Source organism: Nycticebus coucang, chromosome 10 (assembly GCF_027406575.1).
Source record: "Nycticebus coucang isolate mNycCou1 chromosome 10, mNycCou1.pri, whole genome shotgun sequence".
In the NCBI taxonomy this organism is placed as follows: domain Eukaryota; kingdom Metazoa; phylum Chordata; class Mammalia; order Primates; family Lorisidae; genus Nycticebus; species Nycticebus coucang.
In genome coordinates this window covers 107,003,382-107,119,871 of record NC_069789.1, presented here as the reverse complement: position 1 = coordinate 107,119,871, position 116,490 = coordinate 107,003,382, and the positions used below count along the sequence as shown (strand labels likewise).

The window sequence follows — 116,490 nt, the reverse complement described above, 5'->3', positions numbered from 1 at the left end:
CCCAGGGCTCCCAGGTCACCTCTATTTCTTTCATTATAACCTGTATATGGCTTAGTTCATTGCCCTTATTGCCTTTTTCGATCCCTGTTTTTCCCTCCTCCCTATCTCTGGAACTTGCTGGGCTTGCTCTATCTGATGGCCAAATGAGAGAGCAAGCCCAGCAGAAGTCCTTCACTCTATTGCTGTGGTTCTCCCTTATGCACATCATCTCCTTTCCAAGGCTGACTGCTTTCTCTCCCTCTCTTAGGCTCTGCTTTCAGACTGTTCCCTGTCCATTCTCTTTAAAACTCCATTGCAATGCTTGGGTCACTAGGTAGTCACCACTGTTTCTGCTTATCTGCATATCTCAAAAGATGTCAGTTCCTGTCTGACTGCATCTAAGACCATCCCCTTCATAATTGTAGATAATTTTCCAGTGTCCCAACCTCACTGTTCTTTGACCTCTTTGCTGATAGTTTTGCTCACTACCTTCTCATAGCCAGTCACTCCCATTGTGGTCCTGAGCCCCTACACCAGTCCATTTCAAGCATCCTTTCCTGAGCTAGTTGACTAATGTGTAGATTCTAACAATCCTGACTGAACCTTCTCTCATACCAAGTTCCAGCAGATGATTTTGTTTCCAATTTCTGTGAGAAAATAGAAGCAGTCAGCAAAGGCCTCCCATAACCTCACTCTCCCTCCTCTATCAGGACCTTTAGGTGAGCTGGCTGGGCCCCTGCGCCTGAGCCCTTACCCTCTACAACTCCAGGACATCACTCCGGTGAGAGTCCCCTCTCTCTTTTATCCTTAGTTTTTCTCTGTGAGACGATTTCCATCAACATGCAAACTTGGTTCTGAGACAAAAGTAATTTGTGTGGCTCGGTGCCCATAGCACAGAAGTTATGGCACCAGCCACATTCATTGAAGGTGGCGGGTTTGAACCCGGCCCAGGCCAGCTAACCAACAATGACAACTGCAACAAAAAATAGTCAGGTGTTGTGGTGGGCACCTGTAGTCCCAGCTACTTAGGAGGCTGAGGCAAGAGAATCACTTGAGCCCAGGAGTTTGAGGTTGCTGGGAGCACTCTATGGAGGGCAACATAGACTCTGTCTCAAAAAAAAATTAATTTATAACACTACATTCCCTTCTAGCTTGTGCATCACTTCTCTTTTTCACTTTAGCAAAACTTCTCAAGAATTGTCAGTTCTTATCTTTTTTCCCCATTCTTTCTTGAGTCCACTTCATACCCATATCTGCCATGTGACCACAATGCTAACTCCAATGTTCAATTCTTAGTTTTTTCCTTGATATAAGTAGCAGCCTGTTAGCCAGTGGGTGGGTCACTTATTCCTTGAAACATACTCTTCACTTGGCTTTCAGAGGACCTCTCAGTTTTCCCTCTGCACTTCTGGTTGTCACTTAGGCTCCCTTTGCTGTTTCTTCCTCACCTCTTTTCTTTTTCTTTCTTTCTTTTTTTTTTTTTGACACAGAGTCTCACTTTGTTTTTTGTCACCCTCAGTAGAGTGCTCTGGCATCATAGCTCACAGCAACCTCAAACTCTTGGCTTAAGCCAGTCTCTTGCCTCAGCCTCCCAAGTAACTGGGACTACAGGCACCCGCCACTATGCCTGACTATTTTTGGAGATGGGGGTCTCACTCTGGCTCAGGTTGGTCTCAAACTGGTAAGCTCAGGCAATCCACCACCTCAGCCTCCCAGAGTGCTAGGATTATTGGAGTGACCTACCATGCCCAGCCTGACAATCCTCTCCTTGAGAAGCAAGATTTCTGTTCCTTCCTCTCCAATGTGAGCAAACTTAAGAAAGCTTTACCTGGGCGGCGCCTGTGGCTCAATTAATAGGGTGCTGGCCCCATATACCGAGGGTGGCGGGTTTGAATCTGGCCCCTGCCAAAAAAACTGCAACAAAAAAAAATTAGCCAGGCATCGTGGCGGGTGCCTGTATTCCCACTTACTTGGGAGGCTGAGGCAAGAGAATCATCTAAGCCCAGGAGTTGGAGGTTGCTGTGAACTGTGACAGCATAGCACTCTACCGAGGGCAATAAAGTAACACTCTGTCTCAAAAAAAGAAAAGAAAAGAAAAAGAAAGCTTCACCTGACAGGGGCAGAAGTGAAGAAAGCTACGTGACTTCTGAGGCCTTGTCCAAAAGGGCAGGCAGATTCTGATTCTCTGTAGATGTGCAGAGTGAAGCCAGTTGCCATGTAAAATCCTAACTTCTCTTAGACCCTCACGTTACAGGGGCCAGCCCATCCCTGCCAGGTGTAACATACAGGAGGAAAGCACCCCTGGTTACCCAGGAGAGCTGAATCTGACATCTTGACCCCTAGGTTCTTTGAATATTATAAAAAAAGTTTTTATGTCGGTAAGTTTGAGGTGGTTTGTAAAACAGCTGTAATAACAAGAATACTATTTCAATATAAAGAAGTAGAGACATTTTAAAAGTTAAAACATGTACACAGCTATGATTTAATAAAAAAATAAATAAAAGTTAAAACGTATCATAGGTTCATATTGATGCTTCCAATTGAATTTGGCATTAAAGATTTTTTTCTACTTAATTTCTTTTTTGTGTTTTTTGTTGTTGTTTGTTTTTGTTTTTATTTTTGGAGACAAAGTGTTGTGCCCAAGAATTCCACAAAGACCACACTGCCAAACAATATAAATTTAAAGAGGAGTCCTTTTATTGAAGAGCTGGCCCTAGCAGCACCTGTGGCTCAGTGAGTATAGGGCAGCAGCCCCATATACCTAGGGTGGAGGGTTTGAAACCAGTCCCGGCCAAACTGTAATGAAAAAATAGTCGGGCATTGTGGCAGGCGCCCCTGGTCCCGGTCCCAGCTACTCAGGAGGCTGAGGCAAGAGAATCACCTAAGCCCAGGAGTTGAAGGTTGTTGTGAGCTGTGATACCACAGCACTCTATAGAGGGCAATAAAGTGAGACTCTGTCTCTTAAAAAAAAAAGCTAAAGTTGAAGAGCTGGCCAGTGACTGCCTCAATGTCCTAACATGGGTTTCTGAGAGCAGCCCCAAGTGCTTAAGGTGTCGGGTTTTTAAGGCTTGGTCTGCATCCTGGTTGACACACAGACTGTCCAGATGGATCTGTGTAGGTAGCAAGCAAGCATTATACAGAAGCAGAATTTTGCAGTTAGTTAGCCACACATCATACATCTTTGTGTTTTAATATTTTCCCTCTATACATCTTAGTTTCAATACTTTCCTCCATACATCTTAGTCTCAGTATTTTCTCCACCTGATATTATTTAAAGGTCATTCCGGGGATAGTTGGTGCCTCCCAGTTTGTTTCCCTGGGAGTTAGCCAGGCAAGAAACTGGGAGTGAACTAGAAGCAAGAAATCAATTAGTACTTTCTCATTTATCTTGGGGGTGAACTAGACTTATTTCATTTCTTTTTCTGAAAGCTTGAAGTCTGGAAATTTGCCAGGAGTTAGCTGGTATTTCCATTATAGCCTAGGCCTGACACTTTTTTGCTTTAGCCTAAGCCTACTAGACCTAGCAAGAGTCTTACTTTGTCACCCTTGGTAATGTGCCATGGTGTCACAGCTCACAGCAACCTCGAACTCTTGGGCTTAAATGATTCTCTTGCTTCCCAAGTAGCTGGGACTACAGGCGCCCACCACAACACCTATTTTTAGAGACAGGGTCTTGCTCTGACTCAGGCTTGTCTCAAATCTGTGAGCTCAGGCAATCCACCTGCCTCAGCCTCCCAGAGTGCTAGGATTGCAGGCATGAGCCACTGCACCAGGCCGTTGTTGTTTGTTTTTTGAGACAGAGTCTCACTCCATGCCCTGGGTAAAGTGCTGAGGCATCATTGTAGCTCACAGCAAACTCAAACTCTTGGACTCAAGTGATCCTCTTGCCTCAGCCTCCCAAGTAGCTGGGACTACAGGCACCCACCACAATGCCCAGGTAGTTTTTCTATTTTTTTTTTTTTGTAGAGACAGTCTCACTTTATGGCCCTCGGTAGAGTGCCGTGGCTTCACACAGCTCACAGCAACCTCCAACTCCTGGGCTTAAGCGATTCTCTTGCCTCAGCCTCCCGAGCAGCTAGGACTACAGGCGCCCGCCACAACGCCCGGCTATTTTTTGGTTGCAGTTTGGCCAGGGCCGGGTTCGAACCCGCCACCCTCGGTATATGGGGCCGGCGCCCTACCGACTGAGCCACAGGCGCCGCCCTAGTATTTCTATTTTTAGGAGAGACAGGGTCTCCCTTTTACTCAGTCTGGTCTCAAATTCCTGAGCTCAGGCAGTCCACCCACCTCAGCCTTTCATAATGCTGGGATTGCAGGCATGAGCCACTGCCACCCAGCCCAGCTAAACAACAGTCTCCTGAGCTCTACAGAGAGTCAACTACTGACTTCATAATTTGTTAGTACGTAGGTGACTACTTAGTCTACAAGGAATTTTAATCCTGTGTGGATAAGAACCATGATATCTCTGCCATCTCCAAACTTGGAGTGCAAAAGAAAATACATAATTCTACAAATAATTATTTATTGTGCTCTGCTTTTAAATGTAGATGTCAGGAATATTTTGGTGGAAAAATGAGTGGAAATTGCTAAATGTGTGGATTAAAGAGAAGAATCACACACACAAAAAAGAAGAATCACTAGTATCAAGTTCTTGTGTAGATTAGTGATGCATTTTTATTTGTATTTGAAGAACAGCCATCTAAAGCTCCATCAGGTGGAATGATCATATGTTGTGAAGACATGTGCAGCTGTCAGGGAATGGCATAAACACTTGGTTTTTAGCTCCAGGAAATTCATGAGGTGAGGGGACAAGAAGTGAGCTGGGGCTCGGCGCCCGTAGCTCTGTGGCTAGGGCAAGGCCACATACACCAGGGATGGCAGGTTAGAAACTGGCCCAGGCCTGCTAAACAATGACAACTACAATGAAAAAATAGCCAGGCGTTGTGGTGGGCGCCTGTAATCCCAGCCACTTGAGAGGCTGCGGCAAGAGAATCACTTAAGCCCAAGAGTTTGGGGTTGCTGTGAGCTATGACATCACAGCGCTCTACTGAGGGCAACAGCTTGAGACTCTGTCAAAAAAAAAAAAAGTGAGTTGGTAGGGATGCTGGCTTGCTCTACACTCTGAATTTTATCCTCATAATCACTGGTTGGGGTAGGGGGTTATTAAGGTGGGTCAAATCACTGGCTTTGCTGATGATAACTACTCAGCAAATATTAAATTTACAAATATATATATTTACTTAACTCAGTTAAATTTGCATTTTACCACCATCTGATTGTAAATACTTTAGTATTAATAATCTTCAAAGAGGATTTCTTTCCCAGTTTTAAATCCATATTTTTCAAATGCACTTAAAAACATGATAAAAAGTCCTATTTTACTTCGGTATTGTCACCTAGAAGAATTTTGAAGGAGCTTCATTTCCATTTGTCTTTTTCATCCCACTCTTTACATGCAGAGTAAGAGCTATTTCTTCCCTGTTATCTCACAGTTTCCTCTAGTCAGAGCTCATTGTGATCTCAGAGGATTTAATTTAACATGTCAATTTTTCTTAAAGACTCAGGGAGTTTACGTAAACACTTATAGTTTATACAGATAAAGCCTGTGACAGAATTGCACTTTTAAGAATGCACCAGCCTGTGTTTAACTATACACCATCATTGTGAGGTGTAAAAGGCTATGAGAATCCACAGCCCTCACTTTTTTGTTTTATCTGCCACACTTTCTATATCAACTCACACGTCCTATAAACATTCCTGCACTTCTCTTTCTCCAAAACACTTGAGGGGAACTTGTGTTTCTCATTACCTCAATTTGTAGTTTTTTTTGAGACAGAGTCTCAACCTGTACCCTGGGTAGAGTGCCGTGGTGTCATAGCTCACAACAACCTCCCAACTTGGGCTCAAGAGAGCCTCTTCCCTCAGTTTTTCTATTTTTAGTAGAGACTGGGTCTCACTTTTGCTGAGGCTGGTCTCAAACTCTTGAGCTCAAGCAATCCACCCGCCTCAGACTCCCAGAGGGCTAGGATTACAGGCGTGAGCCTCCACCCCAGCCTCAATTTACAGTTTTTATAACAGGAAGAGGGATTGCATTGATGTAGGACAAGGCAGCACCACAACCTGCTACCTTAGCCCTGGAGGTGTTGACAGCTCCTGCAGATGGAGGAATCAGCTTGCTGGAAGGCCGGGCACCTGCAAGAGAGATGCTGGCTCTTTGCTGTCTCCTCCACCTGGACTTCTGATGGATGGCGCCTTGCTGTCTCCTCCATGTGGACTTCTGACTGGTAAGTTTCAGGGATGGCGCCTTGCTGTCTCTTCCACGTGCACTTCTGACTGGTAGATTTCCTGTCAGTTTCCAAGGCATGAGAGTTCATTACACAGCTGGCTGTAACTGACAAGACTCACACCCTAACAGAACACCACCCCCACCCCCACCCACCCCCACCCACCCGCCACTATATGAACCCCCCAGCCGAGAGCCCAAGGTCAGACCTTGAAGAGGGAGCAGGAGAGCTTGTTCCCCTCCTGGGTTCTCTCTGCCAGCAGGTTTGGTTTTTGTAGTTGTTGTAATTTTTGTAAATAAATCCTGACTTAACCACTGATCCTGTGGTTCCTGGATTTATTCTTCAAATCCCCAAGACCAGGAACCTGAAATTCTGGTATCAGCATTATCACCCCATGTGGTTTCAAAAGAATCCCAATTAGGCTGGGCACGGTGGCTCATGCCTGTAATCCTAGCACTCTGGGAGGCCAAGGTGGGTGGATTGCCTGAGGTCAGGAGTTAGAGACCACCCTGAGCAATAGCAAGACCCTGTCTTTAAAAAAAAATAGCCAGGCCTTGTGGCTACTTGGGAGGCTGAGGCAACAGGATTGTTTGAGCCCAAGAGTTTGAGGTTGCTGTGAGCTATGACAACATAGCACTCTACCAAGGGCAACAAAGTAAGACTGTGTCTCAAGGGCGGTGCCTGTGGCTCAGTTGGTAAGGCGCTGGCCCCATATACCGAGGGTGGCGGTTTCAAACCTGGCCCCAGCTGAACTGCAACCAAAAAATAGCTGGGCGTTGTGGCGGGCGCCTGTAGTCCCAGCTACTCAGGAGGCTGAGGCAAGAGAATCGCTTAAGCCCAGGAGTTGGAGGTTGCTGTGAGCTGTGTGATGCCATGGCACTCTACCCAGGGCCATAAAGTGAGACTCTTGTCTCTACAAAAAAAAAAAAAAGATTGTGTCTCAAAAAAAAAGGAATCTCAATTAGCACACTGAAGTTCCTCACCTTTTTTTTTTTTGCGTTTTTTTGGCCGGGGCCGGGATTGAACCCACCACCTCCGGTATATGGGCCCAACACCCTACTCCTTTAGCCACAGGCACCATCCCCTCACCTTAGCTTACAGTAATTCTATATGATTTTATGTCACCATGTATGCCTGATTAATTATAAAACAGGACATTCTGTAAATAGGGATACCTTGGCCTGAATGGGCACATTTTACCTGGTTCATCTGTAGCAGACCGAGTTTTTGTATCAGCTCATCTGGCCACCTCACAAGCCATCTGACCTAGTCTGATAGTGCTAAGCTCTCCACGACTCCGCACTATCTCGTACTTAAGGAATACACTGTGCTGCAAATGTGTATTTCTCTCATGTATCCTCGCTTATCTCTTCAACTATTTCTTGAACCCCCTTGGACCAAGCAGTAGCAAAAACAAGAAAAAAACAGAGACTTAAAAATTCTATTTTTGAGAAAGGACACAACTAGAATAAAATTACGTCATAAAAAAAAAAATTCTGTTTTCTGGGTGGCTTCTGTGGTTTGGCACCCATCTACCGAGAGTGGCGGGTTCAAACCCAGCCCCGGCCAAATTGCAACAAAAAAATAGCCAGGTATTGTGGTGAGCGCCTATAGTCCCACCTACTCACCTGCTTGGGAGGCTGAGGCAAGAGAATCACCTAAGCCCAGGAGTTGGAGATTGCTGTGAGCTGTGATGCTACAGCACTCTACCGAGGGCGACAAGGTGAGACTCTGTCTCTAAAAAAAAAAAAAAAAAATTCTATTTTCTGAAATAAGTTGCCTAATATCTAAAAAATTCTATATTAATCTCATTATATCAAAAGTAACTGTTTACTAAGCCTCCTTCCAGTTTGAGATTACAAAATGAGAGAACAGAGTTAAATGATACTCTTTTTTTTTTTGTAGAGACAGAGTCTTACTTTACTGCCCTCGGTAGAGTGCTGTGGCATCACACGGCTCACAGCAACCTCTTAACTCCTGGGCTTACACGATTCTCTTGCCTCAGCCTCCCGAGCAGCTGCGACTACAGGCGTGTGCCACAACACCCGGCTATTTTTTTTCTGTTGCAGTTTGGCCGGGGCTGGGTCCGAACCCGCCACCTTCGGCATATGGGGCCAGCGCCCTACTCACTGAGCCACAGGCGCCGCAAATGATACTCTTTATACATCTATTAGCTTCATTGACCCAGAGTGGTATTTTGGTTTTGTAGGGGTGCAAATAAGACTTTAAGGGACATGAACCCATCCAGCATAAACAACCAGAACCTTCAGTGCTTGGGGCTCAAGATCTTACTTTTACATTTCACCGTGCTTTAATTATTCCCAATGATTTAATGTTCTTGTGTGTATCTGGTGCTTTGTTATAAGAAATGCTCCATATCCCTGGCAATCTTTCCTTCCATACAGTTCTGGAGGGAGATCACATGGCATGGCTGGGCTGGGCATGTGGGATGTAAGAACCAAGGCAAGAGCCAAGTCCAGGACACACCAGGTGTACATAGACCTGTGAGGAATGGCTAGGCAGGGCCGATCTGAAACCAGTCCCAAAGATAGCAGTTCCTATAGAAAACAGTTTAACTGTTCTGGGTGGGCTTAACAGAGGCAATTTTGAGACTGTAAGCTGATAGGGCATGGGGAAGACAGAGAGAATGAACCACATGGGTGTATCCACAGAGGTCCACTGCACAGGAATATCTGGAGGCTCCCGGACTTGCCACTCAGCAAACATTCAGAAAGAACAGTTGCTGTTTGGGGTATGGTTTGGATGGAAAAAACTGTAACTCCAGGGGCTCTATATTATAATTGGTGAAAGTGGATGGAAGCTGCTGTGTATTATGTGAGAACTGCTAAACGGAGCTAAATGGACAAGTACAAGGGCTCCCACGGCCTTCTGTGCTGTCTCTTCCTCAATCCCATCTCCACATTTTGAGGATGATTCCATTAGTCTACTTCAAAGAACCTTTTGGAAGCAACAACTTGGGCCTTTGTTTCTTAAATCCCTAGTCGATGAAGGGAGACTGAGTTGCTATACTGCAAGTATTGACACTGATATTATAACATGTTCAGGGCCTATTCTGGTTGTTTGACTCTCCCATGATTGCAATTATTTAACTGTCACGACCACCCTGAGGTAGGTGTCAATTCTTTTTCTCATTTTACAGATGAAGAAACTGAAGCTCAGTGGGGTCGAGTCACTTGATGAGGCTCAAACATCTAGAAAGCCAGAAAATGAGGATTAGAATCCAGGCATTTTTACTATGAGCCCCTTACCCCGGACAACCCTGCCACCTTCTCTGTCAGGTTTTTATGATGTCTCAGCTAAATGCAGTTATCCCTCTGCATCATTTGGAGTTGTGGTTCCAGGACCTCCTGCAGACACCAAAATCTGCAGATGCTCAAGTCCCTGATATAAAATAGCCTTGTATTTTGTATAATTTATGCATACCTTCCTATATACTTTAAATCATCACTAGATTACTTATGATGCATAATGCAATGTAAATGCTACATAAATAGCTGTTACACTATATTATTTAGGGAATCATGACAAGAAAAAAAGTCTGTACATGTTTAGTACAGACAAAATTTTTTTTAAATATTTCCCAATCCACGGATGGGAAGCTGTTGGAAACAGAGGGCCCATTGTAACCAATTTCTTTTTGCCTCTTCACTAATCTGTACCCTCCCGGAAGGTAGTGAGTGACCTGGTCTCACCCTATCTGTACCTGCACAGCACACCTCACTCCAGGACATGAGCACCCCTATCAGTTGACATGGTCCCATGGAGTGACTCCATTGTGTCAACAGGGCTGACCTCACACTGGGGGCTCCAACTCAGAACCCCAACATTCCAAGAGAGCAGAGTGTCCTAGTTCCTCAGATAACATCCAGGGCAGATGCTGGGTGACAGCTAAATGTTCCCTTTCATCCATGTGATAAAAGACTGACACTTTGAGAGTGATGGACAAAGTTCAAGGTTCTATCACCTTTTTATTTTTGTTGTTAATGAAATACCCACTTTGTTTATGTGTGCCTTACGCAGATCGGTTTCATCCAGTTGGGAGAATAACAGTCTCACCAGGTAGCTTCAACTACTGGTTTTACTTATGTCAGGAAAATTAAAAAGCTGTTTCAGGGAAAATAAACAGAAGGTAATTGCATTTTAAACTCCTACAAGTTTTCTTTTCAAGGCAATAAACAGCCACGAATACTCAGAAAAGACATCAACCATCTCTTTAGTGAAACTCAATTATTTGAAGGTCCCTCAAGACTTGCAGGTAAGTCACTGAACTACTCAGTGAAATGAGAATTATAGACTAGAGAATTATAGTCCTTTCTGCTATGTGAATGTGCCTAGTATATTTGTCAGTAGAAAGGTCCATAAAACGTAGTATGATTAGCTGAACATTTGCTCCTAAATTAACACTTACACTCTTCACTCTGTAAGCTGTGTTCTCTCTTTAGGAATTGTACTTTCTTCTCTTTCCTTTCACTTTCCCTAGCACGCATAGATACCTTGATCCCTGCAGGGTTTGAGGATTCTGCATGCCTCAGAACTATAATGTCTCAGGAAGGTGATTATGGGAGGGGGACAATATTAGTGATTAGTGATGACAGTGATTATGAAAGTGAGAGTGAAAACCCCAAACTGGACAAGCCATGGACTTCTTCTTTCCCCCATGCTGGCCAGGGAGCAGCAAATGAGCCAAGTCAAATCTGCTTCAAGGCCCAGAAAGCTGCACAGGATGAAAATATCACCTGTGAAATTTCGCATCACAACACAGATTTGGGATCACCTCCCAAAAGGCAGAAAAGCGGCTCTCGGCTTGGCACCCATAGCACAGTGGTTACTGCTCCAGCCACATACACTGAGTCTGGTGGGTTTGAACCTGGCCCGGGCCAGCTAGACACCAATGATAGCTGCAACAGAAAATAGCCAGGTGTTGTGGCAGGCGCCTAGAGTCCCAGCTCCTTGGGAGGCTGAGGCAAGAGAATTGCTTGAAAGCAAGAGTTGGAGGTTGCTGTGAGCTGTGACACCACGGCACTCTACCGAGGGCAACATAGTAAGACTCTGTCTAAAAAATAAAAAAGAAAAGAAAAGCGGCTCCCAAGAGTAGCTGGGTTGGGTATCTCCAACAATGACGATGAGCCACAACCAGAGACACTGCAGAAGGCAGCTGAGAAAGTGGTGGTCAAAGATCAGAGAGAAATCTCTGCTCCCGAAGACTGTACCACCCAGATAACTGGAAACTGGGGCCTTTATTCCTGCCTGCTGCAGGCACAGAGAAGGGGAAGAGGAATATAAAATGTCAGGGACGGCCAGGGTACTTGGGACATGTTGGATAAAGGGAACCCTTCCAGGTTTGCCTCATTAGAGTCTCAGGAAAGCCAGAGCACAACTCCAGAGCCCTCCACATCAAGGATATTTTGTGTACTGTATTTGGGACACTTGTTTCTTCAGCTCAGCTTGCTTCTTTGATATGGACTGGCTCACAAAGCAATGTCCAGAGAGTACAGAAAGAAACCCAGCCGTGCTTGTGCATGACACCAAACAAGAAGCTGAGGCTCATGTGCATGCCCAGGCAGAGCTTCATGAAAACATTTCCCTCTGCAAGGCAAGGTTTCATATTGTATTTGGAACATGCCCCATGAAAATGATGCAACACACACTGGGTGCATTGGCTCACACCTGTAATCCCAAAGCACTGTAGTGGGTAGATTGCTTGAGCTCAGGAGTTCAAGACCACCCTGAACAAGAGTGAGATCCCCATTTCTACTGAAGATAGAAAAACCATCCAGGTGTTGTGGTGGGTGCCTGTAGTCCCAGGTACTCAGGAGGCTGAGGCAAGATGATCACTTGAGTCCAAGAGTTTGAGGTTGCTGGTGAGCTATGAGGCTACAGCATAGGAGGGCAATAGAGACTCTGACTAGGAAAAGAAAAAGGAAAGGGTCTGTGAAATCCTGTAGTTCTGTAGTGGCTGGAATAGCATCTCCCACTACCTGTGGGGTGGAACTTTTTGACTATCAATAAAAAGAGAAAGGGGCGGCACCTGTGGCTCAGTGAGCAGGGCGCCAGCCCCATATACCGAGGGTGGCAGGTTCAAACCCAGCCCCGGCCAAACTGCAATAAAAAAAAAAAAAAAATAGCCGGGCGTTGTGGCGGGCGCCTGTAGTCCCAGCTACTCGGGAGGCTGAGGCAGGAGAATCGCCTAAGCCCAGGAGTTGGAGGTTGCTGTGAGCTGTGTGACGCCATGGCACTCTACCGAGGGCCATAAAGTGAAACTCTGTCTCTACAAAAATAAATAAATAAATAAAATAAAATAAAATAAAATAAAATAAAAAGGGAAAGACTAAGCCAGTTGGGGATAGCGGCCATTTGGAATTATTCTATGCTGTAAGCTCCCAGCTGGTGAATAAAGCCTTTCCTGTTATAAAGAAAAGAAAGAAAAAGGAAAGGGAAAAGGGAAAATAAGATAAAGGAAAGGGAAGGGGAGGGAAGGGAAGGGCAGGGAAAGGAAGGAAAAGGAAAGGAAAGGAAAAAGTAAATGGCTCTACTACTCTACTAGGAAGGCCTCCAGGCTATCATACACACCACCAAACTTATCCATGCCAACTGGCACCAGAAAACTTAAGGAACATGTTGAGCCCCTTATATAACCGCAAATCATCCATGGGCCCTGCAAATCTGAAAATCAGCAACACATTTTACATTTACATTTTTTGCCAGTTACTTGATGACTTATAATGCTCCTCATCTCCAAAGTGGATAGATGACATCCACAAGCATGATCTCTCTGAAAGAAATGTTTACATTATTGGTTCAACGCTAGGAGGCTTTTGAGGAAGTCAAAAAGATAACTGGACACATTTTAGACTCAGGAAGCCTCTGGAAGGACATGCTCCCTCCATGCCTGCCATAGAGTCCTAGCCTTTTGTAGGTTAATTTTCAAGCATTGACTCCCTGGAGACTGATAAGTCAAAATGGTTAAGTTCTGAGTTTAAAGAGAGATTTCTTGACACTAGGGGAGGAAAGCATGACTTTTGGACTCTGGAGAAAAGCGCCATTCTGCTCTACCCTTCTGTGGAAATGTAGACCAGCTCAGAAGGCTGCCCAGCGCGGCTTCTCTCACCTGTAGCATGGAGATAGGAATTGTCGGCATTCCTATTTCAGAAATGGTTGGCTGAGATTTCTAGCCACAGCCAGGCCAGGCCACAGCTAAGCCAAGCCACATATTAAGACATACATATTCAGATTGTGTATAGAACCAATGCATGGTGCCCCATGATTGCATTAATGTACACAGCTATATTTTAATTAAAAAAAAATACATGTCAGTCACTATAAAAGGTTTTTTTTTTTTTTTTGAGACAGAGTCTCATTATCTCACCCTCGGCAGAGTGCCATGCCATCATAGCTCACAGCAACCTCCAACTCTTGGGGTTAATGATTCTCTTGCCTTAGCCTCCTAAGTAGCTGGGACTACAGGCTTCCACCACAACACCCAGCTATTTTTTGTTGCAGTTGTCATTGTTGTTTTTAGCTGGCCTGGGCCGGGTTCAAACTCGCCAGCCTCGGTGTATGTGGCTGGTGCCGTAACCACTGTGCTATGGGCGCCAAGCCCACTACGAAAGTTTTGAGACAGACTGTGCTATGGTCCATTATTTCACTTCTAGGAAACACTGTTGACAGCATCCTTTCTTATTCAACTTGCTCAGATTTTCAGGGTTGCTGGGAGGGCTTCATTTGCTTCCATTCACATGGATTTAATGCTTCTTAATTTTTGTGTATTTCAAAACTTTCGTAATGACCCATGTATGACATCTTCTCCAGACTTCAGTAAAATTGCATGGTTCCTTATACATCTGATCAAGGCTGCCTGGGGGTGCTTTAGAGAAGAATGGGGTCAGCTAATGCTCCGCTCTGATGAGATTGGAATCCTTTTCCTCCCTTCAGCGTTTGGCCTAAACAGTTTCAGAGTGAAACAGAAATTCTTTGGCAACCAGGAGCCTATGGCCACATTTGCTCCAGAATGGTATGGAAGTGAAAATCACCATGACTATGGAACAGTCTTTATATCAAAGCACTAGATACATACAAGAACATTAAAGCACTGGGAATCTTTTACAGTGAAATGTAAAAGAAAGACCCTGAGCCTCAAGCACTAAAGGTTCTGGTTGTTTGTGCTGGATATTCACATCCCTTAAAGTCTTATTTGAATCCCTACAGAACTCTTTGCAAAGATTGCTCTTATGAACATGTTTCGATTACACTTTTAATGGTCATTATTAACATTCTCACTAAAAAAAAAGAAAGAAGGCTCAGCGCCTATAGCACGGTGGTTACACCGCCAGCCATATACACCCAGACTGATGGATTTAAACCCAGCCAGGGCCAGCTAAACAACAATGACAACTGCAACAGAAAATTGCTGGGCATTGTGGCAGGCGCCTGTAGTTCCAGCTACTGGAAAGTTGAGCAAGAGAATCGCTTAAATCCAAGAGTTGGAGGTTGCTGTGAACTATGACTTCATAGCACTCTACTGAGGGTGACATAGTGAGATTCTGTCAGAAAGAAAAAGAAAGAAAGGAAGGAAGGAGAGGGAGGGAGGGAAGAAAAAAATAAAGAAAGGAGAGAAGGAAGGAAGGGAGGGAGGGAGGGAGGGAAACCTTGATCTCATCCCATCCAGATTACGTGAAGGAAGGAAACCTCGATCTCATCCCATCCAGATTACATGAATGTGTGTGCATGGATGTTTTGCCAGTGTGGAGCATTCTTTGTAACCATTTGTCTTCTAGGCTTTGATCTTTGAGTACTAGAAGAAATTTGTTTATCTTGAAAGAACAAAACCAGCCCTGACCATCTGTGAAGTTGAGGTAGCGGCTCTGTGGAAATACATGATGCTTATAAACAAAGCAGTGCCAAGCACAGAAAATACTGTCTGTGTCAGCAATAGCATCTAATTTGAGGAAAATAACTGTTGGCCCCCTGGCATGACCTTCTGATAAGCTCATGTCCCCCCCAACTCTTAAGTCTTTCCAGGTCCTCAAACTGAGAGGAGATTTCTCAACTTGTGTGACTGCAAAAGACCAGAAACCAAACATAGTATGTTCTTATAGCTCTATATTCATGGAAAAAAACATGGATGTGATAGAACATCATGCTTTTGAAAATTAACCCACATATTTCTACTGGGTATTAGGATAAATTTATTCACATTTACAATCTCAGATAATTGAAAACTTTGCCTTAGGCCCCCTTGTCTAATGCCAAATTATTTCCTGACTCTCCTGCATCTGTCTTACACACGTCTCTTCTCTCTGATCCCCTTCAATGGTCTTCTAGATGAATTACCTAATAATTCCATGGAATTCCCAAGGATGGAAGGTATAGTAAAAGATCAGAGAGTTTGAGTATCCCCAAAACTGCCATGGTGTGTGGCTCCAGAGGGTGCCAGGGTGGTCACCACCAGTGTTCACAGCACCTTCATGCACATTAGAAAAAGGCAGCCTCGGGTGGTGCCTGTGGCTCAGTGAGCAGGGCGCCGGCCCCATATACCTAGGGTGGCGGGTTCAAACCCAGCCCCAGCCAAACTGCAACAAATAGCCGGGCGTTGTGGCGGGCCCCTGTAGTCCCAGCTACTAGTGAGGCTGAGGCAGGAGAATCGCCTAAGCCCAGGAGTTGGAGGTTGCTGTGAGCTGTGTGACGCCATGGCACTCTACTGAGGGCAATAAAGTGAAACTCTGTCTCTACAAAAAAAAAAAAAAAGAAAAAGAAAAAGGCAGCCTCTGGGCGGCACCTGTGGCCCAATGGGTAGGGTGCTGGCCCCATATACCAAGGGTGGTGAGTTCGAACCCGGCCCTGACCAAACTGCAACAAAAAAATGGCCAGGCGTTGTGGTAGGTGCCTGTAGTCCCACTTACTTGAGAGGCTGAGGCAAGAGAATTGCTTAAGCCCAAGAGTTTGAGGTTGCTGTGAGCTGTGACGCTACAGCACTCTACCAAAAGTGACAAAGTGAGACTCTGTCTCAAAAAAAAAAATTTTTTTTTTTAAAGTAAAAAACGAAAAAGGCAGCCCCTCTGTATGGTCCAGTTAGTAACAGTGCTGCTTAGGGCAGATTAGAAAGCAGCACAGCTTCGCGGGCTCATGTCTTAGTCTGGATTGGAGACCCCTTTACACTATACAGAAAAAGCACAGTTGTGCACAGCAGCTCCATGAGCATCTTTCTAGCAGCTTCTCTCCTCCTTGGCTTCTCCTGAAACTCCCTCAAGACTACTTGCTCTGGAGTCCTCCAAGCCAGAAGGCCACCTTTATGTCTTGCGGCTCCTCCCACCAAAGGACCCTTCCTTCACCTTCCTTCCACATTTGCTAAGTGCCTTTTGTGTGTCAGCTCCTCACCTGCCCTGTTGTATTAAACATAACCAGGATTTGTTTTGATCAGGTCTATGAAGACACACAGACGTGGAAATGACTGTCTGGAAGGAAGACATTTTTATACTCAAAATATCCAGAACCCCAGAACCAGGCACTTGGGGGAGTGCCAGGGTGGATGGGGGGTTGCAGGTAGCAAGGGAGAGATAAGGGTGAGAGCCTTTATTCTGATTTTCACTGGAAGGGCCAGGTACAGCATTAAAATCACCAAGTTGAGTGGTTCGAGGGGGCTCTGGGACATAGAGTCTGTCCCAGGCTGTCTTGTGCCTGGCCAAGGAGTGATTAGGGAAGGTGGATAGTATGTGAGAGTTTGATTATTAAGATCATTGGGGTGAGGAGGGCACCTGTGGTTCAAAGGAGTAGGGCACCAGCCCCATATACCGGAGGTGGTGGGTTCAAACCCAGCCCCAGCCAAAAAACACTGCAAAAAAAAGAAAAACAAGATCACTGGGGGTGCCAGCTTCGGATCAGTTGGTTTGCATGTGACAGGCATGTTTGCAGGCTAGCGATTCACTATCTTTAGGAATTAGCTGGTCCTGGAAGGGAAAGACTCTTCAAGGCCCCAATATGTCAAAGTATCAGAAAATATGGAAAATAAAAAATATGATTGCTATATCCCTCATCCTAAACATATTATTATCTTTCTGAAGCACAGCTATGATTATTTCACCTGCCTGTTCACCACTATTGCCAAAGCACAGACCTTGTGTCCTGGTATCAGAAAGCCTGCATTCTAGTCCTTCCTTTGACACCAGCTTGTTTTGTGAACACTAGCGACTTGCTGAGACCTCTCTCACTCTTGAGCTTTTGGTCCCAGTCATGGGTAGGATGGAGATAGGGAATGAAGTTATTTGTCTAATCAGATTGCTGGAAGACACCAATTTCCTCCTGAAACCCTTAGCTCTTGATTATATGAAAAGACCTCTACCTCAATAGTAAGGAGAGAGATATGCACTGAGACTGTCTACCTTAAATAATGAGTTTGAGAAAATACAATTATGTATGGAATTTATTAGAGCACAGAGGTTGAGGATGATCCTCCCCTCCCAGAGGATCCTGACTCCAAACAAGACAGTGTTTCTAAAGTGGAGAAGTTAAGGTTTCACTTATCCAGGCAGAGACAGAGCAGTCCCAGCAGGATTAACACAATTTCCGCATGAGACCAGAGCATATGGCCCAGCAATTTGGTGACATATTGCTACATAACAAGGAAGATGACTTTATTACTGCATGATGAGGGGCATCCTATATAAAAACTATAGGACTTTACATCTGGCGCTATTTTGTCCTCCTAATTATTTACAGGAAAAAAAGGCAGAAGTCGCCTTGAGCTATGTGCCACGGGACTCAGCCTGCATAGCCACATTCTTCTCAAGGCTCAGGATAATTTAAAGTTCCAGCAGCTTTAAGTTTGAAATATTTTTACTTCGAATTACTTCATTTCATAAAACTACACCATAATTCTAGTTTGGGGCTATTATGTTTAAAGTGAGAAAAATGTTTCATTACTGTATTGGCAAAGGAGCAGGGAGACATAATCTCATGTCTTGTTTGTAAACTAGCACTGAGTGTAACTTCTGGAGAGGGAAATTGACGATCCTTATTTATTTATTTTAGACAGAGCCTCAAGCTGTCGCCCTGGGTAGAGTGCTGTGGCAGTACAGCTCACAGCAACCTCCAACTCCTGGGCTCAAGAGATTCTCCTGCCTTCACCTCCCAAGTAGCTGGGATTACAGACACCTGCCACAATGCCCAGCTATTTTTTGGTTACAGCCGTCATTGTTGTTTGGTGGGCCCGGGCTGAATTCGAACCCGCCAGCTCAGGTGTATGTGGCTGGTGCCTTAGCCGCTTGAGCCACAGGCGCCGAGCCTGATGATCCTTATTAATACAAAAATGATGCATTTACTTTTCTACCTAGAGTGTTGAAATATACCTGAGATTTATTTAATTCACTTATGGTAATAGTAAAACACCCAGACATGAAAGTGATTGTCATGAAGGAAAAAGTTTATACTCACAGATATGAGGATGTTTTTGGTTGTCTGATATCTGGAGTGATTTAGGGTAGGGTGGGAGCTGGGGTGGGGGCAGGATCTTGGCTTGGATTTTAATAAAAGAGCTGGTTGGGAATGTGAGCTCTGGACTGATCAGTTTATATACCATGTATAAAAGACACACTTTCAGGAAAATTGTTTGCTCTCTTAAACAACTAGGAAATAGCTAGGCCTAGGAGGGGCAGTCTATCCAGAACCAAAACCCCAATGCCAGAACATCAAAAGTACAGAAAATAAGAAAATATAATAAATACACGCAGCAATTCGGCGCCTGTAGCTCAAGTGGCTAAGGTGCCAGCCACATACACCAGAACTGGTGGGTTTGAATCCAGCCCGGGCCTGCCAAACAACAATGACAACTACAACCAAAATATATCCAGGCATTGTGGCAGGTGCCTGTAATCCCAGCTACTTGGGAGATGAAGGCAGGAGAATCGCTTGAGCCCAGGAGTTGGAGGTTGCTGTGAGCTGTGATGCCACAGCACTCTACCCAGGGTGACAGCTTGAGGCTCTGTCTACTCGGGAGTCTGAGGCAAAAGAATCTCCTAAGCCCAGGAGTTGGAAGTTGCTGTGAGCTGTGACAGCACAGCATTCTACCAAGGGTGATAAAGTGAGACTCTATCTCTAATAAATAAATACATGCAGCAATTTCATTTCTAGGAAATTAAAAAAATATGTGCTACTCCATTTCCCTAGACTACTTACTCTCCCAGCCTGCTTGTTGACGTTCTCATATAATTTTCTTTTTTTTTTTTCTTTTTGAGACAGAGTCTCACTTTATCACCCTTGGTAGAGTGCGTGGCTTCAAAGCTCACTGCAACCTCCAGCTCTTGGGCTTAGGCAATTCTCTTGCCTCAGCCTCCCAAGTAGCTGGGACTACAGGCACCCACCACAACACTCGGCTAGTATTTATTATTTATTTATTTTTTATTATTTTTATTTTTTGAGACAAGAGTCTCACTATATGGCCCTTGGTAGGGTGCTGTGGAGTCACAGCTCACAGCAACCTCAGACTCGTGGGTTCAAATGATTCTCTTGCTTCAGCCTCCCAAGTAGCTGGGACTACTGGTGCCCGCCGCAACACTGGCTATTTTTTGTTGCAGTTGTCATTGTTGTTTAGGAGGCCTGGGCTGGGTTCAAACCCGTCACCTTCAGTGTATGTGGCTGGTGCCACTGTGCTACAGGCGCTGAGCCTCATATAATTTTCTTGCTCTGAAAACACCTCAATGTATTCTACCCCAGTCTTGCTCTTTTTTTTTTTTTTTTTTTTGAGACAGAGCCTCACTCTGTGGCCCTTGGTAGAGTGCTGTGGCCATCGCAGCTCACCGTAACCTCAAACTCTTGGGCTGAGGTGATCCCCTTGCTTCAGCCTCCCAAATAGCTGGGACTGTAGGCACCCACCACAACACCCCATCAGTTTTTTCATTTTTAGTAGAGGCAAGGTCTCAGTTTTGCTCAGGCTGGTCTCAAACTCCTGAGCTCAAGCGAGCCACCACCTTGACCTCCCAGCAAGCTGGGATTACAGGTGTGAACCACCTCACCTGGCCCCCAGCCTTGCTTTTACAGGGCAGGTTAAAAGAGAGTGTCTGAATCCAACCATATACCTGCATCTAACTATATTCTCTGTCTCCTGCCAGTAGTTGATATGTTCAGGCCAAGGCTGCTCTGCATATCAGCTTCCATCCCCTTAGGCCTCAAGGACATTCCTGGCAATTCTATCTCCCTTTCCTGAATGCTGTCATCAGCATGTTTGTGCCCCTCCCACATTTATATGTTTAAATCCTAATCCCCAAGGTGATGATATTGGAGAAAACAGCAAATTGAAACTAACAGACACTTACACCAAAAAAATAGAGGAAGAAACTTTTAATTGCCGGTGAGAACTCAGGTGCCTCAGGCATAAAATACTGAGTTCTGGGGAATAGTTCTTTCCAAGCCCTCAGGTTACAAAGTTCCAGTTACAGATGTTAGATCATGGGAAAGTTTTTAGCTAGCAGGAAAAAAAATCACAAAGAGTTGATGACTACATTTCTCAAGAAACCAGGGTACTGGCTTGGGGCCTGTGGCTCAAGCTGTGAAGGTGCCAGCCACATACACCTGAGCTGGCAGGTTCGAATCCAGGCTGGACCCACCAAACAACAATGACGCTACAACCAAAAAATAGCCAGGCGTTGTGGCGAGCGCCTGTAGTCCCAGCTACTTGGGAGGCTGAGGCAGGAAAATCGCTTGAGCCCAAGAGTTGGAGGTTGCTGTGAGCCGTGATGCCACGGCCCTCTACCCAGTGTGACAGCTTGAGGCTCTGTCTCAAAAAGAAAAGAAACCAGGGTGCTGTTATTTATTATATAGTCTCTTTAAAGGTTATTTCTGCTCAATGTAAAGGATTTTTTTTTGTTATCTTTGGAGGAGGAATTTTTTGCAGCTGTCTGCTACATGCTCAGGACCACTAACAAATGTAAGATTTGGGGTGGTGCCTGTGGCTCCGTCAGTAGGACACCAGCCCCACATACTGAGGGTGGTGGGTTTGAACCCAGCCCCGGCCAAACTGCAACAAAAAATAGCCAGGCATTGTGGCGGGCGCCTGTAGTCTCAGCTACTCGGGAGGCTGAGGAAAGAGAATCGCCTAAATCCAAGAGCTGGAGGTTGTTGTGAGCTGTGACGCCACAGCATTCTACTGAGGGTGACAAAGTAAAACTCTGTCTCTTAAAAAAAAAAAGAAAGAAAGAAAGAAAGAAATGTAAGATTTAATGCCAGGCAAGGTAGCTCATGCCTGTAATCCTAGCACTCTCGGAGGCCAAGGCAGGTAGACTGCCTGAGCTCACAAGTTCAAGATCAGCCTGAGCCAGAGCTAGACCCCTTCTCTAAAAAGAGCCAAGCATTGAGGCAGATGCCCATAGTCCCAGCTATTTGGGAGGCTGAGCAAGAGAATCTCTTGAGCCCGAGAGTTTGAGGTTGCTCTGAGCTATGACCCTGTGGCACTCTACCCAGGGCTACAAAGTGAGACTTTGTCTCAAAAAAAAAAAAAAAAAGTAAGATTTATTTCGCCTTCCTCAATGGTATTAGAAGGTGGGACCTTTGGAAGGTAATTAGGCCAGGAAAGTAGAGCCCTCTTGATTGCAATTCATGCCCTTATTAAAGAGGACCCTGAGAGCTAGCTCACCCTTTCCACTGTGTGATGACACAGCAAGAAGGCAACATTTGTTGAAGCCAAGAGTGGGGCCCTCACCATACACTGAATGCTGGCTCCTTGCTCTTGCACTGCCCAGCCTCCAGAACTATGAGACATGGATTTCTAGTCTTCATAAGCCACCCAGTTTATGGTATTTTGTGGTAGCAACCCTAACATTCTGACACTGCAATATCATGATTTATTGTCTCATTTTCATTCTCTTATGAACATGGTGTCAATTTTCCCATCTGAAAACCAAAATCCACCTCTTGAGCCCTCAGCTCCTTCTAGGAGCTATAGCCATATCTCTTTTCCCTTTTACACAAAGCTCCTCAAAATAATTTCTTTTTTTTTTTTGGTTTTTGGCTGGGGCTGGGTTTGAACCCGCCCCCTCCGGCATATGGGACTGGCACCCTACTCCTTGAGCCACAGGCGCTGCCCTCCTCAAAATAATTTCAAAACTCACCATCTCTAGTCCCTTTCCTCTCATTCTCTTCTGAATCAGTTTCAGTCAAGCCGGCATTCCTTATCACCACCCCCAATCTAATATACCCTTGCCTGGGTCCCTAATGATCCCCCAACACTCAATCCTATGATCAATTTTCAATTCTCATCATACCTAAAACATCCATAACCTATGTTCTTTTCTCTTACAATATTTCATTATAAAAATTTGAAAACATACAGAGATGCTGACAGAACTGTAGAGTGAATACCCATTATACTTCACACCTAAAATCTACAATTAATCATCTCATACTCCTAACTTTTTCGCAGCCCAGGTTGTTTTTTTATCTCAACAAGCTATTTATGTCTCCACTAGATGTGAGCCTGAAAAAAGGAGTAGCAACCTCAGCCTGTCAGATTTTATGAGTGGCTCAGTAATGCACTTACTTTGCCAATTGCCCTTTTGTTCAATTTGTGCAAACAATAACTGGTTCTTTTTTTAATTTCAGATAATATGAAGAAGGATGATATGCCTGAGCCTACAAAGAGCAGCCATGGTTTCTTAGCACGTCCTCTAGGCCTAAAGTCAGACTCCTGGAATGCAGGTTCATGGAATTCTGTCCTAAATTTCCCTGCAATATCTTTCGTGACAGATCCACCCACCTTAAATCTTAAGATAAAGGCCACTTGCTTTTCAGCTTCAGCTACCTGAACAATGGGTGTTGCCATCTAGTGTCAGGGGGTCTAGTATTTCTGAGAGAAAGAGAGGGCTTTGAATGAAGACAGGAGACAGACAAAAAAGGGAGTCAGAGGTTGTTGGGAATGCGAACAGCTGTGCAGTCTAACCAGTATTTTTAAAAATTAAGCATAGTATTTTAAAGCTATTAAAGGTATTGCTGATTTTGTCTCCTACTTCCTTTTGTAACAACAATGTGATTAGCAAATAGAAGCGGCTAAAATGAAAATTTTTGACAACTTTTTCCCCCCACTTTTAGCAATGATTCCACATAGACCTGCTCTTATTCAAGTAATTGTAATTGCAAGTATAGCCTTCAGCATTGCCCTGATATGTGGGACTGTGATCTCCTATATGATATAGTAAGTGTGTGCTAAATAGCATCTACTGTCCTTAAAAAGACATAATAATCTACTAAGTTATTATTTAGTGTCAAAAGATGATTATGATAATGATATAATTGCTGAATTATTATAGTCTATAACTTTCTAGACCAGTGTTTTTTAAAATGTGGATTGTATTCATGTTGGATTATGACATAAATGTAAAAAACCAGAAATCACAAAACATAATTTTGCAAAATGGAAACTATCAGAAAGCATTATTTAAAGTAGAGGCTGATTTTTAAACTTTTCAGACAAAAACCCTTGAGACACAGATATGGTTGCAAAATAAAACGTATTTCTCACTGTGGGTCATGGTCAAAATGTTTGAAAGACACTGTTAGATGCTGGTACCTTCCTGAAATGGAGTATTCTAAAATTACCTTGATACTTTGGAAGGAATCTTAACAATGCAAAGCAGAGGCCAGGCTCAGTGGCTCATGCCTATAATCCTAGTACTCTGGGAGGCTGAGGCAGGTGGATCCTTGAAGTCAGGAGTTCGAGACCAGCCTGAGCAAGAGCAAGACTCCATCTCTACTAAAAATAGAAGATGTTATGGCAGTCACCTGTAGTCCCAGCTACTGTGGAGGCTGAGGCAAGAGGATTGCTTGAGCCCAAGAATTTTGAGGTTGCGGCCCGGCATGGTGGCTCATGCCTATAATCCTTGCACTTGGAAGGCCGAAGCAGCTGGAATGCCTGAGCTCACAGGTTCAAGATCAGCCTGAGCCAGAATGAGACCCCATCTCTAAAATAAAAAAAGAAAGAAAGAAAGAAAAATAGCCAGGCATTGTAGCAGGCACCTATAGTCTCAGGTACTTGGGAGGCTGAGGCAAGAGAATCACTTGAACCCAAGAGTTTGAGGTTGCTGTGAGCTATGACACTCTACCGTGTGACCAAGTGAGACTCTACCAAGGGTGACCAAGTAAGACTCTGTCTCAAAAAAAAAAAAGAATTTGAAGTTGCTGTGAACTATGACACTGCAACACTCTACCCAGGACACAGGGTGAGACTCTGTCTTTTTTTTTTTTAGAGACAGTCTCACTTTGTTGCCCTCAGTAGAGTGCCGTGGTGTCACAGCTCATAGCAACCTTCAGCTGTTCAGCTTAGGTTATTCTCTTGCCTCAGCCTCCTGAGTAGCTGGGATTACAGGTGCCCATCACAATGCCCGGCTATTTTTCTGTTATTGTTGCAGTTTGGCCAGGGCTGGGTTCGAACCTGCCACCCTCCGTATGTTGGGCTGGTGCCCTACTCACTGAGCCACAGGTGCCGCCCTGAGACTCTGTCTTTAAAAAAAGAAGACTGAACATTTAAAAAATATGTAGAAACACATATATAGAGACTCAAATTTTCTCTCTCTCTTTTTTTTTTTTTTGAGACAGTCTCACTTTGTCACTGTGAGTAGAGTGCCCTAGTATCATAGCTCACAGCAACCTCAAACACTTGGGCTCAAGCAATTCTCTTGCCTCAGCCTCCCAAGTAGCTGGGACTACAGGTGCCTACCACAATGTCTGGCTATTTTTAGAGGCTGGTTCTTGCTCTTGCTCAGACTGGTCATGAAATACTTTCTCTTTTGACTCAGGCTCCCACATGGTTCAGCATGGCACTCTTGAATCCTGTCATTATCTAAACTCTTACATCCATTATCATTTTGTTAAATGTTGAGTTAAGATATTTATCTTTACTACTGGTTGTTTTGGCACCTCCTTACATTTTGCACCTGCCTTACTCTCCTCATACAAACCTAGCCTCTTGATCATCTTAATAATATCTGTGACCATCCCAGTTCCTGCAGCCTCACAGCCTCTGGAATGCCCCTGACACACACACGCTTTCCTCCATCTCCACCTTTTGGAACATGCATAAGCCAACCCTAAAAATCTTTTTTATTATGGTGGTGCCCAGAGCTCAGTGGGTAGGGCGCCAGCCACATATACTGGAACTGGGGGGTTGAAACCCGGCCCAAGCCAGCTAAAACAATGACAACTACAACAAAAAAAAGGTTGGGTGTTGTGCCGGGCACCTGTAGTCCCAGCTACTTGGGAGGCTGAGGCAAGAGAATCACTTAAACTCAAGAGTTTGAGGTTGCTATGAGCTGTGATGCCATAGCACTCTTCCAAGAGCGACATAGTGAAACTCTGTCTCAAAAATATATATATATTTGGGGGGGAGGGCGCCCATAGCTCAGTGGGTAGGGCGCCAGCCACATACACCAAGGCTGGCGGGTTCGAACCTGGACCAGCTAAAACAACAATGACAACTGCAACCAAAAAATAGCCAGGTGTGTGGTGGGCATCTGTAGGCCTAGCTACTTGGGAGGCTGAGGCAAGAGAATCGCTTAAGCCCAGGAGTTGGAGGTTGTTGTGAGCTGTGATGCCATGGTACTCTACCAAGGGCGACATAGTGAGACTCTTGTCTCAAAAGAAAAAAAATTAAGAAGTAAACAAAACTCCCTAAAGTGTCTGATACACAGTAGGGGGCACCTGTAGTCTCAGCTACTTGGGAGGCTGAGGCAAGAGAATTGCTTAAGCCCACGAGTTTGAGGTTGCTGTCAGCTGTGATGACATGGCACTCTTCCAAGGGCAACATAGGGAGACTCTGTCTCAAAAAAACAAAACAAAACATATATATATTTTATTACATAAGTCACACAGAACTAGGAAGGGAAATATGTTAGGAAAAAAGTAAAGCACTCTATCATCCACTTCCATGTCAAACAGAAACAGCAGTTCAACAATTTACTTTCAGGTACAGACCTGCTACCTCCAGAGAGGTGAGTGAGGCCTTCATGTAAGTGCAAAATTTAAGGGACTGTCAAAAAAACTCAGTAGTCAACATAAATGGGATTTTTAGCCAGTAACTTTTTTTTTTATTTTGGGGACAGAGTCTCACTTTGTTGCCCTGTGTAGAATGCCATGGCGTCACAGCTCATAGCAACCTCAAACTCTTGGGTTTAAGCAATCCTCTTGCCTCAGCCTCCTGAGTAGCTGGGAATACAGGTGCCTGCCACAACGCCTTGCTATTTTTAAAGACGAAGACTTGCTCTTGCTCAGGCTGGTCTCAAACCTGTGAGCTCAGGGAATGCACCCACCTCTGCCTCCCAGAATGCTAGGATTATAAGTGTGAGCCACTGCGCCTGGCCCTATCCAGTATTTTTTTAATTTTAGGTTAATCCCCCAAAATATCCACAATGAACAGAATAATCCTTTCAAGTATGGGATCAGTAACAGTGTTGGGCCAAGCTGTATTAGAGTCTGCAAAAGGACAAACCAGTAACGTTTGTCCTGTTTTTTTTCCAATGTTGATGTTTTGTTCATCATGGATTTCTTGGCATTAATTCTCTTTGGTAAAATATTACATTGAAATATGATTTGTCTTGATCATGGAGTTTTTTGTCAACTCCTTAAGTCTTGTACCTATGTGAGCACCTCATTCGTTACCAGTCCTGGCTTTGGTCCACGCTCTGAAGTTATCGGGGTTATCTTTACTCCAGAAAATGGCCTGGCAGCACAGAAGGGTGAGCTCTGACTATGAGCAGTTTGTTTTAAAAGTCTATTTCTGCCTCCCACTTCTCACCTTACCCCTACCATCTCCTATAGGTGACTCTTTTCTTGGCAAAAAGCTGCATGATTAAGACATGATTATTCACTGTAAAAATTGTGCTTCTAAATACACTTATACCATTCTCCAGTCGACTGGTCCAGGATGAGGAAAGACGGCAACTTGAGTTGCTTTATAGAAATATCAGGATACCGTCCTTAGAAGATGAGGAGGATGGTTCTGAGGAAGAGGGCCAGGATGAGTCCACTTACCTGCTCCCAGAGAACGAGAAGGAACTGGAGAAGTTCATTCTCTCAGGTACAGAATTGCCTCATTTAACTTGTCAGGTCCAAAGTCACAACACACAGTTGACCTGGCAAGGGTGGTTTGGTTTCTAATGGTGAAATCAAGTGGAAATTAATGGGATTTGAAGAAAGACAGAAGACTGCCATCTTACTTGCAGAGATGAACTGTTTTTTATCAAGTCACAGAGGCTCAAGCAACTGGGTGGCTGCCTTGTCCTCTTTGTAGGGCCATCACAAAGATCTTACACAGAGCTGAGGTAATAAACTTTTGAGGACAAAACATTTTCCATACACACCATATTAATGTGATGTTATTCCTGAGATTAGGGCACAGACAGGCAGGCATTTCACCCACACCATCTGCCTCAGTCTGATGTGGAAATGAGACCCAGGCCCACAAAACAGAGGGCAGTACTTCCACCTCTGGTAATGAGAGTTGTCCACCAGAGCCACACTGCACGCATGTGCTTGTGAAAACCCCATTTAGTAGAAGTTCTGAGATTTTTGGATACCTGTTTAAAAGATTCTAGGGAGTAGGGAGTGCATGGATTTCCTCTCTACAAACTTAGGGCCCTCTGAAAGGCATAACTGAGTCAGAAGTCCCTTGTCAGACCTATGGAATGTATTTTTCAATGTCTTTTTTTACATTGGACTACAACTTTTTTTTTTTGCAGTTTTTAGGCAGTGCTGGGTTTGAACCGGCCACCTCTGGCATATGGGACCAGCGCCCCACCCCTTTGAGCCACAGGCGCTGCCCACAACTTTTTCTACATTCTTTTTTTATTTAAACTGGACATTTATGACATTTGAATATAGTATGTGGGAAAATAATTTTAAAATCCAATGTTCACCATCCTTGTCAGACAAATAAGATTCATTATCCCCTGAAAATTCTATGTGTACCTCTATTTTTCCATGCTTTCCCCCTCACTCCTTTTGTCTCTGTTTCTATTTCTCATTCCTCACCATCTCAATAGCATCCTTTCTACATTTTAGTTATCAGATCAAAAAGAAGGAAAAATACTGAAAAGAAGAATTTGAGGGAAGAGCAAATGTCAGTAAAGGAGACAGAGAATACTGCATCCCATGTCAAAGTGGAAGATTTGTGAAGGCAGAGGAAAGAGGGGAAGGATGTGCCGGCCAGAGTGGAGGAAAAGCTGCAGGGGTGACGAGCTGCACATGTGAGCAGGACTTGCTCCTGGAGAACCTCACAGAAGAGCATCTAAAGAAAGAAAGGCAGAGGTATAGAACAGAAAATAAATTCACATGATATAGCCATTCTTGCTTCTTGCATGTCATAGTTCGTGAATAATTACAACTTAATTAGAAAATAGAAAACGAGCTTTGCTTTTCTTGCTCCTGACTAGAAATACTGTATAAGTGATTTCTTTGGGCAGTCTCCAGAACATGCTGGGGAAATGCTTTCAATAAACAAAACTTTTCCAGTGATATCGCCTATCAGTTTCATAGCTTCTTGCCCCTGTTTTACACATGAGGAAACTTAGAATGTCAAAATAAATATGATGCCAGTTAAGGCACAATCATCCCTGCCAGGTCCCAGCTCTGCTGAGGAATATAGGCGTCGGGCGAGTGACTGCTGTCTGCCAGGAGCCGTGGAGGGCTGTGGGAACACAGAAGAGGTAAGATTCAGTCTAAATGGTGCAGTTCCTTTGGAAAACAGTCCAGCGGTTCTTACATAGTTAAACACAGAGTCAGTACAACACAGAAATTCCACTCCTAGGTATACCTTTAAGAAAATTGAAGATACTGGTACACACAAAAACCTGCACACCAACTGTTCATTGCAGCATTATTCAAAGGAACCAAACGGTGAAAACAACTCCAATGTCCATAGTGATGAAGGAATAAACAAAATGTGGTATATCCACATCATGAAATATTTTTCGGCAATAAAAAAGAAAGGGGTAGCTCTCATTCTATTTTGTAGAACAAAGCCTGCCCCATTGCAAAATTTAAAAATAATAATAAATAAATAAATTGCTAAAGGAACGAAGTACTAATGCATGCTGCAACATAAACAACTCTGCGGGTGGCGCCTGTGGCTCAGTGGGTAGGGCACCGGCCCCATACACCAAGGATGGCAGGTTCAAACCCGGCCCTGACCAAACTGCAACAAAACAATAGCTGGGAGTTGTGGCAAGCGCCTGTAGTCCAAGCTACCTGGGAGGCTGAGGCAATAGAATCGCCTAAGCCCAAGAGCTGGAGGTTGCTGTGAGCTGTGATGCCACAGCATTCTACTGAGGGCGACAAAGTGAGACTCTGTCTCAAAAATAAATAAATAAATAAATAAATAAATAAATAAATAAACAAACAAACAAACAACTCTTGGAAACACTATACTAAGAGTAGGCAGCCAGATTCCCAGATCAGTCAGATCAGTGGTTCCAGGAGCTGAGGGAGGCAGGAAAAGGAAGGACTACTTCCTAGTATTTGGGAGATGATGAAAATGTTTGAAAATTTGATGGTACAACCTTAGGAATATACTAAAAACCATAGAATTGTATGCTTTAAAACAGTAAATTTTGTGATATATGAATTATATCTCAAGCCATTAAAAATGTTTTAATCTGGCTCAGCGCCTGTAGCTCAGTGAACAGGGCGCCAGCCACAAACACCGAGGCAGGAGGGTTCAAGCCTGGTCCAGGCCTGCTAAACAACAATGACAACTGCAACCAAAAAATAGCCGGGCATTGTGGCAGGTGTCTGTAGTCCCTGTGGGCTGAGGCAAAAGATTCATTTAAGCCCAAGAGTTTGAGGTTGCTGTGAGCTGTGACGTCACAGCACTCTACTGAGGATGACATAGTAAAGCTCAGTCTCAAAAAAAAAGTTTGTTTTTTTTATCTAGCTTGAGGATGAACTGAAGCCAGACCCAGGTGTTCTGACTCTTCCTTTCAGTTTTCACCTTTCGTAGAGACAGAGTTTCACTTTATGGCCCTCGGTAGAGTGCCATGGCATCACACAGCTCACAGCAACCTCCAACTCCTGGGCTTAAGCGATTATCTTGCCTTCAGCCTCCCAAGTAACTGGGACTACAGGCGCCCGCCACAACACCCAGCTATTTTTTTTGTTGTTGTTGCAGTTCGGCCGGGGCCAGGTTTGAACCCGCCGCCCTCGGTATATGGGGCCGGCACCTTACCGACTGAGCCACAGGTGCCACCCTCCAAAATTAAATTTTCAAAATGAGAACAGATCACGCAACAGAGGAAATATGGGACTGTATGTTAGAGATTGGGACAGTCTGCAGAATCTTTAAAGACAGGGGCTTGAAACTGCTTGGATGGTGCAGCCAAGAAGGAATCTTGTGTGGGATGGGTGGCTGGGTGACCACAGGGAGAGAACAGTGCCCAGGGCCTGCACGGGCCACATGTTCCCTTGCTGCAGCCTCCAGAGATAAAACCCTAACTCAGCGAGACATTAACATGAAACACTGCTGCTTGGTCAACTTGGGCTGCCATATACGTATTGTATAGATGGGGTGGTCTAAGAAATACATGTTTATTTTATTTATTTCTCACAATTCTGGAAGTGGGAAGTCCAACATCAGGGTGCCAGCATGGTTGGATTCTCCTGAGGGCCCTATTCCTTACAGTAAGGGAGAGAGAAAACAAGCTTTCTCCTGTCTCTTCTCGTAAGAGTGCTAGTCCTGCTCTTGAGGGCTCAACCCCTTTTTTTATGACTAAATAGCATTCCATAGTGTTCACATGCTATGTTTTCTTTTCTTTTTTCCTGAGACAGAGTCTCACTCTGTTGCCAGGCTAGAGTACAGTGCTGTGGCATTATCATAGCCGGTTCCTCTTGCCACAGATATGAAGATCCTTACCCTTGGGCAGCGCCTGTGGCTCAGTGAGCAGGGCGCCGGCCCCATATACCCAGGGTGGCGGGTTCATACCCGGCCCCGGCCAAACTGCAACAAAAAAATAGCCAGGCGTTGTGGCGGGCGCCTGTGGTCCCACCTACTTGGGAGGCTGAGGCAGGAGAATCGCCTAAGCCCAGGAGTTGGAGGTTGCTGTGAGCTGTGTGACGCCACGGCACTCTACCGAGGGCAATAAAGTGAAACTCTGTCTCTACAAAAAAATATATTAAAAAAAAAAAAAGATCCTTACCCTTGCATCAGAGGTCAACAGAGCAGAGTAATGCTGGTCTGAAGTATTCGCAAAAATCTCTGTCCTAATCACAGAGTAGAAGACAGCCAGAATGATGAAGTCTTTACTGCTACCTTCTTTTATTATTATTATTATTGAGACAGAGTCTCAAGCTGTCACCCTGAGTAGAGTGCCATGGCGTCACAGCTCACAGCAATGTCAAACTCTTGGGTATAAGTGATCCTTTTGCCTCAGCCTCCCAAGTAGGTGTGGGACTACAGGTGCCTGCCACAATGCCCGACTATTTTTTGGTTATAGTTGTCATTGTTGTTTGGTGGCCTGGGATCGGATTCGAACCCACCAACTCCCGTGTATGTGGCTGGCGCCCTAGCTGCTTGAGCTACAGGCACTGAGCCTTTACTACTACCTTCTATCCTAACCTTAGCATAGGCGCTGAGGCCAAATCCAACCCCAACCCACACAATATGATGTTTCTAGATTTCCTGGATTGGGATGGCAAGGCATCCTCCCATTTTTAGGCTGGCTTCACCTGCTTACTGTTTTCATTCAGGGTACCCCATGAACAGATAGATGGGTAAGTCAGTGCCGCTGTACCACCAAAGATTATTCCATGGCTTTGGAGTAGGGACCTTCCAGCAACTAAGGGGAGAACAATAACCTGGCCAGACTCACCTCTTCAATTTCCCAGCCATGAAGCTAGAATAAAGTGAAATGCAAAGCAGCCTTAAAAAAGCATCTTTGCAGGTGGTGCCAGTGGCTCAGTGAGTAGGAGGCCGGCCCCATATACCAAGGGTGTCGGGTTCAAATCCGACCCCGGCTAAACTGCAACAAAAAAATAGCTGGGCATTGTGGCGTTGTGGTGGGCACCTGTAATCCCAGCTATTCGGGAGGCTGAGGCAAGAGAATCACCTAAACTTGGGAGTTGGCACACCACGGCACTCTACCGAGGGTGATAAAGTGAGACTCTGTCTCTAACAAAAAAAAAAAAAAAAGCTGGGCATTGTGGCAGGCGCCTGTAGTCCCAGCTACTCTTAGGCAAGACAATTGCCTAAGCCCAGAGCTGGAGGTTGCTGTGAGCTGTGACGCCACGGCACTCTACCGAGGGCAATAAAGTGAGACTGTCTGTTAAAAAAAAAAGGCATCTTTGCTGAGTATGAAAACTCATGCCTGTAATGCTAGCAATTTAAGAGGCTAAGGTGGTAGGATCGCTAGACCCCAGAAGTTTGAGACATTTGGGTAACAAAGCAAGACTCTCACCCCATACAACTTTTTAAAAAAAGCCTTAGCTCTGCTAAATGTGGAGATAAGATATTAGGTGTAATCTGAAAAAGTAGCTTTTCCCTGTTAAAGACGTATTTTTTAAGTAAGAAAATATAAATGCAGATATGTATATAAAGCATGACTTTCTATCTCTAGGAAGAACTTGTTAGCAACATATTGGAACACACAACAGAATGATGAACACGTGTAGATACAATTCTATGAGAATAATACTATACTGAAAATTTCGATTCTGTGTTTAAGTGCTTATTTTTTAAGGAAGACGTCTTGGTACCCTACTTACTAGCCACCACTTCCAGCAGAGGACTGTATGAAATTTTATGTGGGTTTGAATTGGTACCCTTTGGGTACCAATAATATTTTTGACATCTGGGAGCTTGAGATTTCCCTAATCTGAAATGACTTTCAATCCATGAGACAGTGTTTCATGCTGTCCTCTGACTAGAGTGCAGTGGCCTAACACTGCAAACTCCTGGGCTCAAGCAATTCTCCTACCTCCACCTCCCAAGCACCTGGGACTACAGGCACCTGCCACAACACCCAGCTAGTTTTTCTATTTTTTGTAGAGATGGTGTCGTCTTGCCCAGGATGGTCTCAAACTCCTGACCTCAAACACTCCTCCCACCTGGGCCTCCCAGAGTGCTGGGATTACAGGCCCAAGCCACCCACCCAGCCTGACATGACATTTTCCCAAACACTTTGGTGTTTAGTTACCTGGAATTTCAATATGGCCTTTAACGAAGGGTGAGACAATTCTCTGCCCTAGGACACAACAGTGCCACGTTGTGAGACAGACAGATCCTTGGCGTGGACTTGGCCCCTGTCTACCAGTGCACCTTCCAGGAGCCCCTTTGCTGCGTAGGGACAGGAGGAAACTACATTTCCCAGAAAGCGCTGGGTTCGTGAGAAAGCTGATTCCGGGTGCACACAAAACGTCGGGGCAGGATTTCTGGCGTTTTCCAGGAGCGGCCATTTTGGCAGGTATTTGGTGTGTTTGTCAAGGGTGGAGCCCCGGAGATCTTAGGACCGTGGCGCCTAAACAAGAGGTGGAGAAGTGTCATTGTCGCCGCGGCACGGAAACGGCTCAGAGACTCCTCTAAGGTGCCCATCGAGACCCGTGCCAGGCCCGGGAGAGCCACCTCCGTGCCCTGGTCTCCGCCCCGGTCTCCCGCCGCTTCCGGCCCCGCTCCGCTCAGTCTGATGGCTGCTGCAGAGCTGAAGAGTCTAGCTGAGGTAATTGTTGCGTCTTCCGCGCCCTCACCCTCATCACTTTCACCCAAATCTTAGAGTGCCGAGTGAGGGGCGCACACTCAGAACAGTGTGGCCAGGACAGTGAGGTAGGTGCTCGTGCTGAGGGGGTTCCTGCGTCTTACGCCCAATGGGACGGGATGGGGGAGAAAGTAAGGGGCAGAGGCGCTAGCCGGGTAAGTTTTTCGGAACCTGGGATTGACGTGTGCGTGTCGCTGATAACTTGTGAGGTAGAGTTACTCGTGAAAAGCAGGTTGAAGTTGTACTTTTTATTTTTAGAGACAGTCTCACTTTATCGCCCTTGGTAGAGTGCTGTGGCGTCACAGCTCACAGCAACCTCCAACTCCTGGGCTTAGGCGATTCTCCTGCCTCAGCCTCACGAGTAGCTGGGACTACAGGCGCCCGCCACAACGCCCGGCTATTTGTTTTGTTGCAGTTTGGCAGGGGCCGGGTTCGAACCTGCCACCCTCCGTATATTGGGCCGGCGCCCTACCCACAGAGCCACAGGCGCCGCCCCTGAAGTTTGTATTTTTATTGGGAGGATGCTAGAAACCATGGAAAGAATTTTGAACTAAGAAGGAACACGGGCAAAGTCAGGGTTTTAAAGGTTTCCCAAAGATTGTCGTAGGAAGAACAGAGTGGGTAGGGGTAATGAGGACCTTGAGGCACTGAGGGGTTGAATCTTTGTTGCAGATCATATAGGTGGTAAGAGATGGCATTTTACACTGAGGTCAACAGTCAGCCTGAGGTCACCTGGTTTCAGGACCAAGAAAGTGAGGCCTGAGCTTATCAAAACTCACCAAGGACTCTTTCCTATAAATGCATCTTCACTCAAGTTCCCATGGCTGCAGAAGAGCCCACTCACTTAAGGAACCCAGAGAAGGGAAGGGTGTACTATTTCCTTGGTGGTCCTTAACCCCCACCTACATATTCTGTAGATTGTAGATCATGAGACTCTTAACATGATTTTTTCTTTTTTCAATCCTTTACCCTTGGGACCTTGGCCATAACAGAAATTGCCTTTCAGGAGGGCTAGACATTTTGTATAGATACCTCTTTGCCTACTATCAAGTTCCCATGGCTGCAGAAGAGCCCACTCACTTAAGGAACCCAGAGAAGTGAAGGGTGTACCATTTCCTTGCTGGTCCTTAACCCCCACCTACATATTCTGTAGATTGTAGTATAACCCCCACCTACATATTCTGTAGATTGTAGTATCATGAGACTCTTACATGATTTTTTCTTTTTTCAATCCTTTACCCTTGGGACCTTGGCCATAACAGAAATTGCCTTTCAGGAGGGCTAGACATTTTGCATAGATACCTCTTTACCTACTAGCTTCCTTTTGTTGATGGCTATATCCCATGATCAGCAGGCCCATGAGGAGACAAATGCATCAACAGGCCTAGTTTCTTGTCTGAAATGGGGACTCTGGGAGGAGGTAGGCATGGGTGGATATGTGGAAGAGATGGATTGTGGAACCTCAGCTGTTTGTGGATTCATCTTTTACCATCATTGCAGGGCACTGTGACCTTTGAAGATGTGGCTGTAAACTTTTCCCAGGAGGAATGGAGTCTCCTTAGTGAGGCTCAGAGATGCCTGTACCGTGATGTGATGCTGGAGACTGTGGCACTTTTCTTCTCCTTGGGTAAGGTCCTCACACTCACTTTGTAAACTGATCTACTCTCTGCCCTTTCCCTTTTTCTTTGTTGGCTAGAATCTCAGGAGCATAGACGCAGCTTCCTTCCTAAGTTCTCGCGATAGGTTCTGCAGTTGATGAGGTGTGTTGAAATATATAAATAAACCACACCAACAGTAAAACACAAATACTGTCTAGCAAAGGAGAGAGGAGAGGAGAAAAGGGAGGGAGAGCAGTTGGCAGGATCTCACTGCATGTGCACAATGCGAGAGTGTTTGGCACGCTCCCTGGGTCAAGGGCTCAACTACAACTTGAACTTTACCTTGGAAGTGAGAACAATGTAACCTAAAAATTTGTACCTTTATATTAATTTGAAATTTAAAAAAAGAGTGAGCATGGCTCGGCGCCTATGGCTAAGGCGGCTAAGGCGCCAGCCACATACACCTGAACTGTGGGTTCGAATCCAGCCTGGCCCCGCCAAACAACAATGACAGCTGCAACCAAAAAATAGCCAGGCCTTGTGGCGGGCACCTGTAGTCCCAGCTACTTGGGAGGCAGAGGCAGGAGAATCACTTGAGGCCAGGAGTTGGAGGTTGCTGTGAGCTGTGATGCCTAGGCACTCTACCCAGGGCCACAGCTTGAGGCTCTGTCTCAAAAAAAGAAAGAAAAAGCTGTGTATATTCCCCTCTCCTATCCTTGAGCATCCCCACCACCTGCTTCATTGCAGGCTCCTAGGGAAGGATCGGGGTTAGGATTCTTGGAGTCACCCTAATGCATTCCACTTTGCTTGCCCTCTGGCTATCTAGGGGATTTTGTTCAGATCTGAGACTCCTGTGTGCCCAGGTTCTGCTTCCTTTCTAGTTTTCATTTCTTCATGCCTTCCTGTGGCAGGAATGGGCATCACTGGCATTATCACTTCCTACACTGTTCTCGTGGGGTGCTTGTTTAGCACTTCATAATATTTAGTTTCCTGTCATAGGCTGTCTGGTGCTGAGTTGTTTTGAATCACTGTTGGCTTTTCATTTGCCCTGTCATTCCCTTAATCTTTATATCATCCAGATCCCACGTACTTGGTCATAATGGTGGTAGGATGGTTCTAAAGATGCAAATGAATGCTGCCTCATGATTTGGGCTCAGAGGGAGCCTGTTGCCATTCTGGGAGAGGGCATAATGTCAAGGCTTTGTTCAAACCATACCAGAAAATTATTTTATTTGACTAGTACTTTTGTGACCAGATGAGTAGGCACATACTTTCTTTTTTTTTTTTTTCCCATTCTTGAGAGTTTGCAGAATTATCAGTTCTACATCTCATCATTTCTGCTATTATAACCACCCTGAGACAAATCTTCAGATCTATGGACTACTCTATGTCTCACACATTTTTCTCACATGTCTATTTGCAGTAGTCTCCAATTATGGCATATAAATTTTATGTTGTCAAGTTGGTACTCATTGTTAAGTAGCTTCTGTGTGTTAATGCTTTTTTAGACTGGACATATCCACCTATACAGCATTCACATGTCATTAGCACACAAGGTCCTGGAGACAAGTTCTTTGCACAAGAAATAGTTGTAAATCCTGCCTCTACTGGCTCTGTTGCATGTATAGTTGGTGCCTTCATATCAGGAGGCCTCATACGTTCCGTGACCTTTATATCTCAGTATACCGTCATCAACACTCTATTCCTGCAAATATTTCTATGTGCTAATTCCTCAATTTGTGAGACATACCTGTGAATGGGCTGTTCATTCCAACTGGAGGTAATTTTTACTTCACCAGCATTTTCTTGCTTTCAGGAGGTTGTAGTGGAGCTGAAGATGAGGAGGCACCTTCTAAGCAGAGCACTTCTATACTAGGAATGTCTCCACTCAGAACTCACAGGACAGATATGTCTCTTAAGAGTGCACCCCCCTGTGAAGTGTATGCTGAAGGCTCGAGAGGTATTGTGCACTTGAGTGAGCACCAGGGAATACCTGGCAGGCAGAAAATGGATGGATGTGAGGGAAAATTGTATAATGGTCCAAACCTTCATCAACAGTGGAAGCAGCACGTTGGAGAGAAACCTTATAGAAGCATTGTTCAGGAAGCATCATTTTTAAGGAGCTGTGAATCCCATGTAGCAGTGAAGCCATTTAACTTTAGTCAGGTTGGGAAGGACTTGGAATTACTACAGAAAGAGACAGCTCACACTGGAGAAAAGTCAAGCATTGAAACCAAGTGTGAGTCACCCCTACAGAGGGGAAAAACTCATGGCTGTGGAGAACCCACGAGAGCCTTTGACTCCAAACATACACTGGTTGAACACCAGAGACTTCTCCCTAGAGAAGGATGTTATGTGTGCGATGAATGTGGGAAATCTTTTAGTGGAAAGAAGAGCTTCAATAATCACCAGAAAGTTCATACTGGAAAAAGACTTCATAAATGTGGAGAATGTGGGAAATCTTTTCGACAAAAGGGCAACCTTGTTCAACATCAGCGAGGTCACACTGGAGAAAGGCCTTATAAGTGTAGGGAATGTGGAAAATCATTTAGGTACAAGTCCCACCTCAATGAACACCAGAGACTTCATACTGGAGAAAGACCTTACCATTGTGGGGAATGTGGGAAATCATTTAATAAGAAGTGTCATCTCCTTGTCCACCAGAGAATTCACACTGGAGAAAAGCCTTATAAGTGTGAGGAATGTGGGAAAGTATTTAGCCATAAGAACTCTATTACTGTACACTGGAGAGTTCACACTGGAGAAAGGCCTTATGAGTGCAATGAATGTGGGAAATCATTTCCCCACAGCTCTGCGCTTTATATTCATAAAAGAGTTCATACTGGGCAAAAGCCTTACGAGTGCATTGTATGTGGGAAATCTTTTGCTGAAAGCTCCAGTCTCATTAAGCACAGGAGAATTCACACTGGAGAAAGACCTTATGAATGCAGAGAATGTGGGAAATCATTTTTTCGGAGTTCTTCTCTCCTTCAACATCAGACCATTCACACTGGAGGAAAGCCTTATGAATGCAGTGAATGTGGGAAATCCTTTGCTAAAGCATCCAGTCTACATCAACACAGAAAAGTTCACACTGGAGCAAGACCTTAAGAGCGTAGTGAATATGGAAAAAAAATTACCCAAAGTTCTGCTCTCCTTGAGAGTTTATGCTAGTCAAGTCCTTGCATGTGAAATAAATTTTAGGAATTCTTTGGCCATAGGGAATTCTGACCTCTACTTAAAGGTCAGAAACTTCACACTGGATCAAAGTTTTGTTTGTGACAAATATGGGATATTTGCTATCCAGAAGTCTAGCTTCATTACGTACAGGAGAGCTCCCACTGCAGAAGTGAACTTTTTTTTTTTTTTTTATTGTTAACTCATAGCTGTGTACATTAGTGCAACCAAGGAGAAGTGAACTTTTGAGTGCAATAAATATGAGAAAGCCTTAGCCTTCTCTAATTGGGTACCAGAACATTCACATGAGAAAAACAACATAGATTTACAGGGAATATTATCTATTGTTGAATGTAACACTGGAGGAGATCTCTTATGAGGGTGCCATGTGCCCAAACTGAATGTCACAGATATTTTTAGTGCACATAATTTTTTCTTCTTTATGTTCCTTAGGTGAGAATGTAGTAATGTGACATGCTGTTTCTCATAAACTAGTGAGAATATCCAGAATTTTACAAATATATTGGTAAGTTTTTAAAGCACAATTTTTATCTCTTCATTGTTTTTTTCCCAAAATGGATAGTATATACTTGGATTTTCCTTTTTTACCCAGATTTTTTCTTGAGGCAGAGTCTCAGTATGTCACCCTCGGTAGACTGCTGTGGCATCATAGCTTTAGCTTATAGCAACCTAAAACTCTTGGTCTTTAAGCCATTCTCTTGCCTCAGCCTCCTGAGTAGCTGGGACTACAGGTGCCCACGACACCACCTGGCTATTTTTTGGTTGCAGTTATCATTGCTGTTTAGCAGGCCTGGGCCAGGCTTGAACCCACTAGACTTGGTGTATGTGGCTGGCACCCTACTCACTGAACTGTGGGTGCCAAGCCCCAATCAGATTTTTTGCCTTCTTTGCAATTTTTGTATTAGTATATGTTTTATTTTATATGTAACGTTTTCATTATTTTCTTTTTTTAGTAATACATATCAATTCTTTTGTACATACTACAATAGTTCTGTCCTTTTAAAATTTTTGTTTTTACCACAGTTCTCCATATGGATGTCCTACAAATTTTCGAAATTTGGCATGGGTACAGAAAATTGCATACAGGGCGGCGCCTGTGGCTGAAGGAGTAGGGCGCTGGTCCCATATGCCAGAGGTGGCGGGTTCAAACACAGCCCTGGCCAAAAACCACAAAAAAAGAAAATTGCATACAACTCACATGAAGTGAAACGTTTTAACACCTGAGTAGCTACTAAGCAGGTCAATAAGTGGAGTATTTATAGAACATCAGTTGGCTCCTTTTTTTTTTTTTTTTTTTATTTTTGGCCGGGGCTGGGCTTGAACCCGCCACCTCCAGCATATGGGACCGGCGCCCTACCCGTTGAGCCACAGGTGCCGCCCCAGTTGGCTCCTTTTTATTCCTTTTAATGAAATTGTTCCAACCCCCTCCCCCCAAATTAGGGATTTTTCTCATACTAAACTTAGGGCATTCTAGCTTTTTGTAGGTAGAATCTATACTCACCAATGTAGTTTAGCTTTGCCAGTTTTGAAACTTTATGTGACTGTAGTCATATGACAAGAATTAGATGTGTGGCCTCATTTGCACTTCTGGTTTTATATGTACCTGAGTTTTTGCAGATATATCAAGCTGATTTTTATTTTTGTGTATTATGTTTATGTAAAATAATGAAAAACATTGATCTTTGTACTGGTTCCTGCCTTAGAGTTCCTAAAATCATTGTAAGTAGGGTTTCTAGGTAAGTATTTTGTTCTAATGTTTGGTCCTTGACCCTGGTTCTGACACCAGACTAAGGCCTTTGGAATCTCCTGAGTGATAACATCTAACAGAATTGCTAAATTCCTTATAATTTCTTGAGTCTATAAATGTCTTTTGATCTCACAAGGTGAATGGGGACTGATGTGGGGAACAGTCTTGTGGGACTGAGCCTATAACCTGTGGTATCTGACACTGTGTTCAGGCAGATAGACTCAGAGTCCAATTAAATTGTTGTCTCCCATTTGGTGTCTGTCTAAAAGTGGATAATTCCTTGTTGTGGGAAAAACCCATTGATCACAAGTGTTGCAAGAATACAGGAGTAATCAGTTTGTTTTTCACGTACATTTGGTGTCAGTAAAATGAACTTGCTAGAATGGTCCTGTCAGTCCTGTCACATGGGAACATGGTTTGGGAAGAGAAATGATGAAAGGGTGGAGCATGAGGACTCTTTGATCCCTTGGTGATGACCCCATCACCTATGGTATGAAACTGCAGCTGTGCTGGAATCAGTTAATAAAGATATAAGTTAACGAGCAGTGCCTGTGCCTCAGTAGGTAGGACGCCGGCCCCATATACTGAGGGTGGTGGGTTGAAACCCTGCCCTGGCCAAACTACAACAAAAAAATAGCCAGGTGTTGTGGCGGGTGCCTGTAGCTACTCGGGAGGCTGAGGCAAGAGAATCACCTAAGCCCAGGAGTTGGAGGTTGCTGTGAGCTGTGTGAGGCCACCACACTCTACCCAGGGCGATAGAATGAGACTCTTGTCTCAACCAAAAATATATATGTTACCAATGAATTTAGAGATGGGGGTATCTTGGTCTGTTTCTGTTGCTTTAAAATAAACCACGATGAGGTAATATAAAGAAGTTTATTTTTTACATTTGTAGAGGCTGGGAAGTCCCAGGGTAAGAGCAGCATCTTTTGAGGGCCTTTTTGCCTCATCATAACATGTGGGAGGGTATCAAATGGTCAGATGGGAAGAAAATATCTGCCTGTCATATCTCTCTTCCTCTTGGAAAGTTATTAATCCCATCATGGGACTGACACCCTAATGACCTTACTAATCCTAATTACCTCCCAAAGCTGTCACTTCCAGTCAAAATACAAACTTGGGGGCGTCTGTGGCTCAGTGAGTAGGGCACCAGCCCCATATACCAAAGGTGGCCGGTTCGAACCTGGCCCTGGCCAAACTGCAACAAAAAATATAGCCAGGCATTGTGGTGGGCCACTATAGTCCCAGCTACTCAGGAGGCTAAGGCAAGAGAATCGCCTAAGCCCAAGCGCTGGAGGTTGCTGTGAGCTGTGATGGTATGGCACTCTACCAAGGGCGACAAAATGAGACTTTGTCTCTTAAAAAAAAAAAAACATATATATATACACACACACACACACGGGATTAAGTGCCCCACTCATGAAATTTGAGGTCACAATTCAAGACTGTAGCAGGGGTAGACATGACTTTAGCAGTTGTCTCATTGGATCTGTAAGGAAATGCAAATTAATAAGCATGCTTATTAATGCGCAGTCCCTTAGTTATTGTAAACCTATAATAGACAAAATGAAAGTGCTGGTTCTGATGGTCACGCAAGACCAAGTGCAGATTTGAAATGGTCTGAGCTTTGGCCTCTGCTTTCAGAAAAAGAAAAACCTGTACCTTGAAGGTGGCTCTGGGCTCAAATGGCAAAATGGTGCCCTTCAGGAGCTTGGCTGACAGTCTGGGTGGGGATGGGAGGGCACACATTGTGCTCCTAATCTGGGGCATGCAGCTGCATGAATTTCTGGCAGTTCTCCAACCTGGGAGACTGGGATTTTCCTGTTATGAGGTGTCATTGGGCCCAATAGGGATCTTTGTTAAACTTATCCCCACAAAGGGAAGTTTTTTCCTGACTCTTGGCAGATCCATTGTGGAGAGATGGGGCTGTAGGGCCTGGGTAACTCCACACTGTCCTCTTGGATTTCTGATCACCACAGGTGTATTCCCATTCTTCCATTGTACTCCTTCAACACTCTTAGTCAAACCTTCACTGTTAATTTATTACCTTGATTCTTTCTTGTATGAGAGACAAATGTAGCCATCTCTAGTTAAACATCTTGCTCCTCTTCATCACTGAGGCTCCATCTCTTCCAAACCATCACCAGTGATTGAACATCACAATACCAGTATTACAGAACCTGGGTGCAGGACTGTCTGTCATGGTGGTCCTGTACAGCAGGGAAGCTGACTCTTATCACTCTCACTTTCAACTAGAGGAATAGTCCGGCAGCACTATGCAGAGCAAACCTGCCCTGGAGCCAACCAAAGCACCACACACCCTCCCTTGAGCAAGACGACCCCTCTAGCCTGCAAGCAGTTAACACATTCATTGGCCAGCAAAACAGCTTGTGCCTATATCCTGGGTGATACCCCTGAAGTGCCCCATACCCTGCAGGCAAGCTCCTGACATACCTAATAGCCCCGCACCCACAATCAGAGCCTGAGAACCTTTGCAGAAATGCCCCTAGGCCATCTGAGCAGCTATGTGCCTGTGCCCCAGGACTGACAGCTATGCAGGCTGGCCCTGATAGGTAAGCCCCAGGGTTGTTGAAAAGCTGGGCATTCGGGCGGCGCCTGTGGCTCAGTCAGTAGGGCGCCGGCCCCATATACCGAGGGTGGCGGGTTCAAACCCGGCCCCGGCTGAACTGCAACCAAAAAATAGCTGGGCGCTGTGGGGGGCGCCTGTAGTCCCAGCTACTCGGGAGGCTGAGGCAAAAGAATCGCTTGGGCCCAGGAGTTGGAGGTTGCTGTGAGCTATGTGATGCCATGGCACTCTACCGAGGGCCATAGAGTGAGACTCTGTCTCTACAAAAAAAAAAAAAAAGAAAGAAAAGCTGGGCATTCATTCAAGTCTTGGTTTTAAGAAGCAGCCCGAGCCAGACACAGTGGCTGATGCCTGTAATCCTAGCACTCTGGAAGGCCAAGCAAGTGGATTGCTTGAGCTCAGGAGTCTGAGACCAGCCTAAGTAGAGAGAGACCCTGTCTCTTAAGACTAGACAGGCACTATGGCAGGTGCCTGTAATCCCAGCTACTTGGGAGGCTGAGGCAAGATCATTTGAGCCCAAGAGTTTGAGATTGCTGTGAGCTATGACACCACGGTATTCTACTGAGGGTGGCAATGCGACTCTTGTTTCAAAAAAGAAAGGTCGGGCGTGATGGCTCACGTCTGTACTCCCAGCACGCTAGGAGGCTGAGGCAGGTGGATTCCTTGAGCTTATTAGTTCCAGACCAGCCTGGGCAAGAGCAAGACCAAAACTTTGTCTCTACTAAAAACAGAAAAACTAACCAGGCATTGTGATGGGTGCCTGTAGTCCTAGCTATTCGGGAGTCTGGGGCAAGAGGATTGCTTGAGCCCAAGGCTTTGAGGCTGCTGTGAGCTATGATACCACAGTACCCTACACAGGGTGACAGAGTAAGGCTTTGTCTCAAAAACTAAAAAAGCCTGGTGGGACATCTTTAGGGACACACCCCATGCCAACTGAGCAGCGAGCAGCAATGTGCTCCCATCCTAGACCTGAGAAACAGTCCTGTGGGCTACCTCTAGCAGACATGCCCTAAGGCCAGCCAAGCATCTATGTGCCCATGTTCAGACCTGAAAAGCAGTCTTGTAGTCCACCCCCAGGAGATACATCCCTGGGCCAAGCACAACTTCAGCAGTTGTGTAGCTCTGTGCTGGACCTGAGAAACAGTCTCATGGTTGCCAGCAGCAAACGTGCCCCCAGGTCATCTAACTATCCCTGTGCTTGCATGCCAGGCCTGAGATACAGCCATGTGAGCTGCCTCTGATGGGTATGCTCCCAGGCTAGCTAAGCAACCATGTACTTGCCCTCCCAGTCACGGTAACTTCCCTGTGGGCTTAATCCCAGTGAACTGGACCCCCAAGTTGGCCAACTAACCATGTGCAAGCACAAGCCCTCAATCAGAGAAATAGCCCACTAAGAGCACACCACTAAGCTGCACCACTGTTGCTACAAACTCTCTCAGCCTAGGTCACCAAGAAACTCACAAATGTCTCTAATGGATTACAGCTGAAGAAACCACATGAAGACTACACTACTGTATCTGCCTAGACTCAAAGTCAGTATACCCCAGCTAGGCACAGTGGCTCAAGCCTGTAATCCCAGCACTCTTGGAGGCCAAGACAGAGAATTGCTTGAGCTCATGAGTTCAAGACCATCCTGATGAAGAGTAAGACCCTGTCTCTACTAAAAAAAATAGAAAAATCAGTCAGGTGTGGTAGGCACCTGTAGTCCCAGCTACTCAGGAGGCTGAGGCAAGAGGAGCCTTGGAACCCAGGAGTTTGAGGTTGCAGTTAGCTATGACGTCACAGCACTCTAGCCTGGGCTGCAGAGTGAGACTCTGTCTCAAAAAAAAAAGGAGGGAGGGAAGAAGGAAAGAGAGACATACACATATACACAAAGTGGGCAGGACCAGCCTGAGCAAGAGTGAGACCCTGTCTCTACTAGAAATAGAAAAATTAGCTGGGCATTGTTTTGGGCACAGCTACTTGGGAGGCTGAAGCCAGAGGCTTTCTTCAGCCAAGGAGTTTGAGGTTGCTGTGAGCTGTGATGATGCCTCAGCACTTTAGCCTGGACAGCACAGTGAGACTCTGTCTCAAAAAAAAAAAAAAAATCACAAGGATTACATGATTTTGGGGGGAAATATTTACCTTGGCTACAAAGAACAGTAACAAGGGTGACGCCAGTCTGAGGTTGAATTGGGAGATGCTGGGCAGACGTTCTGGCTTAAGTTTTTTTTTTTTCCTTTTTCATCTGGACACGTGTGTGAGCTGAGTCCCAGGAAATATCCCACTGCTCAGGGATTTTTTTTTTTTTTTTTTTTTTGTAGAGACAGAGTCTCACTTTATGGCCCTTAGTAGAGTGCCGTGGCCTCACACAGCTCACAGCAACCTCCAACTCCTGGGCTTAAGCGATTCTCTTGCCTCAGCCTCCCGAGCAGCTGGGACTACAGGCACCCGCCACAACGCCCGGCTATTTTTTGGTTGCAGTTTGGCCGGGGCCGGGTTTGAACCCGCCACCCTCAGTATATGGGGCCGGTGCCTTACCGACTGAGCCACAGGCACCGCCCAGGATTTTTTTTTTTTTAACAGGGTCTTATTCTGTCTTTGTCATGTGCTGTCATTCAGGCTGGAATGCAGTGACATCATCATAGCTGGCTGCAACACCTTGACCTCCTCCTGGGCTCATGCAGTCTTCCTGCCTTAGCCTTTCCAGTGCACCACCATTACTGGATAATTTTTACATTTTTTTGTAGAGTTGAACTCTCACTGTTCTCCAGGCTGATCTCAAACTCCTGACCTCAAGCAATTCTCTCACTTTGGCTTCCCAAAGTACTGGGATTAATAGGCATGAGTTATTGCCCCCAGCCTCTCAGGACTTTCTCAGTTGTAAATCTTGTGTAGTGGATGTCATTGTCAGAGGAAATAATATGAATCCTATAGCTTTTTTTTTTTTTTCTGAGATAGTCTTACTAGGTCGCCCTAAGTAGAGTTCCATAGCATCACAGCTCACAGCAATCTCAAACTATTGGGCTTAAATGATTCTCTTGCCTCAGCCTCCCAAGTAACTGGAATAACAGGCACCCACCACAACACCTGGCTATTTTTGTTGTTGTTGTTGTTGTATTTGTCGTTGTTTAGCAGGCCCAGGTTGGGTTCGAACCCACCAGCCTTGGTGTATGTGGCTGGCACCCTAACCACTGACCTATCGGTGCTGAGCCTCCTATAGCTTTTCTGATCTGTTCACCTCAAAGCCATTCCTGCATTGGCAAGAGGAAGGAGGGGGAGGGAGGTCTCTTAGTCCAGTGATGTGGCCTATGTGAGTAGCTAGCATTACAATTTTATCAGATGGAAACAGCCTTCCTGGCTCATTCATATTTGCTATCACAGAAGCTTACTGGCCCACTTAGGGCACAAGGAGAGTTGACAGAGTCAATATAGAGTTGCCAAGACTATTTGTCAAAAGTAATAGAGAATCCAGATTCTTCTTTTGAATCACATTTTTAATGCTGGTAGTAAGGTAAAAACGACATTCAGTAAACTGCATGTAAACTGTACCATGTGGTAAGTTTGGACCATCACTTTATATTTACCTAGGGTTTTTTTTTGTTTTTTTTTTTTTTTGAGACTGCTGGGTGTTGCTCTGTTGCCCAGACTGTTGTGCTGTGGCATCATCATAGCTCACTGCAACCTCCAACTCTTGGGCTCAAGCAATCCTCCTGCCTCACCCTCCTGAATACCTGGAACTACAGGCACAGGCCACCACATCAGCTACTTTTTTCCTGGCTTTTTTGTAGACAGGGTCTTGCTATGTTGTCCAGGCTGGTCTTTAACCTCTAGCCTCAAGCTAGCCTCCCAAACTGCTGAGAATACAGGTGTGAGTCACTGAGCCTGGCCTCCAATGATATTTTAGAATCTAGGTAGAACATGAGTATCACAAGACCCAGAACTAATACGTTTCCAAACACCTGGACGATCAGTTGCACACGCTACCCCTCAGATCGTCATTAAGGCCCCTTCCAAGAAGGGAAGGTCCTCCTCTGCACTTGGACCAGAAGCTGCCATTTCCCAGCGCCCCTCGCGGTGGCGCTCAGTCCTTTCTCTTGGAAGACTGATGCGGGCGACCGCTCCCTGGTCCTGTGCATTTGCGGGAACTACATTACCCAGTGAAGCCTCAGAGAGGAGGCGCCTTTGCCAGAGGCACGTAGCGTCCGGTCTGGATTTCCGGCGTCCTGCTTGAGGCGGCCATTTTGGCTTGTTTTATGTACATGTTGCTTCCCTGGGTCTGAACCAATGTGACAAGATTGAAAAAGAGCGAGAAGAGTGATTGTGCTTGCTGCACAGAGGCGGATCTGCGGCTCGATGACGCAACACGTCCGGGATAGGGACCGCCGTGCCCCGCCCCGCGCGCAAAGTCCTGTGGCGGCGGCCGCGTTGAGGGACCCGGCTCAGGTAAGTGCCTCATCCTCTGGGCTTCACTTGCTCGCACCCTACTCAGATCAGAAGGCCCCAGTGAGGAGCGCTTCATCGCCCGCAGCCCAGGGCTCTGTGCCGGACAGTGAGGCGCTCATGGTGGGGTCCCTGTTTCTCATTAAGTGGGATGTGGGCGGGAGTGTAACAGGCAGAGGGTCAGCACGTGCAAAGGCTCCGCGGGGCGACTGAGCTAGGAGGATTTGTAACTCGGGGACATCTTGTGTCTACTGGGAACAAAGATTGTTAGGTAAGAGTTACTCCTTCAGTATAATGCTAAAGATTGTACTTTGACTTTGAGGACTCCAGAGGCCATGGAGAGTTTTGAACAAAAAAGGAACTCGCTGTATGTGGGGTTTTTAAAGAATTTCCCAATGGATGTTCAAAGGAAGAACAGAGTAGAAGGAGATAATAAGGACATTAAGGCATTGAGAGGTTAAATATTTGTTAAAGGTCACGTAGTTAGTGAGAGAGCATTGAGCCACAAGAGTACTTCAGGGACAGAGATAGGTTACAGAGTCTGGGTCCATCAGACCCCACCATGGACACATTCCTGAAGGGCCTGCCTTTTTGCACATCTTCTCATGGCTGTGGAAGCACTTAAGGAACTCACAAAGTAGAGAGGTGTTCTAGTTCCTCAGCGGCATATATTGTGTAGCTTGTGGTGTCCTGGGGCTCTTGTATGCCTTTTCTGCAGTCCTTTCATCTGGGAATCTTGGAGAAAACCCAGATTTAGGGTTTTAAGTCAATGATACAGGTAATGGGGAAGTGTTTTTCATTTCTGTCAGCTGATGTAAACTTGTGTGGAAGGTTAATACAGGAGCTGATGCCGGGATTATGCAAATACTTAGAGGTGGAATTGACTAGAGGGGGAAGGTGATGTTACCTGGGTCTTAACATGCTTTTTTTTTTTTTTTTAAGACAGTCTTGCTTTGTCACCCTTGGTAGAGTGCAGTGGTGTCATAGCTCACAACAACCTTAAACTCCTGGCTTCAAGCAATTTTTCGCCTCATCCTCCCAAGTAGCTGGGACTACTGACCCTGGCCACAGCATGTGGCTATTTTTAGAGATGGGGTCTAACTCTTGCTCAGGCTGGTCTGGAACTCCTGAGCTCGGGCAGTCTGCCCACCTCAGCCTCCCAGAGTGCTGGGATTACAGGCATGAGCTACTTTGCCCAGGTATAATGGGCTCTTTCTGGTTGCACGGTGGAGAATGTGGGTTTGAGGGAGGTGGGGTCTGAGTGAGGACCTGAGTGAGGCTCCTGCCATAGTTCACATGAGGGTTAATGGACCAAAGTTGTTGCTTAAGAGATGTGGCTGGATTCTGGATTCATATTTTTTAGAAGGGCAACTAGATTTTCTAATGTGACCCATGAGGGCTTAAAAGAGGATTTAGGGGCCATATGTGGTGGCTCATATTTGTAATTCTAGCACTCAGGGAGACCAAGGTGGGAGGATCCCTTGAGCTCAAGAGTTTAAGACCAGCCTGAGCAATAGCAAGACCCCATCTCTACTAAACTCAAAAATTAGCTGGGTGTTTTCAAGCAGTGCCTGTAGTCCCAGCTACTCAGGAGTTTGAGACAGGAGGAATGCTTGAGCCCAAGAGTTTGAGGTTGCTGTGAGCTAGGCTAATGCCATGGCACTCTAGACTCTGGCTCAAAAAAAAAAAAGGCAAGAGGATTCAGGAATGATTTCCACCCCACCACCCCAGGTTTTTGTCTTAGCAGCTGTGGTAGTAGAAGCTGCATCAACTGTGATGAATAAGTGTTTTCTTTTTTTGTTTGTTTGTTTGTTTTTATAGAGTCTCACTATGTGGCCCTCTGTAGCTCACAGCAACCTCAAACTCTTGGGCTTAAGTGATTATCTTCTCTCAGCCTCCCGAGAAGCTGGGACTACAGGTGCCCACCACAATGCCTGGCTATTTTTTTGTTGCAGTTGTCATTGTTTAGCTGGCCCAGGCTGGTTGAAACCTGCCAGCCTCGATGTATGTGGCTGGCACCCTACCCACTGAGCTATGGGCACCACCAGGAACAGGTTGCTTTTAGGTATAATATTCCCTGAAGATATCAGGTTTGTTTTGGTCATTCTAAGTGGAAAACCCCCCCAGACTGTTTTTCCTCTGCTTTCCTCCAACAACAGTCAACACAGAATACTTCTGTGACCAGATGTGTGTGGGTGGTGGGGTGGAAATCATTCACACACCAAGGAGTTCTCTAGAGGACACCAGATAGGTTTCCTTCAATTCAATTTCAACATTATCCACAGACTCAAATCCTATAGGGAGAGAGCTCTATCCCACAAAACCGCCCCACCCCCCACTTCTGATGCCAGTGACAAATCCCAAGATGTTTTTGGCTGTGCTTCTGACTGACCTGCTATAAATCTGTTTCCCATAACCCCTTGAGTTTCATTAATTTGCTAGAGCGGTCACAGAACTTAGGAAGACATGTTTACTGGTTTATTATAAAGGATAAAGATGAAGAGTTGCATAAGGCAAGGCATGGGGGAAAAGGCATGGAGATTCCATACCCTCCTGGTTGTACCACCTTTTTTTTTTTTTTTTTTGTGGTTTTGGCCCGGGCTGGGCTTGAACCTACCACCTCCAGTATATGGGGCTGGCACCCTGCTTCTAGAGCCACAGGTGCCACCTGTACCACCTTTTTGGAACTTCCCTGAAGCCTTTCCTTTTGGGATTTTGTGGAAGCTTTATTACATAGGCATGATTGATTAAATCATTGACCATTGCTGATCAACTTAACCTTCAGTACCACTCCTGTTTCTGAAAACTAGGGTGTTGGGACGAACTTCCCAGCCCTCTAATCCTGTCTTAGTCTTTTCCATGACCAACCCTCATCCTGAAGTTACCCTACGGGCTGCCAGCCTTCAGTGAAGTCATTAGGATACACAAAGACATCATTTTTGAGATTCCAGAGATTTTAGGAGTTGTATGCCACAAAGGGGGGGGTGAAGACTAAATATTTCTTAATATCACAGCCATGTCAAGAGTCTCGGTGTTTCAGAAACTACTAAGTAGAGGTATCAAACAGGCAGTTGGACACAAGTGTTGCTATCTGGGGATGGACTGATATTGAAGACATCCAGTATATGTTAGATACTATGTAGACCGAGGTTAGTGAGCCATGGCTCACATTTAGGAAGGGCAATCATTAGATTATGGTGGTAAAGCTCTCAGAGGAATAACAAGGAGAAGGTTGGGTCTCCCACTTGGGTACTTGGATGATGGTGTTGACCCCCTAGAAACAAGGGTGAGGGAGGTAAGTGGCCATATAAGGAAGATGTATCAGACAACATAGTTTGGTAGGGGACATGGGCTTTTAAGGAGAGAATGGACAAGATGGATGTAGAACCACAGAAAGAATTGAATGAAGATGACACTCAGGTGAGAACTTCACCATTTTGTAGATTTATCAGCATTTTGACACAACTTTGGTGGCATCTGAGGTGTTTATTCACCTCAGAGGGAAAAGAGTTATCTGTGGTCGGGTGCAGTGGCTCATGCCTATAATCCTAGCACTCTGGGAGGCCGAGGTGGGTGGATTGTCCTGAGCTCACGAGTTTGAGACCAGCCTGAGCAAGAGTGAGACCCCATCTCTAAAAATAGCCAGGTGTTGTGGAGAGCACCTGTAGTCCCAGCTACTTGGGAGGCAGAGGCAAGAGAATTGCTTATCCCCAAGAGTTTGAGGTTGCTGTGAGCTGTGATGCCATGGTATTCTACTGAGGGTGATGAAGTAAGCCTCTGTCTCAAAAAAAAAAAAAAGAAAGAAAGAAAGGATTATCTGTGACAATTGATAGGCCTGGGTGGGTGACCAGTAGGTCTGGGCTTTGGAATTATGTGGACAGAAGGTCATAATTTCTGAGGGAATAGCAAATGCAGTACAGAAATGGGATAGGGCTGTGCATATCTCAAACCATATGTGGTTCTGTGTGGCTACGGATTCATATACTAAGGTCTTCATATGAATCATTTGGGGCTACCACTGCTACTGGGAACCACAGGAACTCTGTGGCAATTTTAGATTGTTTGCATTTACCATGCATACTGTAGGTGTTGTCGGCCATGTTGTGGTGTAAGGCCAAAAGTGAAGGCCCAATCTGATGTGCCATGCTGACATCTGGTGATGTTGGTATGACCTGAAATGGCCTGATTGCAAATCCCTTAACCAGTCTGCTCTCTTGGTTAATATATCCTAACCTAACACACCTTTTTATCAAAGGGACCAGGCAGAGCTCCTGATTATTATTCCTTCGTAATGAGGTTTGATTTCATTCCTACCAACAGAGTTATTCAGACAAGCCAGTTGCATGCTTCTAAGGGAATCAGGCCATCACACCCTCTTCATCCTACAGAGATTGAGTCCAACATTTCCTGGTTGCTTACTTTTATCCATAGTGCAATCCCCATGTACTCCTCTGTGGTGAATGGTATCTTCTCAGGCTATGAGTGTATAGTAGAACCTCCATAGTTGACCACCTACATTGAAAACCTCAAGTTGGGGTGGCGCCTGTGGCTCAGTCGGTGGGGCGCCAGCCCCATGTGCCGAGGGTGACGGGTTCAGGCCCGGCCCCGGCCAAACTGCAACCAAAAGATGGCCGGGCATTGTGGCGGGCGCCTGTGGTCCCAGCTGCTCGGGAGGCTGAGGCAGGAGAATCGCTTGAGCCCAGGAGTTGGAGGTTGCTGTGAGCTGTGTGAGGCCACGGCACTCTACCAAGGGCCATGAAGTGACACTCTGTCTCTACAAAAAAGAAAAGAAAACCTCAAGTTGACCTTATTTTCATAGACCAGACACGCATCACATGTATGTTATTAGTACAGTGGGCCTAGTTCCTTATGTTGACCACCTTTATATGTTGACCAGTTTGTTACAGTCTGTGAGTGGTCAGCTTACACAGGTTCTACTGTATTTGGTTAATGAACGATTGATATGTGTCCAATGTCAGGAGTTGTCATTTTTTTGTTTCTTTATTTTTTATTTTTGTTTTAGGAATTGTCATTTTGTTATCACTAGGGTGAGAATCCTACCCTTACCATTAGAAGGGAAAGTAGGGAATTAAAATACTTGTGGGGATGTGAGAGGGAGGCCAGTAGTGGAAATCAGTCAGGTGGGAATGGCCATGGCATGTATCTGTGGTGTCCAAGGATGGGTGGGACATGTATGTAGAGAGGGAGTATGTCTGATGGTTCTAGGGCACTGTATTGGCATTACATGACCTTACCTATAGCAGGGGAGTTGCTGGTAAAGAGGTGAATCCCTTTTATGTCAGGGCCACAGCTTAGATACTTATTTGTTTACCTGCTCTTGTTGCTAATAGTTGTTCACCATGATCATTGGGCCCATGAGGACACAGTGGCACAGTGAGAAAGTTTTTCCTTTGAGTTGGAGACCCTGGGAGGAGGATGGGCAAAGGTAGGTGTGTGGGGAAAATGGATTGTGGATCTTCAGCATAGGGGCTATTTGTGGTTTCATCTGTCCTCATCATACAGAGCAGTGTGACCTTTGAAGACGTGGCTGTGAATTTTTCCTGGGAGGAATGGAGTCTTCTTAATGAGGGTCAGAGATGCCTATATCGTGACGTGATGCTGGAGAACTTGACACTTATAACCTCCCTGGGTAAGGCCCTCACACACATCCTTGTGCGTGAGATTGTCTCTGCTATCCCTTCTTTCTCCATTGTCAAGACTGTCTTTTCAAATAGCTGGGTGTTGTGGCGGGCGCCTGTAGTCCCAGCTACTCGGGAGGCTGAGGCAAGAGAATCAGTTAAGCCCAGGAGTTGGAGGTTGCTGTGAGCTGTGTGAGGCCATGGCACTCTACCAGAGGGCCATAAAAAGTGAGACTCTGTCTCTACAAAAAAAAAAAAAAAAGACTGTCTTTTCTCACCTCAGGAGCATGGACACAGGTCAGTAGGACTGGGGTGTGGGTAGTACCATCTTGTCTCCTAGAGCAGTCTCAACAACTGCTTTCCTTCATATTCCCTGGGAAGGATTCAGGATCAGGAGTCTTGTAATTACCCTAATGTATCCCATGTTGGTTCCTCTTTGGCTGTATGGGTGACTGCAGATCTGATAACTCCTATGTTCCGGTTTCCTTCCTTTATCTCACATTTGTTCATGCCTGCCTGCTAGGAATTGCTATCACCAACACAGTCATTACTTACATGGACCATGGCCTATTCTTACAATACCTTACTTCAAAATTCTTGTATTTTGCCAGGTGCGGTGGCATGCACCTGTAGTCCCAGCTACTCAGAGGCTGAAGTGGAAGGATCACTTGAGCCCAGCTTGGGCAACATAGTGAAATCTCTTCTCTTAAAATAAATAAATACATAAGCCAGACATGGTGGCTCATGTCTGTAATTTTAGCACTTTGGGAAACTAGGGCCAGCCTGAGTAAGAGGCTATTTCAACCCTATTGCTACAAAAAATAGAAAAATATTGTATAGTGAAGCATGTACCTAGAGTAGCAGCTACTCGGGAGGCTGAGGCAGGAGGATTGCTTGAGCCCAGGAGTTTGAGGTTACTCTGGGCTATAATGATGCCACTGCATTCTAGCCAGGGTGACACAAGGAAACCCACCCTTCAAAAAACAAAAGAGGTGTCGCATGTAGCTCAATGGGTAGAGCGCCGGCCACATACACCCAGGCTGGTGGGTTCGAACCCGGCCTGGGCCAGCTAAACAGCAATGACAGCTGCAACAAAAAAATAGCCAGACCTTGTGGTGGGCACCTGTAGTCCCAGCTACTTGGGAGGCTGAAGCAAGAGAATTGCTTAAGCCCAAGAGTTTGAGGTTGCTATAAGTGTGATACCATGGCACTCTACTGAGGGTGACATAGTGAAACTCTTGTCTCAGAAAAAAAAAGAAAGAAAGAAAGGAGAAGAGGAAAGGAAAGAAAGAAATTCTTGGCTCGGCACCTGTTGCTCAAGCAGCTAAGGCACCAGCCACATACACCTGAACTGGTGTGTTGGAATCCAGCCTGGGCCCACCAAACAACAATGATGGCTGCAACCAAAAAATAGCCGGGCGTTGTGGCAGGTACCTGTAGTCCAGCTACTTGGGAGGCGGAGGCAGGAGAATCGCTTAAGCCCAGAAGTTGGAGGTTGCTGTGAGCTGTGATGTGATGGCACTCTACCCAGGGCGACAGCTTGAGGCTCTGTCTCAAAAAATAAAAAAGAAAAAGAAATTCTTGCAGTATTTAGTTTCCTTTCCTGTGGGCTATCAAGAAGTGCTAGATTTGTCTAGGCCAGTGTTGGCTGTTCATCTGTCTTGTGTTTCCCTTATATTTGTGTCATCTAGGTCCCATATATATGTCTATGGTGGTGATAAGATGGAAAGCTTTGATTGTCTCAAAGATGAAAATGAATTCAGCCTCAGCAAGATGCGCTTAGAGGCATCCTGGTTCTGAGGAGTGGCATCTCAGAGGCATGATGTCAAGGCTGTGTTCAATTCATGTCACGATCTTCTGTTTAACGAGTAGCCACACATTTTTTTTTCTGTCTTTTCTTGCCCATTCTTGAGAGTTTGCCAATTTATTGATCCTATAACCTGTCACTTGTATTATATCCAGCCAAGACTGATCCTCGTATCTCTGAACTCCACACCTCACCTGTTTTTCTCACTGCTCATTCTGTAGTAGTCTTCAATATTGGTACATACATTTTCTTGTATGAAGTATGTATCCATTCTTAAACAGTATCTGACAAAAGACTGCTGTGTTGTAATTGTATTTTCTTGGATGTGGCCATACCCTTCTAAATAGTACTTATGTGTCATCAGCCGGTAAAGTCCTGCAAATTGTTTACAAAGGAAGGAAGTACAAACCTTGCCTTTTCTCTCTGTTGCATAGTATGGTCATACCTTTTGCATTATGAGGCCTTCTGCATTCTGTGATAGCTGTGAGCAGCCCCACCCTCAACCTGAACCAACTTCCCTATCCCTGCAAATAATTCTATAGACTAGGTTTTTGTTTGTTAGACACATTTGTGCATGGGCTGCACATTCTAACATATACTTCACCAGCATTTCCTTGCTTTTAGGTTGTTGGCATGGAGGGGAAGATGAGGCAGCACCTTCTAAGCAGAGCAGTTGTATACACGTATACAAAGACGAAAGAATTCACACTGGAGAAAGATGTTATGAGTGTAGTAAATGTGGGAAATTCTTTGCTCAAACCTCTAGTCTCAGTAAACACAGGAGTGTTCACACTGGAAAAAGGCCTTACGAATGCGGTGAATGTGGGAAATTATTTCGCCAAAATGCTGCACTCCGTGTTCATCAGAGATTTCATACTGGACAAAAGCCTTATGAGTGCAGTGAATGTGGAAAATCATTCCATCGAAGTTATTCACTCTTGCAACATCGGAGAATTCACACTAGAGAAAGGCCTTATAAGTGTAGTGAATGTGGGAAATCCTTTAGCCTAAGATCCAACCTCATTCACCATCAGCGAGTTCACACTGGAGAAAAACCATATGAGTGTGGGCAGTGTGGGAAATTTTTTAGCAAAAGATCTATCCTCATTACACATCAGAGAGTTCACACTGGAAAAAGGCCCTATGAGTGTAGCGAATGCGGGAAATCTTTTGCTTATTCTTCTAGTCTCATTAAACACAGGAGGGTGCATACTGGAGAAAGGCCTTATGAGTGCAGTGAATGTGGGAAATTATTTCGCCAAAACTCTGCACTCCGAGTTCATCAGAGATGTCATACTGGACAAAAGCCTTATGAGTGCAATGAATGTGGAAGATCATTTCACCGAAGCTCTTCACTTTTGCAACATCGGACAGTTCACACTAGAGAAAGGCCTTATGAGTGTAGTGAATGTGGGAAATCCTTTGCTCAAACTTCTAGTCTCGTTAAACACAGAAGAGTTCACACTGGAGAAAGGCCTTATGAGTGCAATGAATGTGGCAAAACCTTTGCTGAAAACTCCAGTCTCATTAATCACAGGAAAGTTCACACTGGAGCAAAGCCTTATGAATGCAGTGAATGTGGCAAGTTCTTTGCTTATATCTCTAGTCTCATTAAACATAGGAGAGTTCACACTGGAGAAAAACCTTATGAGTGCAGTGAATGTGGGAAATCCTTTGCTGAAAACTCCAGTCTCATTAAGCACATGAGAGTTCACACTGGAGAAAGACCTTATGAATGCAGTGAGTGTGGAAAATCATTTCGCCACAGCTCTTCACTACTTCGACATCAGAGAGTTCACACTGGAGAAAAGCCTTATAAATGAAGTAAATTTGGGAAATTCTTCACCCAGAACTCTAGCTTTATTATACACTGAGGAAGTACCTTTCAAGGGCAGTGAATAGGAGGAAAGCCTTCAGCCTTTTTTCATTGGGTATCAGAACATTCAAGTGAGAGATACAGTATACAAGGCATGGTATTTCTTGTTCAGTATAATCCTGGAGGAGGTGTCTTATGAGGGAGCTATCTGCTGAAATTGAATGTCATACATTGAACATCTGCATGAATTCCAGGTAGGTGGGATCTGCATTGCATTTTTCACCCTGCCAGGTCCCTTGTCAGAGTTGTGTGAGTGCCAGTTCTCCGGCAAAATCCATTTTGCTTCTACCACTTAGCAGGTTGGCAGGTGCCACAGTGCATATTTCAACCACTTCATCAGATTCCAGACAGAACTTCAGTCTTCCATTCACTTCAACAGAAAAATCTGTGAATAGCCTCAGCACTCATTCCTTTCTTTCTGAGGAGTTAGGCCATGGACCTGACCCAAAAGACTCTTCTGGTTTCTTGAAAAGATGGGACTACTTTTGGGGGGATCTTATGGATCTTGCAGGATGATGATGGTGATGATTACATTATTTGTAGGGGCAGAGTCTTACTATGTTGCTTGGACTAGTCTCAAACTCCTGACCTCAAGCTCACAGGATACTTGCGATGAAATTTTCTCAACTCTCAGTCACAAACTTGAGGCTACCTGCCTTGCATTGCTCTGGTTTGTGATACAATGAAGGCCTGCTGTACTGTTAAGACACCTTCAATCTCTGGAGTTGTCTTCACACATTGTCTTCACTGTGTGGGGTGAATTGAAAACAACTAGATTTGTTACAGTGAAGGTGTGAACAGCTATTGTATTCTTGTGATCACTAAACTTTGTGTGCTTCACAGGTGACAGTAGGATGTCAATATATCATTTGCTCCAGTTTTGGCCTACTTGCACTGCTTCCCAAAATCTCCAAAGAAATACTGCAGGGCTTTTTGATCCTTATTTTAGCCTTGATTTTACAATAATTTGTAGACTCATAGGTCAACTTGAAAAGGGGGGCGATTTTTGTCACAACCTCTGGTGGTTCTGAGAGCAACATGAAATTCTTCTTTTGTTCACAAGAGATATTCTCTGTTTAATTACTGGTGAGGTAGCTTCACAGGTTATAGATGGAATTGTAATTTTTCTAGAAACACTGCATTTATAAGCAATGGGTGAGACTGCCTGAAGGGATTTGAATTTGCCTCTGTTAATAGGGCACCCATAAGTGATGCAGTCGTGGTTCTGAAGGATGAGTACATATAGAAATTCTCAGAACTGGGGTGGTGCCTGTGGCTCAGTCGGTAAGGCGCCAGCCCCATATACCGAGGGTGGCAGGTTCAAACCCAGCCCTGGCCAAATTGAAACCAAAAAATAGTCAGGTGTTGTGGCAGGCGCCTGTAGTCCCAGCTACTCAGGAGGCTGAGGCAAGAGAATTGCTTAAGCCTAGGAGTTGGAGGTTGCTGTGAGCTGTGTGAGGCCACGGCACTCCACCGAGGGCCATAAAGAGAGACTCTGTCTCTACAAAAAAAAAGAAAGAAATTCTCAGAACTGTATCAAATCATCAGGCATGGAGAAATATCTTTTAGAAGTGTTAAAATAAATGTTCCTACTGTATATTTAAAAAAAAAGAAAAAGAAAAATTCTCAGAACTGCCTGAATTTTTCATATTGTGTATCTGGGTCAGTGTCAGAGAAAATAATCCAAAGATTTTGTCAATTCTTGTACAAAGGCTATCTCCATAGGATTTTGGGGCTGTTGACTTCAAGGCCATTCCTGCATTGGCAAGAACGAGAGGAGAAAGGAGCTCTCTTAGACCAGCATGTGGCCTTCGTGGGCAGCCAGCATTCTTTTTTGAATCGTCTGGAATTGGTCTTCATTGCTAATCATATTTTTGTTACCACCGAGGCTAGCTGTGTCACTTAGGTCATGAGGGAGAGAAGGAATAAAGCAATATTGAGTTAATAATTTTGCAAAAGTCATAGCAAGTATTACATATAGGTTTTTATTTTGAAACACATTTTTAAAGCTTTGATATAAGATACAAAGGACTTTCAACCAATTGCCTGTATTTAAACAGAACAATGTGGTAAGTTTTGACATTTATATAGACCCATGAAACTGATCACAATCATGATAATGAATTTATTCATCACTTCATGTTTACCTGGAACATTTTAATAATGTCTCCCTCTGCCTTCCAGACAACCATTGGTATATTTTGCTTCGTGGTAGATTATTTTACATTTTTTAGACTTCCATATCATTGATACAATAAAGTGTTTAGTCTTTTTAGCTCTGGATACTCTCCTGTAGCATATTTATTTTGAGATTTATCACTGATAATATGAGTAGTTCATTCTTTACATTGTGAGAAGTATACTTGTTTTGAAATACAATAACTTGTTTGTATCTTCATTTATCCTCGTTTATGCATTCTTAAGTTGTTTCTCGTTTTTGGCTATTATAAACGAAACTATAGACATTTAAATATAATTCTTCATATAGATATGTTTCATTTCTTTTGTGTTAATATCTTGGGGTTCAATGATTGAGTCATAGGATAGGTGAATGTATAGCTTTTTAAATAACAATAAAATATCCCTAAAATTAATACAGTGATTCCCTTTTGTATTACTGTCACCTGTCTCCAAGAGTTCCACTTCTATTTTTACCTATGAAGAATAAAGATAGTCTTAAATTTTTATGCCTTTTAATAATTTGGTGTGCCTTCTCTGGTAAAATGTCTTTTAATCTTTTGCTTTAAAAAAAATGAATTTTATCTCTTTTCCCTTTGGTTAAGAAAAAGGAAATAGTGGGGCGGCGCCTGTGGCTCAGTCAGTAAGGCGCGGGCCGCATATACTGAGGGTGGCGGGTTCAAACCCGGCCCTGGCTGAACTGCAACAAAAAAATAGCCAGGCATTGTGGCGGGTGCCTGTAGTCCCAGCTACTCGGGAGGCTGAGGCAAGAGAATCACGTAAGCCCAGGAGTTGGAGGTTGCTGTGAGCTGTATGATGCCATGGCACTCTGCCAAGGGCCATAAAGTGAAACTCTGTCTCTACAAAAAAAAAAAAAAAGGAAATAGTGAAACAACAAAGGCTTATGTTGAACCTCATTCATTTTTAAGTGATGTCGCTTCTTTGCTGTATGGAGTACTTGTTTTTAATACCACAGGAGTTATGAGCATTTTGTTAGGAATCAGTGTGCCAAAGCGACCATATGTATAGATCCCAGGGCAGTGAAACAATATGATGCCCTGAAATTATGAGATAGATGTCTTTGTCCACAATTTATATGGCTCATAACTCCTACAGCCCTTGATATAATGTTGGGGCCCTTCAGGCCTCAGAAAACAGTATCACTCTCTCTCTTTGACCTGCTCCTATTTTCTTTTCACTTCATCTTTCTCCTCAAGCCAGGAACTTTTTCTCACTTCCTGTCTTGGAGCTGGCCATAAAGAATTTCTCTGACCTTCCTTGTCTAATTGTAGGTCATAAGGCCCTCATTTCAGAAGGGCTCCTGAGCCATACCTGGGAGAAAGGAATGCTGCACAGAGGCCAAAAAGAATCTGATCAGACAGGCCTTGCTGGGTTTTCCTACTCATGCCCTTTTTGTCCAATCACATTTCTACACAATTGTCCATGCTTCAGTTATGCTTCCCCCAGTGAAGCCTCCATAAGAGACCCAAGAGGACAGGGTATGGAGAACTTACAGACAGCTGAATATATCAAGGTTCCTGGAGAGAGCATAGAAGCTCCGAGCCCTCCTCTCACATGTCACTATGCATCCCTTCATCTGTATCATTTTGTAATATTTATAATTAACACAAACGTGTTCCCTGAGTTCTGTGAACCACTCTGGCAAATTAATCAAACCCAAGGAGGATGTTGGGATTCCCTATCTATAACTGGTGATTTAAAAGCACAGCTTCTGGGACTTCTGTTATCAACAGTTACAACATATAGTCAAAATTCCATTTTCCTACTTTTGTGTATTTATTGTTTTATTTATTTTTGAGGCAAAGTCTCACTATGTCACCCTCAGTAGAGGCTGTGGCGTCACAACTCACAGCAACCTCAAACTCTTGGGCTTAAGGGATTCTCTTGCCTCAGCCTTCCAAGTAGCTGGGACTACAGTTACCTGCCTCAACGCTCAGCTATTCTTGTTATAGTTGTCGTTTAGCAGGCCGGGGCCATGTTGGAACCTGTCAGCCCTGGTGTATGTAGCCTGAGCCCTAACAGGTGCCAAGTCCATTTTGTTATTGTTGTTGTAATTGTCCTTGTTTAGCAGGGCCAGGTGGGGTTCAAATCTGCCAGCCCCAGTGTATGTGGCCAGCGCCCTAACCTGAACTGTGGGCTCTGAGCCTGATATTTTACCTTTTTTTTTTTTTTTTGTAGAGACAGAGTCTCACTCTACCGCCCTTGGGTAGAGTGCCGTGGCGTCACACGGCTCACAGCAACCTCTAACTCTTGGGCTTACGCGATTCTCTTGCCTCAGCCTCCCGAGCAGCTGGGACTACAGGCGCCCGCCACAACACCCGGCTATTTTTTGGATGCAGTTTGGCCGGGGCTGGGCTTGAACCCGCCACCCTCGGCATATGGGGCCGGCGCCCTACTCACTGAGCCACAGGCGCCGCCCTACCTTTTTTTTTTGAAACAGAATCTCACTATGTCACTCTCGGTAGGGTGCTGTGGCATCACAGCTCACAGCAACCTCCAACTCTTGGGCTTAAACGATTCTCTTGCCTCAGCCTCTCAAGTAGCTGGGACTACAGGCGCCCACCACAATGTCCAGCTATTTTTTTGTTGCAGTTGTTTAGTTGGTCTGGGCCAGGTTCGAACCTGCCACTGTTGGTGTATGTGGCTGGCGCCATAACCACTGTGCTGTGGGCGCTGAGCCAAGCCTGATATTTTTAAATAATAAAAATTATGGTATGGTATGGTACATTATTGTATCAGATGAAAAAAATAACAGTTGGACTTGCTGTACAAACTTGACATCATAAACGAGAGCCAGATGTCAGAGCATCTGTATAAGATGTAATCAGTTCAACCCTCCCATGTCATGTATTTATTTCAGATCTTAGTTCTCTTTATTTTAAAGGTTTGCCCTATGTTTTCATTTTATATTTGTCATATATCTGATGATGTGACTAGGTCACTTATGTGTTATAATTTTCCACATTCAATGATAATGTTTCTCTTTGATAAATTTAATGTGTTCTCTCTTTTAGTACACGCATACTTAAGAGCCAGAGGCATCAGTGATATCCAAATCCATTGTCTACAGTGTTCCACACGTAGGGTTGAGACATCTGATTGCATCTTATACAGATGCTCTGACATCTGTCTTTCATGATGTCAAGTTTGTATAGCAAGTCCAACTTATTTTTTTTTCATCTGATATAGTAAAGTACCATACAGTTACTAGCTTGCTTCTTGGGCATTAATTGAGAATGCTTCAGTGAATGAAGGACATAAAATAATGAAACCTGGCTGGGTGCCCATGGCTCAGTGTCTGGAGCACCAACCACATGCACCGGGGCTAGTGGGTTTTAACCCTGCCGAGGCCTGCTAAACAAACAAACAAAAAAAAAATAGCTGGGCATTGTGGTGGGTGCCTGTAATTCCAGCTACTAGGGAGGCTGAGGCAGGAGAATGGCTTGAGCCCAAGAGTTTGATGTTGCTATGAGCTGTGACACCACAGCACTCAACTGAGGGCGACATAGTAAGACTCTGTCTCAAAAAAAAAAAAAAAATCATCAGGTTTTGGATGATGTTAAAAAACATTCTAATAGGGAATGGCTGTGCTCAGAGGAATTTCGTAATGGAAATGGTTTATGCAGGAGGAAAGCATGAAGGTAGTAGCTTCTTTTCCCCTAGGAACAATGTGGGAACCACCTGAGCAGCTGCCAGAACCTGTTGCACTGTAGACTGTGCCTTATGAATACCTCCTAGTTCTTAATTGACCAACAAAGAGTTACTTGGTTTTCTGAATACAGTTCCAAGATTAATGGACAGCTTGCTGTTTAGACAAATTAAAACCAGGAGATGGAAAGACTGATTGAAGAAGGTGAGAATACATCAACCCAAAGGGCTGAATTGCATGCTGGTATTGGAAGAATTGGACATATTATGTTACATGAATATAGCATCCTCAGAGTAATGGTTTGATAGAGAATTGGAATAAGCAGTTGAGACATTTTGTTGTCCTAAACAGAAAGATAAAGGTATGAAAAGCTTACATGCTTTCAAGAATGTGTGCTCACACTCAACATGTAGGGGACTAAGGGAGAGTTTCCACTAGGTTGGTTTCTTCACTTTTGGTGGAGGGGGGTGGTGGCAGGATGCTGATTTGATTATACATAGTCCTTCTCCACATCATCCCTACTTCTTTTTCCTTCCTGATGTGGTGGTCCCAGGACTATGAGGGCAACTGCAGGTGTGGGAGGCAGGGATGATTCCTAAGCAAGAAACTGTGATTTCACCTTTCCGCCTTTATGAAATTTTCTGAGGGCCTGACAGAGTGGGTTGTGCCTTCTCCCCATCTGACGAAGTTGGAGTTGACAGTGGATGCTACTGTATTTCTTAGTGGTCAGGGTAGCCTCGTTCTGTCCTGTTGTAACCTTACCCTACATGACTGAGGGGGAGGCACTTACTAGACTCATTTTGCTGTCAGCAGGCTAGACCAGGACAGTGATCAAAACTCATGTTCCGACAATCCTGCACACTCTTTCTTTACAACTTGGGCCCTGCAGAATGGTTCCTGCAAAGAAGGGTGGCGAGAAGAAGAAGGGCCGGTCTGCCATCAACGAGGTGGTGACTCGAGAATACACTATCAATATTTGCAAGCACATCCATGGAGTGGGCTTCAAGAAGTGTGCCCCTCGGGCACTCAAAGAGATCCGGAAATTTGCCATGAAAGCGATGGGAACTCCAGATGTGTGCATCGATACCAGGCTTAACAAAGCTGTCTGGGCCAAAGGCATAAGGAATGTCCCATACTGTATCGGTGTGCAGTTATCCAGAAGACACAATGAAGATGAAGATTCACCAAACAAGCTCTATACTTTGGTTACCTATGTACCTGTTACTACTTTCAAAAATCTACAGACAGTCAACGTAGATGAGAACTAACTAGTGATTGTCAGACATATCAAGTAAAATTATAAAATCACAAAAAAAAAAAAAACTCATGTTCCTTTCAGGGGTATAAAAGTTTGGGTAAAAATAAATGACAAATGGACAGAAGGAGAAATAATAGCTGAGGGTAGAGGAACAAATAAGTGGGTTATACAGTGAGGGGAAATCATAATACCTTGAGAGAGGCTTAGAGCAAGAAAATAATTATCTCTTACTATCATCATACCATATGCCCAGAAAGGTAAAACCATAGTTTAATAATACAATACTACCCCTCTTTTTTTTTCTTTTTCTTTTTTGGAAAGAGTCTCACTTTGTCACCCTTGGTAGAGTGCCGTGGTGTCATAGCTCACACCAACCTCAAACTCTTGGGCTCAATTAATTGTCTTGCCTCATCCTCCCAAGTAGCTGTGACAATAGGTGCCCACCACAACATCCGGCTATTTTTAGAGACGAGGTCTCACTCTGACTCAGGCAATCCACCTGCCTTGGCCTCTCAGAGTGCTAGGATTACAGGGGTGAGCCACTGCGCCTGGCCCATATCCCTCTTTTTGAGACCCAAAAAGGTCCAATGGCAGCCTGTAAACCTGAGTGGCACTGCTCTAGGCACCTCTCTAGCCATACAATGTGATGATAAACCAGAACAACTGTGAATGACAATGAAACTCCAGTAATATGCTGGTATCTTTTGATTCCTATTTTCAGGCAAATATATTTATAATAAAGGATATTATTTGTGAAAGAATTTTTGAAAATTGCTTTCTACTGTGACTTCAAACCATGTGTTGTGTGGCTTTGAATAGACTAATTACTGTGGAAGTATGAATCTTTTTTTTTTTTTTATCCTCAAGCTGTCACTCTGGATAGAGTGCTGTGGTGTCACAGCTCACAGCAACCTCCAACTCCTGGGCTCAAGCGATTCTCCTGCCTCTGCCTCCCAAGTAGCTGGGACTACAGGCGCCGGCCACAACGCCTGGCTATGTTTTGGTTGCAGCCATCATTGTTGTTTAACGGGCCCGGGCTGAATTCGAACCCGCCAGTTCAGGTGTATGTGGCTGGTGTCTTAGCCACTTGAGCCACAGGCACTGAGTTGTAAGTATAAATCTTTATGATCAAATACTTAGAAAGGTCCTTGGTTGTCATGGGAAAAAATACAGTAGCAGCGTACACAGTGCGCTTTGTTTTTGAATTTGTTTGTTTAAGCTATAATCTTACCCTTAGATTTTTTTTCTTTTTTTTAATGTTTTTTTTTGTTTTTTGGTTACTTGGGCCCAGGCAAGGCTCAAACTCACTATATCTGGTGTGCAGGGCCAGTATGCTAACCACTGAGCTATGGCTGCCAGCTTATACAGTGTGCTTTGCACAAATATGTATCACTCAAGTTTTTGTGGATAGAAAGTTATTAAGCTAAATAGGGAAATAACAGTGGGTCCCTGATAAAATTAAGATTCAGGGCATTGCATTGTGGGTCTGAGTTCATTTGGGGAATGGCCCCACGCTAGATGAGGAGGCCTTGGGAGGCCTATTAGCCCCAACAAACTAAATTATATGTGGTGTGAGTACCATTCAATCTAACCATAGTATGAAGGGCCCCCAACATTTCTGTGTATAAGACATGTATCCTAACTGGTGGACAATGAAAACAACATGTATAGGATCAAACGGCACTGGCCTACAGTACAGAAAAGGACCTTAGGGGAGAGAGATGACAGACTGGGTATTCTAGGATAAGCTGAGTTTGTTTTTTAATGAGAACTACCATTCAGAGTAAAAGATTTATTAAGTAGTGTAGAAGGTATCCTCTTCCAAGAGGAAGGAAGAGGGTGGAAGTCAGCCTGGAAAGATAATGAGGCTTTAGCAAAGTGAGTCAGGTAGACTCAGCAAGTAATGTTGAATAATGCTAAAACCTTAGGTAGAGAAATATGAAGGAAAAACACATAGTCCTGGTATCCAGACTTTTCTTCTTTTTATCTTTCTCAATTCTTGGCATTTTCTTTACACTATCTTTAAATGGGTTCTATTTCAGAAATTAACTAAATAGCCTTAGTGTCAAAGGAGGTAACAGTGAACGCAATTGTAATTCTGAATATACTATGAAAGTGTAAATCATCTTATGTAAAATTTGAGTAGTTTATTTTGGATCTTTCTAGTTTGATCTCCCTTCTATTAAAAAAAAAAATTTCGGGGCGGCGCCTGTGGCTCAGTCAGTAGGGTGCCAGCCCCATATACCGAGGGTGGCGTGTTCAAACCCGCCCCGGCCAAACTGCAACCAAAAAATAGCCAGGCATTGTGGCGGGTGCCTGTAGTCCCAGCTACTCGGGAGGCTGAGGCAGGAGAATCGCTTAAGCCCAGGAGTTGGAGGTTGCTGTGAGCTGTGTGAGGCCATGGCACTCTACCAAGGGCCATAAAGTGAGACTCTGTCTCTACAAAAAAAAAAAAAAAAAATTTCGGCTGGGCCTAGTGGCTCACACCTGTAATCCTAATATTCTGGGAGGCCAATGTGGGCAGATCACTGGAGCTCAGGAATTCAAGACCACCCTTAGCAAGAGTGAGACTCCATCTGTACTAAAATAGAAAAATTAGCCAGGCATTGTGTTATGTGCCTGTAGTCTGAGCTACTTGGGAAGCTGAGGCAGAAGGATTGAGTGAATCCAAGAGTTTGAGATACTGTGAGCTATGATGATACCATGGCACTCAACCCCAGGGCAGCAGAGTGAGACTCTGTCTCACAAAAAAAAAAAAAAAAAAAAAAAAAAAAACGGGTTCAAACCCAGCCCCGGCCAAATTAAAAAAAAAAAAGAAAGAAAACTAAAACAATTTCAATTTTCCTAAAATGCAAGGGGAAATAAGGTATTTGATTTGAGGACTTGGAATCTCTTATTTTCAAGTTCCTTGTATATTTTCAAGGTAATTGATAATAGTTTCTTACTTTAACTCCTGCCTTTCCTCACTCTTTCCCCTTTCTAACATGCTCCTTATTTTATGTAAAATGTAGATTTGCTAGGCCTCACAAGAATGTATCTGCTTTCCCTCATCAGCCCCCACCCCCTTTTCCTTTTTCTCTGTTGCCTGTAAGATGGTGAAAGTGTTAACTTCCCCTTCAGAAAAAAACAGCCACACCTTGTCTGTGGTTAGTGTTTTTCCCAGGTGCATCCTCAACTTTGGCTTAATAAACATCCATGATTGGTAGCACCTATTGTCTCAGTGAGTAGGGTGCCAGCCCCATATACCGAGGGTGGCAGGTTCCAGCCTGGCCCTGGCCAAACTGCAACAAAAAAATGGCTGGGCGTTGTGGTGGACGCCTGTTGTCCCAACTCTCGGGAGGCTGAGGCAAAAGAATCGCCTAAGCGCAAGAGCTAGAGGTTGCTGTGAGCTGTGACGCCACTGCACTCTACCATAGGGCAACAAAGTGAGACTCTGTCTCAAAAAAATTAAAAATAAAAAAATAAACCTCCATGATTGAGTTTTTTTGCTCAGTCTTTTACTTGGATCAACAAGTATAAACTGGACAACATATACAGAGTTAGTGTCATCAGGCCTTGGACAACTGACAACAAGGGTTGTCACCTATTAGGGAAAAAGGCAACAGTAGATGATTTATTGATTTTAAGAATCATGACATCAGGGCTCCGTGTCTGTAGCTCAGCAGCTAGAGCACAAATCACATACACCAGAGTTGGCGGGTTCGAATCCAGTCTGGGCCTGCTAATCAACAAAAACAACTATAACCAGGAAATAACCAGGCATTGTGGTGGGCGCCTGTAGTCCCAGCTACTTGGGAGGCTGAGGCAAGAGAATCGCTTAAGCCCAAGAGTTTGAGGTTGCTGTGAGCTGTAATGCCATGACACTCTACCAAGGGTGACATAGTGAGACTCTGTCTCAAAAGAAAAACTAAAACAGGCTCGGTGCCCGTAGCCCAATGGTTATAGCGCCAGCCACATACACCGAGGCTGGCAGGCTTTGAACCCAGCCTGGGCCAGCTAAACAACAATGACAACTGTAACAAAAAACAGCCAGGCATTGTGATGGGTGCCTGTAGTCCCAGCTACTTGGGAGGCTGAGGCAAGAGAACCACATAAGCCTAAGAGTTTGAGGTTGCCATGAGCTGTGATGCCATGGCACTCTACTGAGGGTGATAGTGAGACTCTGTCTCAAAAATAAAAAATAAAAAGACAAAAACAAGAAAATACATCCTGTTCTCTGGCCCAAGCCAAACCACTGGTCACAATCATGCATTTCCAGGTTGTGCTGAGATGTACACGTGTTAGTGTAAGAATCATGACATTGGGCAGCACCCGTACATCAGTGGGTAGGGTGCCGGCCACATGCACCAAGGCTGAGCGTTTGAACCCAGCTCAAGCTAGCTAAAACAACAATGACAACTGCAACAAAAAAATAACCAGGCTTTGTGGCAGTGGCGATAGTCCCAGCTACTTGGGAGGCTGAGGCAAGAGAATCGCCTAAGCCCAAGAATCGGAGGTTGCTGTGAGCTGTGATGCCACAGCACTCTACCCAGGGTGACAGCTTGAGACTGTGTCTCAAAAAAAAAAAAAAAAAATAGAAAGTGGCTTGGCACAGTGGCGTACCAGTAGTCCCAGATACTAGGAAGGCTGAGACAGGAATATTGCTTTAGTCCAGGAGTTTGAGGTTGCAATAAGCTAGGAGGATGCTACCCAACTCTAGCCCAGGCAACAGAGAACCTATCTCTAAAAAAAAAAGAGTAGAATGGTGGTCATCAGAGGCTGGGGATGGGGGTGGGGAGGACAGGGAATGGTGAGAGAATGATAAATGGGTACAAAGTTACACTTTGGAGGAATACGCTCTAGTGTTCTGCACAGCAAGATGACTATAGTTAATAATAAAGTATATTTCAGATAGCTAAAAGAAGATTTTGTATGTTCAGGTGAATTGCCTGAGCTCAGGAGTTCAAGACCAGGCTAAGCAACAGTGAGACCCAGTTTCTACTAAAAATAGTATTTTGGGGGGCATTGTGGAGGGTGCCTATAGTCCCAGCTACTTGGGATTCTGAGGCAAGAGGATTTCTTTTTTTTTTTTAATTATTTTTTATTAAATCATAACTTTGTACATTGATGTATTTATGGGGTTCAGGATACTGCTTTGATATACAATGTGAAATGCATACATTGAACTAAAGTAACACATCCATCACAATTATACTCATTTCTTAATAGTTTTGAAATGTACCATTGCATCATGCACGTTAGATGAGGTCCCCCCAAACACCCTCCCTCCTCCCACATCCCTCCTCCCCTCCCCTCTCTCTCCTCTTCCCTTCTACTTTCTGGACTATAGTTATGTTTTGCCATTCATATGAGTGTGTAGGTGGTTATATATTGATTTCATAGTAGTATTGAGTACATTGGATACTTTTTTTTCATTCTTTTTTTTATTAAATCATAGCTTTGTACATTAATGCGATCATGGGGCACCACCATACACTGGTTTTATAGACCGTTTGACACATTTTCATCACACTGGTTAACATAGCCTTCCTGGCATTTTCTTAGTTATTGTGTTAAGACAATTATATTCTACATCTACTAAGTTTCACATGTACCCTTGTAAGATGCACCGCAGGTGTAATCCCACCAATCACTCTCCCTCCGCCCATCCTCCCCCCTTCCTCCCCTCCCTCTGCCCCTTCCCCATATTCTTAGGTTATAACTGGGTTATAGCTTTCATATGAAAGACATAAATTAGTTTCATAGTAGGGCTGAGTACATTGGATACTTTTTCTTCCATTCTTGAGATACTTTACTAAGAATATGTTCCGGCTCCATCCATGTAAATATGAAAGAGGTAAAGTCTCCATCTTTCTTTAAGGCTGCATAATATTCCATGGTGTACATATACCACATTTATTAATCCATTCATTGATCAATGGGCACTTGGGCTTTTTCCATGACTTAGCAATTATGAATTGGGCTGCAATAAACATTCTGGTACAAATATCTTTGTTATAATATGATTTTTTCCTCCCATTCTTGAGATACTTTACTAAGAAGAATATGTTCCAGCTCCATACAGGTAAACATAAAAGATATGAAGTCTCCATCTTTTTTATGGCTGCATAGTATTCCATGGTGTACATATACCACAATTTGTTAATCCAGTCACGGGTCGATGGGCACTTGGGCTGTTTCCATGTCTTGGCTATTATGAATTGGGCTGCAATAAACACTATGGTGCATATGTCTTTGTTGTAAAATAATTTTTGATCATCTGGGTATATACCTAGTAGAGGAATTGCAGGATCGGACGGTAGGTCTACTTTTAGTTCCTTGAGTGTTTTCCAAACTACTTTCCAAAAAGGTCGTATTAGCTTGCATTCCCACCAGCAGTGTAGAAGCATTCCCTTCTCTCCACATCCACGCCAACATCTGTAGTTTTGGGATTTTTGTGATATGGGCTAATCTTATTGGAGTTAGATGATATCTCAAAAGTGGTTTTGATTTGCATTTCTCTGATGATTAAGGATGATGAGCATTTTTTAAATGTGTTTGTAGGCCATGAGCCTGTCTTCATCAGAGAAGTTTCTGTTCAAGTCTCTTGCCCATATAGAAATGGGGTTATTTATTCTTATTGATCAGTTTGAGTTCTCTGTACATTCTGCAAGAGGATTTCTTGAGCCCAAAAGTTTGAGGTTGCTGTGAGCTATGATCCCATGGCACTGTACCCAAGGTGACAGAGTGAGGCTCTGTCTCAAAAATAAAAAACAGTAAGTAAATAATACTATACCATAGACTTCACCTTCTCTGTTTATTTTTATAATTTTAGCTATTTTAACTGTCCACATCATGTTTTCCTTCCTACTAGTGGTGCTCAGTATTTCCAAGAATGAAGAAAAATCACTTTGGAGACAAAACCTTTATTTTATTTTATGTTTTTTGTTGTTGTGGTTTGGCCACAACCAGGTTCGAACCTGCCACCCTCGGTATATGGGGCTGGCACCCTACTCACTGAATCACAGGTGCCACCCTAGAGACAAAACCTTTAGAATAGCAGTTCTCAACCCACAGGAACTGTGTTAAAGGGCCACAGCATTAGGAAGGTTGAGAACCACTGCTTTAGAGTGACCATTTGAGTTGTGTGCTTAGCTTATTTTTATTTCGTCTCAGACAACACTGCAAAAACTTCTGCAAAAATTTCCCCAGAGCTTTATCTGTCACCACCTTTGCATCATTACATAGTCATTAATAGCTTTCTGTAATTTGCATTTTACAGCAGTTTTACTGAGATATCACTTTCCTATGTAGAACAGCTTCAGAAATCACAAAAGAATTGATAATTACTTCCCAGCAATGAAAACGAGATGATGAACCCAATATCTGGGAAGGGAGAGCTCCTTGTGTATACATGCTTCATTTTTGAACACAGGAGCCATTGTTAATACCAAAGTAGCGTTTTTTTCATCATTCTCTTTCCAAGATTGAAGTCATATTCCTAAAAGATTTTGAATATATATAAAGATATCAAGGAAAAGATGCTAAGTAGATGAAAATGTTGCTCAAGGAATTGGGCAGAGTAGTCAGGAGAGAGGTTTTCTGTAGAATCCATGGACTGAGATTCTCCTTAGCACTTCTGTTTCATGTTGATCCCCATCCCTCCTTGACCTTCCTTGATGACTCTATCTGCAATATTTTTTTTCTCTTTTTCCCTGACATGGATTAGCAAAAGGCTCCAATGCTTTAGAATGCATGCATTTGAATTGCAATTCATTAATGTTTATTAACTTTGTAAGAGAAAATTAAAACTCTCAGGACTCCTTCCTGCCACAACCGAAGGATTGACCTCACAGATCATTCATTAAGGAAACTCTTTTCTGGCCTCTCATAAGCAAGGACTTACAAATTGTAACTTTAGGTCTGCAGGCTAGTCTAGTTCCTAAAATTAAATTCTTTTTTTTTCTTCTAAAACTAAATTCTGTTCTGATTCCACACTAATAGTGACTTGCAAGTTTATCTTTACAGGTGCCCAACAGACAAGATAGGACCAGACATTCTTCTACATATCCAGGGATATCTACATAGTTGATACTTCACTTCCTTCCCCCCCCATAACATTAGCCTTATCTTATGCCAAATGTAGATATTCCTAGGTCTCACAAGAATATGACCATTTTGTCTCACTACCCCCTTTTGCCTTTTTTTTTCTGTATGACTAAATGCTAAAACTTCCGAATTGCTCTTCAGAAAAACAATTACTCTATTTTTTGTGACCCTCTTCACATTCCTCAAACTCTAGCCTAATAAACCTCCATTTATTGAGATCTTTGCCTCAGTCACTTATTTTAGTTGGACAAGTAAGTGTGGATGTATTTCGTGTTTGAATGACTATGGAATAACATACTCAATTGAAATTGTAGCCTCTGGGAGAATCTGAAATAGTATTTTTAGCATCTGGGAACATGCTTGGTTTTACAGTCTGAAATAATATGTCTCCTAACGCGTAGGTAATGAGTTGCTGACAGCACTCAGCAGAAATTTGAGCAAAAAAGGGAGCAAAAACTCTCTGTGCTTGGACCTGGTGTGTTGCTGTCCACCAGCCCAATCAACGACACAGAGATATCACTGCAGACGGAATGATTTCTTAAGGGAAGACTGAGGCTCGCTCAGGCCAACAGCGATTGTACATCTTTATTCACTGTATCATATATCCAAACTCATGAGATAAGAATAAGTAAGAATAAAGAACAAAAGCAGTAATTGAGACTGCTATAAAAAAATTCTCCTCGCCGGGCGCGGTGGCTCACGCCTGTAATCCCAGCACTGTGGGAGGCTGAGGAGGGAGAATTGCTCGAGTTCGAGACTCGTCTGAGTGAGAGTGAGACCCCGACTCCTAAAAAAATGGAAAAACCCAGCCGGGCGCCGTGGCGAGCGCCTGTGATCCCAGCGGCTTCCTGAGGCTGAGGCAGCGGGGTGTCCGCAGCCCGAGTCTGAGGTTGCGGTGAGCTACCGCGCCCACTGCACTCTGCTCAGGGGCATAGGGTGGGACCCTGTCTCAACAACAACAAAAAAAGCACATACACGTCATTTCTAAGTCTGGAGCATTTAACTTAAAGATAAACTACAAGGACACCTGGCCGTCTGTTTCTGTTCATCCACCTTCCTAACAGGCTAAATGAAACTTTTGTGTAATTTGAAATTAGGGAATGAAGAGCAACAGTTTAGCTCCAGACAGGTGCTAAATCTCCAGCTACAACTTGGCGGGGACCTCAGGGAATCATATCTCAAGGCCTTTTCAGCTAGCAGGGAGGAATTAACCCCCGAGTCTCGCTTATTAGCCGAGAATGGAATTTTCCTGTCTTAGGTTCTCGTACTTCAAGGAACACATAGGAGACAAAGCCACCTTTCTGGGGTGCAGAAAACTGTGCACCTTCACTGGCGACGCCATTGAGCAGCGGCCTGACGCGAGGCCGGGGATCTGTGGGAACTACTTACAACGGCCTGTGTCCCACGGCGCATCCGTGTGGGGCACAGTAACCATGAGGCGGGACCTCTGGCAGCCTCCTCTTAGTGGTCATTTTGCCTTTTGTCTGATCTTTTCATCCTGATCATGGCTCCAGAGCTCTGATTCGGAATCAGGGTGACAGGACCGAGAAGACGCGAGAGGAGTTGTCTCCGCTACACGGAGGCGGTTGTGAAGCTCCAAGCCGCAGCCTGGGTGAGCTGCCCGGCCCGGGATAGGGACCGCCGCTCCTGGCCCTGCTCCTCCCAGGATCCGATGGCCGCGGCCGCGCTGAGAGACCCAGCTCAGCTAAGAGCCGCGTCCTCTGGGCCTCGTCCGACTTTACTCACCCAAGTCCTGAAACTCTGAGTGAGGGCGTCTGCTCACGTCCCTGCAGCCCAGGCCTCGGTGTCCAGGACAGTAAGACGTTTGTGGTGGGGTCTCTGTTTTTGACAGTGGGATGTGGAGAGAGGACAGGCAGAGGTACCAGCACGTGCAAAGATGTGGAGGTGGGGCTGAGCTGGGAGAATTCCGGAAACCTGGATTCTGCTTTATCCCGTGAGGACCTCTGTGAGGCCGAATTTAGCCTGGAATAGCAGAGTGACAGTCATACTTTCACTGTGGGGAGTCTGGAAGCCACAGAGAGTTTTGAACAAAAACGAGACACCTATGTTAGGATTTTTAAAAAGTTTTCCAAAGGCTGTTCGGGATTGCTTGGGGATGATGAGGGCGTTGAGGGACTGGGAGTTTGAGTCTTTGTTCAAGATTACACAACTGGGCCAGGTGTGGTGGCTCATGCCTGTAATCCCAGCGCTCTGGGAGCCAAGGCATGTGGATTGCTTGAGCACAGGAGTTGGAGACCAGCCTGAGCAAGAGTGAAACCCCATCTCTAAAAATAGCCAGGCATTGTGGTAGGCTTCTGTAGTCCCAGCTACTCAGAAGGCAGAGGTAAAAGGATCACTTGAGCCCAAGATTTTGAGGTTGCTGTGAGGTATGATGCCAGGGCGCTCTACTGAGAGCAACAAAGTGTGGCTCTGTCTCAAAAAAAAAAAAAAATATTACACAGCTGGTAAGAGGTGACACTGAACACTGAGGCACAGTAGTTACACATTCAGCTGTATGTCACCATGTTTTGGAGCCAGGCAAAGATACAGGGAGGCATGAATTAATTGAACCCTACCATAGACATTCTTTCTGAGACTCGGTCTCACTGTGTCACCCTGGGTAGAATGCTGTGGTGTCATCATAGCTCACAACAACTTTAAACTCCTGAGTTCAAGCGATCCTCTTCCTTCAGCCCTCCAAATAGCTGGGACTACAGGCATGCACCACCATGCCCAGCTAGGATTTTTTGTTTGTTTCTTTGGGTTCCCTCCCCCCCTATTTATAGTAAAGACAGTCTCACTCTTGTTCAGGTTGGTCTTGAACTCTACCCATCTTAGCCTCTCAGAGTGCTAGGATTATAGGAGTGAGTCACTGTGCCAACTGGGCATATTCTTCTAAGGCCTGCCTCTTCCCACAGGCTCCTATGGTTGCAGAAGCACTTATGGAACCAACACAGGTAAGTGGAAGGTGTCCTAGTCCCTTACTGGCCAAAACCCATACCCACATGTTCTAAAGAACTGGAAGTCTTAAAGTGCTATTCCCCCAGCCCTTGGTCATGAGTCCATGTCAGGTTTTCTTTCTCCCAGCCAATGTAAACAGATGTGGAGGATTATACCAGGAACTAGTACCAAGATGTGGTAATGGTTAGAGGTAAAACTGTTCTGGGAATGTTTGAGAACCTTCAGATTTCCTTTCAAGTGTAACAAAGTGCAGGAGTGCAATAGTCAGATTGTATACTTGCCTGAAAAGTGAAATGTCTGTTTTGGAGAATATGGAAGATTCGAGTCAAGTGGGAGGTGGTCTTAATAAGGTCTTCAGAGAACTCCATCTGGCTGCAGAAAAAATAACAGACTAGGGTTGAGGGAGGAGGCAGAAAGTTCAGGATACAGGCTGCTGCCATAATCCAGGTGAGGTTGTATGGACCAGAGTCTTGGCTTAGAAAAAGCAATTAGATTTTGGATTTAACTTTTAAAGAGAGGTTACTAGATTTTCTAATATGTATGGTAAGAGTGAAAAGGGATTCAGGGATCACCCCAGGATTTTTAGTCTTAGCAACTAAAGAGATGGAGGTGCCATCAACTGAGTTGAGGACGATTTAGTATGTGTAATATTCACTGGTGATATCTGGTGCTTTGTTTTGACCATGTTCAGAGTCTGAGGTATTTCATAACACCACTCAGTGGAGATATGAAGTGGGCAGCTGGACACACAGATCTTGGGGGTTCGTGGTAACACATCCGTAATGTGGCTACACTATGAACTAAGTGAATGAACTGTGGTCATATGTGGTAGAAATGATCATCAGGTTATGGCAGTAAAGCTGTTAGGGAGACAGGAACAGGAGGGTGGGAGGCAAGAGTATGGACTGAGTGATGGTATTAGGCTTCAAAAATACAAGTGAGGTGCATAAGTGGGCCTGGAGGGAGGATGAATGGACAATACAGCTTGGCAGGTGGGCAGGGAGGAGGTGGAAGCCATGGACATGGGGCTGTAGTGCACAGAAATGTGAGGAATATGCAATCTAAAGAATGATGTATACTTGGAGAGGGAATACAAGCTATTCCTAGGGCCCTGTTATTGAGAGTTCCATGACCTTGGACATTCTTTTTTTTTTTCTGACCTTGGACATTCTATGGGTATTGCCTGTCAGCAAGGGGTGGTTGCCTCTTTGCCAGATCCCCAGCTTAGATATCTATTTGTCCACTTGATCTTGTTCTGACAACCGAACCCAGTGATCAGTGGGCCCATGAAGAGACAATGGCACTAGGGCCTAATTCTTTTCTGACTTGGGGAGTTTGGGAGCAAGATGGCCATGGGGTAGATGTGTAGAGGAAGTGATTGTGGGTCCTTAGAAGAGGAGCTGTCTGTGATTTCATCTATTCCCCATCCTTTCAGGACACCATAACCTTTGAAGATGTGGCTGTGTACTTCTCCTGGAAGGAGTGGAGTCTCTTTGATGAGGCTCAGAGACACCTATACCATGATGTGATGCTGGAGAATCTGGCTTTTACAACCTCACTGGGTAAGGTCCTAACACCCACCTCTGTACCCTGTAATTGTCTCTGCCTATCCACTTTTCCCAGTGATACAGGTCTATTCTCACATCAGACTGCAGACACTGTTACTATAGACATTTTTTTTTTTTTGGTTCCTTGATCTTCTTTCTTTTTCTCTTTACAGCATATACACATACACTGTTGATTCATTCAACAAAAATATGTTGAAGGCCGGGAGAAGTGGCTCAAACTTATAATCCTAGCACTCTGGGAGGTCAAGGCAGGTGAATTGCCTGAGCTCAGGAGCTCAAGACCAGCCTGAGACAGAGTGAGACCCTGTCTCTAAAAATAGGCAGGCATTGTGGTGGGCACCTGTAGTTTTCTTTGAGACAGTGTTACTTTCACCCTCGGTAGAGTGCCGTAGTGTCATAGCTCATAGCAACCTCAAACTCACAGACTCAAGTGATTCTCTTGCCTCAGCCTCCCAAGTAGCTGGGATGACAGGTACCAGCCACAACACCCGGCTATTTTTAGAGATGGGGTCTCACTCTGACTCAGGCTGGTCTTGAACCTGTAAGCTCAGGCAATCCACCCACCTCAGCCTCCCAGAGTGCTAGGATTACAGATGTGAGTCTCTGCACCTGGCCCTACCCTTTTTATTTTTTCACAAAAGAATATATAATACACACAAAAGAATCATGTATACATTATTGTACACACTGCTTTTTTCTCTTAATATATCTTGAAACTGTCTCATATCAATCCATAAAGAGCTTCTTCAACCTTTTTGTATTGCAAAGTATTCAGCTATTTGTATGTATCACATTTATTAAACCAGTCCCAACTGATGGACATTTAGGTTGTTCCCAGGACTTTGCTCTCAAAAAGAAGCCTGCAATGACAAGCTTTACATTACGGCCATTTTGCACATATGAGTTACAGAATAATTTCAAGATGTAGAATAGCTCAGGCAAAGGGTATATGGATTTGCAATTTTAAATTGCCCTCCATAGAGCTTGTGTTGTTGTTTTTTTTTCCTTTGTCAGAGTCTCACTCTATCACCCTGGGTAGAGTGCTGTGGTGTCATAGCTCACAGCAACATAAAATTCTTGGACTTAAGCAATCCTCTTGCCTCAGCCTCCTGAGTAGCTGGGACTATAGCAATCACTACAATGCCCGGCTAGTTTTTCTATTTTTAGTAGAGATGGGGTCTCGAACTCCTGAGCTCAAGCAATCCTCCCACCTCAGCTTCCCAGAGACCAGAGAGTTAGAATTATAGGTGCGAGCCACTGCACCCAGCCATAGATCTTGTTTAGATTTGCATTCCCATTATCACTATGAGGCTGCTTCCTCACAGCCTCACAGAGTGTTTCTCAAACTTTTGGGGTTTTGCCAATTATGGACACTGTTTTCTTCCCCAGTTCTCTGAGTAAGGGCTGTGGGTTGGTAGGGTTGAGGTGTGTGCACTGTTCTCTCCTTGGCAGGCCCAACATCTGCTACCCCTAAGCCTGGCAGGGCAGGGTCCAGAGGTAAGGGAGCAAGACTATCGGTGTCTTGCAGTCACCGATCTTAACCTTGCTTGCCTTCTCCCTGGCCAGGTAACCTTCCCATATCCAAATACCATTCCCAGGTAATACTTACATCCTCTAGCTAACATTTTTTCACCTTTGATTATGCCAGAAACTCTTAGATCTGTCTTTTAGACAGTCGCTACTTATATAGACCAAGGGCTCTTCTTGCAGAATCTTCTTTCTTTCTTTCTTTCTTTTTTTTTGAGATAGAGCCTCAAGCTGTTGCCCTGGGTAGAGTGCTATGGTATCACAGATCACAGCAATCTCCAACTCCTGGGCTTAAGCGATTCTCTTGCCTCAGCCTCCCAAGTAGTTGGGACTACAGGTGCCTGCCATAATGCTCGGCTATTTTTTGGTGGTAGTTGTCGTTGTTGTTTGGCAGGCCCGGGCTAGATTCAAACCTGCCAGCTCTGGTGTTTGTGCTGGTGCCTTAGCCGCTTAAGCTACAGGCACCGAGCTCAGAATCCTCTTTTAAAGCTCTTTTTGTAATATTTAAGTTTTTAAAAAAATTATGTTTTCTTCTTGTGGGTTATTATGTGATGAGTTTTGCTGGACCATTGCTGGCTGCACATCCATCTCTCTCTTAGTGCTTGCCTCATCCACACACAATGTAGTTTTTCATTGAGGGGGTAATGTGGTAAACCCTTCTGGTTCATAGGATGGATATGTATTATCTATAGCTAGATGAGCTCAGACAGAGGCTAGCCCCGAGGAGTGGCACCTGGAGAAGGCATGCAGAGTTGGTTTCAAATTATACCAGAAACCTATTTTGTTTGGTTAATCTTATGATTCTCGTTAGTAGCCACCTCATTATTGCCTTTCCTTCCCTGTTCTTTACATTTAGCCACTTTGTCCATTCTACTATTTGTCACTTCCTTTACATCTAGCTCTGGGCCAATCCCCATCTCTGGACTCTACATCTGCTGTGCTCTCCAACATTGGCCTTGACATATTATGTTATGGGATGTGCACGTATTTTTAAACAGTTCTTAAACACCAGGACTGCTTTGTTGCAGGCAGATTTTCTTGGGCTGGGATAACACCCTTCTATATAGTGCTCCAGTATCACTAGCAGACCAAGATCTGCTGAAAGTTTTTAGCAGAGGAATGAATTATGGACCCTGTCTCTCCTCCCTGTGTTACACTCCATGTTTGTCTTTCACATATTGAGGCCTCCCCCTTCTGTGACTTTTAGGTGTCCATCAGTTTCATCCTCAACTGTTCAGTTTCATCCTCAACTGAAAACAATCCTATCCTGCAGACAATCCCATGAACTTCTTCTTGGGTGTATTAAACACAGATTTGTATTGAAGTTATCTCCTACAATGTCAACATACATATCACTGTCATTTCATTGCTTTTAGGTTGTTGGTGTGGTGCAGAGGATGAGGAAATACCTTTTGAGCGTAGTGTTTCTGTAGAAGTGTCACAGGCCAGGATTTCCATGTCAAGTCCATCTCCTCAGAAGGCCCACTTGTGTGAGATGTGTGGCCCAATCTTAAAAGATATTCACTTGACTGAGCATAATGGAATCCATTGAGGGTAGAAAATGTACACGTGTTGGGCATGTGAGAAACAATTCTGTTTTAGTACAAATCATCAGTGCCAGAAGCAGCACAATGGGCAGAAACCCTTTAGAAGTGATGTGAATGGAGCATGATTTGTGAAGAATTGCACATCCAGTGAGTCACAGAAGCCCTTTGCTTACAGGGACGTTGGAAGCAACTTCCCAGCCAGTTTGGGATTTCTCCAGCAACTGGGCACTCATATGAGGGAAAAGTCAAATTATAGACCCCTATGGTGGGCTGCCTTTCGGAGAGGAAAAAACTGTTATGACTGGGGAGAATGCCACAAAGCCTTTGGCCACAAATACACACTTGTTCATCATCAGAGAGCCCTCACTAGAGAAAGATGTTACTTGTGCAATGAATGTGGGAAGTCTTTTAGCCAAAGTTCCAGCCTCATTAAACACCAGATAGTTCACACTGGAGAAAGACCTTACAAATGTGGAAATCCTTTAGCCAAAGCTATAGCCTCAATAAGCATTGGAAAGTTCATACTGGAGAAAGGCCTTATGAGTGCAGTGAATGTGGGAAATCCTTAGCCAAAGGTCCAACCTCATTCAACATCAGAGAATTAACATTGGAGAAAGGCCTTATGAATGTAGCAAATGTGGGAAATCCTTTAGCCAAAGCTCTGCACTTCTGCAACATCATGGTGTTCATACTGGGGAAAGACCGTATGAGTGCAGCAAATGTGGAAAATTTTTTACCAACAATTCCAGTCTTATAAAACACCAGGAAGTTCACAGTGGATCAAGGCCCTATGAATGCACTGAATGTAGAAAGTCCTTTAGCCAGAATTGCAGCCTCATTCTACATCTGACAGTTCACACTGGAGAAAGGCCTTGTGAATGCAATGAATGTGAGAAATACTTTAGCCAAAGGTCTGCACTCCTTAAACAATGGAGAGTTCACACTGGAGAAAGGCCCTATAGGTGCAGTGAATGTGGAAAAACCTTTAGGTGAAGCTCCAACTTCAGTGACTACTTGGAGAGTTCACACTGGAGAAAGGCCTTACGAACGTGGCCAGTGTGGAAAATCTTTTAGCAAAAGCTCTGGCCTCACTCGACACCAGAGAGTTCACACTGGAGTAAAGTCATATGAGTGTGTTGGATATGAGAAAGCTATTAGCCAAAGGCCTTACCTCATTTGGTACCACAGAGTTCACATGGGAAAAGTACTATAGGTGTACTGGAATTGTGATACTTTCTTGTTCAATATAACAACACTGGAGGTGATCCCTTATGAGAGTGCCATCTGTTTGAACTGAACCTCATTCATTCAGACACCTGCATATATTCTAGGTATATGGCAAGATTTAGGGAGCTGTGTTGAACTTTTAACCTTCTTGGGGTCCTTGCGAGATTTTTATCACTGTCAGTATTATAGCTCTAGCCAGTTGACCTCTGCCACCTGGTGTGAACCCACAGTGTTCACCTACCTCAGTATGCTTTGGGAAGCAAACCTCTGTGTTCCTTTTGCAGGAAGAATTTGTGAAAAGCCTGAGCACTCAATTGCTTTCTCATTTCCTGCTGATGAGTTAGTGGGTGAATCTGACCCATTTGGGGCCCAGAGGACTTGATCTGAATACTGCTGATGAGTCCTCGGCTGCTGCTGAGGACTACCTTTTTCAGGGATATTGCTGGCTTCCTGTGGTTCTAGTGATGATATTTTTGGTCTCTAATTCACTAGTCCATGAAAAGCCTACCTCTCCTTGCTCTGGTTTCTGTTTTTTGTTTGTTTGTTTGTTTTGTAGAGACAGAGTCTCACTTTTTCGCCCTCAGTAGGGTGCCGTGGAGTCACACAGCTCATAGCAACCTCCAACTCCTGGGCTTAGGCCATTCTCTTGCCTCAGCCTCTCGAGTAGCTGGGACTACAGGTGCCTGCCACAAAGCCCAGCTATTTTTTTGTTGCAGTTTGGCCAGGGCTGGGTCTGAACCCCCCACCCTCGGTATATGGGTCCAGCAGCCTGCCCACTGAGCCACAGGCGCTGTCCACTGGTTTCTGTTGTTATAAAGACTTTATATTTTAAGCCACCTTTAAGCCTGAGAGTTTATTTTATGGGGTGCTTTGAAAACTTAAGAGTTTCAAATGAAACTTAGAATGATTGGAGTAATAGCATTTGTGAACATCCCAAACTTAATGTGTCTCAGAGAAACATAATTATGGCAGAAAATAGTTCTTTCTCCAGTTTAGCCCAATACATCCAAGCAAAGTTTTTCCTCCAAGCAAAGGACTTTGTGGTCCTTATTTATAGCCTGAATACCATGATACTTTGTGAGTTCAGAGCTTACCCTGAAAAGGGGACAATTGTGACAACCTCTAGTACTTCTGGGAGTAGCATGAAACTTCCTCAGATACCTCTAGCTCCCACTCCCCAGGTTGATCTCAGAAAGGGAGGCCACTGTTCACATAACAGACCACTTGGGACCTCAAGGAGTTTATCAGGTAGCCACCCAGAAGGAAAAAAATAAGTTGAACAGACGAGACCTAAAAGAACAGGTTTTTGTTTTTGTTTTTTGTAATCCTATTTTTTTCTGTAATCCCAGCACTTTGAGAGGCAAGGCAGGAGGATCACTTGAAGCCAGGAGTTCAAGACCATCCTGTGCAACATAGCAAGACCACATCTCTACAAAAAATAAGAAAAATCCAGGCATGGTGGATAGTGCCTGGAGTCCCAGCTACTTTGGAGGCTGAGGTAGGAGGATGGCGTGAGGGCAGGAGTTCAAGTCTTCTGTGAGTTATGGTCACACCACTGCACTCCAGCCTGGGTGATAAAGAGAAAGACCTTGCCCTCCCAAAACAAAAAGCTTCCAGATATGTGAATGGACATAGACATTGTAGTGTGGTGTGCCCATTTGGTCTTGAGGCTTTAGAGAACATCTGAAATGTTTCAACGTTTCTGTAGTAAGTGCAGACTACACCCCAGACGCAGTCCCTTTAGGAGGAGTAAAGTCCAGCCTGCCTTCTGAAAGTCAGGTTGCAATCTGCCGATGACCTTGGCCCAGGCGCTTAGTCTTTTTCCAAGAATCTCACACCTTGGAGGACGATTCAGTGGAAACTACATTACCTAGAGGCCTGTGCGGTGCACTTCCAATGGGGCCTCTGGAAGAGAGGTGTTTCCGTGTTTGGGCGGGACTTCCGCCTCCTCGCGGCAGACATATTGTTTGGTCTTTTGGGGGTCTGACCAGCAGGGGCTCCTGGAAGCGCTGAGATGTCCCCACTTCTCCGAGGAGTGTCGGAGGCTCAGAGTGAACGCAAGTGCCTACGTCCCAGGCCTAGACTCCCGCCATTCCCAGCCTCTCTTCGTCCACAGAGTCAAGGGGTGGTGGCGGAGCAGCGGGACCCGGCGCAGGTGGGTGCTGCGTCCACCTGGCCTTTAGCCACCCTTGCCCCCTACTCTGATAAAGCCCTGAATTAGAGGTCAAGTCACTGCAGCCCCTGTCACTGGTAGATGGGATACCTGTTTCTGTCAGCCACCGTGATAGGGGTGCGCAAGTGTTACAGGCACAGGGGCCGCACGGGTAAGGGCTTGGCGGCGCGACCGAACCGTGATGATCCAGGAGCTCCAGGGTCCTTCTCACTTAAGCACCGAACAGTTTGAGGATTTATAACCGGAATGTCGGGTTGAGCAGTTGTACCTTTATTCTGAAGACGCTGAGAGCCATGAGGTTTGGAATAGAAGAACGTGACTTTATTATTTATTTTTTTTTTTTTTATTGTTGGGGGTTCACTGAGGGTACAATAAGCCAGGTTACACTGATTGCAATTGTTAGGTAAAGTCCCTCTTGCAATCATGTCTTGCCCCCTATTTTTTATTTATTTTTTATTTTTTTGAGACAGAGTCTCAGTATGTCGCCCTTCGTAGAGAGCTGTGGCATCCCAGCTCACAGCAACCTCAAACTCTTAGGCTTAAGTGATTCTCTTGCCTTAGCCTCCCGAGTAGCTGGGACTACAGGCGCCCGCCACAATTCCCCCCTATTTTTTGTTGCAGTTGTCATTGTTAGCTGGCCCAGACCGGGTTTGAACCTGCCACCCTCTGTGTATGTGACTGGCTCTGTAACCACTGTGCTACAGGCACCCAGCCAAGAATGTGATTTTAGTAGGGATTTTTGTTGTTTTTATTGAACAACTGTGTACGTTGATGCATTTATGGGGTTTAGTTGGGAATAAGTGCCCCAAAATTTGCACAGGGATAGAACATTAGCTTGGGGTGGAGATGATAAGGATTGATGCAAGGACACTGACTACTGCACTAGGCTCCAGGAATACTTTGCTGGTGGATGTACCAAGAGTAGTGGCAGGAAGCCAGGCATGCTGGCTAACGTCTGTAATCCTAGCACTCTGGGAGGCTGAGGATAGTGGATAGCCTGAGCTCACAGATTGGAGACCAGCCCGAGCAAGAGCGAGACCCGGTCTCTAAGAATATCCGGGCATTTTGGCCGGTGCCTGTAGTCCCAGCTACTCAGCAGGCTGAAGGAAGAGAATCGCTTAAGCCCAAGAGTCTAAGGTTGCTGTGAGCTGTGACATTACAGCACTCTACTGAGGGTGACAAAGAATAGTGGCAGGAGAATGGGAAGAAGTGATCAGATTCTGAGTCGATTTTAAAAATAGGAACAACATGTTGGGAACTACTCCTAGTAACTCTGTGGTTCTCTCCCAGTGTTTGGTGGTGTGGAAGGAATAAAGGAAAATAAAGATGTAGAGACAAAGTGTAGATTTAAAGAGTGGGCTCTGGGGAGGAGGGGTGTCCAACGTTATCTAATATAAGAAACAGTCTCAGCCCGAACTTTTGATATATTTAGTTTTTATTATTTCTTCATTAGTAAATTGCTGTTTATAGTGACAGTTGTATATGTTGTCTTTGTGGTCTCTCGTGTCTTAATTTTTATAGTTATTTTTATTTTTTAAATAAATATTTTTATTTACTTAATAAAAAATATTAACAGGATTATAGAAACAAAAGTAAAGCGAACATGGACTTAGAAGAAGTTAGATCTAACGCAGTTAATTCTTTCTGTTCTTTAGGGGTAGATTAGTTGATACCATATTCATATTGGGAGGAGAAAGAAGCCGATTCCTCCAACCCACAAGAACTAGGTTTTTTTTTTTTTGTTTGTTTGTTTTTTTTGTAGAGACAGAGTCTCACTGTACCGCCCTTGGGTAGAGTGCTGTGGCGTCACACAGCTCACAGCAACCTCTAACTCTTGGGCTTACGCGATTCTCTTGCCTCAGCCTCCCGAGTAGCTGGGACTACAGGCGCGCGCCACAATGCCCGGCTATTTTTTGGTTGCAGTTTGGCCGGGGCTGGGTTTGAACCTGCCACCCTCGGCATATGGGGCCGGCGCCCTACTCACTGAGCCACAGGCGCCGCCCAGAACTAGGTTTTTTTGTTATGTTTTGTTTAATGAGTTAGTTGTATGTGGTGTTCTAGTTAATTTTAGAATAGCTCACTATGTTTAAAGACCTTGGTATAAAGTCTTTGTAGGTAATAGGTCCAGGTTTGGTTAGGCGCTTTTTTTTTTTTTTTTTTGAGACAGAGCCTCAAGGTGTTGCCCTGGGTAGAGTGCTGGCATCACAGCTCACAGCACTATTCTCCTTCTTCCACCTCCCAAGTTGCTGGGAGTACAGCGCCTGCCACAATGCTGGGCTGTTTTTTGGTTGCAGCCCTCATTGTCCTTTGGCGGGCCTCAGCTGAATTCAAACCGCCAGCTCAGGTGTATATAGCTGGCCCCTTAGCTGTTTGAGCCACAGGCGCCAAGCTGGTTAGACATTTTTATATCTGTTTCTCAAGTCTTTTTGGGCTCCAGTCAGGCCTTTTTCTTGGGTTTTTTTCTGGCTTCAGCCAGGCCTTTTCTTTTCTTTTCTTTTTTTTTTTTTTTCGAGCCTCAAGCTGTCACTCTGAGTAGAGTGCAGTGACATCACAGCTCACAGCAACCTCTAACTTCTGGGCTGATGCGATTCTCCACCTCCCAAGTAGCTGGGACCACAGGTGCCTGCCACAACGCCCAGCTATTTTTGGTTGCAGCAGTCATTGTTGTTTGGCGGTCTGGGCTGGATTCAAACCCACCAGCTCAGGTGTATGTGGCTGGCACCCTAGCCGCTTGAGCCAAGCCAGCCAGGCCTTTTCTTTGAAGCCCTCCCTGATTTTAGTGAGGCCCTTGTAGGCCTTTTTTCTGAAGTTTTTTTTTTTTTTAGAAACTGAGTCTCACTTTATTGCCCTGGGTAGAGTGCTGTGGCGTCACAGCTCACAGCAATCTTTAGCTCCTGGCCTTAGGCGATTCTCTTGCCTCAGCCTCCCGTGTAGCTAAGACTATAGGTGCCCACCCCAACGCCTGGCTATTTTTTGTTGCAGTTTGGCCAGGGCGGGTTCGAACCCGCCACCTTCGGTATATGGGGCTGGTGCCCTACTCACTGAGCCACAGGCGCCGCCCTTTTCTGAAGTTTTTTTTAATGTTTGCGTCAAATTGTCTCATGAAGTCCCCAGTATGGTATGTTTATATATCTGTTTTTATCAATTTATTTCTTTGTGGAGTCTCATGTCCTCATTCATATTTGTATATCTGACCCTGATCACACAACTTTTGTATAATTATTTCATTATTATATTAATTTAACTCTATTTTTATAATCTTAACGTTTCTTTTTTTCCCCAGTATAAAGGATTTATTTATGATCCACAATTAACACAAACCTTCCTTTAAATTTCATTTTTACAGTGAGTAAAGTCACACATCTCCCTCCAGCCCACGCATGATCACTGCATATTAATCTACAACTTTCACTTTAATTGTGAAAAAATAAAATGTTTCCTATCTTATCATTATACTGAATCTGGAATAGCATCAATGGTAAAGGACAGATTTACTAATTCCTGGACTGCTTATTTGGTTAAAACCTAATGTTAGGTCAAAGGATCAATCACCCAATACAAATGAATATTGCATCATGAAAGTAATCTTAACCTTTCTTATGTTCACCCTCAGCAACAGGATTTCCTGCAATGTCATGTGGCTGTGATTGAAAGAAAGGCGTGCACTAGGGCCAATAATCCCAGCACTTTGGGAGATGGAAGTCTGTGTTGGTTAAGCTGGTTTTCGAACTCCAGTCCTCATGTGATCCTCCTGTCTCCACCTCCCAAAGTGCTAGGATTATAGTCAGGAGCCATAGCCTGGAGGTCAAATTAAAGAGGAGCAGTCTTTCCTTTTGATGGTTGGTTTTTTTGGTTTTCTTTTCTGTTTCTTTTTGAGGGGAGTGGGAGGGCAATCTTAAGTATGTCATTTCTGATGATCCTGTGGGATGAGAGGAGAAGGCTGGGACAGGAGAGCAGGGAAGGGTTAGTGGGCATTTCAGGACTCCACCCAGAAGGAAGGGATCCTGGCATTTGAAAAGGTTCTGTCCAATGTCTGTAGGAGGAGAGAGCTATTGGATATGGAGAACTTGGTTTAGAGTGGTGAACATGTGTGGTGTGCTGTCAATTTGCTACCATCTGATGATCGCACGCTTACTTTTTGTTTTTTTAGAAGTTTTATTTTTAATTGACAATAATTGTATATAGGGTACATTGTAATGTTTCTATACATATATACATTATGGAATGATAAATCAGGGTGATTAGCATATCCATCACCTTAAATATATATTTACCATTCCATTGTGGTGTGAACATACAAAATCCTCTTTTAGCTATCTGAAATATACATTATTTTTAACTATAGTCATCTTGCTATGCAGTAGAACACCAGAACATATTCCTCCTAAGTATAGCTTTGTACCCCTTTATCAATCTCTCACCATTTCGTGTCCTCCCCAGCCTCTGATGACCACCATTCTACTATCTACTATTTTTAGATTCCACATATAAGTGAAATAATACAGTATTTGTCTCTCTCTGGCTTATTTCACTTAACATATTATCCTCTAGGTTCATCCATGTTATAGCAATTGACAGAATTGTCTGGGTTTTTTTTAAAAAGCTGAATAGTATTCCATTTGTATATATGCCACATTTTAAAAATTCATTCATTTATTGATGGATGCTTAAGTTGTTTCCATATCTTGGCTATTATGAATATTGCTGCAGTGAACATGGGAATACAGGTATCTCTTCAAAATGTTGATTTTAATTCCTTTGGGAACATAGTAAGATCTCTCTCTAGTGAGATTGCTAGAATATTTGTCTATTTTTGGTTTCATTTCCTGCACATTTGGGGTCATATCAAAGCAATCTCTGCCTAGACCCATGGAACTTTTCTCTTGTTTTCTTCTAGTAGGTTTAAGGTTTATGTCATAGTTTAGGTTTTTGTTTGTTTCTAGAGATAGAGTCTCACTTTGTTGCCCTCAGTAGAGTGCTGTAGTATCACAGCTCACAGCAACCTCCAGCTCTTGGGATTAGGCTATTCTTTCTTTTTTTTTTTTTTTTTTTTTTTCTTTTTTTTTTTTATTGTTGGGGATTCATTGAGGGTACAATAAGCCAGTTACACTGATTGCAATTGTTAGGTAAAGTCCCACTTGCAATCATGTCTTGCCCCCATGAAGTGTGACACACACTAAGACCCCGGGGTTAGGCTGTTCTTTTGCCTCAGCCTCCTGAATAGCTGGGACTATAGGCACCTGCCACACACGTGACTATTTTTGTTGTTGTTGCAGTTTGGCTGGGCCGAACCTGCCATCCTTGGTATATGGGGCCCTAGGTGCTGCCCTTTATTTATTTATTTATTTTTGAGTCAGAGTCTCAAGCTGTCGCCCTGAATAGTGTGCTGTGGCATCACAGCTCACAGCAACCTCAAACTCCTGGGCTTAAGTGGTTTTCCTGCCTCAGCCTCCCAAGTAGCTGGGACTACAGGTGCCCACCACAACGCCCAGCTATTTTTGGTTATAGTTATCATTGTTGTTTGGCTAACCTAGGCTGGATTCGAATCAGCCAGCTCTCATATATGTGGCTGGCGTCCTAGCCTCTGAGCTACAGGCACTGAGTCATAGTTTAGGTTTCTTTAATACATTTTGAGTTGATTCTAGTATAAGGGGTAAGATAAAGATCTATTTTCATTCTTCTGTATGTGGATATCCAGTTTTACCAGCAATGTTTATTGAATTAACCGTACTTTCCCCATTGTGTGTTCTTGGCACTTTTTTTTTTTGTGCAGTTTTGGCCGGGGCTGGGTTTGAACCCACCACCTCCGGCATATGGGGCCAGCGCCCTACTCCTTTGAGCCACAGGAGCTGCCCTGTTCTTGGCACTTTTTGTCAAAAATCAGTTGACTATGTAGATTACTTAAAATATCTAATAAAATATCAGTTTACTATAGATATGTAGGTTTATTTACTATAGATAGCTCTCTGTCCTATTCCATGATCAGTGTGCCTGCATTATGCTAGTACCATTTTGTTTTGATTACTATAGCTTTGTAATGTATTTTTTTTAATTTTTTTTTTTGTTTAGACAGAGTCTTACTAGATCGCCTTCAGTAGAGTGCTGTAACGTAATAGCTCACAGCAACTTCAAACTCTTGGGCTTAAGCAATTCTCTTTCCTCAGCCTCCCAAGTAGCTGGGACTGTAGCTGCCCACCACAACGCCAGGCTATTTTTTTGTTGTAGTTGTCATTGTTGTTCAGCAGGCCTGGGCCGGGTTCGAGCCCTCCAGCCTCAGTACATGTGGCTGGCACCGTAACCACTGTGCTATGGGCACCAAGCTGATATTGGAATTTTTATAGGGATTTTTTTTTGTATTGCATCTGTAAACCACTTTTGGTACTTTAACAATATTGAGACTTTTGGCTTGGCGCCTGTAACTCAGCCACTAGAGTACCAGCCACATACACCAGAACTGGTAGGTTTGAGCCTGGCCCAGGCCTGCCAAACAACAGTGACAACTACAACCAAAAAATACCAGGAGTTGTGGCAGATGCCTGTTAGTCCCAGCTACTTGGGAGGCTGAGGCTGGAGAATCGCTTAAGCCCAAGAGTTAGAGGTTGCTGTGAGCTGTGACGCCACAGCACTCTACCGAGGGCGACATAATAAGACTCTGTCTCAAAAAAACAAAAAAATATTGAGACTTTCAATTCATGAACATGCAATATCCTCCTATTTATTTGTGTCATCTTGAGTTTCTTTGATTAACATTTCGTAAATTTTGGTATACAGATCTTTTAGTTGGTTAAATTTACTCCTAATTTTTAAATTTAAAAAATATTTATGCTATTATAAATGGGACTATTTTCTTTTTTTTTTTTTTTTTTTTTTTTTTATACATTTATTTATTTTATTTTATTTATTTATTATTTTTTTTTTTTGTAGAGACAGAGTCTCACTGTACCGCCCTCGGGTAGAGTGCCGTGGCGTCACACGGCTCACAGCAACCTCTAACTCTTGGGCTTATGCCATTCTCCTGCCTCAGCCTCCGAGCAGCTGGGACTACAGGCGCCCGCCACAACGCCCGGCTATTTTTTTTTTTTTTGTTGCAGTTTGGCCGGGGCTGGGTTTGAACCCTCCACCCTCGGCATATGGGGCCGGCGCCCTACTCACCGAGCCACAGGCGCCGCCCGGGACTATTTTCTTAATTTCTTTTTTAGATAGTTCAATTGTTAGTGTACAGAAACACTACTGATTTTGTGAGTTGATTTTGTGTCCTGCAACTTTTCTGAATTTGTTTCTCAGATCTAGCAATTTTTTTTTTTTTTTTTTTTTTTTTTTATTGTCGGGGATTCTTTGAGGGTACAATAAGCCAGGTTATACTGATTGCAATTGTTAGGTAAAGTCCCTCTTGCAATCATGTCTTGTAGATCTAGCAATATTTTATTTTTGGTGGAGTCTTTAGGATTTGTAATATTGTATCATCAGCAGACAGTTTAATTTCATCCTTTCCTATTTGAGTACCGTTTCTTTCTTTTTCTTGTCTGATTGCTATGGTTTAGGACTTCCAGTACTATGTTGAGCAAAAGCAATAAGAGCCTTGTTCCTGGGCAGTGCCTATGGCTCAGTGAGTAGGTCGCTGGCCCCATACACCCAGGGTGGCTGGTTTGAACCCTGCCCTGGCCAAACTGCAACAACAAGAACAAAAAAATAGCCGGGCGTTGTGGCAGGTGCCTATAGTCCCAGCTACTTGGGAGGCTGAGGTAAGAGAATCGCCTAACCCCAAGAGTTGGAGGTTGCTGTGAGCTGTGATATCACAGTACTCTACTGAGGGCGACAAAGTGACACTGTGTCTCAAAAACAAAAAGAAAAGAGAGTCTTACTCCTGATCTCAGAGGGAAAACCTTCAAGTTTTCACCACTGGGTATGATGTGAGTTGTGGTGTTGTCATATATGGCTTTTTTTGTGTTGAGGAACATTCCTTCTATACAAATTTTTTTGGGAATGATCAAGAAATGATATCGAATTTTTTCAAAGGTTTTTTTCAGTGGGCTGGGCATGATGGCTCACGACTGTAATCCTAGCACTCTGGGAGGCTGAGGCAGGTAGATCTCCTGAGCTCAGGAATTTGAGACCAGCCTGAGCAAGAGCAAGACCCCGTCTCTACTAAAAATAGAAAAACTAGCTGGGCATTGTGGCAGATGCCTATAGTCCCAGCTACTCTGGAGGCTGAGACAAGAGGATCACTTGAGCCCAAGAGTTTGAGGTTGTTGTGAGCTATGATGCCCCAGCACCCTACCCAGGGCAACAGAGTGAGACTGTCTCTCAAAAAAAAAATTTTTTTTTCCCAGTGTTTATTGAGGTGATGTTCACCATTCTGGATGCCATTAAGAATGCATGGGAAGAGGTCAAAATATTAATCAACATTAACAGGAGTTTGGAAGGAGTTGATTCCAGCCTTCATGGATGACTTTGCAGAGGGTTCTAGACTGAAGTAGAGGAAGTAGCTGAAGACATGGTTTTAAGCTGTGAAGCTAAGTAGTAGTTTGTTACAGCAGCAGTACAAGGTGCAACAAGTAAATGGAAGAGGGTTGAGGGTACCTGAGATCTGCATGGTGCCTGTGATTGAAAAGAAACAAGGCCGGGTGGCGCCTGTGGCTCAGTCGGTAAGGCGCCAGCCCCATATACTGAGGGTGGCGGGTTCAAACCCGGCCCCTGCCAAACTGCAACCAAAAAATAGCCGGGCGTTGTGGCGGGCGCCTGTAGTCCCACCTACTCGGGAGGCTGAGGCAAGAGAATCGCTTAAGCCCAGGAGTTGGAGGTTGCTGTGAGCTTTGTGAGGCCACGGCACTCTACCGAGGGCCATAAAGTGAGACTCTGTCTCTACAAAAAAAAAAAAAAAGAAAAGAAAAGAAACAAGGCCATATTGGGAGGCTTTCAGAACAGGAATGGGAGGGCGGCACCTGTGGCTTAAGGAGTAGGGCGCCGGTCCCATATGCCGGAGGTGGCGGGTTCAAACCCAGCCCCGACCAAAAACCACAAAGGAAAAAAAAAAAAGAACAGGAATGGGAATTTCCTTGACATTGGTGCCATTGAGGGTTTGGGGAAAGATGGGATACTGATTGCATTGGCAAGCACTTTCTTGATGCTGTGTGTATGGTGACATTTTAAGAGTCTAGGAAGATGTCTCTGGGGTAGGCCAGAAAGGTGATAGTGGAATAGTGGGACGGTGGAGATGTAAGGGAGACGTGGTCCAAAGAGTGATGTGCATGAGATGAATAAGCGTGATCTGATGATCTTAGGGTCCTGTTTGGGGTAGGGGTTGGGGTACTTAAAAGAGAAGAGAATTCTCAGGTTCATATTGGGATTCATGATCTGGGGAGCCTAAGGAAATTGACTTCCTCAGAGTGTAAATGGCATTTGTCTCTCACCCTGCCTGTTGTGGGCTGAGACAGTGATTGCTGGGTAATCAGGAGAGAATGAGGGCCAGAGGTACCAGTGCTTGGTATCTCTGACTTGGGGACATGGGAGGTGAATGAGCAGGATGTTGTTGTGGATAGATTAAGTAAGGATTGTTCATCAAGAGACTTTTCATGAACCTTCCTTTCCCTAACTTTGTAGGGCTGTGTGATCTTTCAGGATGTGTTTGTGTACTTCTCATGGGAAGAATGGGAACTCCTTGACAATGCTCAGAGACTACTATACCATGATGTGATGCTGGAGAACTTTGCACTTTTAGCTTCACTTGGTAAGGTCTTCACACCCATCTACCTTTCTTCTTTTCCTTAGAGACTTCTCTACCCTTCTTATGATCAGATCACCAGCACTATCTTCTTCACCAGTTTTCTGGAGTAGATGTCACAGGTGGCAGGGCCAACTCATATGGAGTGCCTTCAGTTTTGGCTGAGCAGCCCTGAAATCACATAGCCAGTGGTTTGGTGTTTGCCCAGTGGATCTCATCAGATTTGGTCACTTTCTGGGCTGGTGAATCTGTCCAAAATTGTGGTACCTCTGTGCCCAAGATTCTACCTCTTTTCCCAGATGACATTTTCTGGAGCCTGACTGCCAGGAGTTAGAAACACTCACATAATTACTAGTTATGGGGACCTTTGCAGTATTACTGCAAAACTTTCCTTTGAGGTTCTTTTTTTAGTAATTAACTTCTTTTACCTCTGGTTCTTCATAGAGTGGGTGGGTTGCTCTGAACCAGTTCTGGCTGCTCACTTGTCCTGGCTTTCTCTTAGGAATTGCATCTTCCAGATCATATGTAGTCATGCAACTAGAACCAGGGGAAGAGCCTGACCAGGTGGTTGTGACTCCAGCTACAGAAAGAGAGCCCCAGAGGGGAGTTGGACCTGGTGCGTGAACATCAGGGACAGCACGATGTCACATCAGGGTTCAAAACCAGCAACATTAACTGTTCACCCCAGAGTTTGTTTCTAAGGCCAGTGGCCACACAACATTTCGACCCATTCTTTCCTATTCTTGACTGTAGTAAGACTTATTTCTGGTCTGACTTTTCTTGCCATCCCTTTACCTTTCTGGCCTCTACCTCATACCTTGTTCCTTCCATTCCTCTGCATTTTCCAATAGTGTTGATCTGCATTTAATGTTCATGTAATGTGCACCCATCCTTAGTCTTTGACCAGCAGCCACTCTCTCATAATTGGTTTTTTCGGGGCCTGGACACATTTTGCATAGTATTCACCTGTCATCAACAGCCAGGGTCCTCCTGGAAGCTGTTCGCTGTGTTCCATCCTTGTATCCTAGCCATTTATTTTGCCTTTGTGTGACCTTCAGGTATATTGCCTAGTACCTTATCATACTTCTTCCTCAACCTGATCATGCCCCTCATCATGAAAAGAATCCCACAAACTCATTCCTGGGTTTGTCCAACACACATTTATAATGGGGCTGCCTGCCAGAGTCAACATACATTTCATCAACATTTCTGTGCTTTCAGGTTGTTGGCATGGAGTTGAGGATGAGGAAGCACCTTCTGAGCAGAATGCTTCTGTGGCAGGAGAGCTGCAGACCAGGATACCCATGGCAGAGCTAAAGACCCACAAATGTGACATGTGTAATTCTACATTGAAAGATATTTTACACCTGGCTGAATACCAGAGGGAAAAAGTCAGGCAGAAGCCACACAACTGGGGGGCATGTGGGAAACAGTTCTGGTTCAGTACAAAGTTTGACCAATACCAGAAGAAGCCCAGTGGAGAGAAACCCTTCAGAAGGGACAAGAATAAGGACTCTGTGAACAGCTACAGAGTCCATGGGCCAGAGAAGACCCACACATGTGGGGAAGGTGACATGGACTTTTCAGCCACTTCTGCCCTTCTTCAGTACCCGGCCCCTCCCAGCAGGATGAAGCTTGATAAGAGCACCAAACTTGAGGGGACCTTTCTCACTGGACAGAGGTATCACAAATGTGGTGAATGTGGGAAAGCCTTTACCCGGAAAGACACCCTTGCACGGCATCAGAGAATCCACACTGGAGAAAGGCCTTATGAATGCAGTGAATGTGGGAAATTCTTTAGCCAAAGCTATGACCTTTTTAAACACCAGACAGTTCACACTGGAGAAAGACCTTATGAATGTAGTGAATGTGGGAAATTCTTTAGACAAATCTCTGGCCTGATTGAGCACAGGCGAGTTCACACAGGTGAAAGGCTTTATCAGTGCAGCAAATGTGGGAAATTCTTTAGCAGTAAGTCTAATCTCATTCGACACCAGGAAGTTCACACAGGAGCCAGGCCTTACATATGCAGCGAATGTGGGAAGGAGTTTAGTCGCAAACATACACTTGTTCTGCATCAGCGAACTCACACTGGAGAAAAGCCTTATGAGTGCAGTGAATGTGGGAAGGCCTTTAGCCAAAGTTCCCACCTTAATGTACACTGGAGAATTCATAGTAGTGACTATGAGTGTAGCAGATGTGGGAAAGCCTTTAGTTGCATCTCCAAACTCATTCAGCACCAGAAAGTTCACTCTGGAGAAAAGCCCTATGAGTGTAGCAAGTGTGGGAAAGCCTTCACTCAAAGACCGAACCTTATCAGGCACTGGAAAGTCCACACTGGAGAAAGGCCTTATATATGCAGTGAGTGTGGGAGAGAGTTCATCCGGAAACAAACACTGGTTCTGCACCAGAGGACTCATGTTGGAGAAAAGCCTTAAGAGTGTGGTGAATATGAGAAACCCTTTGGCCAACACCAGACTTAGGGTTCCTTGGAGAACTTAACAGTTACTGTGATGACAGTAGATGCAGGAAAACCTTTGCCCAGAAGCTGAACCTCATCTATCATTGGGAGTTTCTCACTGGACAAACTCCTTACCAGGACAGGGAATGTACTGCCTCTTTTTTTTTTTTTTTTTGAGACAGAGTCTCATTATGTCACCCTCGGTAGAGTGCTATGGTATCACAGCTCACAGCAACTTCAAACTCTTGGGCTTAAGCGATTCTCTTGCCCCAGCCTCCCAAGTAGCTAGGAGTACAAGTACCCGCCACAATGCATGGCTATTTTTTTGTTGCAATTGTCAATGTTGTTTAGCTTCCCGGGGCCAGGTTTGAACCTGCCAGCCTGGGTGTACATGGCCAGCACCCTACCCATTGAGCTACAGGCATGACCTATACTGCCTCTTTGTTCATCTTAACAGCTGTCTCCAGAGCAAATCTCTGAGAATAGCTGTTGTAAGAGAACTTCAGTCAGAAGTAGAACCTTGGGCGGCACCTGTGGCTCACTGAGTAGGGCACCGGCTCCATATACCCAGGTGGCGGATTCAAACTCAGCCCTGGCCGAACTGCAACAAAAAAATAGCTGGGCGTTGTGGCAGGTGCCTGTAGTCCCAGCTACTTGGGAGGCTGAGGCAAGAGAATCGCCTAAGCCCAGGGATTGGGGGTTGCTGTGAGCTGTGAGGCCAAGGCACTCTACCAAGAGTGATAAATCAAGAGTCTCTACAAAAAAAAAAGTGGAACCTCATGTATAGGGACATTCACACTGGGGAGACTTCCTGTGAGTGGCAAGTATGTGATGTGCTTCAGGAGCTAGGTTGCACTTGCTAAACAGCCGAGGGCCTTTTTCAGAGCAAGAGCTATCTACCACCATCAGCTGGCAGAGTCATGCAGTATGTGTCACCCTAGCATGCTTACTAAGGCAGACTTTCTCTGCCCAACCCCTAGAAGGAGTAAGGAATGGTCTTATGGCATCAAAGGTCCTGATTTCTTCCCTTTTGAGGTAACCAGCCTGGAAATAATAGATTTTGTTCCATAGAACACAAGATGGGCTCTGCAGATAGCTGGTAGAAGCCTACCTTCATGAATATTTTTGGTCTGTAATGCTCATTGTGGATGTATCCATCTCTAAGCCACCCAGCCCTAGAACTATCTGTCTCACACTGCTCATGTTTATGTGATAATAAAGGCCTATTCTTTAAGTCACATTAAATCTTGGAGGTCTGTTGATTGTGTAGAGTATGTTGAAGAAATAATTGGGTTCTGCAGCATGAAAGGGTAAACATTTTGTGGGAGTCCCCATTTTTTCTGTGCCTCAGACAGAGGATGGAAGAGAATAGCTCTAATTCTGGTTTTGATGTAATTTGCCTTGCTGCCCAAGATCTTCTAAGGAAGACTTCAGGGCTTTATGGGATGAATCACGTGGCTTGGATTCCATTTGTACTTGTGTGTTTGTAAGTAACCATGAGGAGAGTGCATTTGTGTCAACCTCTGCATCATCTGAGATCAGCATGAGATTGGTCCCTCATTCTCATTCAGTGTTGCATTGAGAGAAATTGGCCTCTGGTAACTGCTAAGAAGTTAAGCTCAGAATCCAGTAGGCAGGTGTCATTGTTTAGAAGACCTCCAGGAGTCAGATGGAAACTATAATGATTCAGAAACACTGGTTTTGCCTAACATGAAGTGGGGGAGATTGCAACATCCTAGAAAGGATGTTCCATTTCTAAAGGTGCATGCTCAGATGCTTCCATACTGTGGCTGCGTAGGATGAAAGTGTATAGAAAATCTCAGCACTGGCTCGGCACCTGTAGCTCAGTGGCTAGGGCGCCAGCCACATACACCAGAGCTGGCGGGTTCGAACCTGGCCCAGCCTGCCAAATAATGACAACAACAAAATAGTTGGGCATTGTGGCGGGCACCTATAGTCCCAGCTACTTGGGAGGCTGAGGGAAGAGAATGGCTTAAGCCCAAGAGTTTGAGGTTGCTGTGAGCTGTGATACCAGTAGCACTCTACTGAAGGTGACATAGTGAGACTGTCTCAAAAAAAAAAGTCTCAGGCAGCGCCTGTGGCTCAGTGAGTAGGGCGCCGGCCCCATATGCCAAGGGTGGCAGGTTCAAACCCAGCCCCGGCCAAACTGCAACAACAACAACAAAAAAATAGCCGGGTGTTGTGGCGGGCGCCTGTAGTCCCAGCGGCTTGGGAGGCTGAGGCAAGAGAATCGCGTAAGCCCAAGAGTTAGAGGTTGCTGTGAGCCGTGTGATGCCACGGCACTCTACCCGAGGGCGGTACAGTGAGACTCTGTCTCTACGAAAAAAAAGTCTCAGCACTTCCAGAGCTACGTCCCTCCTGTGGTCAGCATCACTCACAGGACAAATCTACATATTTTATGGGTTCCCAGAGACACTACATGGTTCAACTCAAGACCATTGCTGTGCAGGCAAGAAATCTTGGGTGTGAGAGAAAGATATCTAGTGTTATAAGGATGTGGCTTTGCAACTTACCCAGTGTTCCTAGTAAGTCATGGAAATGGCTTTCATTGGTTGCTGCTTTTTGCTGCCACTGAGGCAGGCCTGCACTTCCAAAATATGGAGGGTAGAAAGGGCAGAGTCAATATAGGGCTGCCTATACAATTTAATTTGTGTTTTTCTTTTTTTTTTTTTTTTTTGGTTTTTGGCCAGGGCTAGGTTTGAACCCGCCACCTTGGGCATATGGGACCGGCACCCTACTCCTTGAGCCACAGGGGCCACCCATGTGTTTTTCTAATTTCTTAAGGTAGACTGTCATTTGAGAACTCTCTTCTAATATTAAATATAGTCTACAAATTTCCCTGTAAGTACTACATTACCAGCACCCACCAAATCTTGATATATTTTACATTTATTTGGGATAAGATAAAATTAGTTTAAAATTGGACTGGAAAAGCTCTAGCTTTATCTCTAGGGACGTTTGGATACATCACTTTAACACTTCACCAATTTAAGTGGGATTTATTATGTGCTGTTTATTTTATTTTTATTTATTTATTTTAGAGACAGAGTCTCTCTTTGTTACCTTCAGTAGAATGCTATGGCATCACAGCTCACAGCAATGTCCAGCTCTTGGGCTTAGGCAATTCTCTTGCCCCAGCCTCCCGAGCAGCCGGGACTATAGTCACCTGCCACAAGGCCCAACTATTTTATTATTATTATTATTTTATTTATTATTTTTTTTTTTTTTGCAGTTTTTGGCTGTGGCTGTGTTTGAACCTCCCTGGGAACCCACCCCCCCCCAGCGCACTACTCCTTTGAGCCACAGGCACCGCCAGCCTGGCTATTTTTTGTTGCAGTTTGGCCGGGGCTGGGTTTGAACCTGCCACCCTCAGTATATGGGGCCGGTGCCCTACTCACTGAGCCACATGCACCACCCATATTATGCTGTTTAATGTCTGGTAATTCTCCTGACAACAACAGAGGGCCAATTTGGTGGCTGATGGCTTCCAATTGGCATGACTGGTTAGGTAGGAACTCTGGCTTGACTATGTTATCAGAAGGGCATAAAATCCCTGCTGTGATCCTTTGACTTGAGCATTTCTTTTTTTTTCTTTCTTTCTTTCTTTCTTTTTTTTTTTTTTGAGACAGGGTTTCACTGTGTAGCCCTGGGTAGAGTGTATCCAGCAATCTCAAACTCTTGAGCTTAAGTGATTCTCTTGCCTCAGCCTCCCAAGTAGCTGGGACTACAGGCACCTGCCACAATGCCAGTCAATTTTTTTCTTGTTTGTTGCAGTTGTTATTCAGCTGGCCCGGGCTGGGTTCAAACCTGCCAGCCTCAGTGCATATAGCTGGTGCCATAATCACTGTGCTATGGGCACTGAGCCTGACGTCAGCATTTCTGAAACCAGGATTCGTCACGCAGATATTGGTGGCTTGATCCGGAAGTGAATTGTGTCATTGTGTGAATTAGAATCTGGGAGACTGGCTCGGCACCTGTGGGTCAAGCGGCTAAGGCACCAGCCACATACACCTGAGCTGGCAGGTTTGAATTCAGCCCAGGCCCGCCAAACAACAATGATGGCTGCAACCAAAAAGTAGCTGGGCGTTGGGGTGGGCGCCTGTAGTCCCAGCTACTTGGGAGGCAGAGGTAGGAGAATTGCTTGAGCCCAGGAGTTGCAGGTTGCTGTGAGCTGTGATGCCATGGTACTCTACGCAGGACGACAGCTTAAGACTCTGTCTCAAATTAAAAAAAGAATCTGGGAGACTGCCTGGATATCTGACCCCAATGTGAACCTGTCTTCTCTTTCTCTTGCTGTACCATATCCTTTGCTTTTAACAAAACCTCATGTGCATATGCTCTGTGGAGTCTTGTGAGTATTTTCAATTACATTTGCGAATTATTTTTAGTTGGTGATGAGGATGGAATATTTGACATGACCTCTGACTCTAATTTAAATAATAATATTTGACATGACCTCTGACTCTAATATAATAATAAGAGTTATTAGGCAGAAAGATGGCAAAGAATGGTGAAAAAATTTTGTTAAAAGTTTGGCTTCCAGACTATGTTCTTTTTTTTTTTTTTTTTTTTTGTAGAGACAGAGTCTCACTTTATGGCCCTCGGTAGAGTGCCGTGGCCTCACACGGCTCACAGCAACCTCCAACTCCTGGGCTTAAGCGATTCTCTTGCCTCAGCCTCCCGAGCAGCTGGGACTACAGGCGCCCGCCACAACGCCCGGCTATTTTTTGGTTGCAGTTTGGCCAGAGCCAGGTTTGAACCCGCCACCCTTGGTATATGGGGCCGGCACCTTACCGACTGAGCCACAGGCACCTCCCAGGCTATGTTCTTGGGTTGAGGTTGCATAAATGATGTGAGGCACTCACAAACTGGAGGAGAAACTTAAGTGGGACCAAGAGTCTGTGGATCATAGTGGTCATGGGGGAATAGCTAAGTAGATTGCAGAAGAACTTCAAACTGAAGGAAGTCAGTCATGAATATGGTAACTTGGCTGTTTCCTCCACCCCTATTCTAGCAAAAGTGAAGGAATCCTAGAGCTGTAGATTATAGTTTGTTATTAAGTATACCATGATGTCTTTAACTTCATCCCTCTGATCCACCTGACTGAAGTCATGATAAAAAGGAGAAACAACATGATATGAGGCATGATGTTATGAACTTGTTGAGCTCTCTTCACTGAGACTCCATGCTAGGGGGAAAGGTAAGGGTTATTCAGATGAAAGGTAACTATAAGATACAGAAGAAACCTCAGGACAACTGAATTGAATAAAACTCTTCAGGTAGTTGATGATTGGTCAGGAAGTTGGCTCATGCCTGTAATCCTAGCTTTTGGGAAGGCAAAAGTGAGACAATTATTTGAGGCCAGGAGTTCAAGAACAACCTTAGCAAGAGTGAGACTCCCATCTCTACAAAAAGAAAAAAAAAAAGCTGGGCGGCGCCTGTGGCTCAAAGGGGTAGGGTGCCAGCTCCATATACCGGAGGTGGCAGGTACAAGCCCAGCCCCGGCCAAAAACTGCAGGAAAAAAAAAAAAAAGCTAGGCACAGTGGCACAACTACTTGGTAGGCTAACACAGGAAGAGTACTTGAGCCCAAAAGATTGAGGTTGTAATGAACTATAATGACACCACTGCACTCTTGCTGGGGCAACAGAGTAAGGTCCTGCCCCTCTCCACAAAGACATTATAAAGGAGAGAAACGGAGGAAATAATAAAATTTTGGTGGATTACTGTAAGAAGTAGGTGTTCTATATAAAACCAGCACATTGTACCCCATGATTGCATTAATGTACACAGCTATGATTAATAAAAATATTTTTTAAAGAAATAGGTGTTCTACTTAACTATTTCAAATAATTGAGATTAATTCTCTCAATTCATTCTAGCCTTTATAATGTTTTAAAATATGGAATTTTTGTTTCTGTTATTTTTATTTATTTTTTATTCTTTTCTTTCTTCCTTTTTTTTTTTTGAGACAGAGTCTCACTATGTCACCCTGGGTAGAATGCCATGGCATCACAGCCCACAGCAACCTCAAACTCTTGGGCTCTAGCAATTCTCTTGCCTCAGCCTCCCAAGTAGCTGGGGCTACAGGTGCCCGCTGGAACACCCAGCTATTTTTTGGCTGTAGTTGTCATTATTGTTTGGCAGGCCCAGGCTGGATTCGAACCTGCCAGCTCTAGTGTATGTGGCTGGTGCCCTAGTTGCTGAGCTACAAGCACCAAGCCTGTTTTTTCTGTTGTTGTTGTTTGTTTGTTTGTTTTTATTGTTTGGGATTCACTGAGAGTACAAAGAATTAGGTTACACTGCTTGCATTTGTTAGGTAAAGTCCCTCTTATAATTGTGCCCTGCCCCCAAGAGGTGTACCATATACCATAAATCCCCATCCTCCACCCTCCTTCCCTCTCCCTGCTCCCTTATTTCCTTACCCCACCTTGAATTGATTTGAGAGATCATGTATTAGATCATCTACTGCCTTCATATCAGAATTGAGCGCACTGAATTCTTGGAATTTTTGTTTGTTTGTTTGTTTGTTTTGAGACAGAATGGTCTCTCACAGCAACCTCAAACTCTTGAGATCAAGAAATCCTAGGACCAGGCACAGTGGCTCACGACTGTAATCCTAGCACTCTGGGAGGCGAAGGTGGGTGGATTTTTGAGCTCAACAAGTTCAAGACCAACCTGAGCAAGAGCAAGACACACACACACACAACCCATGTCTTAAGAAAAAAAAAGCCAGGCCTTGTGGTGGGCACCTGTAGTCCCAGCTGCTCAGGAGGCTGAGGCAAGGGAATTACTTGAGCACAGGAGTTTGAGGTTGCTGTTAAGGAAGGAGAAATAGATCTTACACTTCTTAGTTATCCTGAGAAAGCAGGAGGCAACTGCAGAAGAACTCTAAAAATAAGAACAAACTTTACACTAACCTTGAAAAGAGAAAGGAGAAAAGACTCTGCAACTAATAACAATAGCCTGGTTTCTAACATCTGTAGCCATAACTATGTAGCTGATATTGAACTGAAGAAAAAAAAGGTATAAAAGTGCCTAAAACAGGGCAGCGCCTGTGGCTCAAAGGAGTAGGGCACTGGCCCCATATGCCGTAGGTGGCAGGTTCAAACCCAGCCCCGGCCAAAAAATTGTTCCCCTGAACTCAGCATTTCATGCCTTGAGGCATCTGAGTTCTCACCAGCAATGGGAAAGGTTCCTTCCTCTGTATTGTTGGTATAATTGTCTATCTGTTTTAATTAGCTGTTTTCCTGCAACATTTTTGGTTCCCTGATGTGGGAAAATGAGCAGGCGGATTATGACCGAGAGACTCTGGAGGCTTCCCCATGCGGGGTATAGCACACCTTGGGGGTACTCCCCAGCATCCTGACTGATGTCGTTCCCTGAGAGCATTCCCACATGGATTACATAGTGGGTGGGAGATGAGGGGAGCCTCTGCAGAGTGGCGGGATGAGCCACAGCAGACGTCTGCAGCAGCAGCTCACCAAGAGAGGAACAAATATATGGAAGAAGAGTATGTCTCGACTTAGGTAAAAATTGGAGTAAAAAGGGGTATGATACTAGTAAAGCCCACTCCACAGAGTGGAAGATGAGTTTGACCACCTCCTTGAGGCGGGAGCCTCAGTAAAAAGAGACAGGGGGCAGTGCCTGTGGCTCAAAGGAGTAGGGCGCCGGCCCCATATGCCAGAGGTGGGGAGGTTGACCTCCATGAGGCAGGGGCCCTCAGTGAGAGAGGCAAATTGACCTCCAGGAGGCAAGGGGCCCCAGTTACAGGGATTAAAAGAAACAGGAGGAGGCAGGGGATCTCAACAAAAGTAAATGGGATTGGGAGGAATTGTGAAAGAGTGAGTGACTGTATAGCTCCACGACTGGTCACAGTTACAGGACTCGATTGGGCCCTAACCTGTGGTTCCGGGAGACATCATAAGGCATAATGGTGACTTGCTGCACAGCAACAACCAGGCCCAGGGCTAATATGGGTGCACCTTAGCTAAACTGGTCCTTAAAGCCTCCCGAGAGGTGCACCCCTCTCCCCCTTGTTCGTCTGCTCCCCAGGGATGGGTCTTGTGGGCTGTCTAAGGAAAATCCCATAGGGTTAATGGTTCAGAATTAAAAATTGTTTTAAAAGGCTTTGTAGGGGGGTGGCGCTTGTGGCTCAGTGAGTAGGGCGCCGGCCCCATATACCGAGGGTGATGGGTTCAAGCCCAGCCCCGGCCAAACTGCAACAAAAAAATAGCCGGGCGTTGTGGTGGGCGCCTGTAGTCCCAGCTGCTTGGGAGGCTGAGGCAAGAGAATCGCGTAAGCCCAAGAGTTAGAGGTTGCTGTGAGCCGTGTGACGCCACAGCACTCTACCCTCAGGCGGTACCGTCAGACTCTGTCTCTACAAAAAAAAAAAAAAAAAATTAAAAAAAAAAGGCTTTGTAGGGGACAATGGAGTTACTATGACCCCTAAAAGGTTGATAAAACCTTGTGAGCTAGAATGGCCATCCCTTGGAGTAGGCTGGCCGTCAAAAGGGAGTTTAGATGTAAGTCTAGTAAAGAAGGTATAGAGAGTAGTGACCGGTAAGCCTGATGCCTTGATCAGTTTCCATACATAGACAGTTGGCTGACACTAGTCTTAGAGCCACCCCTTGGCTGTGAGGACAGGTAGCAATTGCAATGGTAGCCAAAGCAGAAGAACAAAAATTAAAAGACCTACTGACGAACGAAAAGGCCAAGTACTAGTAGATCCTAATCAGAGGACCCACCTGAAATATAAATAAGGCCATGATAACATTTACTGACAAGAGAACTGTTGATTTCAAGGTTCTTACACCACGTCTATTGTTAACTGTAACTATGCCCCAGGAAGACGAATGGAGATTATTCATGACGCCAGAACAAGAAAACTTATAAAGTCAGAGTTAATTGCTAAGTGGCCTAAGGTATGGGTGGAAAACACTCCCCACTGGCCATAAACCAGGAACCTGTGTATGTGAAACTAAAGCAGAGGCACAACCTATTAGACAAAGGCCAATGCCAAGAGTGGCACTAGAGGGATTTCAAGGGCCCCCCCCCCCGCCTTTTTTGCAGTTTTTGGCTGGGACTGGGTTTGAACCCGCCACCTCCAGCATATGGGGCCAGTGCCCTACTCCTTTGAGCTATAGGCACCACCTAGAATTCAGACCCCTTTAAACAGGCTAAGGACTTATGGAATTATCTACCTCTGCCAGTCACAATGGAATACTTCTCTTTTGCCAGTACCAAAGCCAGGGATCTCAGAGTATTGCCCTGTGCAAGACTTAAGACTAATGAATCAAGCTAATGTAACTTTGCACACAACAGAGCCAAATCCGTACACTCTTCTTAGCTTGGTATCAGCAGAGGTTGCTTGGTTCACTTGTTTAGATTTGAAAGATGCCTTCTTTACTATCTGAGTGGCTCCAGTAAATCAGAGGATGTTTGCCTTCCAGTGGGAAGACTCCCAAAATGGAATTATTCAACAACATACCTGGACTTGGTTGCCACAAGGGTTCAAAAACTCCACTACAATCTTTGGGGAAGCACTGGTTAGAGACCTGTCAACCTTTCTTGGACAACAGTTACAGTGCACCTTCCTGCAATATATGGATGATTTACTATTAGGCCATAGACTAGGAAAGGATGTGCTCAAGGAACTAACATGTTGTTAAAACATTTAGAGCACTGTGGATATAAAATTTCCTGAAAGAAAACAGGTGATTTGTAACCTGCCTGTTCTTGGCCTCTCACAAGGCCAAGTGGCAGTTGTGAGAATTTTTAGGGGCAGCTGGCTCCCACTTGCTAAGCCCTTGTATGACATTACAAAGGGAGGTAATAAGGAGCCTCTAGTACGAAAGGCCCTCAGGTAAAAGCATTCCTAGCCCTTAAAGAAAAGAATTCCCAGGGCAGTGCCTGTGGCTCAAAGGGGTAGGATGCTGACCCCATATGCTGGAAGTGGCAGGTTCAAACCCAGTCTTGGCCAAAAACTGCAAAAAAAAAAAAAAAGAACTCCCACCTGGGACATCTTCCCAAAAGGCCAAAATTATAGCACTCACCAGTCAACATTTATACTGATACAAAGTATGCCTTTTTAACCCTGCATATGCATGGTGCACTGTATAGAGAAAACAGACTATTGAACTCAGCTCGAAAACAAAGTATCACCAAGAAATATAAAACTTATTGAAAACTAGTTGGGCTTAGTGTAATCCAGCCTGGGCCCATGAAACAACAATGACGGCTGCAACCAAAAAAAAAAAAAAAAATAGCCAGGCGTTGTGGCTGGCGCCTGTAGTCCCAGCTACTTGGAAGGCGGAGGCAGGAGAATCGCTTGAGCCCTCCTTGAGTTGGAGGTTGCTGTGAGCTGTGATGCCATAGCACTCTACCCAGGGCGACAGCTTGAGGCTCTGTCTCAAAAAAAACTTAACTAACTTCCTAACCAATTAATGTCACTGTAAAAAAAATGAAAAAAGGGTTTTAGAATGGGCCAATGATAGATATCCTGTTATCAGGATATCCTGATCTCCCCCAGTCCATCTCTATTCTCCAGGTAACCAGGTGTGGATTAAAGATTGAAGCCTGAGTCCATTGAAACCATGGTGAAAAACGGTCTGTGAAGCTAGTGAATGATGCCCCATGATCATATCAATGTACACAGCTATGATTTAATTAAAAAAAAAGAAAGAAAGAAAGAAACCATGGTGAAAAGGCTCCTACTTGGTTATCTTGCCCACACCAACAGCAGTGAAGGTGGATGGCATTCCTGCCTGGACACATCACTCGCGTGTGAAACCTGCCAGTGATGGGGAGTGGACGGTCCAACAACACCCAGAGCATCCCCACTGTCTTACCCTGAAAAAATGGACTACAGCCCTGCCCCAGTCACATACCAGGAGCTGACTGGTCTATGCGTAGCAGAAGTTTGAGGATGAGCAGCAGTGGCATGCTCATCAGTGGACTGATTACTGATTCTTTGCTTTGGACTTTTTCACTTTTCTTCTTTAATCTTAGGTGTATGATATGGTGAAGGTTGTGAAAAATGTATCAAAAAGGTAACTCAAACTAGACAAACTGTCAAAACTGTAATTGGTTTACTCTTACTATGAATATACAGGAAAGCCTGAAGGAACTTGCATATATAATAACACCCGATATCAGATATATGTGCCCCCCAGTGGGCCTGTTGTTTGCTACAATCCTTCTGAATCCCCAGGGCAAACTGAATTTGCTAAATGATATACTGATATTCCTAGAAAGACAAAAACCCAAGTTATAACAGAAGGAATACCTAAACAAGTATTACTAACCTTTGATGCATGCCAAATTTTTAATAACGTAACATTTGAGGGAACATGTATGAATCCATCTTGGGAAAGACAGTACACTAAAAGAGATAAGTATATAAGCCACAGATTAGGGACCTGTTTAGGATGTATGTACTGGCCTTGTATAATTTGGGCCACATGAATTAATCCCAATGGCAGTAATCCAGTACATTGAATAAAAGGAAAAGGTCCTTCACCTTGTACACCTGGAAATTGTTAGATGGTAAGCCTCCTTCCTCTTGTAACTGAGGAAATTATAATCTATTAATACTAAATATAATCGGGCAGCGCCTGTGGCTCAGTCAGTGGGGTGCCGACCCCATATACCGAGGGTGGCGGGTTCAAACCCGGCCCCGGCCAAACTGCAACCAAAAAAATAGCTGGGCGTTGTAGCGGGCACCTGTAGTCCCAGCTGCTCGGGAGGCTGAGGCAGGAGAATCGCTTAAGCCCAGGAGTTGGAGGTTGCTGTGAGCTGTGTGAGGCCACGGCACTCTACCGAGGGCCATAGAGTGAGACTCTGTCTCTACAAAAAAAAAAAAAAAAAAAATACTAAATATAACCAATCCTTCTGCCCTAGATGGCAAAAGATGAAAAGCTTATGTTAGGAATAAATGTACATGGAAGAGACCCTATTGTAGGTATAACAATTAAAAGTAAAATAACCAAAAGAAACTCAAAGCCTATGTACCAGGCTTTCTATGATGAATTACAACAACCTGCTCCAGACCTTCCTCCTAAAATGAAAAACTTATTCCTCACTTGGCAGAAAACATTGCTCAGTCTTTAACTATAACATCTTACTTTGTCTGTGGTGGGACAATGATGAGCAGCAAATGGCCCTGCAAAGCCAGAGAAGTCATTCCCTCAGATCCTACTCCTAATGTCACTCACTGTAAGCGTGCAGTGGGAGTAAGCTTTTAAACACTAAAAATGTCCATCATAGGTCAACACTGTTTAGCCAGAGAAGGAAACAACTTCACCATACTGATAGGGAAGGTGTCATATTTAGGCCTAAAAATGTGTAATGAAAGCACCAATAGTACTACCTGGTGGAGCAAGGAAATAACTGAACTAACTCCCTGAGTAAATTCCTAAAGCTCAAAGCTGCTTGGGACTTCTGGGAAACAGCATTAACTGTGCAGCTCCACCAGGTCTCTACTGGAACTACAGACACTTGGCCTACCTTAAGCTTCCTGAAAAATGGTACAGGAGTTGTGTAATAGGTATAGTCAAACCTTCCTTCTTCCTACTGCACCTGTAGACTGGAGAACTGTTAGGTTTTCCAGTTTATACTTCTAAACCGAAAAGACAAAAGCGAATACGAATTAGCCATCCATACGCATGACTTTTTTTTGAGACAGTCTCACTTTTTCGCCCTCGGTAGAGTGCCGTGGCATCACGGCTCATAGCAACCTCCAGCTCTTGGGCTTAGGCGATTCTCTTGCCTTAACCTCCCAAGTAGCTGGGACTACAGGCGCCCACAACAACGCCCAGCTATTTTTTGTTGCAGTTGTCACTTCTGTTTTAGCTGGCCCGGGCCGGGTTTAGTTTGGCCGGGGCCAAACCTACCACCCTTGGTATATGGGGCAGGCACCCTACCCATTGAGCCACAGGCACTGCCCCATACACGTCTTTATTTTTCCTTTACTTTGTAGTTAAGAGCCCTTGCACAGGCTGGGCACGGTGGCTCACGCCTGTATTCCTACCAGTCTGGGAGGCCGAGCCAGGTGGATCGCCTGAGCTCAGGAGTTCCAGACCAGCTTGAACAAGAATGAGATCCCTGTCTCTACTAAAAATAAAAAAAAAAAATAGGTGGGTGTTGTGGTGTGTGCCTGTAGCCCCAGCTACTTGGGAGGCTGAGCAAGAGGTCACTTGAGCCCAGGAGACTGAGGTATTCATGCTGAACAAGTTAGTCAAATATACATATTCAACAGGTTACAGGAGGAACTATGAAAGTTTATGAAGGAGACCTACACACATGCATATTAGGATTACATGTATGTTACATGCATCCAATAATCACTTGGGGTGGAGATTTACCATTTCAATACATTATAGCGTGCGGCTCCTGTGCTCCTGTGTAGGGCACTGGCCACATATACTGAGGGTGTCAACTTTGAACCTGGCCCCAGCCAAACTGCAACAAAAATATAGCCAGGCATTGTGTGGATGCCTGTAGTTCCAGCTACTCAGGAGGCTAAGGCAAGAGAATTGCCTAAGCCCAAGAGCTAGAGGTTGTTGTGAGCTGTGACGCCAAAGCACTCTACTGAGGGTGACAAAGTGAGACTCTGTCTTTAAATAAATAAATACGTAAATAAATAAATAAATAAATATATTATAGTTAGGTCCTAAAATGTAAAAAGGAGAAATTAAGGGCACAAATCCATGAACTGCACATTCTCAGGAAAGTAGCCACATTAGTTGGCAACCAGAATTGTTTATTAAGAAAAAACCTTTGGGTAGTGCCTGTGGCTCAAAGGAGTAGGGCGCCAGCCCCATATGCCGGAGGTGGCGGGTTCAAACCCAGCCCCGGCCAAAAACTGCAAAAAAAAAAAAAAAAGAAAAAGAAAAGAAAAAAACAGAAAAAAATGTAGCTATAACCCAATTATAGCCCAAAAATATAGGGAAAGGGGAAAGGGAAGGGAGGGGAGGGGGAGGATAGGTGGAGGGAGGGTAATTGTTGGGACCACACCTACTGTGCATCTTTTTTTTTTTTTTTTTGTAGAGACAGAGTCTCACTTTATGGCCCTTGGTAGAGTGCCGTGGCCTCACACAGCTCACAGCAACCTCCAACTCCTGGGCCTAGGCAATTCTCCTGCCTCAGGCTCCCGAGCAGCTGGGACTGCAGGCGCCCACCACAACGCCTGGCCATTTTTTTGGTTGCAGTTTGGCCAGGGCCGGGTTTGAATCAGCCACCCTCGGTATATGGGGCCGATGCCTTACTGACTGAGCCACAGGTGCCGCCCATACTGTGCATCTTACAAGGGTACATGTGAAATTTACTAAATGTAGAATATAAATGTCTCAACACAGTAACTAAGAAAATGCCATGAAGGCTATGTTAACCAGTTTGATGAAAATATTTCAGATTGTATATAAAACCAGCACATTGTACCCCATGATTGCATTAATGTACACAGCTATGATTTTTTTTTTTTTTTTTTTTTTGCAGTTTTTGGCTGGGGCTGGGTTTGAACCCACCACCTCCGGCATATGGGGCTGGCGTCCTACCCCTTTGAGCCACAGGCACCGCCCTAAAAAAAAAAAGACGAAACTCTTTGTGTGAAGGGGTTGGGTACAAGGAATGAAGAGGCTTGACACAGAGTCTGTGCTGGGGGACTGAGGAGCTAACACGTCCTTGGTTTCACTTTCACCAAGTGAAAGGGAGGAGTCAGGGAGGAGTCCTCTCCAGCAAACTTTAGGTCTGCATCTATTACCGTAAAACTTGAAGAAGTAGGTAACAGCTGCTTATCAGCACTGACAGGGAGGAGGTGGAGAAGATCAGATAGAATGTCTCCACCTTTGTTTTTGCAAAAACACAGACCTTGAGCCTCCAGTGTCAAGAGACCTTTGGAATCTAGAGAATCTTTACCATAATCCTTAGGCCTGATATTGCCACACCTCACATATACATTCTGTCTTGGAAGTCAGGAGGAGGTCAGTCCTCCTGCACACACACAACTCAAAGGCCATTCTCGTGACTCTTTAGGTCACTCAAGCAGAAAGCAAGCCTATACTCAAAGTCAGGGAACAATTTTCCCTACATCTGTGCTCTGAAATAGCTGTCATATTGTGCCCCGGCCCACGGGGAATTCAACGGGGACCTGGGAAACAAAGGGGTCAGTCGAATGAGGGGACAAGAGACACGAAAGAATGAGAGCAAGTCAAGAGTCTGATCAAGCTCCGAAGAGTTTATTTTTCAGCTGGACTTAGAAGCACACAAACGAGGAAGTAACTAAGGGCTATTCCTAGCAGGGCGGGGAGGGGGCTAGTTTCTGGAAAATTACTAGGAGAAGGACCCTAAGGCGGGGGGTGCATTTTTGAGGAGATATGCAAGGGGAAAGTACCGTTGCTGTTTACGGTTGAATTCCTGAGAACAGTTTGCTCGTAAAATCAAGATAGCAAGGGGTATTTTTGTGATATGTTTTGGCTCCCGGCATCTCCTCCCTTTTAGTTTTTTAAATTGTTGGGGTCTGTCAGTTGTCAGCGTAGAAGAGAGGGCATTAACCTTTTGGGGGGAAGTATTGACCTGATTCCTCCCACGGGCATAATGACCGCATGATAAGTTTGAGCATCTTTTGGGGAGGAGAGGAGAAATTTTTACGACGCTAACCTCTATGCAAATCAGGTTTGCTTCCAAGGGACTCAGAGAGGCTGTTTATGCCTTCCCTCTGCAGTGTCTTTATTGCACCCCGTAAAAAGGTACCCAGGTTGTACTCACATATGATGGTGAGTCAACATGCATAGCTCTGAGTGCTTACGCGGTTCCCGGAGGAATATCTTCGTTGTTAGGTTTGGCGAGACCTGGGTCTGCAAGGTTGAGTCTATGATAATGGACTTGAATGGGTTTTGATGCCAGGGAGTCAATCTGTGATTTGATAAAATTCATGATTTTGTTAAGAATAATGGGTCCAAGGGTGATTATTAATAGCAAGCTAATAAGGGGACCTGCAAGGGGCATGAATAAGGAGTACATGGAGGATTTCCACCACTCGTTTGCCTCAGAAGAAAATTTTTGTTTTTGTAAATCTAAGCTAAGCTTATGAAGTTTGTCAATCTGTGTTTTCATTAGTCGAGTTTTTGGTTAAATAGAAGCGCCAAGTGAAGGGCTTGGTGACCTCTGGAACAGGTTGGCCCAGTGCTGGGAGGCAGAAGATCAGGAGATAAGGCAGCATCATGGATGGAAATCCGTGGTTCTGGAAGGGAAAGGAGAAAGATAATCTCAGGGAGGTTTTTCTCCCTGGATTTTAGAATTGTTATCAATTTGTTTTACTAATCTTTTAGGCAGCCATCTGGCTGCATTTTCTTTCATATCAAATAGGCATACAGATCCTCGGCCCCAGATAAGAACTGGGTCTGGGCCGTTCCATTTTGAGGTGTGTGGATCCTTCCATAGGACTGTGGCATAATTGTTATTTGTTTCTGGGTGCCAAAGGCGGTCAGCGGCAGACTTGCCCTAGGCATCTATATTTAAAAAATTAAGGATTAGGAGCCCGGGGGAAAATTTAGCTTGTATGATGTTACTATCATAGGGGCTACATCCCATGAGTTTATCCCTAGTCCATTTCTTGGAGGTCTTATTTTCAAGATTATGGGCTGCTGTTTCTTTGCAGTTATCAGCATATTCAGTTCTCCAGAGGACATAATCACCTCCAGGCAGGGTGGCACGGGTTATAAAGAACCAGTCATTTGGGGTGAGCCACCGCTCACTCAGAGATTCAACTATAGATATAGTGAAAGGGGCTGTGGGGCCATAGAGGGACACAGCAGTTTTTAATTCTTTAACATGCTTGAAATTCAAGCGACGATACTGCTGATCGGCAGTTTCACCTTTTTCAGCATCTGAGTCGGAGGCCTCGTGGTCATTATCCGAGGCGTCATCTGCTGAGGGGTGTTCGTCCCCATGAGAGGGGGGTTTTGGTTCTGATTCGGGAGGGGGATCCCCTTTTATCTTAGTTACAGGAAAGGCGTGCAGCGCCTTTAAAGGTTTTTCTTTTGAGCTATGTTTATGGAACGTTGGGGTGAGGGGGGGTTAGTTTTAATTCTAAAGCACGTAACTCTTGAATGAGTTTTAAATGTTCCTTCCTTGTTTGGAGTAAGTCCTTAAGGGAGGAGACCTCTTGACATAATTTGTGTTTGACATTTTCAATTGGCGTATCTACGCCTAGAATCGGAGCACAAAATGGAGGGGCAGAAGCATAGGAAGGGGGATGATTTAGGACAGAAGGGAAGGGAGGCCAGTTAGAATTAGCGGCCTCCTCTTCCCAGGTGGTCGTTTCTTCGGGGGACAGGGAGTCGGGCTCAGGCATAGGAACAGAAACAGAAGGGCAGGCTGAGGGTGGTCTGGAGTGTTCTTTAAGCGCCTTTTCTCCTTCTTTAACAACTTCTTGGATATCAGGCCATTGGTTGTAAGTTTTTAAAATATCATAGATCAAGTTCCAGTAGGAAAATGCCTGAACGGAGATTTTTTCGGGGCCGAATGTTCTATAATAATCTTTTAGACAATCACCGACTCTAGTCCATCTCAGAACATCAATAGTGCCTTCTTGGGGGAACCAAGGACAGATATCACCAATAAAAACAAAAAATTTATAGAGATCTTTTTTCTTTACCAGAATTCCTCGTGTCTTGAGGGACTCCTTGAGTCCCTGAATAAACAAGTCATGTTTACTTAACGTTTGTCCCATAAACTCGTTGCTTTCTCTTACCTTCAGGATCAGACTCGCAGGTGGGCAACTCTGCGGCGATCTCCGTGCGGATCTTTACTCACGTCCTTCTTGTGGCGCGGCGATCACAGTGCGGATTTTCACTCACAACCTTGGTGTTGTGGCAATCCAATGATAAGGGTACCCTTACTGGCAGCAACGTTCGATGACACCCCCGTACCCTTGCCCCACGTTGGGCGCCAATTGCTCCGGCCCGCGGGGAATTCAACGGGGACCTGGGAAACAAAGCGGTCAGTTGAATGAGGGGACAAGAGACACGAAAGAATGAGAGCAAGTCAAGAGTCTGATCAAGCTCCATCGAGTTTATTTTTCAGCTAGACTTATAAGCACAAACGAGGAAGTAACTAAGGGCTATTCCTAACAGGGCAGGGAGGGGGCTAGTTTCTGGAAAATTACTAGGAGAAGGACCCTAAGGCGGGGGGTGCATTTTTGAGGAGATACGCAAGGGGAAAGTACCATTGCTGTTTACGGTTGAATTCCTGAGAACAGTTTGCTCATAAAATCAAGATAGCAAGGGGTATTTTTGTGATATGTTTTGGCTCCCGGCAATATTGGAACAATGAAAACAGGAGGAGGGCATTGTCTATCAGATGAAGTAAGCACTGTCCTTCCCAAGTCAGCATTTGCTAAAATCTTGTAATGGGGAAGGGAGGTAGAAGCAAATGGGACATGGCCAGTGTTTTTGCTATTATGGCTGGGAATGTAAAGCTTTAGGGTCTTTTACAGTCCTTTGGGGGGGGGGTCTTTCAGCCAAAGGAAGCCCTATTAATTTGTTGAGGGAGGCAATACTTTTTTTTTTTGTAGAGACAGAGTCTCACTTTATGGCCCTCGGTAGAGTGCCGTGGCCTCACACAGCTCACAGCAACCTCCAACTCCTGGGCTTAAGCGATTCTTTTGCCTCAGCCTCCCGAGTAGCTGGGATTACAGGCGCCCGCCACAACGCCCGGCTATTTTTTGGTTGCAGTTTGGCCGGGGCCGGGTTTGAACCCGCCACCCTTGGTATATGGGGCCGGCGCCTTACTGGCTGAGCCACAGGTGCCACCCGGGGGTGGGGGGGCAGTACTTTTATTGCAGTCCTCACTAGCATTTCACCTGGTTTACCCTCATCATAACTGCTATAATTTATGCCATTACATGTCTGTTTTGTTTGTTCTAGAACTGTATGTAAACTGCAAGTACATAGCATATCCTTTTTTGTGCGTCTGGCTGTTTTTCCTCATCATAATATCTTTGTGAATCATCTGTGTTGATGTGTCCATACATTACTTATTCTTTCTATTGCTGAGCTGTGTTCCATTCTATACCTGTATGTGTATGACAACATGTTTACAAATTCTCCTGTTAATAGATATTCAGTGTTTAGCTATTATAAATAAGGTTGCTGTGAACATTCAGATACAAATTTGTGTGTGCTTATGTATTTTCATTTCTCTTGGCAAAATATGTAGAAATGAAATTACTGAGTCTCAAAGGGTCTTAGTTTGCTTTGTGCTCCTATAACAGAATGCCATAAACTAGGTCATTTATTTATTTATTTATTCATTTATTTTGAGACAGAGCCTCAAGATGTCGCCTTAGGTAGAGTGGTGTAGCATCATAGCTCACAGCAACCTCTAACTCCTGGGCTCAAGCGATTCTCCTGCCTCCGCCTCCCAAGTAGCTGGGACTACAGGTGTCCAACACAACACCAGACTATTACCTTGGTTGCAGCCATCATTGTTTTTAGGCAGGCCCAGGCTGGATTCCAACCCGCCAGATCAGGTGTTTGTGGCTGGCGACTTAGCTGCTTGAGCCACAGGCGCCGAGCCAAGTAGGTCATTTATAATGAAAAGAAACTTATTGACTCAGGGTTCTGGAGGTTGACAAGTTCAAGATCAAGAAGCTGACATCTGGGGAGGGCCTTGTTTCTATGTTATCCATGGCATAAGGGCAGAGAGAGCAAGAGCAAATGGGAATGCCAAAAGGGGACAAACTTATCCTTTTATATGGAATCCACTCCCATGATAATGGGGCAAAGCCTTCATGGCCTAATCACCTGTTAAAGAGTCCACTTCTTAACACTACCATAATGGCAATTAAATGTCAGCATGAGTTTGTAATGAGACAAACATTCAAACTGTTGCACAAGATAAATACATGCAAGGTCTAACAAATAAGTTCATGAACTTGCCACTGTGCCCTTATGTTGGCAGCATTGGTATATGTTGTGTTGATGGTAAGCGATGCGGCGGCGCAGAGGCTAAGACCTGCAATGAAATTGTATGGCAAATAAGGAAGACCACAGCTCTCTATGGCATGTAGCAATGTTCTTTATTTTTACCACAACTTATATAGACCATACTGCACTATTAATCAATAATCTTGTGACTCAAATCCCATGACCCAGGCTTGTGTTGCCCAGCACCAGTGAGTCTGTTGATTAACTGATAACCATTCTACTAACCTTATCTAAAACTATTCTAACACTTTATAATTAAAACAAAACCACAAAATAGAGCTCTGGGGAATAAGCTGATTGAATGCTTGACCTTTAACAGATCACTTGGAGGCAGTCATCCATCTTAGGGAGTAGTCTGGAAATTCCTGAGATATACAAGTACCTGCCTGCAGGCTTGCCCCCACCAACCCAGGCCTTTAATCACTTGCTAGGAGACCAGGCCTTCAGCCACTTACGGAGTTCTATCCAGGTTCTTTCCTTCCTAACTCGCAAAAGACTTTAAAATTATTCTCACACAATGAAACTGTTAAAGGTTTATTTACAGACTTTTTGCCTATAGGTATATCAGTGGCGCACAGCTGTGTTTGTATACACATGTGGTGGTATCTTCCTGAGTGGAGTTCATACTGTTGTCAAAAATGTCAGAGCTTGAATTAGAGCATTAAATTTCTTGTGTGAAAGTGAAACCAAGGACTCGTTAGTCCAACTTTATTGTGATAATGCCATGAAGAAAAGGACAGTATACAAATGGATTAAACATTTTTCCAAGGGGAGGAACTCATCACTGATGAAAAGAGGTCAGAGAGAGGCAGTGCCTATAGCTCAGTCAACAGGGTGCCAGCCACATACACCAAGGATGGCGGGTTCAAACCCGGCCCAGGCCTGCTAAGCTACAATGAAAACTGCAATCAGCTAGTCCCAGCTACTTAGGAGGCTGAGGCAAGAGAATCACTTAAGCCCAAAATTTTGAGGTTGCTGTGAGCTGTGATGCCACCGCACCAATAACAAGAACTGATGAAAACATAGCAAAAATTTGTTGAATTGTGTGTCAAAATAATTGGCTGACTGTGAAAAGCATAGCAGACCAAGTAAACATTGATAGAGAAACAGAAAATCTTAACTGTAAATATTGGCACGAGAATGGTTCTGTGGTGAGGGAGCTCAACTATGAACAAAACCAAAAGAGAAAATTAGCCAGACACAATGGTGCCTGACTGTTGTCCCAGCTACTTGGG

General features: G+C 44.6%; 5 protein-coding genes across 20 annotated transcripts; all 5 read left to right on the top strand.

Moving 5' to 3' along the window:
* Positions 1 to 22,536: 22,536 nt before the first annotated feature.
* On the top strand, positions 22,537 to 28,450 carry C10H19orf18 (chromosome 10 C19orf18 homolog). The gene is made up of 3 exons (XM_053607022.1): positions 22,537 to 23,457; positions 27,167 to 27,333; positions 28,317 to 28,450. The coding sequence occupies exons 1-3, from the start codon at positions 23,318 to 23,320 to the stop codon at positions 28,427 to 28,429; spliced, it is 420 nt and encodes a 139-aa protein (XP_053462997.1). The 5' UTR covers positions 22,537 to 23,317; the 3' UTR covers positions 28,430 to 28,450.
* Positions 28,451 to 33,702: 5,252 nt separating this feature from the next.
* Positions 33,703 to 39,973, top strand: LOC128597421 (zinc finger protein 776-like). Its single transcript, XM_053607788.1, has 3 exons — positions 33,703 to 33,958; positions 35,495 to 35,621; positions 37,409 to 39,973. The coding sequence occupies exons 1-3, from the start codon at positions 33,926 to 33,928 to the stop codon at positions 38,701 to 38,703; spliced, it is 1,455 nt and encodes a 484-aa protein (XP_053463763.1). The 5' UTR covers positions 33,703 to 33,925; the 3' UTR covers positions 38,704 to 39,973.
* A 7,444-nt stretch (positions 39,974 to 47,417) lies between these two features.
* On the top strand, positions 47,418 to 59,553 carry ZNF586 (zinc finger protein 586). Of its 2 annotated transcripts, XM_053606279.1 has the most exons (4): positions 47,426 to 47,549; positions 52,898 to 52,992; positions 53,075 to 53,196; positions 55,617 to 59,553. In XM_053606279.1, exons 1-4 carry the CDS (start codon positions 47,460 to 47,462, stop codon positions 56,813 to 56,815), a joined length of 1,506 nt encoding a protein of 501 aa, XP_053462254.1. In that variant the 5' UTR covers positions 47,426 to 47,459; the 3' UTR covers positions 56,816 to 59,553. The 2 variants fall into 2 exon arrangements, with proteins under 2 accessions (XP_053462255.1, XP_053462254.1); XM_053606280.1 differs by lacking the exon at positions 52,898 to 52,992 and having other exon boundaries at positions 47,418 to 47,549; positions 53,070 to 53,196.
* LOC128596673 (60S ribosomal protein L31-like) lies at positions 47,443 to 64,233 on the top strand. Of its 7 annotated transcripts, none has more exons than XM_053606286.1 (3): positions 47,526 to 47,549; positions 62,731 to 62,920; positions 63,606 to 64,233. In XM_053606286.1, exon 3 carries the CDS (start codon positions 63,607 to 63,609, stop codon positions 63,982 to 63,984), a length of 378 nt encoding a protein of 125 aa, XP_053462261.1. In that variant the 5' UTR covers positions 47,526 to 47,549; positions 62,731 to 62,920; position 63,606; the 3' UTR covers positions 63,985 to 64,233. The 7 variants fall into 7 exon arrangements, with proteins under 7 accessions (XP_053462263.1, XP_053462261.1, XP_053462258.1 ...); XM_053606283.1 differs by having other exon boundaries at positions 62,731 to 63,077; XM_053606285.1 differs by lacking the exon at positions 62,731 to 62,920 and adding an exon at positions 53,070 to 53,196 and having other exon boundaries at positions 47,538 to 47,549.
* Positions 47,466 to 97,253, top strand: ZNF671 (zinc finger protein 671). Of its 9 annotated transcripts, XM_053606275.1 has the most exons (6): positions 47,466 to 47,549; positions 74,874 to 75,019; positions 76,459 to 76,585; positions 92,666 to 92,792; positions 93,289 to 93,402; positions 94,008 to 97,253. In XM_053606275.1, exons 4-6 carry the CDS (start codon positions 92,759 to 92,761, stop codon positions 95,222 to 95,224), a joined length of 1,365 nt encoding a protein of 454 aa, XP_053462250.1. In that variant the 5' UTR covers positions 47,466 to 47,549; positions 74,874 to 75,019; positions 76,459 to 76,585; positions 92,666 to 92,758; the 3' UTR covers positions 95,225 to 97,253. The 9 variants fall into 9 exon arrangements, with proteins under 9 accessions (XP_053462250.1, XP_053462248.1, XP_053462251.1 ...); XM_053606276.1 differs by lacking the exons at positions 47,466 to 47,549; positions 74,874 to 75,019 and adding an exon at positions 53,119 to 53,196; XM_053606273.1 differs by lacking the exons at positions 92,666 to 92,792; positions 93,289 to 93,402.
* The last annotated feature ends 19,237 nt before the right edge of the window (positions 97,254 to 116,490 follow it).

What these genes read in the sequence shown, in the direction of transcription:
- C10H19orf18 (XM_053607022.1), top strand. Translation starts at nt 23,318, where the DNA reads ATGAAAATTTTTGACAACTTTTTCCCCCCACTTTTAGCAATGATTCCA. An exon ending in GTGATCTCCTATATGATATA is followed by an intron (nt 23,458 to 27,166) that starts GTAAGTGTGTGC and finishes ACCATTCTCCAG; the next exon opens with TCGACTGGTCCAGGATGAGG. An exon ending in GGAGAAGTTCATTCTCTCAG is followed by an intron (nt 27,334 to 28,316) that starts GTACAGAATTGC and finishes TCTACATTTTAG; the next exon opens with TTATCAGATCAAAAAGAAGG.
- LOC128597421 (XM_053607788.1), top strand. Translation starts at nt 33,926, where the DNA reads ATGGCTGCTGCAGAGCTGAAGAGTCTAGCTGAG. An exon ending in AGCTGAAGAGTCTAGCTGAG is followed by an intron (nt 33,959 to 35,494) that starts GTAATTGTTGCG and finishes CCATCATTGCAG; the next exon opens with GGCACTGTGACCTTTGAAGA. An exon ending in GGCACTTTTCTTCTCCTTGG is followed by an intron (nt 35,622 to 37,408) that starts GTAAGGTCCTCA and finishes TCTTGCTTTCAG; the next exon opens with GAGGTTGTAGTGGAGCTGAA.
- ZNF586 (XM_053606279.1), top strand. Translation starts at nt 47,460, where the DNA reads ATGACGCAACACGTCCGGGATAGGGACCGCCGTGCCCCGCCCCGCGCG. An exon ending in TGGGAGGAGGATGGGCAAAG is followed by an intron (nt 52,993 to 53,074) that starts GTAGGTGTGTGG and finishes CATACAGAGCAG; the next exon opens with TGTGACCTTTGAAGACGTGG. An exon ending in GACACTTATAACCTCCCTGG is followed by an intron (nt 53,197 to 55,616) that starts GTAAGGCCCTCA and finishes CCTTGCTTTTAG; the next exon opens with GTTGTTGGCATGGAGGGGAA.
- LOC128596673 (XM_053606288.1), top strand. Translation starts at nt 63,607, where the DNA reads ATGGTTCCTGCAAAGAAGGGTGGCGAGAAGAAGAAGGGCCGGTCTGCC.
- ZNF671 (XM_053606270.1), top strand. Translation starts at nt 82,907, where the DNA reads ATGTCCCCACTTCTCCGAGGAGTGTCGGAGGCTCAGAGTGAACGCAAG. An exon ending in AGCAGCGGGACCCGGCGCAG is followed by an intron (nt 83,048 to 92,665) that starts GTGGGTGCTGCG and finishes CTAACTTTGTAG; the next exon opens with GGCTGTGTGATCTTTCAGGA. An exon ending in CCAGAGGGGAGTTGGACCTG is followed by an intron (nt 93,403 to 94,007) that starts GTGCGTGAACAT and finishes CTGTGCTTTCAG; the next exon opens with GTTGTTGGCATGGAGTTGAG.